At 37.0% G+C, this 144,179-nt stretch overlaps 2 protein-coding genes and 1 long non-coding RNA gene across 3 annotated transcripts; all 3 read right to left on the reverse strand.

The window, feature by feature from the left end:
- Nucleotides 1–216: 216 nt before the first annotated feature.
- On the reverse strand, nucleotides 217–4,785 carry LOC149158620 (uncharacterized). The gene is made up of 2 exons (XM_089434047.1): nucleotides 3,916–4,785; nucleotides 217–468 (listed from the first exon to the last, which is right to left on the reverse strand). Exons 1-2 carry the CDS (start codon nucleotides 4,783–4,785, stop codon nucleotides 217–219), a joined length of 1,122 nt encoding a protein of 373 aa, XP_089290173.1.
- Nucleotides 4,786–5,149: 364 nt separating this feature from the next.
- On the reverse strand, nucleotides 5,150–6,007 carry LOC149158621 (uncharacterized). Its single transcript, XR_016261069.1, has 2 exons — nucleotides 5,804–6,007; nucleotides 5,150–5,683 (listed from the first exon to the last, which is right to left on the reverse strand). It is a non-coding gene; the product is annotated as an uncharacterized LOC149158621 (long non-coding RNA).
- Nucleotides 6,008–10,262: 4,255 nt separating this feature from the next.
- LOC149158622 (putative rhamnogalacturonate lyase B) lies at nucleotides 10,263–61,893 on the reverse strand. Its single transcript, XM_089434049.1, has 3 exons — nucleotides 61,740–61,893; nucleotides 12,277–12,401; nucleotides 10,263–12,089 (listed from the first exon to the last, which is right to left on the reverse strand). The coding sequence occupies exons 1-3, from the start codon at nucleotides 61,891–61,893 to the stop codon at nucleotides 10,263–10,265; spliced, it is 2,106 nt and encodes a 701-aa protein (XP_089290175.1).
- Nucleotides 61,894–144,179: the final 82,286 nt, after the last annotated feature.

Raw genomic sequence — 144,179 nt, forward strand, 5'->3', positions numbered from 1 at the left:
ACTCTCAGTTTCGTGCATGTTCGCAGGGAAGCCAACAGGGTAGCAGACTGGCTAGCCAATGAAGGGGTAAGATGCAAACAAGATAACATGTGTTGCAGGTGGGAGAAGGTACCAAATAGCCAAATGCATGAAGGTTGTACATCTCAGGCCCTCACAGACATGGAGCAATACCAGAACAGACAAGGCAACTAACTATCAACTTTCACCAATGAAGAATCAGAGCATGTTAGAAAGATACACAATGTTTGGGAACTTGCAAGTCTCGAATGAGATCACCATGGTCTGCCTTTGCTTTGGTGCCATTTGAAGTTGGGCCAAAGATTGGGTAACCAGGAACACGGTAACATTTAGTATCAACAGATGGCTCAGAAGTAAGGAGGGCAGCAGACACAGAGTCACAGTGGCTTGGCGCCATAGTGGGTCAGAGTGGTTTCCAGGTCCTCGGGCACCCTCAAAACCTGAACTGGTCTTCAAGAACAGCAAACGAAGCCACTCACAGTCTACCATGTGGCTCTATGAGGAGAGGGATTACCACCCTTATCGGGTAGGTATCCTTTGGGATCATGGAGAGGCAGATCAAAGGCTACAGGCCAATGAGCAGGTTGGTGGGTCTGGGAGAAAGTCAAAATATGTAGAAATTTTGAATAATTAAGTACTTATTCATAGAGATTATCCTGATTATACACTATTGCGAAATACATGCATAATACATAACCTCCTCTACGTTGATCATCAATTTAGCAGCATCAAAAACAATGAAGCATCAATCGCATGCGCACATTAACACTGTATGTAACCCGAGGAAAGCATACAAGTGAAAACCCCACACTATCCGTATATTGTAATGATTGATAACATGTAACAATACATAGTACAATACTCCTCTCAAGTATCCATCACTATCTCCACCTGTTACACACAAAACTAGCTCAGATCCGAACAAGTCACAGGTTCAAATCTCCTCTGCTGCTTTTCCTGCCTCCACTGCACAATCCTGCAAGAGAATCACATGAGCATAGGCTACAATTGCCTTGATATTGGTCCACACTGTGCAATCCTCATTGACATTACTCAATCCATGCATGTGCAAAATATCATGCACAATTGATAGTCAAAACTCACCCTTTCACTTACCTCTAACACCTGTCTCTGTTGAACTGTCCATGCACTGAGTTAACTGATGTATTCTTTAGTTGCTTTATGAGTTAATAATTAGTGAATTAATTAATATTTAATTCACACAACTCATCACTAGTGTATTCTTTAGTTAGACTAAAATACAACTAGTTCAACTAAGTCAAACTAAACACAACTCCATCAACTCCACATCCAACTCCACAGAACTCACATGCATGAGTTCTAACTGAAGTCCTCCATGCAATAGCTCAACTAACACATAAGAAACCATGTGATTCCTTTTGTCAGTTGCATGTGTCACATCCGTAGCTCGGACTGAAGTGCTCCAAAAGAATAAGATAATGTTTAGAGTCCAAATATTACTAAGGGCTAATAATATTTGACTTTTTCTATTTTTAGCGTGGCAGTAAAAAAATAGACTCTGATCACTCTGTTGTGAACTAAAAATAGAAGTCCATATATTTTTCCCAACATGACCAATCATCCATAAACAACATCCTGCAACTCACAGACCATGATCCATATGTCTAAAAATAGACATAGTCTAAAAATAGACCTTGCGCCAAAAATAGACTGCAGGCCCACTTAGTGAAGGCGACTTCTTTTCACTAAGATCCATCATCTTGTTGCATTTTCAACACTCCCTCTCAAAAATATATGGATTATCTGCAACCCCTATCCTGCAACTCTGGAATATTCTGCATGCAACACATTTTCCCGGTCCACTTCCTCCAACAACACTTGGAACAAAAACACTCCCAACTGACCACTCTGTTGGGCTAGGAACATACTCTGATGTTGAAGCTCTACCTACTACTGACAAGTGCTCCCTCTCTGAAATCTACGCTACTGCAACATCTCCATGCATCTCGCACCATTGCACACTTCTCTGTGCCACCTAGCACTATGCAAAACACTTATGCCTCTCGCATTGTTGCATCCTGCTAGTTATGCACTGTCCTGGGATTCCCTACACTATCACTTTCTCTGCTTCTCCATCCGCATCTGTCTCTACCCAATCAATCAGTTCCCGCTACTCCACATCGGGGCTCCCATAGCAAGGTCTCATCCAAGAGGTTGGGAGGTAATATACGATCCCTCTCACGCAACAAGTCTCCATCGGTTGCCTCACTGCTCAAGGCTTTGCATGCATATTGAACCTCAAGAGCATACAGGTTCTTGACCCGTGAACCAATCTGCTTCACCTGTATAGTGATGATGTGTCTAAGGAAAACCTTTCCCTTACTGAAGACTACACCACAACATCTATCTTCCAACATCACGATCGACACCAAGTTTCTCTTTAGTCCTGGTACATACTTGACATCGGTTAAGGTAAGGCAAGCTCCATGCTCCCTATGAAAAATAACCGTGCCTACACCTGAGACACTACACTTCTCATCATTACCCATCACTATGAGTATCTGGAGATCTTTCTCCTCCGAAGTAATAAACAAACTCTTGTCACCGGTCATGTGGAAATAAGCTTCAATGTCAAGAAACCAACCACTTCCCACCATGGATGAAACCATGCATGCGAAGAGTGTGAAATCCAACTTAAACTCTGAAGTATGTGCCTCACCTTCAGATCCTTCCCCGGATCCCTTCTTGGATTTCTTCTTTGGGAATTAGTAGTGTTATCACAAAATCACTACTGAGGGCTGCAACCAAGCAAGATTTCATGTAACTATTTCAACCTAACTTTAGACCAAAGATTAGCCTCTTTGATCAGAGAGGGCTCTCTCACAAAGTCTTGATAAAATCCTTCACTACAATAGATGGCTAACTCTTTATTCATTCATGAAAGCAAAGCTGGTTGGAAACATATCAAACTGGTTCTCATTGGGCAATGGAGTCTAATATATTAAGTAAACAAGGAAAACATAGTCATCTCATGGAAGTCAAGGCTCTTTGCATTACATGTCAAACATACTCCATCAAAACATAGCTTGCCAAACACACAGGAAGTCAGAGTATAAGATTATGAATTCTGAGTGATTGTGTTACAACAAGGCTATAAAAGAACATAAAGTATAAAACACCATCATTATATTTGAACATAACAATCCATCGAGAATCTTGAGTAGAGAACAACACTGTTTTACTATTACTGTCAAAAAAGTCTTACAATGGCCCAAAACAACTCTGTTTTTTCTATAAAATGTCCAACCCCTTCTACATTCTCCTCTGATCCCTTTATAGGCAAACAAACTTATCCACCTCGAGCTTCCTCCTCCAGCATGAGGGGAGCCTCGAAGGTGGCTATTCACTATCCCTATCTAGTGCCTAACTAATTTATTAATTACAACATATCTAAACTGAAATCACAAATGGTTTTCATTTAATCAAAATCCTAAATCTTTGCTCCTTGTCGCATGATGCTTTTCTAGCTCTTGACACATGTCCTTTAGCTGTTTAGGTTGAAGTATCTTTGAAGGAGAGTACATAGAACGAACTAGCTTTGGATTCTAGTTACGTGTATGCTTATTAATTGATCAAGAAGAATGCTCTGTTTTCACGGTCTTTGTTTCCCACATTCTCCCAAAGTATAGCAGCATGTTCCCAAATCTTTTAATAACCCCAGACATGGAATGCTGCCATGTTTCAGATGTGCTGTAAGTGATATTAATAGACAGGTGCTTCTCTTCCTCAACTCCCGCTCACAGTATCACACTAGCTGCTCTGCACTTTAAAATCATCACCTACAGCAGTTTCGTAGCGCGCTACGAAACTGCTGTGTGATTTAAATAAACCACAGTCTTCCTTTAAACTTCTCACAAAATTGAATAGCTGATGTTGCCAATCTTCAGTTTCACCTATGCTATGCTGAGATTCAGAATCACATTCCCTATAACATGAACCTCCAATAGATGAACCAACTACAATTGATGAGACCACCATGATTTTACCATCCCACTGACTCAACACAGCGTCATATAAGCCAAAACAGATCAAGTTTGCTAGAGATATGCTATCTGCATAAGTGTGATGGGGAGGTATCTGAAACCCATCAAGCAAAGGATGTAATCCATTGTTTTCAGCCCGGGCTATTTGGATGGGTACAAGACAAATAAGTTGACAGATCCAGTTTCCAGAAACATCAATGTTAAACAGATGGTACAAACCATGGTTGCCATGACGAGCAATGGCATTATCTTTCCCAAATTGCATGGTATCAAAATGTGGTTTATATATATTTGCATCATTGAATCGAACCTGAATGGCTGCATTGGTTGATGATGCAATTGCTAATCGAAGCTTATAAAGACTGTTTTGTTCCACACCTCTTAGCTGGAATTTTATTTGCCATGTTGCGGGACGAAAGCTTCCATCATTTTCAAACCTGCATGTGTGTGCAAAGCACCAATCTCTTCTCCAGTCACTAGTCCCAACTATATATATCAAATCGTTGTCTTTGAAGATTTCAGAATATCTTTCCCAAAGGCCATATTGTCGGAACCTTTCAGGATGATTGAGAAATAGTTTGTTGATGTGGCAAGGCTTGGGATCTAGAATGAAAAATTCTGCAGCAGTGCGATCTGGTAAACCTATCTCCCATATAGTAGGGCCATCTCTTGGGGGCTCATAGATCAAAATCCCAAAATCTATCCTACAACCTGAATATATGTTAATCAAGCCTTCTTTCATATAGTCACCAAGAACACCCAGCACCCAACCATAGAGATTGTAGGTACCAGGGCAAACATTTTCTATAGAGAAAAGCCCATTCTCATCAGCTTGACTCCAAAATTGGTAGCTCTTACTCTCTTTTTGCCAAGAGCCCTTTTCCCCAGGTGTGGACAATCCCAGAAAAGCAAAACGAGCAAGGTGAACATCCTCAACAGCATATTTATCATGTATTAACAGTTGTCCAGTAATATATCCTCGTTCTGGTCTCTTTCTAAATAATGGAGATTCAGGCCACCCATAAGGCCAACTTTGTACCTCCTTTATCATCTGTAACTTTGCATCTTGCCACAAGGAGAATGGGTGAGCCTCTCTTGATGAAGAATTAAGATAAATGAAGACTGGGCCAAAAACCTTTTGCCACGCTTCTCCAGAACGAAACTTAGGACATAGCTCTTCACCCGCATAATGAGCACTATGAAACATTGCAAGCGATGTTGGCTCAACATGGGATGTCAAGTTTTGTTTTATTGGACCTCCATTACGAAATTCATCGTTAGGAGTGATGACCCAGAACCCAACCATGGGATCAAAGCTGATCCATCCATGGACTCTGTTCTCCCTATTGTCACATGAGTACTGGTACTTATCATCTACCTCGCCTTGAAGGCTAGGGTTCCCAGGATTTGAGAGAAAAACTGCTTCAGGATATGTAAGTATGTTGCATCTGTTTGGCATCCGATCATCCGGGGATGGCATCAATCTTTGCTCGTTATCAGCAATTGCCATGTAGTGAAATCTGTCTTTCCTCAATTTGTATGTAACACGAGTTTGATTGAGATTGAAATCTGGCCACCCCGTTGGATGCTCATATATCGCATAGGTGTAAAACCCACTGCTCCCTCGAAGCAAAACAAACCTTTTGTCTATATTTAATGGCACCATCTTCCAACTGCTTGAAGAATTGTATGGCCTGAGGAAAGAGACTTCAACCTTATCCTTGTTAGCCTTGACCACTTTAAAAAATATCGCACTTGACACATCAAACGTATCCTTCCCTCCTGGCTCGTTCCAATTGAGATCCCAGTATCCTCTGTTCGTTTCTTTGTTGAGAATTTCGAGCAAATTGTCAAGCCCTCCATAACGTATGCCTGTAATTATCCCCACTAGTTTTGATATGGTGACTCGCACAATTCCATTATCTAATGCAATGTGAGCACCCTGATCCACAAAATACACATCGCCCCCCTAACACTTCCGCTACAGAGTGCAGAACTAATAGCATACTTATCAAAAGTGTGATAAATGTAATCTAATGTAGCGCAAGTCTTCTGAGAGCCATGGTTCTTGGAATATTTACAATCTCCCTCTGAATTTAACTTGTGCTTTGGTAATTCTTTAAACTCCAAAACTTCTGTGGCTGGGAATCACCAACATCTTCAGCGATATTATCCAAGGAAATGTTCTTCAAAAAGGACATGGCATCACCTAGCATGTAAACTTTGAGCTCAAATTCTGATGAAGCCTTGCTTACAGCTTGAGAAGTTTCTTGGTCGCCAGCTGGAGCATGTAACCGGCACGTTACCACGTTTGTAGAAGACAATATCTAAATAATACCATCCACCTTGACAAAGGAAATTCATCTATTTCGAACTCTGCCATTTGCTCCATCCTTCTTTTATTTCTATTTAATGCGCACTCACCCTTTTAACGACACCAGTTAACCTAAAACCAGCTCTTGTGCCACTAATTATGGCGGCCTTGTAGCATATAAAACTACTCAACACTTGGCATTAATCACCGCATTTGAAAAGAGCACTTTCATGTCTTCAATATATGCATTAATAATGAACCAACGTGCTCGATAATACTCAAGACATTTTCATTTATATCAGTCATTTTAAAAACCCCTGTATTTCTTAGATCCATCCATGGTGCCATCATGTTCTCCAGAAAGCAAGGCGGAATTAATAACTCCATTGGTGCTAGCCAATATCAAAGGCTTCTTTCTTCCATCCATTGTCAATGCCTCAGCCAGATTTAGGCTCGATATGCTCATTTCTTAATAAACCACCCCAAATTATACTAAGCAACAACATAGCAGCTATCTGCTTTTAGAGCTTCAGAGTATTTCTGAATTCCTTCATGGACAATTTCTACAAGTTTGAAACTGGTCCCAAGGTCTGTCAAAACAATTACCAAGTACTCCGCAGCATGAACAAGGTGTGAACATGAACTTTATCATAAATATTTTTCAAATCTTTCAATCCATTGTGGCGCCCTGCTTTGTGAAAGAAGTTACAGATTGTGAAAAGACAATCCCAAATGTCAAACACTCTATGACTTATAAAATTTAATAGATTCTTTGTCTAGAGGATTCAACACAAAATCTCCTGCAAGTCTCCCACATTAGTATGTACATCTTTCACAATCACCCATGAGCCAGAATTCAGAGATAACTCCCTTAATGTATTTGATGGCAATCCTACAATAGCTGCATCATCATAAGGTGTCTCCTTGAACATACTGCCACTGCTCTCATCAACATTCCTGGAGGGAAGTAGAACTCTGTACAATAAGCATGCTAGGATTTGGACCTTCACTGAAAACTCAAACAAATCCCCAGTTTCGTAGCACGCTACGAAACCACTCAAACAGGTAGCGCTGCGAAACTGCTAAAAAGAATTCTGGCGCTGCGAAAATACCCTGACTTTAAGCTAGACTAAAAAAATTTTGACAACAGCATTTTCAGTGATAACAGTGGCTCCACTTGGGATAGTGTGCCCTTGTGGTGCGCTAAGAACATGCAGCTCCAGTGCCTCGTCCATTTGTGACAGACAGAAATTTGCTTGACCAGCATGACTGTAGGAGAAAGAAAGCTACATCTACTGAAAAAGAAATGCTCAGTCAACCTTGAGCTTATTTGCAATTTACCTACCTACCTACCCTAACCATTTCAACTTCTTCAGCTCAATCAATATGAAACTTCCAATGCAGCCAATCATTAGCCTCATCTGATATTTGATTTCTTTGACTGTCCTGGAGTTCAGGGTCAATGTGATAGTGTAATGACTGCTGCCACTGAAATCTTCTCTGACTGTATCGGATTTCAAATCCAATGTGATAGTGTAAAGACCACTGCCACTGAAATATTCTCTGATCTTCATATGAAAACTGAAACACTGGAGAGTAAAACTCTTCCATGTAATCAGCTATAGGGTCCCAGAACACATGATCAGCTTGTCCTTCCTTGAAACTTTCCAGCTGTGCAAACTGATCTTCAATCACAGTGTTCAGCTCCTCAATCATGAAAGAGAATGGAAGCAGCATAGTCTCCTTGCGCTCTGTCACAGAAAACTTTTGAGAATAATAATCATGATCATGAAAACTGTATGCTTGAATTTGTCCTTCTAAACCTTCAATTTCTTTCTCAATATCTTTGGCAAATTCATCAAAAAATTTCATCTTATCCTCTGACTTGCAGTCAAAGGATTTCAGATATGAGGATAAGGACAAAGAAAAAGATTCATTTGTTTCTTCTTTATTGTGATCATTATTCCATTGTCTAAAACCTTCAACTGAAGGAGAGTCTGCCACCTCCTCTGTCCTATCTGTCCATTCCTCCAAAAACATGAGCCAAAGGTCTTGAAATGACTTAATGGATTCGGCAGGCAAGCATTCAACCCACTGTTTGCATTTCCCTTGAAGTGAATCATAGAATAACATAATGCAAACATCCTCATGTTTAACTCTAAGAAGCTGTGTAAATTCACAAAAATCTGATATATGATTCAAGGTACAACTTAAATCCTCCCCGTTGAATTTTGGACCATTCCTTAGAAAGTATGCATCCTTGGGAAAATAATTTGGGAAACAATGAATTCCTGAGAAATCTATTCATGCATACCTTGAACAAAGAAGGGCAGCTTCTGGGTCTTTCATAACTCCAGTGGAATCACCATGAATATATAAACCTTGAATTCTTCAACAATGGAGTCGCCAAGGTAGTTTTGCAGCCTTAAAAATCATTTGAACTCCTGCTACCTTCAGAAATTCAATCTTAAGCTCCCGGCAGACGCACCAAAATGTTATCACAAAATCACTACTGAGGGCTGCAACCAAGCAAGATTTCATGTAACTATTTCAACCTAACTTTAGACCAAAGATTAGCCTCTTTGATCAGAGAGGGCTCTCTCACAAAGTCTTGATAAAATCCTTCACTACAATAGATGGCTAACTCTTTATTCATTCATGAAAGCAAAGCTAGTTGGAAACATATCAAACTGGTTCTCATTGGGCAATGGAGTCTAATATATTAAGTAAACAAGGAAAACATAGTCATCTCATGGAAGTCAAGGCTCTTTGCATTACATGTCAAACATACTCCATCAAAACATAGCTTGCCAAACACACAGGAAGTCAGAGCATAAGATTATGAATTCTGAGTGATTGTGTTACAACAAGGCTATAAAAGAACATAAAGTATAAAACACCATCATTATATTTGAACATAACAATCCATCGAGAATCTTGAGTAGAGAACAACATTGTTTTACTATTACTGTCAAAAAAGTCTTACAATGGCCCAAAACAACTCTGTTTTTTCTATAAAATGTCCAACCCCTTCTACATTCTCCTCTGATCCCTTTATAGGCAAACAAACTTATCCACCTCGAGCTTCCTCCTCCAGCATGAGGGGAGCCTCGAAGGTGGCTATTCACTATCCCTATCTAGTGCCTAACTAATTTATTAATTACAACATATCTAAACTGAAATCACAAATGGTTTTCATTTAATCAAAATCCTAAATCTTTGCTCCTTGTCGCATGATGCTTTTCTAGCTCTTGACACATGTCCTTTAGCTGTTTAGGTTGAAGTATCTTTGAAGGAGAGTACACAGAACGAACTAGCTTTGGATTCTAGTTACGTGTATGCTTATTAATTGATCAAGAAGAATGCTCTGTTTTCACGGTCTTTGTTTCCCACATTCTCCCAAAGTATAGCAGCCTGTTCCCAAATCTTTTAATAACCCCAGACATGGAATGCTGCCATGTTTCAGATGTGTTGTAAGTGATATTAATAGACAGGTGCTTCTCTTCCTCAACTCCCGCTCACAGTATCACACTAGCTGCTCTGCACTTTAAAATCATCACCTACAGCAGTTTCGTAGCGCGCTACGAAACTGCTGTGTGATTTAAATAAACCACAGTCTTCCTTTAAACTTCTCACAAAATTGAATAGATGATGTTGCCAATCTTCAGTTTCACCTATGCTATGCTGAGATTCAGAATCACATTCCCTATAACATGAACCTCCAATAGATGAACCAACTACAATTGATGAGACCACCATGATTTTACCATCCCACTGACTCAACACAGCGTCATATAAGCCAAAACAGATCAAGTTTGCTAGAGATATGCTATCTGCATAAGTGTGATGGGGAGGTATCTGAAACCCATCAAGCAAAGGATGTAATCCATTGTTTTCAGCCCAGGCTATTTGGATGGGTACAAGACAAATAAGTTGACAGATCCAGTTTCCAAAACATCAATGTTAAACAGATGGTACAAACCATGGTTGCCATGACGAGCAATGGCATTATCTTTCCCAAATTGCATGGTATCAAAATGTGGTTTATATATATTTGCATCATTGAATCGAACCTGAATGGCTGCATTGGTTGATGATGCAATTGCTAATCGAAGCTTATAAAGACTGTTTTGTTCCACACCTCTTAGCTGGAATTTTATTTGCCATGTTGCGGGACGAAAGCTTCCATCATTTTCAAACCTGCATGTGTGTGCAAAGCACCAATCTCTTCTCCAGTCACTAGTCCCAACTGTATATATCAAATCGTTGTCTTTGAAGATTTCAGAATATCTTTCCCAAAGGCCATATTGCCGGAACCTTTCAGGATGATTGAGAAATAGTTTGTTGATGTGGCAAGGCTTGGGATCTGGAATGAAAAATTCTGCAGCAGTGCGATCTGGTAAACCTATCTCCCATATAGTAGGGCCATCTCTTGGGGGCTCATAGATCAAAATCCCAACATCTATCCTACAACCTGAATATATGTTAATCAAGCCTTCTTTCATATAGTCACCAAGAACACCCAGCACCCAACCATAGAGATTGTAGGTACCAGGGCAAACATTTTCTATAGAGAAAAGCCCATTCTCATCAGCTTGACTCCAAAATTGGTAGCTCTTACTCTCTTTTTGCCAAGAGCCCTTTTCCCCAGGTGTGGACAATCCCAGAAAAGCAAAACGAGCAAGGTGAACATCCTCAACAGCATATTTATCATGTACTAACAGTTGTCCAGTAATATATCCTCGTTCTGGTCTCTTTCTAAATAATGGAGATTCAGGCCACCCATAAGGCCAACTTTGTACCTCCTTTATCATCTGTAACTTTGCATCTTGCCACAAGGAGAATGGGTGAGCCTCTCTTGATGAAGAATTAAGATAAATGAAGACTGGGCCAAAAACCTTTTGCCACGCTTCTCCAGAACGAAACTTAGGACATAGCTCTTCACCCGCATAATGAGCACTATGAAACATTGCAAGCGATGTTGGCCCAACATGGGATGTCAAGTTTTGTTTTATTGGACCTCCATTACGAAATTCATCGTTAGGAGTGATGACCCAGAACCCAACCATGGGATCAAAGCTGATCCATCCATGGACTCTGTTCTCCCTATTGTCACATGAGTACTGGTACTTATCATCTACCTCGCCTTGAAGGCTAGGGTTCCCAGGATTTGAGAGAAAAACTGCTTCAGGATATGTAAGTATGTTGCATCTGTTTGGCATCCGATCATCCGGGGATGGCATCAATCTTTGCTCGTTATCAGCAATTGCCATGTAGTGAAATCTGTCTTTCCTCAATTTGTATGTAACACGAGTTTGATTGAGATTGAAATCTGGCCACCCCGTTGGACGCTCATATATCGCATAGGTGTAAAACCCACTGCTCCCTCGAAGCAAAACAAACCTTTTGTCTATATTTAATGGCACCATCTTCCAACTGCTTGAAGAATTGTATGGCCTGAGGAAAGAGACTTCAACCTTATCCTTGTTAGCCTTGACCACTTTAAAAAATATCGCACTTGGCACATCAAACTTATCCTTCCCTCCTGGCTCGTTCCAATTGAGATCCCAGTATCCTCTGTTCGTTTCTTTGTTGAGAATTTCGAGCAAATTTTCAAGCCCTCCATAACGTATGCCTGTAATTATCCCCACTAGTTTTGATATGGTGACTCGCACAATTCCATTATCTAATGCAATGTGAGCACCCTGATCCACAAAATACACATCGCCCCCCTAACACTTCCGCTACAGAGTGCAGAACTAATAGCATACTTATCAAAAGTGTGATAAATGTAATCTAATGTAGCGCAAGTCTTCTGAGAGCCATGGTTCTTGGAATATTTACAATCTCCCTCTGAATTTAACTTGTGCTTTGGTAATTCTTTAAACTCCAAAACTTCTGTGGCTGGAAATCACCAACATCTTCAGCGATATTATCCAAGGAAATGTTCTTCAAAAAGGACATGGCATCACCTAGCATGTAAACTTTGAGCTCAAATTCTGATGAAGCCTTGCTTACAGCTTGAGAAGTTTCTTGGTCGCCAGCTGGAGCATGTAACCGGCACGTTACCACGTTTGTAGAAGACAATATCTAAATAATACCATCCACCTTGACAAAGGAAATTCATCTATTTCGAACTCTGCCATTTGCGCCATCCTTCTTTTATTTCTATTTAATGCGCACTCACCCTTTTAACGACACCAGTTAACCTAAAACCAGCTCTTGTGCCACTAATAATGGCGGCCTTGTAGCATATAAAACTACTCGACACTTGGCATTAATCACCGCATTTGAAAAGAGCACTTTCATGTCTTCAATATATGCATTAATAATGAACCAACGTGCTCGATAATACTCAAGACATTTTCATTTATATCAGTCATTTTAAAAACCCCTGTATTTCTTAGATCCATCCATGGTGCCATCATGTTCTCCAGAAAGCAAGGCGGAATTAATAACTCCATTGGTGCTAGCCAATATCAAAGGCTTCTTTCTTCCATCCATTGTCAATGCCTCAGCCAGATTTAGGCTCGATATGCTCATTTCTTAATAAACCACCCCAAATTATACTAAGCAACAACATAGCAGCTATCTGCTTTTAGAGCTTCAGAGTATTTCTGAATTCCTTCATGGACAATTTCTACAAGTTTGAAACTGGTTCCAAGGTTTGTCAAAGCAATTACCAAGTACTCCGCAGCATGAACAAGGTGTGAACATGAACTTTATCATAAATATTTTTCAAATCTTTCAATCCATTGTGGCGCCCTGCTTTGTGAAAGAAGTTACAGATTGTGAAAAGACAATCCCAAATGTCAAACACTCTATGACTTATAAAATTTAATAGATTCTTTGTCTAGAGAATTCAACACAAAATCTCCTGCAAGTCTCCCACATTAGTATGTACATCTTTCACAATCACCCATGAGCCAGAATTCAGAGATAACTCCCTTAATGTATTTGATGGCAATCCTACAATAGCTGCATCATCATAAGGTGTCTCCTTGAACATACTGCCACTGCTCTCATCAACATTCCTGGAGGGAAGTAGAACTCTGTACAATAAGCATGCTAGGATTTGGACCTTCACTGAAAACTCAAACAAATCCCCAGTTTCGTAGCACGCTACGAAACCACTCAAACAGGTAGCGCTGCGAAACTGCTAAAAAGAATTCTGGCGCTGCGAAAATACCCTGACTTTAAGCTAGACTAAAAAAATTTTGACAACAGCATTTTCAGTGATAACAAGTAGCATAATGGCCCAACTCATGACAGCAAAAGCATCTCACCTTCGACTTGTCAACCTTCTTCCCATTATTGGAAGAACTAGATTCGGAAAGAGAACCCTTCTCCTTCCCCTTCTTTGCTTTGGCAGACAAAGCACAATTTTCTTCATCAGATGCCTTTGATGAAGATCCATCCCTGGTATTTCGCTTGATCTCCTCTTGCACAAGATCTGACCAAAGTCTCCCCCATCCTGGCAATTTCTTCCGACCATTGACAGAGTCCTGATAGGAATGCCAACTCTTCAGAAGACCAAGGAGAGCCAAACTCACCAAGTCCTCATCATCGACAATCACCCCCACACTTCCCAGCTCATCCCTGCATTGGGTAATCTTCGTGAGGTACCTGGGCATACTGTCTCCATTCTCACACTTAATGTTTTTGAGTTTATCCTTGAGCGCCATTCCACCAGCTCAAAACTCAACCGCTTCTGATCTAAAATTCGTGAGAACAAAGTATTTCTTGTACAGAGATCGACTGTATGGGCATTCACCGGATATCTCACCTTCCAAAAGAAGGATGAATCCAGAAGCTACCTGGCCTGATTACAGACTCTGCCTGAAGAAATAAAATGTAAACACTTTCTGAATAATAGATCTGATGATCAATCCCGCTTTGATATCCTGTAGAACTTTTTCTACAAATCAACCAGCTCTAATACCATGTAGAAATTTTGAATAATTAAGTACTTATTCACAGATTTTATCTTGATTATACACTATTTCAGAATACATGCATAATACATAACCTCCTCTACGTTGATCACCAATTTAGCAGCATCAAAAACAATGAAACATCAATCGCATGCGCACATTAACACAGTATGTAACCTGGGGAAAGCATACAAATGAAAAACCCACACTATCTGTATATTATAATGATTGAGAACATGTAACAATACATAGTACAATACTCCTCTCAAGTATCCAGCACTATCTCCACCTGTTTCACACAAAACTAGCTCAGATCCGAACAAGTCACAGGTTCAAATCTCCTCCGCTGCTTTGCCTACCTCCACTGCACAATCCTACAAGAGAATCACGTGAGAATAGGCTACAATTGTCTTTATATTGGCCCACACTATGCAATCCGCATTGGCATTAATCAATCCATGCATGTGCAAAATCTCATGCACAACTGATAGTCACAACTCACCCTTTCACTTACCTCTAACGCCTGTCTCTGTTGAACTGTCCATGCACTGAGTTAACTGATGTATTCTTTATTTTCTTTATGAGTTAACAATTAGTGAATTAATTAATATTTAATTCACACAACTCATCACTAGTGTATTCTTTAGTTAGACTAAAATACAACTAGTTCAACTAAGTCAAACTGAACACAACTCCATCAACTCCACATCCAACTCCACAAAACTCACATGCATGAGTTCTAACTAAAGTCCTCCATGCAATAGCTCAACTATCACATAAGAAACCATGTGATTCCTTTTTTCAGCTGCACGTGCCACATCCGTAGCTTGAACTGAAGTGCTCCAAGAGAATAAGATAATGTTTAGAGTTCAAACATTGCTAAGGGCTAATAATATTTGACTATTTCTATTTTTAGCCTGGCAGTCTAAAAATAGACTCTGATCACTCGTATGTGAACCAAAAATAGAAGTCCATCTATTTTTCACAACATGACCAATCATCCATAAACAGCATCCTGCAACTCATATACCATGATCCATATGCCTAAAAATAGACATAGTCTAAAAATAGACTTTGCGCCAAAAATAGCCTACGGGCCCACTTAGTGAAGGCGACTTCTTTTCACTAAGATCCATCATCTTGTTGCATTTTCAAGAAAATAGCTTCTGGTAAACCACGATTTTCGGGTGCCCTCAATACCAAAAGTGGTATCTATGAATATCACGCGATGCCACTCAATGGTCAACATGTGGATTAGGGTGGAGGGTGAATACTGCCCTCATCGCATGGGTAAACTTCGAGCTTCTGCTCCATGCGATATGGCCACTGGCCGTTTGATCATGAGGGAGCAAATCAACGGTTGTAGGCTGTTGAGCAGGTTAGTGGGTCCCAATTCACGAAATCTCAGTGGAACTTAAATCTTTTGGATACAATTTTTATTCCCTTCTTCAAGTGCGTTAAATGTTTTGTCGGGGCATCAATTTTTGTACGGGTACTAAGGGCTGATTAAATTCTTCGCTTTGTTGGAGGAATTGCTTCCTCTTAACACCTATTGTAACCTATGTAACATATTTTTAGTCACAAGCTAATAAAAGGTCAACCTCTTGCTTTAGCAAAAAAAAGATATATAGCATTTAAAAGTTATTAATAACTAGTATATATCTATGTTAATAATGGACCTAGCAAAGGAAGGTAGAAGAAATCTTTTGAGATGCAAACCTCTTATATGATACAAAACATGAGAAAAAAATTGCAACTTGAGAGATTTGATCCCTTTCAAAGCTTTATAGATTTATGGTTACACAGAGGAACGATTTGTAATTTTTCAATGTTTAAATAAAAAAATTGAATGGGTAAATGGATTCTTTGTACATTTGAATTATGTAGACTAAATAATTTAAACTTTAAATTTGACCAAAAGAATATTCTCAAAAAAAAGATAAAACGTAAAATATCAATATTACTGAAATGCTCGAGAAAAAAAATATTGATATGGTGAGTAAAAGTAATTAAACTTTTTTTTTTAAATGTGTATATAATTGATTTCTACATTTACTACGAGGAAGATGCATCATTCCTTCATTACTCAATATGGAGTTGGAATAATATTCATATTACAATTTAGCTGAAGGATATGTGTAATTTAGTTGAGATGTCGTATTATAAAAAACACACATGAATAACATTTTTTTTTGTGTGTAATCTATTAATAGAATATTTCAGTCCTAAGGGTTAGTTTAATTGGTCAAGTCCCCATTGTTAAATAACCTTTACTATTGAGACGTTACCTAGACAACCGTGGATGAGCATACAATAAGTGACCCCCTTTTGTGGATAAAAAAGCAATTATTGTCCATATTATGTACATAGTTTTATATCAACCTTATATAAAGATAAAGTAAATAAAATTAAAAAGATTTTTTATATTTCCACTTACCATTTTTAGGGAAACGTGTAATTTATCCAATTCTAAATGTGTGATTGATATGTTGCATTTAAAAAATATTAATAATGAAAAACAATTCAATGTCAATTAAAAATGAAATATTCAAATATGCATATGTATATCAGAAAGAAAGATCATATTCCATTGATAAAAATTCAATGGTGTACACTCGTTTATATCTCACCATAAAAGAATTTACACATCTCCTTCACATGAGGAAAGACAATAATAAAATAGTTTAGCCATAATGGTATTTTACTTTCATTTTATATAATAGTCACTTTCGTTTTAAATAGAAATCTATATTGATTTCTTTCCTCTTATCAATATTTCATATTAAGCATTAAAGCATTTATAAACGTTCTTCATATCCTAAATTAAAAATTAGGATCAGTGGAATATGATCTCATATTGGAAAACATGTATATTGAAATAGTTCATTTATACTTCATATTGATTTTTTTTATTATTATTAATATTTTTTAAATGACATATTAACTATATATTGAATAAATTATAATTTCTATCAAAATTATAATTGAAAAGAAAAAATCAATTACTTTGTATCTCTATATAAAATTGACATAGAAGTATCTTATTTAATATGGACAATGAAATATTTTGTTCATGAATTACATTGATTTTTTTTATTGTTATTAATATATATTTTTGAAATTACTACATGTGAACTCAATACTAAATAAATCATATATCTTCTTCAAGCTAAATTGTAATATCAATATTGTTTTTAGACACCACATATCATGTCCATATTGAGTAATGAAAGAATCACACATCTCCCTCATATTAAAAAGTACATAGCAATTATAAATGTAAATAATTAATTTTTTTAGTTTTAATTATTTTATCTCTCAATATCAATATTTTTCTAGATGCCACATGTCAACTCCATATTAATTAAAGAAATCAATTATGAGCACAATTAGGAATTTCTTACTTTCTATTACTTTACCTCGATTACTTTACCTTTGTATATAAAGATGATGTAACATGAAAGTGAAAATTTAATTGTTTTATTTCTCGATGATATTAAAAGTGTGAAGATTATTCTATTTATATGGGATATTCAAAATGTTTTTGTTATTATTGTTTTTTAATCTCTTTTTTTGGTTCAAACCAGTGATCTATAGCATATAGTGCATTAACAATGCACAATTCCCCATAAAACAAAAGCCGCAATTATTTTTAGTTTCTTTTATTTGTTAATGTAAGAATTATTTTAATATTGTTAAATGCAATTACATTAAAACATCTTTTTCATAGTTTAATATTTTTTATTTGTTAATGTAAAAATTATTTTAATATTGTTAAATGTAATTACATTACAACATGTTCCTCACAGTGGAGGGTAGAGAACCTCTTTACACTTAAAATAAGTTGACACTAAAATAAATTAGTTTACATGGATATTCAAATATTGAAAATATTTTAATTGTATAAAAATATATATATTTTAAAAATATATTGATAACCATAAAAAATTAATGTGAATAATGTGATTAACAAATAAAATATTTCAATGCCAACATATGGTTAATGAAAACTATGTAACTATTTGTACTACCCCTCGCTAAATTATTATATGAGTTATTTCATCTAATTTATTATTAATAGAAAGTGAATGACATGTGATGAATATTATAATATAAACATTATTTGGGAAAGATGAAATTATGAAATTATATTAAGTTATTAAACCTCTCAAGAAAAGAGTTAAAGGCTAACATGAGAGATTAGCCCAAATGTCGCTGATAAAGACACCTCTTGAAAAGAATTAACACTCGGGGAGAGAAAGATTAGTAGAACCTAGAGAATTTGGGAGGAAACTGCTAAGGGTTCATAAGGTACAAAGCTAGATAATGAACTTCTGCTATGATACTATTTTTCTTGATGGTTTGGGGATAACTCGAGGGGAACCAGTGAATAATTGGTTCAAGGTCGAGTGGAACATGGAGGCCTTTAAACTTTTTCTCTAAAGTTCTCAAATAAGTGTAGGTTAAACATTTTCTATGAATATATGTGTCTATGAATATAAGTAATCATATAGTAGGAATGATGCATATCGACTAACCATGTGTTGTGAAGGAGGACAAATATGTTAAGTATGTACCGGTGAAGGAACATAGGTTTTGTCTAAAAGGAAATAACTATGAAATATTTGGTTGAACTAACTCTGAGATTTTACAGGAGGTACATGGACTAAGGAAGGAAAGAAAATCAAATACCATTATGATAAAGAACTGTTAGATTATAATTTGGGTTGAATGTAGGTATTAAATAATGTTCAAGTTACAATGAATGTCTTGGTTGGAATTGTTCTTAAATAGAACATAAATATATAGTATATGTAGTAATTATGTCTTGTGAAAAAGAAGTAAATATCATACAAGTTAGAAACAAAATTGTAGGGGAGAATTCCCACATTAAAAAAATTCATTGTTGGATGTTAGGGTCCTATGTTATAGGGAGCTTGGTCATGTTAGTATTACTATTTCATTTGAGGTCATGTTTGTAAATATTAATCATGTTTTCATGAGTCTCTTGGTCTGAAGGTGTTTTTTTGTACAAAGAGGTCAAATTTCTCAAAGTGTCATTGTAAATATGTTGAGACAAAAACAACCTTTTTAGAAAAATTTGAACTATAAGGTCACAATGATTCATGATTGAATTTACAATCGTGAGGGGTAATTTGTCATTATAGAAGAGTCTGGGGATCATGTCATCAAACCTTCGTTATCATAATTTAAATATGGAGATCGAGTCTACATCAAAACAATCATGATCAAGGATTGGGCACAGATTTGGAGGTTATGTCAGGTCAGTCTAGATGTCATTTCAAGAGTGGTTATGACCTCAACAAGAGTATAATGGTCATGAGGATAGTTAGTTTCCTTTTCCTCAAGGATTACATTTTCCAAGAGATGCTACACATTTCATCATCGTGATTTCAAATCAATTTTTTCATCATCAACTCCACTTTAGGCCACTTTGGAAGGTTATTTGAGCTTCAATTTTCATTCTACATCGCTCTCTTATTCTTCATTTCCATCGGAAGCTATGGCGTGATTGTGTTTCTTTACTGCGTAAAGGAGGCATGGGCACAACATTTCTACATAGCACTACATTACTCACAAACCGCTAGTGAATTTTACTTCACAAGTGCAAAACTAAGTTTATCCTTGTTCCTTTATGCTGCATGAATCCCCAAATTGCATGTGTGAGCTAGAAAAAACCATAGAAGACTTGCAAGATAGGTAATTTAATCTTCGCTAGATTTTGGGATCACTATGTTTCTGATTATTGTGCTACACTTTCTCCTCGCTACATTTCCGCACAATGATATCTCAATCTGAAGTCCAAGTTCTTTCATCAAGAAAAAATTGAATCATTATTTTTTCCTTGACTATGAGAAATTGCAATTTGCATCCATGAGCTATCAAAGCCGTTAAAAACTAGAAAATAGAGCTAATTCATAATCACTGCTTTTTTTGGTAATTTTTTGTGTTTACTCCTCACTGATGTGATACCACAAAGTCTTCATCCTTTGCATTTCTTTATTGGCAAGATCGTATCCTTATTTGCAGAGCTTTCGTAGGTATATTGTCCAATGTGTTGAAATTGCATAGAAGCCCCTCACTTAGTGGTTATGCTCATCTAAATTCAATTTCTTGGAACACTCCATTTTTCACAAAGTGTTGTGATTGTCTCTTTCAATATCTCTGTCAGCTATTACAAATTTGCAAGTCTTCAGGGTTTTCTGAGAAATTTTGCATTCATTAGTTTTTGTGTAAATCTTGTTTCCTCTTTGTCATCATCAGAGGTTTTAAAATATCACCACTCCCGCACTGTTGCATAAAACAATTTGTTTTAAAACCCTAGATTATTAACTTCTACAAAAACAAAAATATGTCAACTCCTAATTAGAAGAAGTGTAAGGGAGGTGTTGTTGTTCAATTTGAGGCACAAGATATCATAGTTATTAATGCAAAACCCAAGCATCAAAGTGGGTTTTGAGTAGGTAGGGTGTTTAAGGTTTTGTGAAAATATTTAGGGGTACAATGTATAGGAGACTAAGGAGTTCTCCAAGGGTTTTGATGGATTGCAGGCAAAGGTTGGAGCACTAGTTTTTCCAGTCATAACCTAGTCAATAGTTGATTCCACTAAGATTCCTTTACATGGTGAGGAATGGTTTAATGGTATGGAGTTAGATTCAGTTTATTTTGAATACTTTCTGAAACCATAATAGTAGGAGGGGTATGGATATGATGTTAAAAGGAGTTACCTATAGGACCACCATAGTAAATTGTTGGAGGTCATTCAAAGGTATTTCACATGTGAATGAAGCTTTAGTAAAGTTTACTAATCCCATATAAGACTCCTAATACAGTTTACAACAAAAAAATCTTTGAATCTTCCATTCTACTTATTTAGGATTCTTTGCAAAATGGATGATAGAGTTCAAGCCAAAGGGAGTCCTTTTGAACCTAGTATGTTTCATTTCTCATTAATTAAACTGTTGGGGATAAAGGAAATTGACAAGAAATAAGTCATGGAAAGAATTTTTTATCTCTTCAGGGTGGATGACACAACCTTTTGATAGCCAAAGCAGTAAGAAAAATACCCCATCAGTTCCAATTAAGCAGGCCTCACCTGCAACAGCTAGTTTCCTAAAAATTACATTGACTAAAAGAAAATTAGTTTAAAAAGAAGTGCAAAAAAGCTTGACTTCTCACTTGAGGTAGAAAAAGTGGCTAGGGGACCGATAACAAGAGCTTCAACCAAAATGTTGCTTATAGATTCTTCACATGTTCAAGGTAGTGAAATATTAGAAAGTGCAGATGGAGAAATGAAAGTGTATAAAAGGGATCATAAAATCAAAGACCTGCAAGATCAATTGGATAAATCTCATCAAACAGTAACCTATTTGCAGCAAGAAAATAGAGAACTAAGGCAAAAAGTATCATAAGAAGCTACCCAACCCACTAAACAAGAACCATTAAAAAGAGCATTGGCACATGATGTTAAAGACAAAAGAAAACAAATCATAGATGTTGAAAATGTGAAGGTGACAACTTAACAATCAAGGAGACCTAGGAATAGGTCTTCTGCCAAAATGGAAATGAAAATGGAGGAGACTATTCAACTAGAACAAAAAATGGTATTTGATGAGGAGAAGAAGTTTGAGAAATTGTTCAAACAAATTGAAGGAGTTTAGGAGCAGGTATATTGGCTAGCATAAAAAGATCATAGCGATAAGTTAAATTTGTTTAAACAGCTACAAGTTGTTGAACCTATCCTTGAAAAATCTAAATAAAAGTTGAAGTGGAACCTTCCTATGCATAGGCAAGTGATAATCTTGTATACTGAAAGCTTCATTTTGAAGAGAAGACTTAGATTACTGAATCAACAACTTATTGAGGCCAAGAAATTTGGAAGAACCAGAAAAAAGGGAAAGTTATATCTACTAGCAGAGGCTAGCACAAAGGTAAATATTCTTCAGGAAGATGCAACTGAGGTTTAAATTTTTTCTTTTTACTCAGCAAGTCATAAATAGTTCAGTTTTGGTGGATTTTGCGGAAATGCAATAAGGGCTTGCTGCACATTTTGTATAGTATTTTATGATGGGGATATGACCCAATTTTGAGGTTTTTATTTTTTGTTTGGTCAATTTCGTGTTCTAAATTGCTTTACATAAATTATCAATCCGGGTATCGTAAAATGATGAAGTGTAGTGCACTGTTTGTGCTAGATGACCCTTCTTACTTCGTTGTTTTCATGTTTTATGTTGTTTTGGGGGTTTTTGGGTCCTTTAATACCTAATGATGCACAATGTAACTATCAAAATCTTAAATCTAACTTCTGTAAGGACTGATAAAAATATAAAAATGCGAAACAAGAGAGCTTAAGGAAGACTTGAGAGCAAAGTTTAAGCAAGAAATGAAAACTGAGTTTCTATTCTTGTTTTATCATTATTCTGAAATCATGATCGTGAAAAATGAAATTGAAATTACAACTAGTGTCTATTCTATCATAGAAAAAGAGCTAAATGAAATACTTAATTACCCTGCCTCTTAATTTTTGGAGAAAATCTCCTTGTGATGACATTTGAGGATTTTTGTACTTCATTATTCTAAGAGAAAATAAATGCAGTAATGCAGAAAAGACTCATTGCATGAATGAAGTATTCAAGCACTTAGTTTAAGATGAGATATCAACTAGAAGGGCTCTTTAGAAATATTCATTAACACCATGAGTCAATAAACTAGCAATAAAATGACAAGAAAAGTAATGGAACTAATCAGTCTATTTGAAAACTGAAAGACTAGTAAAGCAGTAAATGAAATAAACTAAATTATACTACTAAATTTTAACTTCTAACTGCTGATAAAAATTATAAAGAAATTAAGTAAGAAGAAACTATTATGCACTAAAAGAAGCTATTCTCCATTAGTGCGAAAATGATAAAAGTTGCATTATTAACAAGGTTAGTACCAAAATGATTATGAACACTGTGATGAATTTACAGTTTAACTAGAAAAGAAAAGACAAAATGAAATAAAACCTCATTTAGCGCAAGGGCCCTCTTCAACTGATCAGGTTATGCGGGCTTAATCAATATCCAAGAAAATATTTCAGATACCCATAACACACATAATCTTCATATTAAAAACAGGGAAATAAGTTTTGAAATTACAAAGCGGTAAGTCTGTGATTAATACATGAGGAAACTCGAACTCCTTCCATGTCCTTTACAGCTGATATTTAAAGAAAAATCCTAACTGTCCTTTGAGAGAATTTAGCTACAGGTGGTCCATGTATTATAATAGTTTTGCGTGAATGGATTGATCAACTACACATGACTTTAAGTCAGCAAGGTAGTTGCGTGAAACAGTTATCACCAATGGCTAGTTCAAGTAAATGCTACAATAGAAGATGTTAGATTTATTAAATAGCCACGAATAATGGACACAGAGTCCTATTGCTCCTGGGTTTCTTCATTTGACTCCACCTTCGACTGTGGTCTTGAGCTAGTTTCTTTGTTGATTTGGGCTAGTTGACTAGGATAGGATCCATGTCGTGACCATTCTAGAGATGCCCATGTGGCTGGTTTCCTCGTTTGGCACTGTAACCTGTTGAAGCATGAAGGTAGCTACAGAATAGCCGATTAGCTACAAAATAGGCTACATTCCATAGCTAAAAGACAAAATTTTATTCAAACAACAAAACATAAAAGTATAACATGTAAATCACTAAATGTCATTGTTAAGGCAATATATACTAGTCATTGATGATGAGAATGGATTTTCTTCATGGGAAAATGAATAGATCTATCCAGCTTGTTCTGTTCCCTCAAGGTTTCATTTTCTTTTTGGATGTGCCTGTTTAGAGTTTCTAGCTCAAAGATTTCTTGTTTAAGAGAGCCAGTTAGAGTTTCTTGTGTAGTGATAGGCTATTTTGGATTAGATGAAGTTCCTGTAACTACTAAGGTATTATTTTTCTCTAATGACTCTATGTAGTCATAGATTTGTTGTTGTACTAGATCTATGCCAGGAGAAGCTCTACTTGGGCTGCCTTCAAAATTTTGTGGGGGAGTGTTCTGTGGACTCTGTTCAAATGGAATACTATCAGGAGATTGAGCTGGGGTTTCTTCTTCTAAGTTTATGAACTGGGCTTCTTTTGATGTCACCCTCTTCACCTTACCTCGGAGTCTAGAGCTCCTCCTCAAGTTTTGAAAGCTTATGGTTTCTTCCTTTGTGTACTTCTTCTTCTTTCCTTTCTACTTATTTTTCTTGATTTGCTCCTTGATCTTGGTTAGTCTTTCAGAGAGTAGTTGTTCATCTTCTTGAGCTGATGAAGGTTCAGGAATGTCCTCATTGATTTCTCCAGCCCTCTCTTTCATCTTTCTCTTCCGTTTGGTCTGCTTCCTCACCTCTGGTTTAGGAGCTATCTCAGCATCATCTTTTTGTGAGGAGGTTTGAATATGAATGTTGGTCTTTCTCCTTCTACTTCTCTTAACATGACTTCCCTCAGATGAATCTGGAGCATCCTGGAAGAAATTTCTTACCAACAAATCTTCGCATGTATCCCCTATACTTCTTAAATGGAATTCTACTAGAATCTTCACTAATCCATGATGATACAGAGTTGTTTCTATTGATTCAATTTTATTTTTAACATTTGTTGCCATCCTTCTGAGACTATTCAGAAGGAAAAAGGGAAGATTTATGGTTCCATTCTCTAAAAATATTCATTAACAAGCGTATATGGTAAACATACATAGACCCAAATCTTCCTTCACATGTAATGAATTTTTTCATTATTAACAACATGTTACTCCATTTATTCTTGAGAGATGAAATAGGAATCCCCTTTCTAAATAATGTAATATCCATACCTAGAATTTTAAGGATCACCTTCCAAGATTCATCATGAAATTCCTTATTTTTAAACCATATTTCTCCTAGTCTTGGGAGCTCTGTTGCTTCTGCTATGAAGGATTCTATGACTGAAAAATTGATATCCCCTATCTCCACTTTTGTGCCATCAAATGATCTTGCAAAAGATTTAGTAATTTCCTTGTGGTAACCGTCAAATTTTTCAATAAAACGTAACGATCTGGCCTTCTATAGCATCCCTTTAAGCTATGGATAGCCCTCCATATATTTTATTCCTACGGGCTCTGTTCTGACAATAAGCCCCTTATCCTCTATTTTTGGCTACCCTACCAAATTACTCTCACTGTCTAAGAAATAGAATGACTGTGTATATGGAAGTAGGAAGACTATGTAGATGAAAATAGGAAGATTGTGTATATGAAAATAGGAAGACTGTGTGTATGGAATGACTATGTGAATATGAGAGAAAAACTTAAGAGTTTGCATGCAATAAATAGATAGTAAGGGTTTAGAGAGTCGTAGATAGGTAGGTCACATCATTGTTTTGACCATTAACAAGTGTAGTTATGGAGGACCATTTGAGTACAGGTTATGGAGTTTTAAGCGGAGATTTGTTATGAAAAATCATTGAGATTGTTTGTCATTAAAGACGGAAGGTATGGCAGAAACATCGTGGTGGTCAAATCAAATGATGATTGGTTCAGGAGACATGTGATCATACATACTATAAAAACTTATTTTTTCAAATTGGCTTTTGAAATAAATTTTTTCATTTACCCTTCGAACCTTTACCTTCCGCTTGCTAATATTTTGATGTTGATGCACAGGTACCTTGAGCTTGATTTCTTCAGAAATTTGTTTTTTCTTCAATATCCTACATATAGGGTTTTATTATGAACTGTAAGCTTATGCCTGAACTGATAAGCAAATTGTAGCTACAGAATCAGATTAGTTGTAGAATAGAATCAACTAGAGAAGATTAAACAGAAAGTAAAATATGGCTTATGAGTGAATGAAATGGAAATGGCGTGTTAGTGAAAATAAAATGAGATGTAAGACAAGATGATAAATGAAAACGGATATGGAAGAAATACTGTAAAAGGAAAATTTATTGGTGAAATATGGCAATGGAATGAAGTGAAACTGTAAAAATAAGATAGAGTGAAGTGAGATGAGATAATGAATTTTGCAAAATATAGAGTGACTATGGCTTTTTGTCACCACTTATTATAGAAAGGAAATGGAAAATATAGGGTGTCAGAAACCTTTGATTTTCACACTGTATTTTCTGTATAAGCTTGCCAACCAATGATTGGTTTTCAATCTTATACAATTTATTTCTTTCTTTTTTTTTTAAATAGGAAAAATAAAGACTAAGTTGGTGGAGAAGAAGGATTCTTCTTCACTAAATTCATTTCACAATTGTCCTAGAAGATCTTGATGAACTCCTCTTTTGAAATTGGTTTTTGATATATTTTTTATCTATGACCATTCACAAGAAGAGTTTGACTTTCATCTATTGTTTTGATCCTCATTTCTCCATTACTAAAGACTTTTTCAATCTCATATGGCCCAAGCCAATGAGTTTGAAACTTTCCTTGAAAATCTGTAAACTTTGAATCAAATAACAACGCCCAATCTCCCTCTTGAAAACTCTTGTCCTTGATATATTTTCCATGCCATTTAGCCCTCCGTTGTTGGACTATACCATTCCTTTGAACTGCCTCTTTCCTGATTTCATCAACTTCATTTAATTGCTCCAGTTTATGCTTTTGTGCTTATGATAAATCCAACCCCAATTGGACTACCATTTTGAAAGTTCTAATTTGGAACTCTATAGGGAACAGGACTTGTTTCCCATAAACAAGTTCATAGGGTGTATGCCCTGTTGTGTTCCTCCATGTAGTTCTATAGGCCCATAGGCTTCAGGAAGCCTTTCTACCTAATCTCTTCTATGTAGATGCACTGTCTTGGTGATGATTCCTTCAATCACTTTATTTGTAGACTCCATTTGACCATTTGCTTGTGGATGATAGGGAGTAGATTTCCTATGCTTGATCTTGTATTCCTCCACAAGCCTTTCCACCATGTTGGATGTGAATTGAGATCCTTGATCTGTCACAATTTCTCTTGGAACACCAAAACAAGTAAAGATGTCCTCAAAAAGAAAATTAACTACAAATTTTTCATTAGCAAAAGGTAATGCTTTGGCTTCTACCCATTTAGTGACATAATCAGTGCATACCAATATATACCTTTTTTGCTTAGATGGAGGATTAATTGGTCCAATAAAGTCTAAAGCCCACTTTTCAAAAGGTTCGATAAGTACCTGAGTTTGTAATGGAATTTCATTTGAGGGAGCAGGTTTCCTTACCCTTTGGCAGCTGTCACATCTTCTGACATATTCTTTAGCATATTTGAAGATGGATGGCCAATAATATCCTAAAGAAAGGATTTTATAGGCTATCCTCTTGTCAGCAAAGGGTCCACCACACGGCTCATCATGACATGCTTTGAGAATTTCAGGCATTTCATCTTCCCTGACACACCTTCTGATCATACGATCTGGTCCTATTTTATACAATTCGTTAGTGATCCATGAATATCTTGCACTTTCTTGAATAATTTTTCTTTTCTCTCTAGGAAACAAATGTGAAGGTAACTTTTGTATGACAAAGTAATTAGCAACATCTGCAAACCAAGGAGTTTGAGTAGTTACTACAAAAATATATTCATCAAGAAACTTATCTTCAACTGGAGAATCTTCTTTAATATTTTGAATCCTAGACAAGAAATCAGCAACAGTGTTTTGTTTTCCAGGTCTATCTAGCACAGTAATGTTGAATTCTTTCAAAAGCAAAATGCATCTTGTAACTCTGCCATTAGTAATAGGTTTATTCATCAAATATCTAATTGCAGAGTGATTTGTATGAACAAAGGTTTCATAGCCTGTTATATAGTGTCTGAACTTGTTAATTACATGAACAACAACTAAAAATTCCTTTCCAGTCACAGTATAATTCAACTCAGTGGTAGTCAAATTCTTACTTATATAGTAAGTGGCATAAGGAATCAAATATTTTTGTCCCAATACAGTTCCCAGAGCTATATCTTAAGCATCTGTGGAAATATGGAAAGCAAGTTTCCAATTTGGACCTTTTAAAATAGGTGCTTTAGAAAATTTTTCTTTCAAGGTTTCAAATGCTAATTGGAAATCAGGATTCCAACTGAATTCACAATCTTTTGTAAGCAATTTGAAGAGTGGAGATGCTATTTTAGTGAATTTTTCTATAAATCTTATATAGTATCCTGTAAATCCTAGAAAACTTCTAGCATCCTTTTAGCAATTTGGAATTGATAACTTAGAGATGAATTCAACTTTAGATTTGTCAACTTTAATCCCATGTCCTGAAATGTGATGTCCTAAAACAATACCTTCTATAAACATCATAAAACATTTTTCATGGCTTAATGAAAGGTTTGTTTCTTTACATCTTTTAAGAACTTTTTCCAAATTTTCCAAAGCTTCCTCAAATTTGTTTCAATAGACTGTAAAATCATCCGTATATACCTCTACACAATCATGTATCAGATCAGAAAAATTCCTAGTACTTCTCTTTAGAATGTTGTAGGTACATTACATAATCCAAAAGGAAGTAATCGGTACGAAAAAGTTCCCCATGGACAAGTAAATGTGGTTTTATCCTAATCCTCAGGTGCTACCTAAATTTGATTATTACCACAAAAACATCCAAGAATGAGAAATACTTTTTACCTGCTAATGTATCTAATACTTGATGTATAAAGGGCAAATGAAAATGATCTTTAAGGGTTGCTTTATTCAATTCTTGGTAATCAATGCACACCCTCCATTTACCATTATTTTTAGGCACAATTACCAAAGGAGAAACCCATTGGCTATCTGAAATTAGGTAAATGAAGTTTACATTTAGAAATTTTTGGAGCTCTTCTTTTATAATCTCCCTAAGATTTGGATTCATAATTCTCTGAGGTTGTATGATAGGTCTACTATTTTCCTCAATATAGATATGATGGATACAAGTCTTAGGATGAATGCCTTTCATGTTGGTGTATTCCCATGCAAATGCAACATAATGTTTTTGTAATGTTTTGGTTAGCTCTTCTTGTTGTAGTTTCTCCAAGTTTTTGTTTATGTTCAATGTCCTACCTGGAAAAATTTCAATTGTAGAGCTACCAAACTCTTCCATAGAATAGAGAGACATCTGCCTAGATGACAAGTATTCAACATTACATTTTTCTTGAAATTGTGCATGATCATATTCTGAAGATGTTTCAAAATTTTCCAATGTATTCAAAATTTGACTATCTTCACTAATTTCTGAAATAGTAAAGAGAGGCTGAATATCATATTCATCATCAATCCATTCCTTTTCATCTATTTCTGTGATTGCTTTTGTTGGAGGATACAGAGTAAATTTCTTTGTTGAATTACGGTAAGAAATATACATGTCACTAGATCTACAGCTAATAAAAGCATCAGTTGTGGTGAGCCAAGGTCTTCCTAATATGAGTGGGTGTCCTCCTAGATTATTCTTGGGAGTTAAGATCATGAAATCAACAGGATATTCCCATGAATCTAAGGATACTGACTTATATTCTAATACACCATCTGGTTTGGTTACTGATCTATCTGCAAGTTGTAGTAAGGTAGGTGTGTAAAGAAAATAAGGAAGTTTAAGCTCCTGCATAGTTTGTCTACACATAGTGTTTATTGTTGTCCCTAAGTCAATCAATGTATTTGGAATTTCAATTCCATTTATATGTGTCTTGACAATTGGACTTCTTGGATCCACATATTTTTGTAAGGCAATTTTTCCCATCATTATGTCTGCTACTTTTCCTACCAAGTAAATTCTTTTTGTTTCTTTTGCTTTTCTTCCTGGCCTTTTTATGCTCAACTCCTTTATTGTTTTGGCTAGAATAGGAATTTCTTGGATGGCTTGTAGGAAAGGAATTTTGATGCAGACATTGTTCAATTCATCTAGAAAATCATAGTTGGGCAACAAGATCTGTTTTTATACCCCTTTATCAATTTGTAGTCTTTCAGGAAAAGGAGGTGTGGAAGTAGATGTTGGTTTCTCAATGATAGGAGTTGTGTTCACTAGTTCTTTTTGTTTTCCTTTCTCAATGTTTTGGTTTGGGAGAGATGTTTCCGAAAAAAAATTATTGACATTTAGAGAATCCTCCTCAAAAATATCTTGTTCTTGAATAACTACAGAAGGTCTTTCCTTTTCTAATATCCTTCCAAATATTAGTTGCACATCATTAAGATCTAGAGGAGTAATCATGTAAGTTGGAAATTGTTGTCCTTCTACCATGTAAGAATTTTGAGGGTTTTCATTGTTGGGGTTTGGTAATGGTTGGGCAGGTAGCTGATTTGGTTTCTATTGAAATGGTAGTAAGAGTTGGGGATTTTGGTTTTGTTGTGGAGGTTGTTGTTGAAATGGCAATGAAAGTTGAATGTTCTGATTTTGAAGTTGTGGTTGTTGATTTTGTTACTGATTATGTGGGGGAGGAAAATTCTGATAGGATGGAGGGTATTGATAATATTGAGCAAATATCCCATAAAGATTTTGTATTCCTTGTGTCCACTATTGAGATTGAGGTTGAGGTTGAGTTTGAGGCCAGGTTTGCTGCCAAGAATTCCAGTTTGGTGGGGTTTGAAGATACATTTGATTGTTAAATCCATGATTTTGTGTCCCCAACCAAGGTCTTCTTGTAACAAAACAAAGAGATTCTGTAGAATTTGGGACTGCTTCCTCTTGAAAGACAACCCTAAGACAAGGTATTGAAGGAAAATCCTTGGTATCATGGATCTCCAAACAAATCATGCAATTTTCTACAATTTTTGCATCTAAAGGACATTCCCTTAGAGCATGTTTTTTTCCGCATTTTGTACATAAAATGGCTAAAGCATCAGCCTCTATTTTCTACTTTTTTTGAATTTTAAGGGTGTCTAGTTGCTCACTAAGGCTCCCTAGAATGTCATTTTTAAACTCATCAAGCATATTGCAAATTTTTTCCCTACTTACAGATCTAGTTGTTGATTTGTTTGCTCTAATAAGAGAAGGATCTCTCAGCCCTTTCCCTGTTTTAGATTTCCCTCTTGAGAGATGAAAACATAGTTCTCCTATATCACTCAATGGAAGTTGAGAGATATCTCCCTTCCCCATCATGTTAAGGGTATCTATCCACTCATCTTTAATGGATTTTAATAAAAGAGATTTCAAAGTTTCTTCATCTAAATTGTTCATCTTTTCTCTTTTTAAATTATAGTTGAATCTCTCAATCAAATCTTCTAAGTTTTCAACCTCTCTTTGCATCATTTTGAACACCTCATCTTTATGATTGATAGGCATGCAATAATCGAAGTACCTATCCAAAAATTCCTTTTTCATGTCATTCCATGTTCTAATGGAATAAGTGACTAACCCCATGAACCATTTCAAAGCAGCTATGTTCAGTGTTGAAGGAAAAAATTTAAGTTTTTGAGAGTTTTTTAGATAGTCATATGTTCTACACAAGACTTCAAACTCAAACAAAAATGTTTCAGGGTCCTCATTTCTAAGCCCATAGAAGTTTTGGAGGACAGAAGGTGAAATATTTTTCATTGTGGCATGTGTTCCTCATCCACTATAGGGAATCCAAAAGAGTTATATATTTCCCTATTTCCTCTACCTCCTCCAAAATTACATCTACCTCCTCCATTATTTCCTCTACTTCTCCCTCTACCTCCTCCTCCAAACAGTGAGAATTCTCCATCTTGTTCCTCTTCTGCCATTATAGTTTCTTCAGAGTCAGTATAAGGTTCAACTTGTAAGGTTATTCCCTCCTCCTCTAGTTCTTCTATTAATGGACTATGGGAGAGAGGTTCTACTTCTTCTTCTCCACAAGGTACTCCTAATTATTCAACTATAATGGGCTCTCCTGTGGAGGTAAGAAAAACTATCCTTGTTGTTGGAGATTCGAAATTTTTTCTGCCATAAGACTATCTTGGTAGATGAAGTAGGAGATTCTTCTAATTGGATTTCTGCCCTTGGAACTTCAGGAGTCCTATGTCTAAGAGTATGAGTTTGGGATGGAGGTGTGCCTTTTCTTGCTCTAATTGTAGTGGATGGTGTTGGAGGAATCGAACTTCTGCCCCTAGGTATAAATCTACCCCTAGAGTCTCTTCCTCTATGCATGTCATATTTTTTTTTTTGAATGTAAGAGATAAGGCTACCTAGTTACACTTCCTCGGAAACAGTGCCAAAATGTTTGGTCAATTTAGTGTCCTAAATTGCTTTACATAAATTATCAATCCGGGTATCATAAATTGATGAAGTGTAGTGCACTGTTTGTCCTAGATGACCCTTCTTACTTTGTTGTTTTTATGTTTTATGTTATTTTGGGGGTCTTTGGGTCCTTTAATCCCTAATGATGCACAATGTAACTATAAAAATCTTAAATCTAACTTCTACAAGCACTGCTAAAAATCTAAAAATGAGAAACATGAGAGCTTAAGGAAGACTTGAGAGCAAAGTTTAAGCAAGAAATGAAAACAGAGTTTCTATTCATGTTTTATCATTATTCCCAAATCATGATCATTAAACCTAAAATTGAAATTGCAACTAGTGTCTAATCTATCATAGAAACAAAGCTAAATGAAATACTTAATGACCCTGCCTCTCAATTTTGGGAGAAAATGTCCTTGTGATAACATTTGAGGATTTCCATACTTCATTATTCTAAGACAAAATAAATGCAGGAATGTAGAAAAGACTCATTGCATGAATGAATTATTCAACCACTTAGTTTAAGATGAGATATCAACTACAAGGGCTCTTCAGAAATATTCATTAACACCATGAGTCAATAAACTAGCAATAAAATGACAAGAACAATAATGGCACTGATCAGTCTATTTGAAAATTGAAAAACTAGTAAAGCAGTAAATGACATAAAATAAATTATACTGCTAAATTTTAACTTCTAACTGTTGATAAAAATTATAAACAAATTAAGCAAGAAGAAACTATTCTGCACTAAAAGAAGCTATTCTGCATTAGTGATAAAATGATAAAATTTGCATTATAAACAAGACTAGTAGCAAAATTATTATGAACATTGTGATGAATTTACAATTTAGCTAGAAAAGACAAAACAAAATGAAATAAAACCTCATTTAGTGCAGGGGCCCTCTGCAACTGATCAGGTTATGCATGCTTAATCAATCTCCAAGAAACTCTTTCAGATATCCATAAAAAACATGGTCTTCATATTAAAAACAGGTAAATATGTTTCAAAATTACAAAGTGGTAAGTCTGTGCTTAATACATGAGGAAATTCGAACTCCTTTAGAGTCCTTTACAACTGACATTTAAAGAAAAATCCTAACTATCCTTTGAGAGAATTTAGCTAGAAATGGTCCACATATTACAACAGTTCTGCGTGAATGGATTGATCAGCTACAGGTGACTTTAAGTCAGCAAGGTAGTTTTGTGAAACAGTTATCACCAGTGGTTGGTTCAAGTAAATGTTGCAATATAAGTTGTCGGATTTATAAATAGCCACGAAGAATGGACACAGAGTCCTATTTCTCCTGGGTTTCTTCATTTGACTCCACCTTTGATTGTGGTCTTGAGCTAGTTTCTTTGACGATTTGAGTTTGTTGACTAGGATAGGATCCATGTCGTGGCCATTCTATAGATGCCCATGTGGCCGGTTTCCTCGTTTGACACCTGTAACCTATTGAAGCATGAAGGTAACTGTAGAATAGGCTACGTTTCGTAGCTAAAAGACAAAAATTTATTCAAACAACAAAACATAAAGGTATAACATGTAAATCACTAAATTTCATCCTTAAGGCAATATATACTAGTCATTGATGATAAGAATGCATTTTATTCATGGAAAAACAAAGGAAAGGGATGAGAAGAGTTGTTAGGAAAAGAGTAGTTTTGAGGCTCAAAATAAGCAAGAAATGAAAACAAAGTTTCTATTCCTATTTTATCATTATTCCCAAATGATGATCATAAAAACTAAAATTGAAATTGCAACTAGTGTCTAATCTATCATAGAAACAAAGCTAAATGAAATACTTAATTACCCTGCCTCTCAATTTTGGGAGAAAATCTCCTTGTGATGACATTTGAGGATTTCTGTACTTCATTATTCTAAGAGAAAATAAATGCGGGAATGCATAAAAGACTCATTGCATGAATGAAGTATTCAACCACTTAGTTTAAGATGAGATATCAACTAGAATGGCTCTTCAGAAATATTCATTAACACCATGAGTGAATAAACTAGCAATAAAATGACAAGAACAGTAATGTCACTGGTGAGTCTATTTGAAAATTGAAAGACTAGTAAAGCAGTAAATGAAATAAAATAAGTTATACTACTGACTTTCAACTTCTAAAACTGTTGATAAAAATTATAAAGAAATTAAGCATGAAGAAACTATTCTACACTAAAACAAGCTATTATGCATTAGTGAGAAAATGATAAAGTTGCATTATAAACAAGTTTAGTACCAAAATGATTATGAACACTGTGATGAATTTACAGTTTAACTAGAAAAGACAAAACAAAATGAAATAAAACCTCATTTAGTGCAAGCGCCCTCCGCAACTAGCCAGGTTATGCATGCTTAATCAATCTCCAAGAAACTCTTTCAAATATCCATAAAACACACAATCTTCATATTAAAAACAGGGAAATAAGTTTCAAAATTACAAAGCGGTAAGTCTGTGCTTAATACATGAGGAAATTCAAATTCCTTCTGAGTCCTTTACAACTGATATTCAAAGAAAAATCTTAACTGTCCTTTGAGAGAATTTAGCTACAGGTGGTCCACGTATTACAACAATTCTACGTGAATGGATTGATCAGCTACATGTGACATTAAGTCAGCAAGGTAGTTGCGTGAAACAGTTATCACTGATGGCTGGTTCAAGTAAATGATACAACAGAAGCTGTCGGATTTATTAAATAGCCACGAAGAATGGACATAGAGTCCTATTGCTCTCGTGTTTCTTCATTTGACTCGACCTCCGACTGTGGTCTTGAGCTGGTTTCTTTGTCGATTTGGGCTGGTTAACTAGGAAGGATCCATGCCATGACCATTCCAGAGATGCCCATGTGGTCAGTTTCCTCGTTTGACACGTGTAACCTGTTGAAGCATGAATGTAGTTGCGGAATGGCCGATTAGCTACAGAATAGGCTGCGTTCCGTAGCTAAAAGACAAAAATTTATTCAAACAACAAAACATAAAATTATAACGTGTAAATCACTAAATGTCATCCTTAAGGAAATATATATTGGTCATTGATGACGAGAATGTGTTTTCTTCATGGAAGAACAAAGGAAATGGATGAGAAGAGTTGTTAGGGAAAGAGTAGTTTTGAGGCTCAACAGTTGTCTTGCAGGATTTTATAATGATGTCACAACACCTACTTGTTTCCTCCAACATTTTATATCCTAGGAAGCTATCATATGCTCAAAATTTTTAAGGTGTTGCAAAAGTCAATAGGTACTACGAAATGTAATAGTGTGTTGGGAAATTTTCCTATAGGTGATGAGGATGTCTACAAGGACTATGAAACCTATCTCAGGAGTTCAACACCATCACAAAGATATTTTAAGAATACCCATTTGATCCATTTTTCAGAGGAGGGCTGCAACCATACAAAACATGGAGGGCTATTTCATTTTGCTGTGAAGCTAACTCATTTGCTATGAAACTGGATAGTCAACACTATTTACTTGATATTTCAAATTGTTTGGGTCTCCAAGGTTGTCTAATCATGTTGTTAGGTGGAATAATGCCTTAGGGTGGTATAGTTAGTGTTTGTTATAAGTATTTCTAAGTTTAATGATGTATTAAGTAGAAAATTGTGTTTGGTAATTAGTTCCTACTTTTATGTAGAGTAGGTAAACAATTTGATGTATTTAGCTATTTGACTAGTTTCTTGTTGGAAAATTCAACATGGATGGTTGAGGATGGAATATTTTTGATATATTTAATATGTAAAATGCTAAAAAATGGTTTTTTTGGTCAAATTGGAGAGAGATACTCCTTGAGTGGATTGTATTTTCTGAAAACGTTTTCTAGTGAATGAAACACAGAAGGTGCTTTGCAGGCATTCATGTGCCATATCTTGATGGTGTTGTGATGATTTTTACTTGTAATTTTTTCTTATGTTTTTACATATCTTTAATGTATGTCTTCATGCTTGGAAGAATTAGATGCTTAATTCAAAAGTCATCTTTATGGTGCTTTGATTTAGTTTTCCAAAGTAATATGTGTTTTCCTCTTAAAGAAACATTTATAATTCATTTACAGTCTTAATTCTCTAAGTGTTTTTTCACCTTTCTTATACTCACCCTCCAACAATGATTTTACTTGATTGCATCACCAAGACTTCCTACCTTTCCCATGTGGAGAAAAACCTTTCTCTCTTCATCATATCATTGGACAAATAATCAATTTGACATGATTCCATGCCTAATGGACCTATCTCCTTTCTTACCAAAACCTTTTTGAAACAACACAACTAATTGAACTTTATACCTAGCCTAATATTAGGTCATTCAAAAAAACTAAGTGAGATAGTCCTCTCCAAGACTAGAACGGCTAGATTCTACACTAAAAGTGGTTTATTATTACCTCTGGTATTTCTCTCCTCAACCTAGGGAAATTTACGTAGTGCTAATGTTATGGCGTCATTGCTGAGGAGAGAAAGGTTCCATATTCCCCAAGAAGGATCATCAAAGTTTCAAATATGATTGTTGCTGGTGGAAAACCGTTAGACACATGAAGGTTTTACCATTCACCTCGTGACTCCAATCAAGTTTCAACCTGATCCAAGGACTAGTGGTAGTAGGATCGATACATCAAGGTTTTACTCATGACTCTACTTGCTCAGGATGAGTTCTATATCTTCAAGGTATGCTCCTTTAAATCGTATGCATATTCCATTTTTTCCAAATTGCATGCTTCATGTAGAGTGGCAAGCTTATTTGCCAAAATTTAGATATCAGAAAGGAGATAATTTTGTGCTTCATTTGGTCAAATTTCACATGAATGTGTATAGACTTAAGGTTTTTTTTCATGATGATTGTCTCATGAATATGTTCGTGGTAACCTTGGAGGGAAATGAACAATCATGGTATGAAATATTTCCAAATGCTTATTTATCTTCTCTTGGAGATTTTCATACAATGTTCTTTTAAAGCTATAAAGAATGACATTCTTCCTTCTTGCTAGTCAAAGACTATTGCATTCATTTTAAACTTTTTATTGAGCACTTGGAGAGTTTTTATGAAGATGATTAGTTTATGGATGATGATATTATAGAAGCATTTCATGAGAACCCTTTTCATCAACAAGAAGAAATGGTAGCCTCTCTCTTGGATAAAAATGAAAGTGAGCAAGATTTTAATGATAAGAGCCATGTTCCATCCTCAGAAGTTGATGAAAATTTGTAGCAATCTTGTCAGTGTTTTTGTGATCAAGATTATGAGAATTCTTGTAAACAGTAGAAGGAAATGGTAAATGATGAGGATGGTTTCCATGATATTCAGGTGGATTCCGAACAGGAAATAATTTCTTCCTTAGTTGAATATGAAACTAATAAGGAATTTGATGTAAATATTCACATTCATTCTCTTGAGATTGATGAAGCAATACAATAGATTTGTCCTCATGAGCTTGATGAACATATTCACCATGATCAAAAAAAGGAAATGGACATTCAATCAATTTATTCATCTTCTAGGTCAGTGATTAAATAAAAGTGGATTATAAATCCTTTTGAAAATTCTTATTCTCAACCACGTGAGCATGCATCCCAAGATAATGAGATCAAAAAGGTATGTGACATAGAATTGTGTCTTACTATGCCAGTTGTTGAAGAGTGCATTAAAGTTAATATTTTTAAAATATCCATTGAATCTATTGCTCTAGAAACTCTCAATTTAGACTAACATAAAGGATTACTCATGCATCCATTTTTTGAGGGAGATATGCATGAAGCTTTAGATTTTGAGGATGATAAGATTCAAATTAACCATCATAAGCTGTAGGAAAGTAGTGAAAAGGAAATGGTTGTTCTAGATCCTTTTGAAAATGAAATCTTAATTTAGAAAAATCTACATCTTGAAATAAAAAACACAAAATATTTTGAAAATAAGATCATATTTTTGCTGAAGCACATGAAAGGTTGACTCTTGACACTCCTGTTATGCATAATGTAGTTTTTCCATTTGCAGTCTCTCAAGAAAGTTCAAAGATTTTTTCTTGTGGATGAGAAGAGTGAGAAATTATGAGTTTTATGGTGGAAAAGAAAACTTAGAGCAATAAATAGTTGTAAGTGGAGAATGCATTTCCTTATTTCTAATAAACAAGAGCTATTCATTCATGCTTTCGAGGACCTTTTTTCAAACATGTCGGAAGCAGTTATAAATATGGATTTTGTGTTATTCATGAACACAAGGATTCATTTCAGTGATCATGTTAATCTTTGATAAGTTGAATACAAGCTTGATTCAAGTGGTCATTTGCTTAATTAGATTCATTGGAAGGATCATTTTGCATGATTGTATGTCTATCTTTAGTAGGTTATATTAGGAAAAGGTGTGATCAACAAGCTTTTTGGGAAGGAACTTGTCTTATTTTAATTTTTAGATTTTCAGGAAGCTGTCACCAAAGTTTGAAGCTTAAGGAGAAGACCATGACATTTTTATGAACTGCCACCATATGTAATTTAAAATTCAAGTTAGTCAGAGTTTTTTTTAGTCAATTAAAGTTGGACTCCATTTCCCATTGGATTAGGATACTAGTCTACTGTGTTCTTGGCACCTCATAGAGAGGATGCCATCCCCATTAGAGCCTATGTCAAGGTCCTATGTTATAGGGATCTTAGTCATGTTAGTCTTACTATTTCGTTTGAGGTCATGTTTGCAAATATTAATCCAGTTTTCATGAGTCTCGTGATCTAAAGGGGTTTTTTTGTACAAAGAGGTCAAACTTGTAAAAGTGTCATTGTAAATATGTTGAGCCAAAAAGAGTATTTTTTCCATAATTTGAAATATACAGTCATAAGGAGTCATGATTTGAATTAGAAATCATGAGGGATCTTTTTTCATTATAGAAGAGTCTAGGGATCATGTCATAAAACTTTGGTTATCCTAATTTAAATATGGAGATCGAGCCAACATAAAAAAATATTATGATTAAGGATTGGGCACAGATTTTGAGGTTATGTCAAGTCAGTCTAGATGTCATTTCAACATTGGTTATGACCTCAGTAGGAGTACAATGGTGATGAGGACAATTAGTTTCATTTTCCTCAATTGATGTGTTTTCCAAGAGATGTTATGCATTCATCATTGTGATTTCAAATCATTTTTTTCACCATCAACACCACTTCAGGCTACTTTGGAAGGTTATTTGAACTTCAATTTTCATTCTACATCATTGTGTTATTCTTCATTTCCATTGGAAGCTATGGTGTTCTCGTGTTGCTTTGTTGTGCAAAGGAGGCAGGGGTGTTGCATTTTGACACAATGTTGCATTACTCACAAATCGTTGGTCAATTCTCTTTCACAGGTGCAAATATAAGTTTATCCTTGTTCATTAATGTTGCATGAATCCCAAAATTGCATATGTGATCTAGGAAAATCCATATAAAGCCTGCAATATAGGTAATTTAATCTTTTTTGCGTTTTGGAATCACTCTGTTTCTAATTATTGTGTTACACTTTCTCCTCATTACGTTTCCACATAGTGATATTTGAATCTAAAGTCCATGCTCTTCTCTCAAGTGAAAATTGATAAATTGTAATTTTCATGCTCGAGCCATCAAAGCTGTTCAAAACCAACAAAGAGAGCCAATTCATAATCACCGCATGTTTTTGGTAACTTGTTGTGTTTTCTCCTAACTGTTATGATACCACACAATATTCATCCTATGCATTTCTTCGTTGCCAAGAATGCATCCTTCTTTGCAGATTTTCCATGTGTATATTGTCCGATGTGTTGAAATTGCATTGAGGTCCCACACTCAATTGTTATGCTTGTTTCAAACTCAATTGCCTGGAACACTGCATTTTTCACAAAGTGTTGCGATTGTCCCTTTCAATTCTCTCTCAGTTGCTGAAAATTTGCAAGTATTTAGGGTTTTCTGAGAAAGTATGCAATCCTTAGTTTTTTTGTAAAGATTGTTTCCTCTTTTTCATCATCACAGGTTTTAACATATCACCACTCCTCCATTGTTTCATAAAACAAGTTGTTTCAAAACCCTACACCATTCACTGTTGCAGAAACCAAAATATGTCAACTCCTGAGCAGAAGAAGCACAAGGGAGGTGTTATTGTTCGATTTGAGCCACTAGATGCCATAGTCATTAATGTGGAACAAGTGATTAGAGAAGCTTTTGAGCAAGATGGGTGTTTAATGTTTTGTGAATATATTTAGCGATACAATGTACTTGTGAGTAAGGAGTTTGCCAAGGATTTTGATGGATTGTAGCCAAAGGTTGAAGCAATAATTTTTCAAGTCATAGCCAAATAAATAGTTGATGCCATTTTGATTCCTTTACATGGTGAGGAATGGTTTAAGGGGAATTAGATATGGTTTATTTCAAAGGCTTTCTGAAACCATAATACCAGGAGGGGTATCGGGTTGTTGTTCCTAGGAGCTATCTATAGGACCACCATAGTAAATTGTTGGAGGTAATTCAAAGTATTTCACATGTGAAGGGAGGTTCAGTAAATTTTACCAATACTATATAAGACTCCTGATGCATTTTACAAGAAAAAAAATTTGAATCTCCCTTACTACTTATTTAGGAGTCTTTGCAAAATGGTTGATAGAGTTCATGCCAAAGGGAGTCCTATTGAACCTATTCTATTGCATTTGTCATTAATTAAAATGTTGGTGGTAATGGAACTTCAAAAGAAAGAATCTGAAAACCAATGGACTAAGAAAAATACCCCATTAGTTACATTTAAAGAGGCCTCACCTGCAACAGCTAGCTCAGTCAAAAATCCTTTGACTAAAAGAAAATTAGTTCATAAAACAAGTGCCAAAAGGATTCACTTCTCACCTAAGGTAGAAAAGGTGGCTAGGGGACCAAGAACAGGAGTTTTAGCTAAAATATTTCCTATAGATTCTTCACTTGTTCAAGCTAGTGAAATATCAGAAAGTGCACATGGAGAAATGGAAGTTGATGAAAGGGATAAAAAAATCAAAGACCCGTAAGATCAGTTGGACAAAGCTCATATAACAATATCCTATTTGCACCAAGAAAATCAAAACTAAGGCATAAAGTATCACAAGAAGCTACCCACCCTAGTGAAAAAGAACCATCAAAAAGAGAATTGGCACATGTTGTTAAAGATAAAAGCAAGAAAATCATAGATGTTGAAAATGTACAGCTGACAACTTAACAATCAAGGAGACCTAGGACTAGGTTTGTTGGCAAAATGAAAATGAAAATGGAGGAGACTATTCAAACATAATAGAAAATGGTATTTCATGAGCAGAAGGAGTTTCAAAAATTGTTGGAACAACTTGAAGGAGTTCAATAGCAGGTAGACTGGCTAGCAAAAAATGATCAGAGGGATCAACTGAATTTGTTTAAATAGTTACAAGTTGTTGAACCTACACTTGAAAAATATGAATACAAGTTGAAGTGGACATTTCCTCTACATAGGAAAGTGAGAAGTTTGTATAACTAGAACTTGGTTTTTAATAGAAGACTCAAATTAGTGAAGCATCAACTTCCTGAGGCCAGAAATATGGAAGAAAGAGGAATAAGGGAAAGTTAAACATACTAGAAGAGGCCATCACAGAGACAAATCTTCATCACGAGGATGCTACTGAGGTTTAAATCTTATCTTTTTACTCAACAAGTTAGAAATAGTTTAGTTTGGGTAGAGGTTACAAAAATACATCAAGGGTATGCTACACATTTTCTATAGCCTCTTGTGATGAGGATATGACCCAATTTTGAGGTTTTTAGTTGTCTTGCGGGATGTTATAAGGATGTCACAACACCTGATTTTTTCCACCGAAACATTATATTAGAGGAAGCCATCATATGCTCAAAATTTTGAAGGCACTCTAATAGTTAACACGTGCTACGAAACTTAATAGTGTGCTGCGAAAGTTTTCTGCAGGTGATGAGGGGGTCTGTAAGCACTATGAAGCTTATCTCAAGAGTTCATCACCATCACAAAGATATTTTAAGAATACCCATTTTCTCAATTTTTTCAGAGGAGGGCTGCGACCATACTAAACATGGAGGGTTATTTTGTTTTGTTGTGAAATTGGGTCATTTGCTACAAATCTAGATAATCAAAACTATTTACTTGATATCTCGAATTGTTTGGTCTCCAAGGTTGTCTAATCATGTTTTTAAGTGGCACAAAGCCTTAGGGTGGTATGGTTAGTGTTTTTTATAAGTATTTCTAAGTTTAGTTATGTATTAAGTAGAAAACGGTGTTTCGTAATTAGTTCCTACTATTATGGAGAGTAGGTAAACAATTTGATATATTTAGTTATTTGACTAGTTTCTTGTTAGAAAATGCCACCTGGATCGTTGAGGATGGAATATTTTTTATATATTTAATATGTAAAATGCTAATAAAGGGTTCTGTTGCTCAAATTGGAGAGAGATACTCATTGAATGCATTGTATTTTTTGAAAACTTTTGTCAATGAATGAAAGAAATGTGGTCATTTGCAGTGATTCATGTGTCAAATATTGATGGTTTTGTGCTTCTTTCTACTTGTAAGTTTGTCCTATGTGTAGGTTTTAACCACGTACAGAAATTACCTGCATACAAATTCTAAAACATAGAAAATAAACAATGTGAGAGCATAACACATAAAACACATATACACAGAAATTTTCCCTTGGATCCCAAAACCAGGAGTACTAGCTTGATTTTTCATTATTTTCCTTTCAATGTTACAATATATATATATATATATATATATATATATATATATATATACATGCCAAAGCATCTAATACCATGGAACGAAAACCATCGCACCCAAAACCATGTGAAAAAACCATGCACAAAACCATAGGTAGGTCCGCCCACCTAATATAGGGTCCAAAAAAAAATTCCCTGGGGAACTGCCCCGGACCCTGTAGAGGGGGGCTAACCACCCCCCTTAAACCCCTTTTGACTCCCCTGTTGCACAATCTCCGCAATGAAGGGGGGACTCTGCCCCCCCTCTAAGCCCCCATTTAACTAAGGAGGCTAGTCATGGAAAGAATATAACACAACCCAACATTCTCCCACTTGTTGTTTTCTTTCCACAGGGGGCCATAGTAAAGCTTAGTCATTTATCGAGCCCTGCAATGCCCATTGTTTCTCTACACCAAGAGAAATTCTCAAAGCTCACAGACTTTGTCAATGCATCTGTAGTATTCTTTAAAGTGTCCACCTTTACCAACAACACCTTTTTGTCTTCTATCATATCCCTCACAAAGTGATACTGAATAGCATGTGCTTTGTCTTTGAATGATAAGAAGGGTTCTTTGCCAAGAAAATTGCACTTTGGCTATCACAGTCAATCCTTATAGCTCCCTGTACTAACCCCATACTTGAACAAAACCTCCGCAACCAAACTTCTTCCTTGCTTTTGTGAATGGCTCCCATGTATTCTACCTTTGTAGTTGATAGTTCCACTACAGATTATTTCTTACTCATCCAACTAACTGCACCTCCAAATAGGTTAAACACATACCCACTTGTAGATCTTCTTTAATCCATATCTCCAGCCAGTCTGCATCAACAAAGCCACTAATATCCAACACGCTGTCCAATCTTAGTCTTCCTTGGTAGCACAAACATAATCACTAGTGCCACGCAAATACCTGAAAACCCACTTCACTGTTGTCCAGTGCTCCTTCCCTTGTTTTGACATAAACTTTCTCAATACTGCAACTGCATGTGCAATGTCTGGTCTAGTAGAGACCATCACATACATTAGGCCAACGACTGCACTTGCATATGGAACACGTGGCATGTCCTCTTCCTCTTCTTGTGTCTTGGGACATTGTTCAGCAGATAACTTCACACCTACAGGAATAGGAACCTTCACTGATTTACTATCCTACATATTAAACCTCTGTAGTATTGTCTCAACATACTTCCTCTGGTTTAACCAGATCTTCCTCTTTTCCCAATCTCTTTTAATTTCCATGCCAAAAATATAGTTTGTAGCACCAATATATTTCATGTCAAATTTGGAGGACAATTGGGTCTTCAAATCCTAGATAATTTCTTTTTCATTTCTAACCGGCAACATATCATCTACATACAAGACCAAATAAATAACATGGTCACCAATCAATTTAAAATAAACACAGTGATCAGCTTTGCTTCTAGTGAAGCCAAGTCCCCATATAAACGTATCAAATTTTTGATACCACATCCTTGGTGACTATTTTTACCCATACAAATACTTATTTAACTTCCATGCTAGTTCTTTCTTACCCTTCACCACAAAGCCTTCAAGTTGCTTCATCTAGATCTCTTCTTCCAGATCCCCGTCAAGAAATGTTGTCTTCACATCCATCTATTCTACCTCAAAGTCAAAAGCATCAACAATAGATAAAATCAATCTAACAAAATATACCTTGGAGACATGAGAAACAATATCACCAAAATCAATTCCCAACACCTGGGATTAACCTTTTGCTACCAACCGAGCTTTGTATTTCTCCACCTTTCCTTTTGCATTTGTCTTCTTCTTGAACACTCATTTGCTGCCAATGGGTTTCTTTCTAGCCAACAACTCCACCAGATCCCAAGCCTCATTTTTGTGCAAAGATGCCATTTCATCAACCATGGCCTATTTCCAAATTTTTCCATCCTTTAAATCTACTGCTTCTTTCATAGTTCTAGGATCATCATCAGTAATAGGTAAAGAAAAATTTGAACGGAAAGTAGATGGACTATACCTTTCTGGCTGCCTTCTTTCTTGAACTCATCTTCTCACAACTGGAGTTTGTAGCTCTTTATATTTTGATTCCTCTACTATTGTAGAGTCTGATTCTTCCTCCTTAAGCTCAAACTCTATCTTCTCAAGTTCCTTTTGTTGGAATTCATGTTTAATAACATATTTCACCTCTCTGAACACCACATCTCGGCTGTACACAACTTTCCTTGTTACTGTGTTCTAGAGCTTCTAACCCTTTAAACCATCCTTATACCCAACAAAGATGCACTTTTCAGATTTACTATCCAACTTTGTCCTCTTTTCCTTTGGAACATGTACATATGCATCACATTCAAATACCCTCATATGTGAAAGACAAGGTTTCTTACCAGTCCATACCTCTTGTGGAGTTTTATCCTCCAACACTAATGAAGGTGATCTATTGACCAGGTAACATGCAGTCTCCACCACCTCTACCTGGAATTCTTGTCCTAACCCGACACCACTGATCTTGATTCTTGCCCTTTCCATCAATGTCTTATTCATTCTTTCCGCAACTCCATTTTTCTCAGGTGTGTATGGAGTAGTCTTCTGTTGTGCTATACTACATTTTTACATAATTCTTCAAATTCCTTGTTGCAAAACTCTTCACCATTACCTGTCCTCAACACCTTTATCTTATTCTCTGTCTGGTTTTCCACCAGAGCCTTAAATTCTTTAAACCTGTCAAAGACTTCAAATTTCTTCTTAAGGAAATATATCCATGTATTCCTTGAGAAATCATCTGTTGGGTCCCTATAATACTAGTGATTACCACATTAATATTGTAGTTATACCCCTTATTAATATTGTTGTGCCCCTATTTCCCCCATATTGTTATTACTGTGCCCCATAGAATCCCTGTATTATTATTTTTGTGGCTTTATATTATTATTGTTAGGTCGGCTGGATTATATTGTGACTCCTTAGACTCCTATATATAGAAAGGAGGTTTTGTCATTTGAGTCATCCAAGAATTGTTCATTTATGTAATGAAAAGGAGGTTGCCCCCTCGAAGAGGCTGAATTCTAAGGCATTGATTTATCTTTTCTATCTTTTCTTGAGCTGGTTTCATAACATTTGGTATTAGAGCTTTGGATTCTAGGGTTTCGCTGCTCCAAACAGGTCTTCGTGGCATTTTTGCTATAGATTTTTTTCTGTGATGTTTGAGAAGTTTCAAAAAAAACCCGTTTGAGAAGAAATCGCGCTGAACCTTGGGTCCAAATTTCAGAGCTTTTTTCGCTATATTTGCGGAGATATGATCTGAGGAAGTTGGTATTTTTGCAGACTCCTGAATTACATTCCAAGCAGGTGACCTGGGGAAAATCATCATAACTTTCTCTGTGGGGATCAGATTGAAATTTCATAAGAAGGTACAGAAAGAGGACAGACTTTATATTTTTTTTATACATTTTTCAGATCCAAAGCTCGAAATAGTGACTCGTGGCACATCGTACAAGTTCGCTCTACTAAACTAGTCTATAATCAAGTCACTGTGGGAGATTTCGCATAACTCTTCCTTGGAGAATCCAATTTGGGTCAGACTTGTGGCATTGGAAAGAGGACACAAAGGGATATTGTAGGTCACAAATTCAAGACTAGACGATCGGAAAGTACAGAGATACAGCAGAGGCAATATCGAGCTCCTACAAAGTGAAAAAAAGGTGTGTAGTTTTTTAAAACTTTTGCATAGGATTGGTTTGAAAAATTAGTTTGAAGCAATTCAAAGGGCATAGTAAAGCATTACTATTGGTAATTGATGCCCCAAGGAAAGAAAATGCAAACACCTAGTAGGAAACCTGAAAGCTCTAGCATGACCCATGAAGAAGAGGAAGAAATGCAACATGATATATCAAAATTACAAGACCAAGTGCAACAATTGTCACTTGCACAAAAAGGAACAGAATCTAAGATGGATGGTTTAAAGAAAGATGTAGAAGCTAAGATGGATGGTTTAACAAAAGGCGTAGAAGTTAAGATGGACGATTTGAAGATAGATCTAAAGACAGACATGGACGAATTGAAGATAAATATGAATAAGTTGCTACAAGAAATGGTCACTAAGGGTGAAAGGGTGCTAAAGGAAACTCATGATGAGAACAAAAGAAATGTTAATCATGATTCCATAGACTCTAATGTTGGATCTAAGACTCACCATATTCCAAAAATCGATATGAGGAAGTTTGATGGCAAGGATCCCGCCACATGGATATTACAGATGGAGCAATTTTTCGATCTCAATAATGTGCAAAACACACAAAAGGTACGTATGGAAACTTTATATTTGGAACCAAATCAGTTTGTATGGTATCAATGGATTTTCTCTCGTAAACAATTTATCACTTGGGAATTTTTACGGAAGATTGATAGCACATTATGAGGATACAAAAAGCAACACTTTTTTTAGCCAATTGATAAGTCTCAAACAAAAGGGTTCAATAATGGAGCACATTGAGGAGTTCCAGAAATTGAACATAAGGGTAAAAGATATTCCAGAGGAGCATAGGATTGATGTGTTCATAGGGTCTTTAAAGGATAATATCCAACATGATGTTCGCCTTTGGGAACCTGATTCATTAGAGAAGGCATTCAGGTTAGCAAGAAAAATGGAAAGCAAAATTATGGCAACCAGGAAGCATACCACTCACAACTATAAAGATGGAAGTGTTGTTGCCCCTAGTCTTCCACAACCTATAAGGTTGACACCACAACAATTGGAAGAAAAAAGAGAAAAAGGGCTTTGTTACAGTTGTGATAGCAAATACACTAAAGGTCATAAGTGTGCTGAGAAGAAATTATTCTACATAGATTGTGAAGAGGAAGAAGAAAAGGAGCAAGAAAGGTCAAAAGAAGAGGATATACTCCAGGAACAAAGCCTAGATGAAGAAAAAATAAATCTGACCATATCTTGTAATGCATTGGCAGGAATTACCACTCCTCAAACCATCAAGATAGAAGGACAAATCAAGAAGAAAAAGGTAATAGTGTTGATTGATTCAGGAAGCACCCACAATTTTATTCATTGTAAGGTAGCAAAAGAATTGAATTGCTTCCTATATCCAGCACCAGAGTGTCAAGTGATGATTGCAAATGGAGGAACAATGAATTTCTCTGGAAAGTGCCATAATATCAAGCTATCCATGGGAGAATATGTATTGACTAGCCCAATGCTTTCCATTCTAATGGGAGGTGCTGATGTTGTACTAGGAGTCCAATGGCTACAATCCTTGGGTACAATAGCTTTTAATTTTCAAGAACTTTTCATCAAATTTTCTATGGAAGGAAAGGAAGTTGAATTAAGGGGTATTGCAGGGAAACCAGGAAAGATAATTAGCTCTAATGGTATGACAAAGCTTCTAAAAAAGGAGTAAAGAGGTGTAATTGCACAATTATGTTCGCTAGATGTTTCCACATCAGAATCATCTATTTCTCCAGATCTCCAAAAAGTCCTGGACAATCATTCCAAGGTATTTGAGACTCCCAAAGGTCTCCCACCTATGCGTAATCATGATCATGATATTCATCTGATTCCAGGAAGTGTTCCTCCAAACATCAGGCCGTACATATATCCCTATGTCCAAAAGAGTGAAATTGAACGTATGGTTGCAGAAATGCTAGAGGCTGGTATAATTCAACCGAGTCAAAGTTCTTTCTCTACTCCAGTAGTATTGGTGCACAAGAAGGATGGATCATGGCGCATGTGTCCGGATTATAGGGAACTCAACAAGCTCACTATTAAAGATAAATTCCCCATTCCTGTCATTGATGAATTAGTGGATGAATTTCATGGATCAATTTACTTCGCCAAGTTGGCTCTTCATTCAGGATATCATCAAATCAGAATGAAGACTGAAGACATCCAGAAAACAGTATTTAGAACTCATGAGGGTCATTATGAATTTTTGGTCATGCCTTTTGGCCTTACCAATGCACCTTCAACATTTCAAGGTTTGATGAATTCAATTTTCAAACCATTCCTTAGAAAATTTGTGTTAGTATTTTTTGATGATATACTAATCTACAGCAAGTCTTGGAAGGATCATGTTGAAAATGTTGATAGGGTGCTACAACTATTGGAGGAGAAACAATTATATGCAAAAAGATCCAAATGTTTCTTTGGAGTCCAAGAGGTGGAATATCTGGGTCATATTGTATCTCATGAAGGAGTTAAGGTAGACCCTAGAAAAATTAAATCCATTAAGGAATGGAAAATCCCCACATCCATAAAGCATCTGCGAGGATTTCTCAGGTTGACAGGGTATTATCGCAAGTTTGTTAAGAATTATGGGAGAATAGCAGCACCTCTAACAACATTATTGAAGAAAGATGCATTTTCATGGACTCTAGAAGCAACAAAGGCCTTTGAACATCTTAAAGAGGCAATGTGCCAAGCACCGCTCTTAGCTACACCAGACTTCACAAAAACCTTTATTGTGGAATGTGATGCTTCAGGAAATGGAATTGGTGCTGTTCTAATGCAAGATGAAAAACCCATTGCTTTTGAAAGTCGTCCAATCAAGGGAAAGTTTTTAAGCAAAGTTATTTATGAGAAGGAAATGTTGGCAATACTCCATGCACTTAAGAAATGGCGACCCTACCTAATGGGAAGACACTTCAAGGTAAAAACAGATCATGATAGCCTTAAATACTTTTTAGAACAAAGATTATCCTCTGAAGAGCAACAAAAGTGGGTCACAAAGATGTTGGGTTATGACTTTGAAATCATCTACAAAAAAGGGAAGCAAAATGTGGTGGCAGATGCACTCTCAAGAAAGGATGAGGATGTGGAAGCATTGTTGAGCGCCATTTCTATTATCCAACCAGATTGGATAAACGAAGCAAGGGAGGAATGGAAGAATGATGAAGAAGTGTGGGCACTTATTTGAAAGTTACAACAAGATTCCAGTATGTCTGATACATTTAGTTGGAAAAATGATTCGTTATGGTACAAAGATCACTTATACCTCTGTAAGAATTCCCAGCTAAAACAAAAGATTCTTATGGAATTGCACACTTCTCCCTTAGGAGGGCACTCAGGATTTTTAAAAACTTACCACAGGGTTAAGAAGGAATTTTTTTGGGATGGCCTTAAATCAGATATTCAAAATTTTGTGGCGGAATGTTTGGTTTTCCAACAAAATAAAGTTGAAACAATTAAGACATCGGGTCTATTACAACCTTTATCCATTCCAAGCCAATGTTGGGAGGAGGTTTCAATGGATTTTATCATAGGTTTACCCAAGTCTGAGGGAAAGAGTGTCATCATGGTGGTAGTTGACAGACTTACCAAGTATGCACACTTTTGTGCATTATCACATCCATTTAAAGCCAGTACAGTTTCTACTGCATTTATGGAAACAATTCAAAAGCTACATGGAAACCCAAAGATTATTGTAAGTGACAGAGATCCCATTTTCACTGGAAATTTTTGGACAGAATTATTTTCTTGTCTTGGTACTCAGTTAGCTCATAGCTCATCTTATCATCCTCAATCTAATGGGAAAACTGAGATAGTAAACAAATGTTTGGAAGGATATCTTCGTTGCTTTGTATCTGATAAACAGACACAATGGGTCAAATGGTTGCCTCTGGCTGAATGGTGGTATAACACTTCCTTTCATACAGCAACAAAAATGACCCCATTTATGGCACTTTATGGGTATCAACCACCATCTATCACATCATATTTAAGAGAAAATTCTAAGGTTCAGGCAGTGGAACATCACATCGAACATCAACAACAAGTCCTCCAACTCTTAAAGGATAACCTCGTGTTGGCACATAATAGAATGAAACAACAGGCAGATCAACATTGTAGTGAAAGAAGTTTTGATGTAGGTGATTGGGTATTCCTACGGCTACAACCATATAAGAAAATGTCCCTCAAGCAAGCTAAGAAGGATAATAAATTATCACCAAAGTATTATGGTCTATACAAGGTGTTGCAAAAGATTAGTACTATGGCATACAAATTGGAACTTCCTGTAGCTTCTCGATCACACCCAGTTTTCCATGTTTCATGTTTTAAGAAGGTTATAGGTGACAAGCTCCCAGTTCAAACAATATTGCCAGAACTTGACGAGGAAGGAAAAATTATATTGGAACCAGGAGAAGTCACAGAAACAAGAACTCGACAGCTACGAAATCGATCAATTTCAGAGTATCTTATCAAGTGGAAGAACTTATCCACTGAAGATTCCACATGGGAGGATGAGAATTTTATGCAGAAGTATCCAGAACTACTCAAGCGTTGAGGACAACACTTTTTTGAAGGAGAGGGGCATGTTGGGCCCCTATAATACTAGTGATTACCCCATTACTATTGTAGTTATACCCCTTATTAATATTGTTGTGCCCCTATTGCCCCCATATTGTTATTATTGTGCCCCATAGAATCCCTCTATTGTTATTTTTATGGCTTTATATTATTATTGTTAGGTTGGCTGGATTATATTGTGACTCCTTAGACTCCTATATATAGAAAGGAGGTTTTGTCATTTGAATCATCCAAGAATTGTTCATTTATGTAATGTAAAGGAGGTTGCACCCTCGAAGAGGCTGAATTCTAAGGCATTGATCTATCTTTTCTATCTTTTCTTGAGCTGGTTTCATAACATCATCCATAAATGATACATAGTACACAGACTTACCCAGTGGTGGAACCTTCATAGGTCCAAACACATCACTGTGCACAAGCTCTAATATCTGTTTCGCCCTCTTACCACCAAAGGGGAAACTCACCGGATTTTGCTTCCCATATACACAATTTCACAGAAATAAAAATCCAGAGAGCTATTAGTCATAACTTCTACCATACCTTTACCATGAAGTATTCGAAGGCCCTTCTCTCCAATATTTCCAAGCTTTTGATGCCACATCATGGTCTTTTCTCCAGAGACTGCTAGATTTTCTTCTCCACTTTCAGGAACCACAGAACTGTTGCACCCATCGATAATAGTGCTACGTTGCAGCTTGTACAGAGTTCCAATCCAAACTCCCTACATCAATACTAGTTCTCCCTAAAACATCATTCAGGTATCCTTCTCAAACTCTGTTTTTACACCTACATCATCCAACTTTCTTACAAAAATCAGATTTTTGGCAAATGTAGGAATATGCAGAACACCCAGAAGTGTTCTAATGCTTCCACCTTGCAAATTCGACTTAACTTTTCTGTGATCAACGATTTTAGCCTTCCTGTCATCCCCCAAGAATACATCACCACCATCATGTTTCTCATACTCATAGAACCACTCTCTATGGGGAGCGAAGTGAAAGGATGCACCTGAGTCAATCAACCATGCCTCATGATATACATGTGTACTTGAAGAAGCCAGGTACACATCTCCACCTTCATCTGAGGTGGTTTTCGCCTCTACAGAAGGAGCATCATCAGATCCATTTCCTTTTTCAAGAGCTTTAGATTTTCAATCCCTTTTGTAGTGCCCTTCCTTTCTGCATTTCTAGCACACCTTCACAAGTTTTCCTGGAGATTCAGATCTCCCTCTAGATTTAGATCTCCCGCTGGATGACTTACTTTTGTTTCTATTCTGGGATCATCCTCGTACAGGCAAGGCATCACCATTCTAGCTCTCCATATTTTTCTGTCTCATCTCCTCTATCAGCAAGGATGAGACTATTTTATCAAACTGAAAGGAAGTTGCATTGCTACCTATATGCAATAACCAAACTATCCCACGAATCTCATAAAGAACACAAAAAACTGATGCACTTATATTCATCTAAAATTTTAATATTAACAGATAATAACTGACTTACCACAGTATTAAGTGTGTTTAGATTCTCTGTCACCGAGTCTCCATCTTTCATCCTCAGGTTATACAGCTTTTTCCGTAGGAATAGTTTATTCTCCAAAGACTTAGATTGGTACAAAGTCCCTAAATTTTCCCACAAAGCTTTCATCGTAGCTTCCCCTGATACGTTTAGTAATACTGAATCTGAGACACATAATCTTATTGTGCTCTCTGCCTTTCGATCCAACTTCTTCCATTCCTCATTGGACACTCCTATTGGTTTAGTACCGGATCTATCACGATACACTGATCTTGATCTACCAACAAATCCTCCATATTGACTTTCCATAACTAAAAACTCTGACCATTAAATTTATCGATCTCTATCTTTCCACTGCTCGCCATCTTCTTTCACCACTAGAATCGATCCCGCAGATCTCCCACTGAACAGGGTCTACCACAAGCCCGAGCGAAACCCCTCAGCAATAAAGGCATCCCCTTAGAGCCAAAACAACTCTGATACCAAATGTAGGTTTTAACCCCATACAAAAATTACTTGAATATGAATTCTAAAACACAGAAAATAAACAATCCGAGAGCATAACAAATAAAACACTTATACATAGAGATTTTCCCCTAGGTCCCAAAACACGGGACTACAAGCTTGATTTTTCATTTTTTTCCTTTTAATGTTACAATACATATATATACATGTTGAAGCATCCAATACCATGGACAGAAAACCATCGCACCCAAAACCATGTGCGAAAACCATGCACAAAACCATAGGTAGGTTTGCCCACCTAATATAGGGTCCAAAAAAAAAAAAAAATCCCTGGGGCACTGCCCCAAACCCCATAGAGGGGGGCTAACTCCCCCCCTCAAACCCCTTGTGGACCCCCCCGTTATGCAATCAACACAACAAAGAGGGGGCTTCGCCCCCCTTATAACCCCCCGGTGAACTAGGGAGGCTAGTCATGGAAAGAATATAACAAAACCCAACATTTTTTGTTTACATATCTTAAATGTATGTATTTGTGTTTGGAAGAACCAAATGTTTAATTCAAAATTCATGTTGATGGTGCCCTGATTTAATTTTCCCAAGTAATCTATGTTTTCCTCTTAAAGCAACATTTAGAAATCATTTACAGTCTTAAATGTCTAAGTCCTTTTGTCACCTTTCTCACACTCACCCTCCTATAGCGATTTAACTTGATTGCATCACCAAGACTGCCTACCTTTCGCTTGTGGAAAAAACCTTTTCTCTCTTTATCATATCACTGGAAAAATAATCAATTTGACATGACAACATGTCCAATGCACCTGTCTCCTTTCTTAAAAGCAACTATTTGAAAAAACTCACGTAATTGAGCTTTATACCTAGCCTAATATCATATTATTAAAACAACCTAAGTGAGATACCCCTCTCCAAGGCTAGAAGGGCTATATTAGATCCTAAAATTGGTTTGTGGTTACCTCTGGGCTTTCTCTCCTTAGCCTAGGGAATTGCATGAGTGCTAACAGTGGACACAAGTATTATTACCTAGTGAAAATGACAGGGGTTTTCCATTACAGAGATCCCCTAAGCTTCTTTGGTCTAGCATGAATTTTTATAAAATAAAAAAAGACATAAATTAATAACACTAAAACAATGTACTTATACACAAATAAAATAGACAATAAAATTTGTAGCGACTAACAGTATACATGTGTATAAATTTCACAACACTGAAGAGATTGTTTATAGGACTAAGTGGTTATTGAATATTAAACTGGACCACTATGAAACAAAGACAAAAAATCCATTTTCTCTTGAATTGAAAACAACAAATATAAATGTAATTGATAAGGAAACAATGGGCATAATTATCCATTTATTTATCCATATACACATTAAGAAAAAGAAATGAAACGAAACACTCATGTGACGAAAGAAGATCTAAAGAACCCTCATATTTCTATACAAACTCTTTAACATGAAAATAAAATGAACTGAAACAGAAAATATTGTAATGGCATGTAAACAAACCAAACCATATTTCAATGCATGTGAAATATAAGTGTATTTTTGAAGATAAATAGAATAGTCTTTATATTAACCCTTATCATTGTAACACCCACCTCCCGCATTTACCAATCCAACTAGTCGACCAGCATAAACATGTGACAAATAGTTACTTTGATATGATCTAACTCCCAAAGTATAGTTAAGGAAATGGAACTGACAAGACAAAACTAATTTGACCTTCCTCGGGAGCTATAAAATCTTAAGGAGACAACCAACCCTTCCAGGTGCCTAACCCTTGAGAAAACTTAATGTTTTGTTCATCTAGACCACCAATAGCTCCCATGAGAAGCCATGCATGCAACTTAGACCCTCTAGTTTCTACCACGATAAGGCATGCATGCAACTTTGGCCTTTTTCATGCAGTTTCGTGCTAGCAACTCTAGACTATGTGCCACCTTTGCAGGGCCAAGACTCATGCTAGTTCCCAGAACTTCATGAAACTCCTATAAAAGATAATTAACACTAAGATAAGGTTACTAATGAAAACACTTGAACAAGGAATTGATCTGACCCCTATTAGCCATGACAGTAATTTCATTAAACATATCGTGAACATGAAATGTACATGTCATAAGAACATATATGATCATAACGATCTCCTACTTATCTGAGAACGATCAAGGAAGATTGATATCTCCTCCAAATAGATACATTTCCATCTATTATTACATTCATTCATTATAATTTCATCTACTAACCAAAACACGATGAGATCCATACATCAAGATTATCATAAAACATGCTCATAACCAAAAAATAACTAGATATATATCAATGATGAACCAACTATTAAATCCACATAATGACAAGCACATTTACTCTTGAAAATACCAAAGGAAAAGGATCTCTTATTAGCATATGCAAATCCAACCAAGTTCTGGACCGCCATGTACCAGAGAGCCATAGATTGGATTGAACCAAATGTCTCTTTCAATGAATCACCCCACACCATATTGCAAGCATGAATGTGGGATCTCATGAAACAAAACAAACAAACCAAACCATTGCTTCCAGACGCCAACCAACTCAATCATCAACCAGTGATTCCACCACACTGTTGTACATCACTAACCCTCACTAGATTCGTCTGTACCAATGTTGTACGAGGATCTAGAGAATTTGTTCCAGCCAAGGATTCCATGACTATTAACTCAACCCACAGCTATTGTTACGCTCCAAAGTATTTGTCCAACCAGGGTTTCTAGGACTAGTAACTAAACCCACCAAGGGCTCAAGAGTGTTTTTCCAAGCAAGGATTCCATGGCTAGTAAATTAACCCATGTTGTTACAAGGATTCCAGAGCGTTTTTCCAACAAAGGCTCCAGGAACTAGTAAATCAACCCACATCCATAAGGAACATGAGGACCAACAAAAAATATAAAAGGAAAGAAACCCACAACACCATGGCTATCCAAGAAATAGAAAGGCTAGGAACACCACCTTCAGTCCAAGAAATCCTCCATGCCAATGAAAAATCATAACCAAGAAACCACATAAATGTTTCGGGCATACCAAAAGTAGCAAGGAAATCATACATGCAACTCGGTACCTGCCAGTAAAACCCATTGTCGCTACTCATCCTGATGTCCTCTTGCACTTTCTTGTTCTTCTTTTTCCTTCTTTCTCCAAATCCCAAGCATGCCACACTCCTCCAAGAGTGCTCCAATAAAACTATAAGTATCCAAGAGTATGAAAGGGAGAGAAAATAGAAGAGAGATCTCCAAGATAAAAATGAAAAAATTCCATGAACTGGTCCTTAAAATCCTTTTGATCATTGAGGCCTCTATTTTCTTCATTTTACATTATTTTCATTCATTTTCCTCCTGACATGAAACCTTTGATATTTCACGTTCCTTTTCTCCTATTTTCCATTATTTTCATACATAAAATTCCAATTAATTCCACTTTACCTTTCCAAATAAGTTTTCATTCCCTTTGACAATTTCCATATCCATTAATTAATCACAAGTGATCCCCATCACTACGTCTTTGCCCAACATTGATCTTGGAATACATGTCCCATGACCTTGGTTATTATTTTCCTTTATTAACTTTAACGTATATTTTTTACCAGGGTTGTTACAGAACACTCCCCTTGGGGAACACCATCCTCGTTGTTCAATGACACCTACAACCAACAATACTGATGCAAAGCAAAACATACTGTCCATGAAGCTTTAAAACTTATCTCATTGAGTAATTTACCATGAACAACCTGCTAGAATGCAAACCAACATGACAACATAGCAACACAAAAATGTGACAACCATCTGCTTATTGCATATTTATAACACATATCATGGTGGTATTTACATCCATATAAATATATGCATATACCAAAACACATACCAAAAGACATCCACTCAACCAACAAATAGAGAAGGACACATAGCCCACATATGATCATCCATATCCCAAGTATCTTCATTGGGCCCAAAATGCTTCCATTTCACTTTAACCTTCTTGGCTGCTCAGTTCCAAAGCATGAGCATATTTCTTTGCAAAATGCAGTAAAGTTCCAACTAGAATTCTCCTTTTGGATCTACTTGCAATATAGATTAGTAAATCACATGATCAAAATCTTTAACATACTTCTTAAGTAATGACACATGTAAAACATCATGTACTTTCATTTTCAGAGGCAGTGCAAGTTGATAGGCTACTGGTCAAATCCTCTCAAGAATCTTTAAAGGTCCACAGTACCAAGGTGTCAGCTTAGCACATGATCCAATCCTCAAGGAGCTCTTCTTGGGCTTGATGGGAAAGTACACTTATTCCCCAAACTAAAACTCCTTAAACATCTTGTTCTGATCTTCATAACTTTTATGTTTGTCTTCTTCTTCCTACAAATTCTTCCCGATTGTGTGTATTTCTCGTTCCATCTAATGAACACTATTATTGCAGCAAGAATGTCGAATTTCCTGGAGCTACCAACTTTACTTTATTAAACCAAGGTTCGTACAAACTTGGAGGTGACAGTGCTATATGCACAATTAAAAGTGATGGCTCCACATTTTTTCATTGTTCAGCTGGCGAGTGACCACTAGGGCTTTCAATCCATACTTCTATGGATTCAGAAGAAGCTTGATTGTTGATGAAAGAAAGAGAAATCTACTCTAGGAGAAATCTTGTCTACTACAATAAGGAAAATGACTGAAATCCTATGCTAAAAACACACCATTCTCTAACTAACTGCTGAGAAACTATGCTTTACAAGAATGCCAAGCTAACATGTATGAAATTCTATTGTCTAAAGCATGGAAGTTCAAAACATCAAACATCACTACAGTGCATGTAAAGGACTTAAAAAAATCAGTGTTTTTCTTTTTATTCTTTTTATGGAAAATCAAGTTTGAACCCTAATCTATTTTGGTGATGTGGCAGGTGGCTTAGGGATGTTGGTGGATGGTTGGGAGGTTTGGGAGACCCTAAGGTACCCTTGTGTGGCTTCCTAGAGGTTTTCCCTCAATTCGGCCTCAAAACAAGCCACTATATGAAAACCTACAAGATGTCCTAAAAACATATAGGATTCCCTGTATTTCTACAAGATACAACCAAGAGAAAAATGATAGGTGCTGGAGGTGATGGAAGGATTAGCGAAGGTGGTGGATAGGTGGAATGGAGTGAGAAAATTCCTAGGGTCACTCAAAACTCAAAACCAAGGTTAGGAGATGGTTGGATTTGCTAACCATGCTTGGGGGAGTTTTGATGTAAAATGATGAAATTGGTGAAGGTCTTGGTGAAAGAAAGGAATTATTATCGATGGATGAAGTTGGAAGTTGTTTGCTTGCTATGGGATCTCTCTGTAATTCTGAAACACCTTCTCTACATCAAACATTGGTATTTGCCAAAAAATCATGTAGACAAGGAGAATTCTAATAAGCTAGGAAAACAGAGTTTAATGAGCTAGTTGTCTACTTCATGAATGAGGAAAATTGCAGAATGAAATGGAATCATTGATAAGATCTACTGTAAGGCTAAATATGGAAGAGATGGTAATTGAATCCTACACTTTCAAACTAATCAAATGCTGGCTTAGGTACAGTAAATTCTAAATTCTATGAGAAAATAGAAATCTATATTTTTGGGGCTGCATAGGGGTATTTTCCTCAAGTCATGATCCCTGAAGGAAGAAGTGAGGCCAATACACATACTGAAAACATTGTTATGTTTTATTTCCTTCTAACCTATTGGTGAAGTAAAGCATAAATGGAAGCAAACTAATAAACCAACTAATCCAATCTACACTACTTGTAATGAAATATTTCTAAGGACAATTTAATCATGAATATATGAAACTAATCTAAGCATACAGATACAAGAAGAGGAGATTTTGTTGCTAGGGTTTGGCCCTAAACCAAGAGCTTCATCCCTCTAAGTTGACTCAGTACTAGATCATCAAAAAGCTCATTCTCATTATCAAAACAGAAAATTACATAGCAATGTCTTCCACAAGTTTGGAGCTAAAAAATAACTAATGTTTTTACAACAAAAATTTGAATCCTAATGAGGCTCTAGGCCTCTTTATTTATAAAACTAAAGTCCCCAATGACTTCCTTAAATCTAGGGAGGCTCGGCTCTGAAACTCAAGATGAACTAACTCTTGGACTATCACTTGCTCGGCTACCTTCTGATCTTCATGACTTGGCTGCTTGTACTCCGAGCTAGTGTGATTGATGGAGGAATATTCGAATAAGGGAGGAATAAATGAGGAGTATTTACCTCCTACAATCTCTCTCCATTGTCCCATTTGAGTTTCAAACCTTAATCTTTCCAAAATTCCTCTATTTTCTCTTTCAAACCTGCATTCAATGCATATTAGTCGACTAGGCATAATATCTCACTTTAACTCATCTCATTAAACAAAATATAATCAAAACATGTAATAAATTGTGAGAAGAGTTTATTTGACAAAGCTAGGAGGTGACTTAAGGTCCATATAGTTACCTAATGATGAGGTTCATCGTCACCCCCTACAGAAAGTGTTGCTCATCCTCTAAGAAACTCAATTAATATCCATGTCTTTCATAGCTCTAGTGGCCTCCCTGACATCCCATGCTTCTGTTGTGGTTTCCTCTTCCTATGCATAGACTTGCCTTCCTTTCTACCTCCTCCCACTACTTCCTTTCTTCCTCTTCCTTCCTTCCTTCTAACATCCCCAAGAGCAGTGGTGGACTATGTCTCAAGCCAATCCAATTGAGTTTGAGCCTTTGGATGGTTTGTTTGTACGTGGGTGTCCTATTCAGTGCTTCTCTCATCCTTTGAGGAGAATGGTACTCTCTGATTTTCAAAATATATGGAAAAGTCTTCCATCTTCTTTGGCAAGCTTGCATGCTGTCATCCCCTAACAATCTAATCATATCCTCAAAATGTGTAATTGCTTGCTCTTGGGCAGCAAGATACCTGGGTGCAATTTGAGGATAATTTGGAATTAAATTATGTGTGCTAATGACAACCATTGGATTAGAATTCTCAGCTATTATCATAAGAGGCTTAGTTTGTTCCCTTGCCAATATCTTCTTCGTTTCTGTAGCCCTTACTTCCTCATGGTTCATCCATGATGCCAAAGCCATCAACTGTAAATCCCCCAACTTTGTATTAGGGCCCCATACATTCATATCTATCATAGCCATGTTATGCAAGTAGAACTCAGACATCTTAGTCCTATCCTCTAATGTAATTTGACCATAGAGATCAATGATATGTTTATAATCTTAGAATGAAATAGTGCCTCTCTTTGCTAGGGTCTTGATTTGGAGCTGTAGCCACTATTCCTTAAGGTATAATGCATAGGAATTAGCTGGCATATTTCACTGGATTACTTCCAAAGATAAACTGGCCATGGATGCTAATTTCTTCTCTCTTTGTTGCAATTGTCCTTTCAACCATGCATTTTTTGTCTCCAACTAAGCCTTCATTATGGCCTCTCTATCCCTCAAGCTACTTAGTTCTCTGTCCATCTCTTTGAGATTTTCCTCCATGTGACCAATGTCCTCCATTCCCTTGGACTTGGCAATCCGCATCCATATATGTGTTTTGGCTCTTTCTTTCTCAAGTTCAAACAATAATGGAATGACAATTTTTTGTGGAATGACCGTACCTCCCTCAATAAATTTGTAGTAGGAGTCAAGGTTAGGTTGACGACTAGGTTCCATTAGCTCTGGGTCCTCTCTCTTTGTTTATGGCTGCTTACTTCTTTCCTCATCCAATTTTTTATTTTCCTATAGGTTCAGCAAAGTTTCCTATAGGTCTTGTTGTATATCCTGTAGGATGTGTTTTCCTTTGGATGAGGTGGGTCTGGTTACAGGCATCCTCACATAGGTGATAAGAGACTTAGGGGAGGTTTGTGCTGAGGATCCTTCTTCTTGAGTTTTTATAAACGAAGCCATCTTATCCTGGTGTTTAGGTGAGTCCTCAATAACAGTGGGAACATTGGTTGGAGTTTGGCGTTTTCCCTACCTTATCTTTGTACTTTTTCTTGTTCTGAAGTATAAGGGGGTTTGCCTCTGTCTTTTGCCTTTTTGTTTGATAGGGATGCTAAGGCCAGTGAGGGAAGATATTGCCTCTTTCTCAGTGGGTTTTGGAGACACCCTGGGTGACTCCTCCTTGTCTTCTGCCTCTTCTTTTCCATTGCCCTTTTCACCTTTGTCTTTCCCCTCTTCTTCTCCCTCTAGATCCCCATCTTGTTTATCAGTGTCCTCCTTGACATCTTCCTTTGTTCAAGTTCATCACCTTCTTCCTCTTTCTCTTCCACTTCATCCTCATATATCTCCTCTTCATCCCTCTTCATTTCTTCTCCATTTGTTTCTTTCTGTTCTTCATCCTTTTCACCGATAGTAGGGCTAATATCATATCTGAGGGCTTTGATATCCTCATCTGTCTGCATGTCTCTGAATATTTCCCATTAGATAGGGATCTAAGGTTTTGGATGACATCTTCTATGATGATTCTAATTAACCCATGGTGGGCTAACTGTTGGTAGTTTCCTTCCTGCACCTTTATGCTTGTATCTATCACTGATTGCAGAAGGAAGTATGGTATGATGAGCCTATGGTGAGGAGGTGTTTTTGCTCCAAACCTCAATTCTTCAAGAAGCCTAATGTGATATCCATAAACCACACTATACCTAACTTCACATGATATGTATTTTATCAAGTGGTAGCTTACCTCATTCTAGGGGTATTGGTGGGTTGTTCTCCTTACTCCATTCTTGTCTTCAATGGGCTCCTCTTCCTCTAAAAAGAATCTCATTTTGGCAGTTTCGCTATCACCCTTGTCTTCTTTTCTCCAAGGCATTCATAGTGTGATAATTCTGCTGATGACTTCCAGGGTGAGCTCTATGGAGAGGCCTCTCACCACAACAGTGGAATGGGTTCTTGTCAGTGGAATGAGGGAGAGAGAAAAATCTCAGGCTACTTCATCATCATATCCCCTTAATTTATCAAAATACCCCATCTAATTATGCCTTGTGAAGATTTCTCGCACATCAGGGTGTTGGTGAATCCTCACAGTGTTGATGGGCTCCCTTCTATTAAACCCCCCTGTCATTTTTTCTGGTGAATTTGGAGGAGAAGAGATGTATTATACAAATTTTAATGAAGGAGGAAATAGGACTGAAATATGTGTGGAACTATTCCCTTACACAACTATCAAATTCAATCAACCTAGGAGACTTTTCTATTCTTTTCACTTGGGAAAATGGAAGGAAATGTAGAGCCTACTTCCTCATGGTGCTTGTTGTAGCCAGCCCCTATGTTTCATTCTTTGAAACTTCTCTCTGCCTATCTTGTAGACTACCTGACTATATCCTGTAGAATTCCTTTGTGATCCTGTAGGATTTCCTGTGTGATTCTGTAGGAAGTCCTACGTAGGAGAAAGATGAAATTTTCCTCTTCTGTAGGTTTCTTGGATACCAGAGATACTTTTCTAGAGTGAGCCTAGAGAACATGAATGCATGAGTGCATGGGGATCAATGCTTATTTCCTCTTATGGTCGAGTGAGGTGGTGTGTTGGCAGCCCAGGTACAATTTTTTCTATTTTTAGTCCCCACTACCACATCACCATTCCCCTCTCGTCGTAATCAAATCCCACTTCGGGCATCCATAGTCTCAACTACTTATGACTTTATTCTCATTTTGTTTGACTTGACTGCTGCCACATGTGTGGGGACTAACTTTTTTGTCCTTGATGACTGAATGAAGGTGGCCAAGTTAACTGGCCACCTTTCACTCATAAACCAACTCGTCCACAATCTTTACATATTTTAATTACATTATGAAAATGAGAGAGTGAAGTGAGATACTTACCTCTGGTGATAATACCTTGTTGAAATTTGTTGAGGACATGAGGTGCTTGATGTGTGTTGGTTGCATGTTATTTCTCCCCCATTTTTTATATATATCTTTCCCTTTTAATGATTGCCTTAATGTGCAAGTACCTGGTGTTGAAGATGACTATGCTTCTGCTGCTCTGGATCTTCTTCTACCCTTGGATCTCCATGCTGGAAGCTCACTACAACTCATGAATTTTATTCTGTGGGATAGGCTGCTACAGGATTTCCTACATGATGTCCTGTAGCTGCTTCTCCCTCAGAATGTTTAAGCATTTCCACTACTAGGACTTGAGGATGATGACATGGATAGAGAGGAGGTCTAGGATTTTGAATAATGAGAAATACATTCAAGTGATGTTCCCTTATGCTCTCTGTTTCATCCTTTCTCTATGTTTTCTCTTTGAAAATTGTGAATTTTTTGAAAACTATTTTTTTTAATGATGAATGCAGGGGTGATTAAGGTGGAGAGAGGTATGGTACTAAAATTTTGATGGAGGTTTTTTTATTTTTTGACATGGGCAAGTAATTTCCTTGCCCTAGGTTTACTCACTTTAGGATTCTGAAGCCATTGTAATTCCTGCAGGATCATCCTATAGGTTTTTAGGGGATTTTGTAGGTTTACAGGGAATCCTATAGAAAACAAAGTACCCTTACAAACTAAGGCAAATGAGCGAAAAACTGAAAGGAATAGTGGAATGATGAAGGATAATGAATGGAGAAATAAAAATATGAGTGGAATAGGTCCCTTTTGATTCTCCTTTTCTCTCTAATCATCCTCCTGCTGACCTACAAACAATTTTTCACGATTTTTTATTTTCTCTATTTTTTTTTAAAACAACTAGTCTGCCTCCAATAGGTTTTCATTCTAGCTACTTTCCCTAGGTGCCTCAAGAGAGGTTTTCACCTAGAGATCTTTTTATTTCTCTTTTTTTATTTTTTCTTTTGACACCATTAGGCCACCCTAAGAGGTTTTCAACCCAATAGTGGGACTCAGGCGCCTCATGGAGGTTTTCACCTCAGTCTTCTTATTCTTCTTTTTACTTTTCTTAGTGACTTGATGAGGCAGGAGCTGAGACTTGCTCCACCACCATCACTTTTTTATTGATACCATCAATGAACTCTTTCTTTGACAATGGCCTTTTGTAAACTTTCAATCTGTGCCCATTAACAAGTAAAGGAATGGCCTCTGCATCTATGGTTCTGATTTGCACCAAACCATTATCATGATATCTCTCTATAACATAAGGCCCTAACCATCTTGTCCTTAACTTTCCCTTACAGTCTTTATATCTAGAATCATCTAATAGGGCTCAATCACCTTCTTAAAATTGCTTATCTTCGATGTTCTTATCATGCCATATCTTCCTCTGAATTTGAGTTACCTCTATGTGTAGGAGGGCCTGCATTCTGAACTCATCTAAACCATTCAACATGAGCAATATCTCTTTTTGTGCACTTCTGAGATCTAGATCTAGATGGGTTGCCATCCTTAATGTATTATACTCAAATTCAATGGACAAGAGGGCGTTTTTTCCATAGACCAGCTCATAGGGTGTGAATCCAGTGGTGGTCTTCTAGGTGGTATTATAGGCCTAGGTGGCCTTAACTAGTCTATCCACCCAATCTTTCCTGCTGCTTCTAACCACTTTGGTGAGGATGCCCTCCAATGCTCTGTTGGTCACCTCCACTTTCCTATTAGCTTGTGGGTGATAGGGAGTGGAGGTTTTATGCTTGATCTTATGCTGGCTTAATAAGTCTTCAATCATGTTGGAGGTAAAATGGCTTCCTCGATTAGTGACCAATTCTCTAGGGTACCCAAATTTGTAAAATACATTCTCCCTTAAGAACTCATCCACCTTCTCCTCTATTGTTGCCTTAATTGCCTTCGTTTCAGCCCACTTAGTCAGATAGTTAGTGCACACAATGATATACTAATTTTGCTTGGAAGGAGGGTCAATAGGTCCAATGAAGTCCATGCCCCACTTGTCAAATGGGTCAAAAGTCAATTGAGGCTGTAGAGGAATTTCATCTCTTGGAGTAGGCTTTCCAATCCTTTGGCACCGATCACACTAAATAGTATATCTTTTCACATCCTGATGAAGAGTGGGCCAATAATACCCAACTTGTAACACTTTAAATGTTGTCCTCTTTTCTACAAACTGACCTGCACAAGGCCCATCATGCCAGGTCAGAAGGATGTCAAAGACTTCCTCCTCCTTGACACACCTTCTCAAAATTTGATCTGGGCCTAGTTTGAAGAGGTTACCCCCAATCCAAGTGAAGGGGGCACTCTTCCTCACAATCTTGCTTTTCTCTTTAGAGGAAAAATTCGGTGGGAAATGTGCAGATACCAAATAGTTTGCTATGTCAGCAAACCATGTAGAGAGAACTATAATGGCAAATAAGTGTTCATCTGGTAACTGATCATCAACCATTCCCTCCTCACGTGTAAGAAAAGTTAATATGGACAAAAAATCTGCGACAACATTTTCCTTGCCAGGCTTATCAACAATAGTTAGATCAAACTGTTGTAGTAAAAGTAACCATCTAATTATTTGGGCATTCACATCAGGTTTATTCATTAAATATTTGATTGCAGCATGGTTAGTATGTACAAATGTTTGATAGCCTGTAATATAATGCCTAAATTTGTTCAATGAATGCACAATAGCCAGGAACTCTGTTTTGGTCACCGTGTAGTTCAGTTCGCCCTTTGACAGTTTTTTACTGATAAAGTAAATGGCATAAGGCAAATTTTCATCTATCTAGCCTAGGGATGCTCCTATGGCTTTGTGTGAGGCATCAACATGAATATGAAAATTAAGGGCCCAATTTGGGCCTCGAAGAATCAGTGCAGTGGTTAACTTGTCCTTTAGGGTGTCTAGAGCCTCTTGACAACTTTTTTACCATACAAACTTAGGGTCTTTGGCTAACAAACCAAATAAAGGAGAAGCCAACTTGCTCAAGTATTTTATAAATCTTAGGTAGTATCCAACTAACCCTAGGAAACTTCTGACATCTCTCTGTTTTTGTGGAGGTGGGACCCTTTGGATGATAGCTATTTTGTTTGGGTCCGCCTGCAGTCCTTGTTGAGATATTGAATGAGCTAGCATAGTCCTTACAATCACCAAGAATTCACTTTTTTTGGGACTGAGAGACAGGTTCATTTTAATGCATTTGTGCAACACCTTACCTAAGTTGGGCAGAGCCTCCTCAAAATCACCTCCATAAGTTGTAAAATCATCCATATAAATTTCTACCGCATCATGGACTAACTCAGAAAAGATACTCAAGACTTCTCTCGGAAAAGTGGCAGGAGCATTGCATAGGCCAAAAGGAAGGACCCTATAGGTGAAAGTATCCCAATGATAAGTGAAGGTGGTTTTATCCTGGTCTTCCGGGTTGATCTGGATTTGATTGTACCCGCTGAATCCATCTAGGAAAGAGAAAAACTTTTTCCCTCCCAACAGATCTAGCACTTAGTTGATGAAAGGTAGAGGGAAATGGTCCTTCTCTATGGCTTTGTTTAACTCCCTGTAATCGACACAAGTCCTCCACTTACCATTTTTCATTGGAACCAACACTAAAGGTGAGACCCACTCACTATCTAAGATAGGGTAAATGAATCTTGCATAGCAGCTTTTGTAGTTCTTCTTTGACTATACCTTTAAGAGCTAAATTCATCCTCCTTTAGGGTTGTTGGACTAGCTTGCAACCTTCTTTGATATAAATGTGGTGAGTACACACTGAGGGGCGCACTCCCTTCATTTCTTTGTTACTCCAAGCAATGTCATACAGATGTTCCTTTAGCATGTTGCACAACTTTTCTTCTTGGAGAGCAAAAAGAGATGGATGGATTTTCAAAGCTCTCTCAGGGCCAAATTCTATGGTTTTAACACAGAGAGGGTTGGAATCAGCTAAGCATAGATCAAGTTTATGATTGTTCTAGGTTTCCTTTACTACTTCTTCTAAGCACAATGTACTGGGAGTTGGAATTTGGAGTACATGTTCAATCAAATCATCTTCATCCTATTTTCCTCCTCTCATGGTTGTTTCTAAAGGATATAGTTGGGCAGAATAAACTTCATCTTCTTCCTTGTCTTCTAGCCACAAAGGTAAGTCATGTTCTAAAGATGGCTGAGAAGAAGGGTATAGGACTAACTGGTTGGACATATGCCCATTCTTGATGGTCATATTTCCAGCTCTATAGCTAATGTAAGCATCGATAGTGGTTAACCAGGGCCTCCCAAGGATGAGAGTGTAAATAATAAGCTTAGCCTTAGGCTAGAGGACTAGGAAATCTGCAAGGTATTCCCAAGAATCAATGGAGACCATCACATCCTCCACAATCTCCTGAGGGGTCACTCTGTAGTGGTTTGCAAGTTGCAAGACTGTTGTGGTCTTTCTCAATGAACCTTGGCGGTTGAGCTTGAGCATGGTGTCCTTGGTCATCACATTAATGGCAGCCCCAAGATCGATCAAATTGTGTGGAATAATGGTGCCATTGATGTGCACATATACTACAGGGATTCCAGGGTCCAAATACTTTGGAGAGATTACCTACCCCAACATTAAGCCGAACAATTGTCCAATGAAATTAATGGTAGGGACATCTCTTCTTTGCCTCCCTAGATGCTTGAAGCACTTTCCTTAATCAACTTGTTGTAAATAGGTACATCTTTAATAGCTTGGAGAAGTTGAATTTTGACATATAGGTTTTTCAATTCTCCCAAAAGTTCAGTCTCTTCTAGGGTAGGTCAGAGTGGTTGGGTTAATCTCTCAGGAAAGGGTGGTGGATTTACTTTAAGCATGCTTTCCTCTCTTTCTTCATCAACCTCCCTAGGTGAAGGTAGAGGTTGGTTGTCCGGAAGTAGTCCCCTAGATCTCAAGTTGATTTCCTAAATTTACACAGCATAAGTTGGATAAGATGTATTTCCACTACATATCTATTGTGCTTGTCTGTTGTTCGGGTTTGGATTTGGATGGGAAGGAATCTGGGGTTGTTTAGGTGGAGGAGAGTGTAAAAGTTTTGGTTGATCAGGTGGTGAAGGTAATAAATCTAGAACGTTGTTGTATGGGGGCCTCCACCCCTGGGGCAGTGCATTCCACTGAGCTTTTGGTGGAGCATATGGTTGAAATGGTTAGCTGGCTAGATGGGAATGATACTGAGGTGCAAAGGACCAAGGAGGATGCATAGACTAGGAAGGATGAGTAGGGGGGCCCAAGAAGGTATGGATTTGGTCTTGTTGGGGTTGTAATATGCATGGGATTACCCTTGCATGCCCTGTTGGTATGGCCTAGGCCCATGAGGTCTCTTTTAGTTTATGTAGCAGAGCTGCTCAGTGACCCCTTCAACTCCTTGATATAGAACTTTTAGTCCAGGTAGAGAAGGACACTTGTCTATGGAGTGGTTTTCTTCATAGACTGAGAAGATTTCAATGGAATTCAATTTACAATCATTCCTACGGTTCCTCCTGGTGCATTTATGACAAAACATTGCTAAGGCTCTCTCTGATTCCTCCTGCCTTCTCCTAATGTGCATAGTGTCCATCTGTAGAGAAAGGGTTTGCAACATCTCACTCTTGAAATCCTCCAACATATTTCCAATTTCACCCTTGATGGATGAATTGGAAGAGGATGGACTGACCATAGCTTGAGTAGCCCTACCCTTTTTCCTAGTTGCTCTAGAATGGTTTCTAAATACAATCTTGATATCCTCATAGGGTAACTAGTAGATATCCCCTCCTACTAACATGTGTAGGGTATCTAGAAGATATTCCCTTAGTCCTCTAAGCAGGACCAGCTTCAGTGACTGAGGGTCAAGTGTGCACCTGTCCCTTTTGTAGCTAAGCTGGAATCTTTCTTCATAATCCTCTAGGGATTCATCATTTCCTAAGGTCATCCTAAAAATTTCCTCTTTAGTGTCTTTAGACCTACATCAGTCTTGATGCTTGTAGTTAAAGGCTTGCTGCATCTCAACCCAAGTTGTGATTCTATGTCAGGGTAAAGCCATGAACCAACGCTAAGTTGCATCCTTGAGAGTGGATGGAAATAGTTTCAACTTTTGCTCATCATTTGTATAGTCATAGGTTCAACATATGATAAAAAACTCAAATGGGAAAGTGTCTGGGTCGTTTATGGTCAGGCTATGGAAATGAGGAAGGGTAGAGGGTCTTATATTTTTCATATTAGTATCCCCATTAGTTTCCCTGATGGGGAAGGCACCCTCAACTCTTTCTCTATTCCCTCTGTCATTTCTATTCTCAGCCATTGGTTTAGTTGGAATGGTTTCTTCTTCTTCTTCTTCCCCTGTAGGTTCTTCAAATATGTATGGTTGCTCACCTAAGGGTTCCTCTAGTTCATAGCCACTGAAGAAGAGGGAAGGTTGGCTATTTGAAGTAGTGGGGGTATTTTGCAAAAATTTCCCTAAGTTATCCCTATTCCTACAAGGCATGAAAAAAATGTTTTTGTTTTTTTTTGTGTTTTTTCAAACTTTGAAAGTAATTATTGCATAATTGAAATTACAGACTGAATGAAAACTACTGACTGACTGAAAAATTAACTACTTGATTGAAAACTTACTTGTAGAATAGAAAGGAAAGCAAAGAATGCATCATGGAAAAGGAAGGAATCTTATTTACTTTTGTAGAAATGAAACTAATAGTAGAATATCATAAACAAGAAATGGAAGAAAGAAAGAAGTAATCACATATTGCTCAGACACCTCCCTGGCAACGGTGCCAAAAAGTGATGAGCACCAGTATTGCAGCAAGAATGTTGCAACTCCTGGAGCTACTAGATTTACTTTATCAACCCACGGTTCGTACAAACTTGGAGGTGACAGTGCTGTATGCACAAGTAAAAGTGATGGTTCAGCCTTTTTTCACTGTTCAGCTGGCGAGAGACCACTAGGGCTTTCAAGCAAAACTTCTATTGATTCAGAAGAAGCTCAACTGTTGATGAAATAAATAAAAATCTACTCTAGGAGAAATATTTTCTACTACAGTAAGGAAAATGACTGAAATCCTATGCTAAAAACACACCATTCTCTAACTAACTACTCAGAAACTTTTCTTTACAAGAATGCCAAGCTAACATGTATGAAATGCTATTGTTTAAAGCATGGAATTTCAATACATCAAACATCACTACTGTGCATGTAAAGGACTGAAATAAATATGTGTTTTTCTTTTTATTATTTTTATGGAAAATAAAGTGTGAACCCTAATCTCTTTTGGTGATGTGGCAGATGGCTTAGGGTTTATGGTGTATGGTTGGGAGGTTTAGGAGACCCTCGGGTACCCTTTTGTGGCTTCCTAGAGGTTTTCCCTCAATTCGGCCTCAAAACAGGCCACTAGAGGAAAACCTACACGATGTCTGAAAAACCTACAGGATTCCTTGTATTTCTATAAGATACAACCGAGAGAAAAATGATGGGTGATGGAGGTGGTGGAAGGCTTAGGGAAGGTGGTGGGTAGGAAAAATGGAGTGATAAAATTCCTAGGATCACTCAGAACTCAAAATGAAGGTTAGGAGATGGTTGGATTTGCTCAACATGCTTGGGGGAATTTCTATGTAAAATGATGAAATTGGTAAAGGTCTTGGTGAAAGCAAGAAATTATTATGCATGGATGAATTTGGAAAGTGGTTTCTTGCTATGGGATCTCTCTCTACTACTAAAACACCTCCTCTACATCAAATATTGATATTTGACAAAAAAAAATCATGTAGACAAGGAGAATTCTAATAAGCTAGAAAAACAAAGTTTAATGAGCTAGTTGTCTACTTCATGCAAGAGGAAAATTGCAGAATGAAATGGAATCATTTATAATATCTACTTTAAGGCTGAAGATGGAAGAGATGGTAATTAAATCCTACACTTGCAAACTGATCAAATGCTGGTTCAAATACAATAAACTCTAAATTCTATGAGAAAATAGAAATCTGTCTTTTTGGGGCAGCATAGGGGTCATTTCCTCCAGTCATGATCCTTGGAGGAAGAGGTGAGGCCAAGACACCTACTGACAGCTTTGTGATGTTTTCTTCCCTTCTAAACTGCTGCTAAGGTAAACAACAAATGGAAGAAAAATAATAAACAAACTAATCCAATCTACATTGCTTGTAATGAAATACTTCTAAAGACAATTTAATCATGAATCTGTTAAACTAATCTAAGCATATAGATATAATAAGAGGAGCCTTTTTTGCTAGGGTTTGGCCCTATCACAAGAGCTTTAGCACTCTGAGTTGACTCAGTACTGGATCATGAAAAAACTCATTCTCATTATCAAAATAGAAAATTACATAGCAATGTCTTCCACAAGTCTGGAGCTCAAAAATAACTAGTCCTTTTACAAGGAAAATTTGAATCCTAATGAGGCTCTAGGCCTCTTTATTTATAAAACTAAAGTCCCCAATGACATTCTTAAATCTATGGAGGCTCAGCTCCGAAACTCGAGATGAACTAACTCTTTGACTATCACCTGCTCAACTTCCTTTTGGTCTTCATGACTTGGTTGCTTGTACTCCGATCTGGTGTGACTAATGGAGGAATATTTGAATGAGGGAGGAGTAAATCAGGAGGACTTACCTCCTACAATCTCTCTACCTTGTCCCATTAAAGTTTCAAACCTTAATCTTGCCAAAATTCCTCGATTTTCTCTTTCAAACCTGCATTCAATGCATATTAGTCCACTAAGCATAATATCTCACTTCAACTCATCTCATTAAACAAAATGTAATTAAAAAATGTAATAAATTGTGAGAGGAGTTGATTTGACGAAGCTAGGAGGCGACTTAAGGTCCATATAGTTAGCCAATGATGAGGCTCATCACCATCTTTGCCAACATGTTTGATCCTATCAACACCCTATTCACTGGATCACTCCAACTGATGGGAGTATTACAACTCCTCCCATACAATTCCTTGGATGGATTCATCATTAGTGACTCCTAATATGCATCTCCTCCGATCTCCTTATTGATGCATCACATACATTGTCAACATGGCCTCCAATATCTTGTTGACCCTCTCTATTTTCCCATCTCTCGCAGATGATAAGTTGTGCGGAAGGCCAACTTTGTGCCCAAACTTGCACAAAACACCTTCCAAAATCTAGAAGTGAACTTAGCATCCCTGTTTGCAACAACCTTCCTTGGAACACCATGCAACCTCACTACATCTCAAATTAAGACCTTTGTTACATCATTAGTTGAATAAGTAGACTTCTTCGGAATAAAGTGTTCTAAATTTGTCAACCTGTCCACCACAACCATAATAGAATTGTGTTGTCTAGATGTCTTTGACAAACTTGTAATGAAATCCATGGAAATGGCCTCCCATTTCCACTCTAAAATCAGAATCGGTTGTATTAATCCACATGGGTGCTTACATTTTTCTTTTACCTATGGACAATCCAAGAACCTAGCCACAAACACATCCACTTCCTTAATTTGACCAATAATAGAACTTCTTCACTGTTGTTAACTTTGTTTGATATCATGGGTGACCTAACCTAAATCTTACCAAACCATCTATTTTGAGACGATAGTCCACATCCTGATCACCTATACCCTACTGTAACTTATGCATAAGCTCCTAATAACTCTCATCATGATATCCTTCTTGCAAAATCCAATCCTGTAAATCTATCCCATATGAGCTCATGATTTCTATGTGATTTACATTTACTCTCCTGCTAAGAGAATTTGCAACCCTGTTCTCTTTACCTTAAATGTACCTAATCTCAAAGTCAAGCTCACTGATTATGGCCAACCATCTAGTTGGTATGGCATTCAGGTTCGGTTGGTAAAATAGGTATCTCAATCCATAGTGATCCCTGATCACTATAAACCTCCTACCAAAAAGATAGTGTCTCCACATATTCAATGCATGGATGATCACTGCCAACTCAAGATTATGTGTTGGATAATTATTCCCATACCTTATACCATCTCCTTGATTCATAACACACTGCTTGTCCTTCCTCTATTAGAACTCCACTAAGTCATCTCTTGAAATAATTTGTACATAAGTATAGGGGGTTTACGCAGTTCATTATATTAGATATCATTTTTGGGATTCAACTGCATTTAAGTAAGTCATTCACGTATGACCATTTCCATGAGAGGTAGTCATAAGTGACTAATTTCTCATGATTTGAATAGTTCACATAGCACTCATTGCATTGGGTGATGCTCACAGGGGTGAACTTAAACAAAGTTGAATCCCAAAAATTATATTTAATTTTTACATACCACAAAATCTTTGTCTAAATATCCAATCTCTAATAATAGAGCATTTGTCAACATTCGCTACAATTTCTCAAAACTTGCTACACATTCCTTTTTCCATTCAAATTTCTTACCTTTCCTCTGCAATGATGTAATGGGAAAAGTAATCCAAGATAAGCTCCTGATGAACATCCTATTATAACCTGCTAGTCCCATGAATGATCTTACCTCATCCATATCTCTAGGAGTTTCCCATTCCATGATATCTTTTGTCTTTTCCAAATCCACTACTATGCTTTCCTTGGAAACCACATGTCCCAAGTAATGACCTCTATCTGAAAGAAACTAAATGTGTTAAGCATAGAATAGAGTTGATGTTCTTTTAGAAATATTAACATTATTGCTAAATGTTCAACATGTTCTTCCTCATTCTTGGAATATATCTATATATCATCAATGAACACAATAAAAAACTTTTCCAAATAAGGGTGCAACACACTATTCATCAAGCACATAAAAGTAGTTGGAGCATTAACCAATCCAAATGGAACTACAACAAACTCGTAATTTACATATATGGTCTGAAAAGCAGTCTCATATATGTCTTCTAAAATGCATACCTGATGATATCCAGATCTCAAGTCAATCTTCAAGAACATTTTTTCTCTCTTCAACTGGTCAAACAAGTCATCAATCCTCGGCAACGGATACCTGTTCTTGTTAGTTACCTTTTTCAACTGCCTTTAATCAATGCATAGCCTGAGAATAACATCCTTCTTCTTCACAAATAACATTAGTGCACCTCGAGGCGATAAACTTGGCCTAATGTATCCCTTTTCAATAATTTCCTTCAATTGCAACTTTAATTCCACTAAATCTGGTGTGCTCATCCTTTATGGCTCCTTTGATGTTGTTGTTGCCCATGATGCCAACTCAAATAGAAAATTCTACTTCTTTGTTAGGTGGAAACTCTAAAATCTCCGTCAGAAACACATCCTTAAACTTTTGTAAAACCTGATACCATCTCAAGACATCAACATCCTTAACTTCCTTACCTTTGTCACTAGAAATATACACTACAACTAACACACACCCTTTTTTGTGACTACGGTTTTCCTACATAGCTGTCACCATTCTAACTGATGTAGCTTTATTTTTAACCTATAATATTCTTTGTTCCACATTGTCATCCAAGCATTAAATAGCCTTGTCATAACAATCCACCTTGGTCCTATGAAGATATAGAAAATCTATACCCAAGAGCATACTATATGATTCCAACAACAGTACATTAAAATGTGCTGACGTAGGCATACCATTCAACTCAAATGCACAAGTTCTTACCCAATGATAACTCTCTTCTTAGTACATGTAGCCAAATGTAATAACCAATATTCTACATGCACTTCTTTATTCAAACCACACTTATCCACTAGGTCAAGGCTTACATAACTATAATTAAATCTAGGGTCAATCAAAATAGAAAAAACTTCATCACAAAGCTTATCATCAATCTCAATAATAGATGCCTGGTGATCTTCCTAACTGTTATCTAGTGTTGCATATATTTGTAGAATTCTCTACCCAACATCCCCAACTATCTACATGTCTTGTGCACTATAAATATAAGGCCAACCACCCTGATTCTATGGACAATACCTTATGTGATTCTCCCCTCCACAAGTCCAACACTGAAAGGGCTTCCTTACATCACTCTTTTTCTTCTCAGACTAAAATACTTGCCCTCTGTCAGATGCATTGAGCTTCTTAGGCAGTATTGCATTCTCTTTGTTACATGCATCATGAGGTCTTGTTTGTTTCTTATCCCATTTTCCTTTACTATTATCATTACCTTTCCAAACATGGTTAGTCTCATATCTCCACTTCAATTACTCATAACAATTCTTTAGCTTTCTGATGTCTTCCTCTAATGATCTAGGATCATCAAACTCAATCGTCTCCTTGAATGCTACCATAAACCCACTGACAAATCTCTTAATCTTGGCCTTCTCCTCCTTAAGATAAGGAACATACCTCAATAACTCAAGAATCTGCTAGTGTACTCTTCATTGGTCATAAATCTCATCCTTAGCTCATAGAACTCCTTTTCCATGTTAACATAGTATCTCTCTGATAGATACTTTTTCCTGAAAAGTCTCTCAAACTAACTCAAAGTAAACTCCTCTTCATGAATACCTCTGGCATTCTTTACATTTTCCCACGACATGTCTACTTTAGATTTAAGACCGAATGTAGTAATTCTGGCCTTCATGTTCTCTAAGTAATTGTGCAATATGAATAAATTATTCATCCCACACAACCATGCTTATGCATCCTATGACTTATTTATTTCCCCATCAAATGTAGGTGGTTTTTCTTTCTTGAAATCATCAGGAAAATATCCCCTGTCACTCCTCCTATAATGATGACAACCATGATACTTGTCTGAACCAAAACTAGAGTAAAGACCATGTCCACTGCCTCATCTATCAGGTGTATCCAATAATCTTCCATCTTTGACCATGTCATCTCTATCCAACATGTGCCCACCATGTGACCTACTACCATAGTATCCATTAGTCCTATCCTCCTACCCACGACTAATTCTAAGTGGTCCTTGTCTCTGCAAGTTTGACAAGCTCTGAAGAATCACCGCATTGACCTCTACGTGTTTCTCCTATGCCCTAGTAATTCTCTCTTGTGATTGAATTATTAGGTCATTATCTTCTTTGAAACTCCTTATTTCTTCCTTCAAACTTCTCAAAGTGTCTACTATGTCAGGAGAATATCTATCATCACATTGTTTATCTGATCTATAAGGATAATCTCATGAGTTATAGTCTACCATATTTCTATTCATCTTTGATATTCTCTTCCTGCAAGGTATATCATGTCAGCTAAACCAAAATATAAACAAACCAAAGTACCTTAGTGTAGTTTAGGGGAGGATCTCTCCTTTACAAGATCAACCATATTAGAACCACACATGTATAATAATAATCATCACAGTATGTAGACATCATGTTAACGGTCATCCAATTACCATGCATAATGCCATAATTATAACAATATTGACTAGGTATTATGCATAGAAAATATATGGATGACACACATGCATAAAAATACATACACAATTCGAATGCACTCATGACAACACCTCTTAACAACAACATCATCATCTTCTGCATGAAATCACAATGAAAATCATGATAAGTACGATGCATACATAATAAACAAATAGACCACAAGAATAATGAACATATGTGCAACTAATATGTATGCATGAAAACATATTCATCCAAAATGAAATGATAACCAAACATTACCCGAGGAGAAAGGAACCATGCTATGATACCATTCTATAACACCCTACTCCCACATTTACCCAATCTAACTGGTCCATCGGGGCAAAGATGTAATGAAGAGTTATTGTGACATGATTCAACTCCCCAAGTATAGTTAAGGAAGTGGAACCGGAAAGATAAAACGAATTTGGCCTTTGTTAAGAGCTACAAAACCTTCTGAAGACAACCAACCCTTCCTGGTGTTAGCGCTTGAAATTTCACCTCAGGCTGAGAAAGGTAAACCTCAAGGCTACATCAAACCATTTAGCCTCGTAGCTAGCCCTACGGGGCAGGAGAAGGCTCTCTCCGGTCAATCTCGGCAGATCTTCAATGGGATGAGATGACCAACAAGGTAACACTGATATTAGGCTAGTAAACTGATTAAAAAGGTTGATTTGGGGTTTTTTGGGTTTTTGGTGGCAATTGAGGAATTGCAATTTTGGGTGCGGGGATTGGACACAGTTTCTGCAGGGGGTTCCTTGGGGCGAGGTAGGAAACAGTATTGATGCCTTAACTTGAGATGGATGATCAGGAATGAAATATGAGGAGCTAAAGAGAGCAAACAATGACTTTGAATTCCCTTTAGACAGTAGAAAACATGGAAATTAAACAAATTTAAAAGCAGAGCATGGCTAGCATGAATTCATACTTTAACACTTCATTTGTTTAATGTGCAGCAGTAAAGAAAGGAAATGAATCACATAACAAAGCTTACAATAACATTGAGAAACACACCATCAACACATGAGTCCACAAGAATCCCAAAGAGGACTGCAAAACCCTGGTCTTCCTTAGCCAAAAATTGCAGAGATACAGTGAAAATATACAATGATAGCTTCTCCCTCAAGAGTCCAACCTTCCAACCTCTGCAAATGATTACGAAAATACATAATATAGGCAAGCAAACCTCTTCCCTTGCCTCTAGGGGTCGAGCTCATCCTTCTAGGAGCTGTTTCAACTAATTCTAAACTGAGCACTAAAATCTAGGCAGTCAAAACAACTTGCCTCTATAAGCTAGGAAACCAATCCATTCATTAAATATTTACCTTTGACATGAATGAATCTTCTAGAAGTGTTAAACAAGAGTAAAAGTGTCTTATAGTTACAATAATTACATCAAATATAATCATCTTCAACCCCAAAAAGTCAAACTAAGTCAAACTGTGCTTTTCCGAGCTGTACAGTGAAATCTGGCAAAGTCTGCTCAATGCGTCGCGCACATTTTCTCAACAGGTCGCGCACATTGGGAGCTCCGTTTGAGGCACTTGTAGGTGTCAGAATTGGGTGCAGGATAGCTCGTTGGAAAGGTCTGCAAGTCTAGTTTCCAGCCCAACTAGAATTTTTGAATTTGGTGTTCATTTTCCCTATCAAAAATCAAATCGCCCAAGACTGGTCAAAAAGTGCCAAATGAGGCTGCCTCAAGGAAGAGTGCTGTTGCAGTCAACTTTTGAATGCCTTCCTCAACCCAAAATTGAGCTCATGATAGCTCATTGGAAATATCCTTGTAACTAGTTATCATTTTACCCATCAAGAAAATCATTTGGCCAACCAAGCTAGGAGAAAACTTGATTTTCCCAAGGTCACTCCAGAGGTGTCTTTGATTCTCCTGAGGCAACGGTATTCTTGACATTTCTCTCAAAAAATGACATCTGTGCAAAACGTGAAGGAGGTTTTTCTTATCCGGCATGTTATGGACAAAAACCTCTCTCAGTTTTCCAAAATTCATCTTTGATTGCTCTGAAACATCATTTGAGTGAAACTTGTCCCGATGTGTCAAACAAGGAATTTCGTCGAAATGAAGGGGATAGAGGGCTTCTAAATTCTTGAGGAAATTTTTGGGAGTGGGGAGGGATGTTAGGAAATAGGGGAAAGTGGAATCTCAGAGATTGAGCGAGGGGAAGGGGTCCAAAAGGGCAAAACACAGGCCCAACCTAGAAAATTGCCAGGTTGTAGCTAGAAAATAGGGTTTGTGCAAAAATGAGGAATTTGGCGGATCTAAGGCATGGGAAGTGTTTGATAAGGTACTTTAAGGATAGGGGAAGGTGTATGAACATCTGGATACAAGTTTTGCCGATGATTTGACCGTCCAAGAGAAATTGGCTTCAAAACCCTAGGAGAGGGAAATGACCTTACCTAGGCACAACTAAAGCATGAATAAGGTGTAAAATGACTCGTTCGACACTGACATGATAATGAATACCCTCTGACTGATGATAGGCTCAGCTGAATGATGACATGGACTGACATTTGGGCAAACCCTAGACCTAATGCCTAGTGACCAAATTTTGCTTGAAGACTCATTGAAATGACAAAATTTGACCTTGACACTCTGAGACCACTTTGTAAGAGCATATTTGATCACTGTAGGAAGGCTGGAAATACTGACACTAACATTGGCTCCAATGGGGATGGTAGCTCCTTGGAGGTGCCAAGAACCTTAGACCTCTGGGAGAGCAGACCAGTGCCTTTCAATCATTGGGCAATGGAGTCATTATTTCGGCAAACGACACAAGACTTTGACTCATTTATTGAATGAAAACTTGACTGAAAACTGACTGAAACTTAACTGGAACTTGACTCAAACTGACTCGATGGCAAACTGAAATAACTTGAAAAACTCACTCAACAGACCAAACACAAATGACTCATGACCGACTTAAAACAAAACTTTACAAAGCTTTTGGAAAAATGGCAGCAATCCATCAAGATTTGGAATCATGATGACAACCACCTGCATACTAATGAAATATGTACAATCATGTATAATGAGCTTTCCAATGTAACCAATCCAGCAGATGGCTACATACCAAATTTCTGCTCTCGCTTATCTCGAGCAGGCGAAACGATGAACCTGTAGGCAACTCAAAATAACCACTGAAACCAAAGCTTATGATAATGAACCAGGCAACATTTATCTTTTCTAATGCTTGCAGAAGAATGCCAAAGGGATCTTGATAATCCTGAAGCACTACCTTGTTTGGAGATCTGGCTGCAAAAATATAAGTACTCCCTCCATTCTGATCTGAAAAAACAGTGGGTTGCTGATTGATAGGAAGGCACAGAGAAGTATAAGCTTCTGCCATATGAGTGTTGGCTGTAAATTCCTTGACCGTGAGAAATTTTGACATATTATCTCTCTCAAGCTTATATTCCTCAATTTCATGGTCTAGGTCATTCTTAAACAGAAAACAATCCTCAAGATCATCAAACATGACAACCTCATCATCTTCATGAAAGAAAATATTATCTGTTTGCTGATCTATAAAACTAATTACAATAATGTCATCATTTTGAAAAGAGGAAGAAGTTTCACCAACACTTTCCTGACTATGTGTGCATTGCAAATCTGCTGTAGCTTGGGCTGTAACAAGACCTTTCAAAAGCTGATCTATCTCCTCTTCAGACAAAGGAGACAATGCCTTTTGTTTTCTTCTGCTTAAACAATAATTATCTTCATATGACAAGGCATTCAAACTACCATTTATTATTGAGTTATTGAATGGAGGTTCATCACTTACTTGCACAAAGATCTCAGCTTGTTGTTCATGAACATCTAAATCCAAAACTCTGTCTATGATCTCAACAGTAGAGCTCTCTTTGATGGGCTTCAGCACAAGATATTCCTGGTCATCATAATCTAAATGTTGTTCTGAAGTAGTTGTCCTAACATTATCACATTCTGCAATCAACACTGGACTTACTTGCATGCTGTTGTCTTCTGTGGGCAAATCTGAAGCAAGCTCTTCTCTTTCATCAATTACAGCCATATAGCCATCTTCAACCTGCTGATCTGGACAAGTATCCTCTAAGATTTATATGTGCTGCTGAAACGGTTTTTCATACAGGGCTTCCATGATCTCTTCATCCATAAAATCATCATCTTCATAAAACTTCTCAAGGCTTTCAATAAAACTATAGGCATGCTTGCAACAGTCTTGAACTAAATTCAATGATGGATAAGAGTACTTATATCTTTCAATGAACATAGCATGAAAATCCTTTAAACAATAAATACAAGTAGGCGGCAAACTTTCATACCATGATTGGGCTTCACCTTCCAGAGTGGCCAAGAATATCTTCATCAAGCAATCTTTAGGAAAATCGACCTTGAATTTGCGAATATGCATGTGAAATCTAACCAGATGTAGAGTAGCATCCTTCTTACGATCATCTTTAAATGTAGGCAAATTCCTTGACCAATCTACCTTGGGAATCTTATTCGGAAAACCTGGAATGTGATCTCGGCTCATGGGAGCATATCTTCTTGCAATTAGGTCCATCATGAAAATCTCACAGCTACTGATCTTCCTGCAGTGAAGTCACCATGAAGCATAGGTTGCTGGATTTCTTCAGTGAAAGGAGTCGCCAAGTGAATGATTTCAGCCTTTCAAGTGTCTGATCGTTGTCCACTATCAACAATCAGATCTGAACTTGATATATGTACTGGGGTAAAATGCAAATGAAGTGTTGTATTCACAAGCTCACGGAGATTGACTGAAGCAACGTTTATCTACTAACGCTGATGTAAAACAAGAGCATTTTTGAAGGCTACCTGGCGTAACTTCAGGCTCCGTCTAAGACTTACGAAACAAACACATCAACCCACAAACAAGTTTGTTCTCCCCAGTATGGTCGCCAGTATGTTAGCGCTTGAAATTTCACCTCAGGCTGAGAAAGGTAAACCTCAAGGCTACATCAAACCATTTAGCCTCGTAGCTAGCCAGACGGGGCAGGAGAAGGCTCTCTCCGGTCAATCTCAGCAGATCTTCAATGGGATGAGATGACCAACAAGGTAACACTGATATTAGGCTAGTAAACTAATTAAAAAGGTTGATTTGGGGTTTTTTGGGTTTTTGGTGGCAATTGAGGAATTGCAATTTTGGGTGCGGGGATTGGACACAGTTTCTGCAGGGGGTTCCTTGGGGCGAGGTAGGAAACAATATTGATGCCTTAACTTGAGATGGATGATAAGGAATGAAAGATGAGGAGCTAAAGAGAGCAAAAAATGACTTTGAATTCCCTTTAGACAGTAGAAAACATGGAAATTAAACAAATTTAAAAGCAGAGCATGGCTAGCATGAATTCATACTTTAACACTTCATTTGTTTAATGTGCAGCAGTAAAGAAAGGAAATGAATCACATAAAAAAGCTTACAAGAACATTGAGAAACACACCATCAACACATGAGTCCACAAGAATCCCAAAGAGGACTGCAAAACCCTGGTCTTCCTTAGCCAAAAATTGCAGACATACAGTGAAAATATACATTGATAGCTTCTCCCTCAAGAGTCCAACCTTCCAACCTCTGAAAATGATTAAGAAAATACATAATATAGGCAAGCCAACCTCTTCCCTTGCCTCTAGGGGTCGAGCTCATCCTTCTAGGAGCTGTTTCAACTAATTCTAAACTGAGCACTAAAATCTAGGCAGTCAAAACAACTTGCCTCTATAAGCTAGGAAACCAATCCATTCATTAAATATTTACCCTTGACATGAATGAATCTTATAGAAGTGTTAAACAAGAGTAAAAGTGTCTTAGAGTTACAATAATTACATCAAATATAATCATCTTCAACCCCAAAAAGTCAAACTGAGTCAAACTGTGCTTTTCCGAGCTGTACAGTGAAATCTGGCAAAGTCTGCTCAACGGGTCGCGCACATTTTCTCAACACGTCGCGCACATTGGGAGCTCTGTTTGAGGCACTTTCATGTGTCCGAATCGGGTGTAGGATAGTTCGTTGGAAAGGTCTCCGAGTCGAATTTCCAACCCAACCGGAATTTTTGAATTTGTAGTTCATTTTCCCTATCAAAAATCAAATCTCCCAAGACTGGTCAAAAAGTGCCAAATGAGGCTGCCTCAAGGAAGAGTGCTGTTGCAGTCAACATTTTAATGCCTTACTCAACCCAAAATTGAGCTCATGATAGCTCATTGGAAAGCTCATTGTGTCTAGTTATCATTTTACCCATCAAGAAAATCATTTGGCCAACCAAGCTAGGAGAAAAATTGATTTTCCCAAGGTCACTTCAGAGGTGTCTTTGATTCTCCTGAGGCAACGGTATTCTTGACATTTCTCTCAAACAATGACACCTGTGCAAAACGTGAAGGAGGTTTTTCTTCTTTGGCATGTTCTGGACAAAAACCTCTCTCAGTTTTCCAAAATTCATCTTTGATTGCTCTGAAACATCATTTGAGTGAAACTTGTCCCGATGTGTGAAACAAGGAATTTCGTCGAAATGAAGCGAAATGAAGGGGATAGGGGGCTTCTAAATTCTTGAGGAAATTTTTGGGAGTGGGGAGGGATGTTAGGAAATAGGGGAAAGTGGAATCTCAGAGATTGAGCGAGGGGAAGGGGTCCAAAAGGGCAAAACACAGGCCCAACCTAGAAAATTGCCAGGTTGTAGCTAGAAACTAGGGTTTGTGCAAAAATGAGGAATTTGGCGGATCTAAGGGATGGGAAGTGTTTGATAAGGTACTTTAAGGATAGGGGAAGGTGTATGAACATCTGGATACAAGTTTTGCCGATGATTTGACCGTCCAAGAGAAATTGGCTTCAAAACCCTAGGAGAGGGAAATGACCTTACCTAGGCACAACTGAAGCATGAATAAGGTGTAAAATCACTCGTTCGACACTGACATGATAATGACTACCCTCTGAATGATGATAGGCTCATCTGAATGATGACATGGACTGACATTTGGGCAAACCCTAGACCTAATGCCTAGTGACCAAATTTTGCTTGAAGACTCACTGAAATGACAAAATTTGACCTTGACACTCTGAGACCACTTTGTAAGAGCATATTTGATCACTGTAGGAAGGCTGGAAATACTGACACTAACACCTGGTACCTAACCCCTGAGACAACTTGATGTTTTGTTGATCTAGAACCCCAATTCCTCCCATGACAAGTCATGCATGTGACTCAGACCCTCCAGTCGCTCCCATAACAAGGCATGCATGTGACTGTGGCCTTCTTAAAGCAGTTATGTGCCAATGACCTCAGATTCTATGCCACTTATTCAAGGCCAGGACTCAGGCCACTGCCCAGAACTTCATGAAACTCCCAGGAAAGATAATTAACATTGAGATAAGGTTACTAATGCAAACACTCTAAAAATGACTTGATCTTACCTCTATTAGCCATGAAAAACATTTCGTTAAACATATCGTAAACATGAAATCTATAGGTCATAACAACAGATATGAACATAGGGATATCGTACTTAAATTAGAATCGTCAAGGAGGATTGATATATCATCCCACTAAATGAATTTTTGTCTATTAGGATATTCATTCATTATTATTTCATCTATTAACCAAAACATGATGAGGTCCATAAATCAAAATTATCATAAAACATGCTCATAACTAGTAAATAACCAAAGATATATCAATGATGAAACAACTATTAAAGCCACATAATGAAAAGCTCATTTACTCATGAAAATAACAATGGAAAATGAGATCTTATTAACATATGCAAAAACAACCAAGTCAAGGACTTCGACATACCATGCGACCATAGATTGTGATAAACCAAATCTCTCTTTCAGCCAATCACCCTTGCGCCGTATTCCAAGCATGAATGTGGGATCTCATGAAACAAATCAATCAAACAAAACTAGGGCTTCTAGAGGCCAACCACCTCAACCCTTAACCAGTGATTCTACTGTATGGTCAGAAATCACTAACCATAATTAGATTAGTCTCTACCCAAGATGTCTGGGGCTCTAGAGTGTTTGTTCCAAGCAAGGCTTCGAAGATTAGTAACTCAACCCATATTTTTTGTCAATCTCCAGAGAATTTGTCCAACTAGGGATTCCATAACTAGTAATTCAACCTACGAAGCTCTCTAGAACATTTTTCCAACCAAGGATTCCAAGACTAATAACTCAACCCAAGTTGGTATAGACCTTTCAGAGAGTTTTTCTAGCCAATGCTCCAGGAACTAGTAAATCAACCCATAAACATAATGAACATGAGACTCAACTAGAAAACAAAAGGAAAGAAACCCACAACACCATGGCTATCTAGGAAATGATAAGGCTAGGAAAAACCACCATCAATCCAGGAAATCCCCCATGCCAATGATAGATCATAACCAAGAAATCACATGCATGTGCCATGCATGCCAAAACTAGCAAGGAAATCATACATGCAACTTAGTACCTACAAGAAAAACACATTGTCACTGCTGATCTTGATGTCCTCTTGTGATTTCTTGCTCTTATTTTTACTTCTTCCTCCAAATCCGAAGTATGCCAAAATTCTCCAAGAGTTCTCAAAGAAAACTCTAAGTATCCAAGAGTATGAGAGAGAGAGTGAATATAAGAGAGATATCCAAGCTAGAACTGATAAAAAACCATGAACTAATCCTCAAAATAATTTTTATTATTGAGACCTCTATTTTCTTCATTTTCCATTATTTTCCTTCATTTTTCTCCTCATGTGAAAACTACAACCTTTAACCTTCCTTCCATCCTATTTTCCATTATTTTCATAAATAAAATGCCAATTAATGGCGCTTTTCCTTTCCATAGCCTTTGTCATTGCCTTTTCCAATTTCCACAGCCATTAATTAATCACAAGTGATCCTGATAACTATGTTTTCGCCCAACATTCAACTTCAAATATGTGTCGCATGATCTTGATTATTATTTTCCTTTATTAACTTTATTAGATAGATTTCTGACTAGGGTTATTATAGTCGTTGACACCAGAAAGAGCGTACACAAAAAAATAGAAAAATACATATTCCAATTGATCCTCGATAGTTTTTTTTATACACATTAAAAGAAACAACACAGGCCTACGACCATCAAGTTCGAAACAAAATACATTGGTATTTTAATTTTGAAAAACAAAAACCATAACCATGATGAAAAGAGACCCTAATCCACTAGGGTTAGGGTTTCACAACTTATGTAGTCGACGGTGTAAATTTTATAGATGGAAGTAATCATTACCTGGTAACAGTAAAAATAATCACATAAGCACATGTTGTTTTGGATCGATCCCTCTTTCTTAAATAAGAAGAAACCTTTTTAGTCGAATTCCCTTTCCTCAACATCAGATTGCTCAAATACTCACATAGTAACAATATCGTCAAAATAACATGTTAGTAAGGAGTAGAAATGGAGGTGGTTTTCTACTCAAACATAGATATAAAAGAAACAACAAATTTATCGAAAGAGGGTTTCCCTATAATACTTATATGAGGTGGAAACATGAGACTATCCTTTTACCTAAAATTATAACAATAAAAACACTTATTACAATAAGATTTCAAGTTATAACCTTAGAGAGAATCTTTAACCATCCAAAAGATATTTTTTTCTAAAGAGATTTGGGAGTGGGAGGTTATATTACCATGCCTATGAGTTGAAGGAGCTAGGAAGAACATAAGAAAACCCATGAATCTTTGGTCTTAGTTTAGTTTTAGATTCGACACACCCTTTAGTGAGCAGAGACATAATATAACTAGTAGAATAAAAACAATGGAGGGTTAGGAATTCCTCACAGAACAAGAATGATTAAGGAGCAAAAATGTACACAAAAATTAATAGAGATGTATTAAAAATAACAAAAAAGAGTTTCAAGAAAAAATACTACAAGGAGGAGCGCTGAGAGACAAGGTTTAACCAAGGTATCTTAGAGAAGAGTTAAATTCTTTCCATGGAGAAGGAATAAGGGTTTCAACTATTTTCCCAAAAGGAAACCCTATACCATGGTAACAATAACCCCAAACCCTTGCAAAGAAATTTTCACCGAGAATATTCGTCGAGAATGGGAGCTCACAACAAAGAGGGGTGTGGTGGTTACCCTAACAACTACCCCTTCAATCTCTGCCATCCATATGTACAATAAAATCTCAAACGTTAACCATGAAATCAAACCCAAATTCCATGGAGGAACAACTATATGCCACGTTACAAAATGCATGTATTCATATTGAAAGAAAAGTGTACATGTGATGGGAAACCCAAGTCCAAAAAATATAAATCAATGTGATTGTATCTCGGGTGATATAGTTTTAACCATACTATATAATGCACAAATAACTTGTTGCAAAACCTAAGTTGATGGTGTGCAACATAAGGAAACAATGTATTCAATATGTGATACCTATAGGTCTTGAGAATGGATGAGGTCACAGGGCTATCGCTACCATGATATAGGACAATGTCATGAAATTTTGGTTCTTGGGACTGTTATAAACATATGTGGTCACTGCAACCCTAATCGCATATGTCCATAAACCAAGGGCTTCTAAGTCCCTAAAAGTGTTGTTTCATACCCTAAAGGAGCAAGGTCAGCTAATTACATCATCTCCCATAAGTTTTCCATAATAAACCACTCAGAACTGGTCAAAGCAGGACCATACAGACTACCTAGTGCAAAGGGTGTGATGCATCTCACCTACCACTTGCAAAAAGTGCGATGCATACTAGAAAGCCCTTCTATAGGGTGCGATAAGCGAGAGTAGACAAATGGCACAAGCACTTTGCTAAGTGGAGAACCTGAGAATCTTCTAGAAGCTGCTCACTTGACACTTGCCTCCCTGAGTTCACCCAAGGATGAGTAAGAGATAATGAAATCTCCAAGTGGAACAAATAACTATCAGAGAGATGACACTAATCAAAATCCCAGAAGCTGACTCACCCCCCTGCAAATATCTATAAAATGATCCCTCATCCCAGAGATCCAGAGGTTGGAATTTGGTAATTTGCAAAGAGGTGCTGTTGGTTTCTCTTTGAAGACATTATTGGGTGATCTTTCTTTTTATGAGGTGAAGAGGGCTTTCAAGCTAGGAGGATGGCACTGGGTTAGACCAAGTTGTTATAATCCTCTCTTCTACTACTCTTACTGATAAAGCTATTTGAGTTTTCCTCCATATTCTCGTGTATCTCTGAATATTGTGTTAGTAAATGCATTTGTAGGGTCAATATATATCTTATCCTATATTGTTTACAGTGAAAGATCACTATGCTTTGATGGTATTATGCTATTGTGAATCTACAGGTGCTCTTTGAAGCGGGACAAGTAAGGAAGCAGTGGCGAGATTCTGTCAAAGGGGAAAGGAAACAAGCAAGGAGCCAAGCGGAATACTGAGGTTGGTACTCTCTGCTTCTTTCTCATCTCTCACTCATAAAGGAAAAACAAGTAACTTTAATCTGTTTGTTTCTAAGATAGCTACCCGTCTTAGTGGGACTAGCAGCTCTAAATAGACACTAGATTCCTGATAACAAAATGGCGACTCCACTGGGTAGCGATTAGTTTGATTGCTTGTCTCTATTTGTTTGATTCATAAACCACAGACGGAGCCTGAAGTTAAGCCAACTAGCCTTTGAACTGCATTTTCTATGCAAGTGCAAAGTAGATCAATGCTGTTTCAGTCAATCTCTGGGTTTGTTTATGAACTGAACAATTGACTTGGAAAGATCCTAAGTGCCCTAGAGGTAGCTTGAGTAACCTCATTAGATCGGCCCTTGTACTTTGTAGTTACTGACTATCATATTTTCGGACTAAATCCCTGCACTAAGCTGCAAACTGTGACCAAAAACCAAGTTAAAGTCTCATCCCGAGACCATCACACCTTGTATTCTTGGCAATCTGGATGCGTCACACCTCCTGTGTGTAGTAGGTGGGATGCATCCATGCTTCCCTATGTTATAGGTGCGATGATCAGACAAGACTAAATCTGCCTCCAGATTTTGGTTTTTCTTCACTCTCTTCAGTTTTATTCAGGAGCTTTGTTGTCTGTGATCAGTAGACCACTGCTGAAACCCCCTTTCTTTGCATCATCCAACCTCCATTATACAAAGAATTGTGAATGTTTTTATGTATGTGCGCCATTTGCAGTTCTCTTTTACAAAGAAGTAGCTTAATCAAATTGTCGTCTTCTTATTTGGAAGTGTCGTAAGTTTCGTTTTCAGTCAAAAAAAAGAATCCTATTCTTCTTGATAGTCAATTATGCTGTTACTCTTGTATTTGATCTGAATTAGTAGTATCTCAAGTGTCGAAAGCAGTTTTCAATTCAAAATCGTAAAGTGTCGCCTTGTCTCTTTTTCGTTTTTTGAAAAGAAAATCATTAGTACTGTCGCTTTGAAAGAAGGAATAGTTCAAATTTGTACTTAGCATTCTTTTTGTCATTCACACATTAAGAAAGCGAAAACAAATACATGCATGTGCATTTGCATTTAGGCTGCTTGTTGATTTTGATTTAGGACAGTGCATCTAGTGTGTGCTATCTGCTCTATGTCGAAAGGATTTCATTTCTCTTTCCTTAGTAGTTAGGATTTTCATTGCAAATAGAAGATTAAACGACTGTTTATCATCTTAGATTGCATTTTACAAATTGTATATCTACATCACATGGTGAACCTTAAAGGCAAACTTCTTAAGAAAGATCAACTGTAAAATAAATTCAATGAACATAAAAAAGCTTTGGAACCTAACGCACAACATCTACAAGTCTAGGCTAGAGACGTATTCTGGCATCGTAAAGCCTGGCAATTGTTGCTTTCATCGTAGGTTGGGTGATTCCTCCTCTTTGAGACGACAAGTGCCAGTATGGACTTGTGCTCCCACATATCGTCGAGTATATATTGGGAGACCACAATAGGCTATATCCTTTATCCTTAGGAAGCTGTGACTGCTGCCCTATTGATTGAAATGCAATGAACATAGCATTCGGGAAGATTGACTACCGTACCGTAAGAAGTATTTTGCAGTTTTGCGATTGGTTTGGTAATCCCTCTATCTAGAGTTGCAGAGTAGTCTCTTTCTTTCCTTTTCAAACTCCTTAAAGGAAAAGGTCCATATGAGCACTTGTCACTTCAATCTCATTAAAAATTGAAGGCGACTAAAGTCATCTTTAACTTTTTCTTGACTCTTAAAAATTGAAAAAGCAAGTTGTGTCAAAGCGTCTAAAATTCATTTAATACGGAATAACATTTTCCCCTCTTATTTTGAGTTGATAAAATAATCCACAATCGTGGAAGAAAGTCAACCAAAACCTCGTTGTTCATGGAGACTAATGAGTCAACCATCTTTGACTCCGAAAACAAAACCATTCTAGGCCAAGCGAACTCATTTAACTAGGTCAAGGTCTCCTGGTTTGTTTGAAACTTATGTTTCAACATCCTCTGAGACTCCAGTTACTCCAACCATTTCTGCTATCCCTGCCTCTACAAAAGAAGTTTTATAGTTACAAGAGGACATTGGGACTGATCCTAGTGTAATAGTAAACACTTCGATTCCAGAACCGGCTCCATCTAGAATTGATTCGGAAGGTGTTACCCCTTCGACATCAGTCGCTGTAGAATCTATACCCACTTCGGCACCAGAAATATTTTACGGACCTGACGGTCTGCCTCTTCTACCCGGATTGATTGCTATAGAAGAGATTACAGAGGATCTCCCATCCAATATTCCATCACATTTTGGGACTCGGATCCACCTATATCCTTCCACTTCAAAAGTTAATACCGCTTCATCACAAGTTCCTGTAGAATCGCTAGGGATTATTTTGGATAGACTTGATATGTCTGGACAACCATCGACATCTAGGACTTTCTCATCCGATACAGCGGTACCAGAACCTCTTGCCACCACTCTGACGATGTTCGCTAGTATACCATCTGTCTTAACTAGCTCTCAACCGCTAGAAGCAGTCCACCCAGGCACTGTTTCGACAGTATGGTTTGTTCCCGTTTGTTCATCCAGAATAGCATCTGGAATCTCTTATGTTGAATCTAAACAAATTGATCCTTCACCACAATATCAATGTGGGCAATCTGGTCTCCAAATACCAATCATTCCCTTGAGCACTGGGTTGTCACCATATGGAGGGAACTACACCCTTTCATTGTTCCCTCTGGGAGAACAACCATATGAGAGTTCACAACCGAATTCATGCCAAATTAGAATCACATCCAGCGGTTGGGTGCCAATACTGCCTCAATGACCAAGAGTTGTATACTCAATGCAACTGAGTCTACCTGTGTCAAATATCCCCACTATACCAGCTATTGTGACAGTGTCGCAAGTACAAGCATTTCCTATTGTATGCCAACCACAAGTTTCTCAGGTCACTGTACAACAACCTCTTGTCTATGCGACACAACCGCAATCGCCAGTTAGTGGCTCCTTAACTAGAACGACTCAGGCTCAAACGAGTACTATTACCCCTCATCTTGGTCAAATATCCAGTATTGAGCAACAACAAATGGTTTCGCAACCATGGATGGTGCAACATCAACAACCACAATTCCAACAAGCTCACCAAGGACCTGAGTAGCAAAACTTTGTAGGTAATGGGCAGCAATATATTCAAAATGGTTATTACCAATCTTCTCAAATTGGTTATGCCCAACCACCTTATCAAAGTTATCAGAATCAAATGCATTATGCTAGTATGCAAAGTCCCACTGCTCAGGCAATCCCATCTTACCTTGGGTATGCTTTGTCGAACCTGAATCAACAGTTTCCCTTCGTGGCGACTCTAGAGTTACCAGATCTAAATCAGCTAACAAAAGATCCAATTGCTTATGCCCCTTGGTGGTCGATGATTCCTCATAAACTTCTATCAGATATTCCTAAATTTAATGGAAATCTGGGTGAAGACCCATCGAATAATGTGATGACCTTTCATCTGTGGTGTTCGTCCAACACTCTCAATGATGATTCGTTTCGGCTTCACCTTTTTCAATCAACGTTAACTGGTTAGGCAGAAAAATGGTATATCGAGTTTCTTAGAGCTTCATTCGATAACTTCAGTGCCCTTGCCACAACCTTTTTAACCTATTTTCAATTACCAATAAGGTATGAAATAGGAACAGAGCTTCTTACCAATTTCAAGCAAACGACAACCACTCACATATCTGATCATATTCACTAATGGTGATGTCATCGTAGAATGGTGAAAACATATGTTCGTGATTAGTGGCTAGCTGAATGGTTTATTAAATCATTTTTACCTTCTATTACAGAACATGTGGCAAAGGGAGGGGTCTTCACTGAAGAGCAAGTTATTGCTCGTGCGCAATATCTAGACTTGATCTATACTCAGTCTGGAACGCTCTACAAAAAAATCCCCGATGCTCCCAGACCTGAGTTTTCCGTTCCTCCCCCTCCTAAATAAAACAAAGACTCTCACGCTGGCAAATATGTGGGAACAAAATTGACAAAGGCTGCATCTAAGAAAGCCCGTAAGATTTCTGATCAAAACGCAAATGAAGAAATTCTTGCCTCGGAGGTTAATGTCGTGTCAACTGACAAAGGCAAAGAACCGAAGCAACCAGGAGGCAAGAAGAAAGGGAAGAGAAAAAAGAAGAAACATGATGATATGACTCCTGAAAAATCTTCTGCAAACCCTTTTGGGTAAAAGAAACCTAGTCATCCATGCCTCATATGCGATGAGGATCATTGGATGAGAGATTGTCCATATAAAGCTGAAGTTAAGAAATTCTTTAAGAATTCAAAAACCTCAGTAGTATTGACTGATCAGTTTCCAAACCCAGGAACCAATATGGTTACTAGTGATAATGCTTCCCCATCCGAAGTCCTTATGTTGTCCATTTCGAAACAGCAAAATTATGCTTTGATATCGACAAGGAATAAAGATTACGAGAATCCACAACTCTCGAACAATAAGTCTACTGATCAACCTAGTAGTTCGACAACAACTTCAACCAAAGTTATGCCACCCATCATTCCTAAGCTAACGATAAAGCCACCAAAGGGAGTTGTACACAAATTGACATTTAATCCTCGTGTCTGAGCGGCAAAAAATTATAATATAGTAGAGGACCTTGCCCAATCGCTGTCCGCTATGTCGACACTTGAGGTACTGCAAAATTTCCCCTCCCAAAAACAAGCTTTATTATCAGCCATAGGTGGGATTGACCCAGCAGATTCCAATCTTGTGGCCTTTAATCATAAAGGATATGACCCGCAGTTACCATCTCAGCTCACTTTACTCATTCAAGTGAAAGCCCTCAACAAAACTATTCATCGAACAATTATTGATGAGGGGGCATCTACATGCATTATGTCAATGAGCTGCTGGAAAACTTTGGGCTCACCACCCTTGTCGCGATTGTCGACGATGTTAAAAGAATTTGATGGATGAACATACACTACATACGAGATTTTAGGTAAATTACAAGTTGAATTGGGGGGAAAAATAGTAGAAATTTATGTTGAAGTTGTTGATGGAAACCTTGATTACAACATCCTACTAGGAAGGCCCTGGATTTATGCTATGGCTGCAGTTGTGTCAACATACTTTAGAAAGATTGCAGTTCCTTTTCAAGGAGGAATTAAAATAGTTGATCATAAAACCTTCCTCCCCAATATTTCACAAGTTACAGGAAGCATTCCAATGATCCATGGAAGCTCTCAATCGCTTAAACGTATTCGAGTAGGCCTCCTAAAGGTCACTGCCTTAATGGATACTTTCACCCTACCACCTCCGAGTAATCTGGAAGAAGTGGCCACGGAGGAAACCTGCAATATGATATCTTCTATATCTAAAATATTTGGAAGATTCCCAAACATTTTGTTAGCATGGATCATCGCCATTTTAGAAATATTGTAGCAATGAATTTTCTTGGCCTCAGGGGCAAAACAAAATCAACACTCATCAAGTGTTTGGATAGATAGGTCTAAAGGATATGGTACCTCTTCAGATCCTTGGTCGCATGTACATTCTATATACGAAGGAATCATTCAGTCAATGATGATAGGAGAGGCACCATGGGAAGATTACCACCATCGTTCCCATCTTTTGTATTACCACAAAGATTATTCCCGCAACCTTAATCATCCTTCAGTTTTTTATTTTCTATCAAATACTGTAAATATGGTGGATTATGAGGATAGTTCTTTTACTATGTCAACCTCATTAAAAAATGAAACAACTCCCTTTCCAAATTGAGTCTTTGATTATGATCTCGTAAAATACAAGTCGAGTCTTTCAAAAATCTCGAAAGTGAACCTTCATTCCATCCACCTCGTTGAATGTAATGAAGCTTGGGGGCGCATGCATCTTGATTTGCATCATTATGCTGGGGGCATGCGAACTTATAACAAGCATAGTTTCTCGTTTCAAGCTTGTGTAAACATGAAACCAAATCTGAGCATATGTTGTCGCATGGTTCAAGCTCATTAAAAAATAAACCTAGCAATGAGTAGTTTTACGTGAAGTTCAAGCTTGTTAAAAAATAAACCTAGCAATGAGCATATGTTCTACTAGAGTTTAAGCTCATTAAAAAATGAATCCACCTCCGGTAAATAACCATTGTGAATGATTATCATAAGCTTTTGAGCCTTGGTCATGTTCTTACCATCACCTCCACTCTGTTTTAGCTGATCATTCGCCTCCATTTGATTGTTTACCCCTTTTAATGAATAGCTGTGACGAGTGATCCTATTAACCACCTTCGTTATACTGCCGTGATTTGGAAAGTTCCAAACCTTACCTGGAACCAACTACTATCTAAAAACATCACTCGTCCCTCAAAAAACGAGTCTCCTTTAAGCTCTTTTCATCTGACTTGTAAAATATGAAACGATTGCTGAGAAATTGGCTTCTCCAGCTCGTTAAAGTGATTGGAAGTGCTATCCCTCTATATTTTAATATTTTTGGACCTAAGGGATTATTACACAAAAAGATCGATGATTTGTCTTGTTCGGCTCATCAAAACTATCGAAAAGTCATCCCTTTCGCATTGTTTTACACTTTTTTGGACTTAAGGGATTATATTACGAAAAAGGAATATTGGAGTCTTCTTTCCGTCTCCTTTTAGACTCTCTAAAATTGAAAAGGATTGAGTTATCCTTGTCGTTAGACTCATTAAAGCAATAGCGACAAACTTGTCGATTCAGACAAGAGCGAGTTTCATTGTCGCTAGGCTCGTTAAAACATAGCGACAGGTTTGCCTTAAGGGAAAATTATAGAACAAGCATATGTTATCCTCTTCAATCTTGACAAAAGTAAAGAGGTAATGGTTAGAAATGACTGGGGAAAATTTGGAAGAAAACTTGAAGAAACTTTATTGGTAGCAGGTCGCTCTTGAACATGACACTTTCACTCCATCACCATGATTGAGTCGGGTTGGGTTATTCTGTTCACCGATCATATCACCATTGGTCCACTATACCATCCACTTTTTGGGTTAACTCTACCAATCGATTTCAATGTTGCTGATATGTTCAAGAGAAGTCGCTCAGAGAATTCACCTACCTAGCTTGTGTCTTCACGCTTCATTCTTTCATGACCGCCACCCTGAACCTTGTATCATCAGGTCGTTTTCACCTCTACAAAATCATTTGCTCCATTCCGTGTCGTAGATGTGGGATCCATTAATGCCCTCCTACAATGGGTCACTTCTTGTCGACATCGGCTCATTATCCAAGAAGCCAACCTAGGGAAAACCCTTCTAGTACTTTGAAGCTTGCATGCCTCAATGGCAAGTTTCTCACTTCTGGCGATAGGTTTATACTAATGGCCTTCGACCGAAAGATTTCACGTTGTGTTTGACGTCAACACATGCATTCACACCACGTGAATTGTACCACAGTACCTTGAGGGTCATCATCATTAACGGTGATTCCTCTCGCGTCTATTAACAGCTTACACAATTGGCTGGTAATCAGACGATTTCCCTCCATGTTCGACATCAGAACATCTTTTCACATGGATCGACATGTACTTTCGGGCGAAGATTGAACGAGTTTTGAAGACCCCAAATCTAGTTTCATCCATTCGGGTTGTGATATATTCAGGAAAATAAGGACATCAAATGTACATCATTGTTTCACAGATAATAATCTAAACTAAGGGATGATGGCTCTACTAGAATCATCAATCTGCACACAGAAGGTTGTCTATCCTCTGTACATGAAAATGAATTTATCGAAGCTGAGCATGGGAATGCCCGCCTCAGCTAGATCATGAAAATATTATGAAGATAATGTATTGTATTGTAACTTATTACAGGTCACCTTCCAGTGTGAAAAAACCTCGAATCCTCATTATAAAGCATTTCATCCCACATCAAAAGATTTACGACCTCATGCTTTTAGGGGCAGCTGTTATAGACATATTTGGGCATTGCAACACCAATCGCATATGTCCACAGACCAAGGGATTCTAAGTCCCTAAAAGTGTTGTTTCATAACCTAAAGGATCAAGGTCAGCTGATTACATCATCTCCCAAAAGTTTTCCATAAGAAACCACTCAAAAATGATCAAAGCAAGACCATACAGACTGCCCAGTGCAAAGGGTGCGATGCATCTCACCTACCACATGCAAAAAGTGTGATGCATACTGGAAAGCCCTTCTGTACGGTAGATGAGCGAGATCAGACAAATGGCACAAGTAGCTTGCTAAGTGGAGAATCTGAGAATCTTCTAGGAGCTGCTCATTTGACACTTGCCTCCCTGAGTTCGCCCAAGGATGAGTAAGAGATCATGAAATCTCCAAGTGGAACCAAGAACTATCAGAGAGATGACAGTAATCAAAATCCTAGAAGCTGACTCACCCCCCTACAAATATCTATAAATGGATCCCTCATCCCAGGGATCTAGAGGTTGGAATTTGGTAATTTGCAAAGAGGTGTTGTTGGTTTCTCTTTGAAGACATTGTTGGGTGATCTTGCTTTATGTGAGGTGAAGAGGGCTTTCAAGCTAGGAGGATGGCGCTGGGTTAGACCAAGTGGTTGTAATCCTTTCTTCTACTACTTTTACTAATAAAGCTATTTTATTTTTCCTCCATATTCTTGTGTATCTCTAAATATTGTGTTAGTATATGCATTTGTATGGTTAATATATATCTGATCCTATATTGTTTACAGTGAAAGATCTGTATGCTTTGATGGTATTATGCTGCTATGAATCTACAGGTGCTCTTTGAAGCGGGATAAGTAAGGAAGTAGTGGCGAGTTTTTGTCAAAAGGGAAAGGCAACAAGAAAGGAGCCAAGTGGAAGACTGAGGTTGGTACTCTCTGCTTCTTTCTCATCTCTCTCTCATAAAGGAAAAACAAGTAACTTTAATTTGTTTGTTTCTAATATAGCTACCCGTTTTAGAGGGACTAGCAGCTCTGAATAGACACTAGATTTCCCGATAACAACGACCTATACATAGCACTATATGTATATTAGAAGACACTTCAACTTAGAATATATATATATTCCATATTTTTCCCTAGTTCTAGAGAGATAAAGAGGGAAAGCTCTCTTATGTGATATGGTTATTAGTGGTATAATAAAAGTAGGATAAAGTTTTGCACATAGAATAATGTTTAATAAAACATTAAGCTCGTTAACCATATTTGTAATTACACAAATAAATTATCATGCCATGAAAATACAACTCCATTAAATTGATGTGTTAAGAATGATAAAAAACATCAATATTGATGTATATTAGGAGAACCTATGAGCATGAAAAGAAAAAAAAAATATGTCAATTATGCAATTTATTGCTGTAATTTCAATACTCAATAAGAAGGAATGTTACAGGTGGTATCAAATCCCAAGTTGCAAAACCACAGCCTTTTGAGCTAACTGCACTTTCATTGACTAATGAATGATTGTGTGTGTACAGAAAAGAGAGAGAGTGAGTAGTAAGGAAGATGTGTGGATTAATCAGAATAGATGAACCATAGGGTACACACATTGGAGAGGATAAAATATATGTACACCTAGGGAAATAAGCACAAAATACTAATAGACAATTGTTGGATATCAAGAGAAATATGCAGGCTGAAGTAATAAATTTACGTTCAGGGAAAGAGTGATTGCTAAAAGATAGTTCAAAACTAGAACAATTAATGAAAATTTCAAATGTTAAGTCAAACCCCAAAACAATGAAAACAATAAAAGGTGAAAAAAATCATGGGGAAATGTCCAAACGTAAGATTGTAGACATAGTAGTAGAAATTATAGAGGAAAATTCTTTTAAAGCAGAAGAGCATATCTCCTCCAAAATGTAGGTGAAGGTAGGGAAGAAGCCAAAGATAGAGCATCACAGAGAATTTCAAAAAATCAAACCCCCAACTTTTGATATGGAAACAGAGGAAGAAAATGAAACTTGTTTTTTAAATATTTACAAGTATATGATTACACCTCAGAACTAAAGGCCAAATTCACCACATATCAGCTATAAGGGAAGGCATCCTTATGGTCAGAGGAAATGAGAACAATTCACAATTTTGAAGGTAAGGAGGTCGATGGGGAAGCATTTTAGATTTTTCTCAAAAATAAATATTTAACTGATCATTACTTTGATGATAACGAAAAGAAATTCCATGAATTAAAATTGGGACAGATGTTGATGGATGAACTAGTAAATTTCTTTACCCATTTATTACATTATGTGCCTTATCTTAATGATGAAAAAGAAAAAGTACATTTCTTCCTAAATTTTCTTCCACTTTCTTTTAAGGAAAGGATTGAATATGACAATCCAAAGAATATTGAAAAAGTAACTAGAAAATCCTGGATTTGTTATCAGCAGTGTAGACAAAGCAATGAAAGTCAAAAGTCTTGGTCAGGTAAGAGAAAAGAAAAATGCACCAAGGAATAAAGAGTGGGAAACCTAGTGTTAGGTCCCTATACTACTAGTGTAACCCCTTATTGTTATTAGTACAATGCCCTTATTATATTGTTGTGCCCATGTAGTCCCCATATTGTTATTATTGTGCCCCATAGAAGCCCACTATTGTTATTGTTGTGCCTTTACATTATTATTGTTATGTCGGCTCTGATTATATTATGACCCCTTAGACTCCTATATATAGAAAGGAGGTATTGTCATTTGTATCATCCAAGAATTGTTCATTTGTGTAATGTAAAGGAGGTTTCCCCCTCAAAGAGGCTTATTTCTAAGATGTTGATCTATCTTTTCTATCTTTTGTGAGTTGGTTTCATAACATTTGGTATCATATCTTTGGATGCTAGGGTTTCGTTGCTCCAAATAGGGCATTGTGGTAGTTTCACTATAAATTTGTTTCTGAGATGTTTCAGAAGCTAAAAAAAACCCATTTGAGAAGAAATCATGCCAAATCTCGTGTCCAAGTTTCATATATTGTCTCACTATATTATCAGATATATGATCTGCAGAAGATAGGGTTTCTGCAAGCTCCATAGTTTCATCTAAAACAGGTCATCGTGGAATTTTTGTTATAACTTTTTCACTACGAATTTTCAAAAGCTAAAGAAAAAAACCATCTGAGAAGGAATTGGTCTGAAGCTCGGGTCTAAATTTTAGATCTTGTCTCGCTATAGTTTCAGATATATGATCTGAGGAAGTTAGGGTTTTGCATACTCTCGAATGACATCCTAAACAGGTGACCTTGGGAAAATTGTCATTACTTTCTCTCTGAGCATCAGATTGAAATTTCATAAGAAGATACAAAAAGAGGACAACCTTTATTTTTTTTGGGTATAAGTTTCAGAACCTAAAGTTGAAACAGTGACACATGGCACATCGTACAAGGTCACTCTACTGAACTATTCTATAGTTAGGACATCGCAGGAGATTGGGAATAAATATTTCCTCAAGAATCCAATTGTGATCAGACATGTGAAGTTAGAAAGAGGACCTAGAGGGCTATTACAGGCCAAAAGTTCAAAAATTAAAGATCCGAAATTGCAGAGTTGTAGTCGTTTCAAGATCAATCTCCTAAAATCAAGAAAAAGTGAGATGAGGAAGTTTGATGGCAAGGATCTCGTAAATTGCATACTTCGGATGGAGTAATATTTTGATATACAAGGTGTACCACTATTACAAAAGGTACATATTGCATCTAATTGTTTAGAACCAAATCAATTTTTATGGTATAAAGGGATTTGTTCTCGTAAACTACTTTTTACGTGATTAATTTTCACGGACGAAATGATAGCACATTATGAGGATACAAAGAGAAACACCTTGTTTAGCCAATTGATAAATCTCAAATAAAAGGGTTCAATGGTAGAGCACATTGAGGACTTCCAAAAATTGAATATAAGGGTAAATGATATTCTGGAGAAGAAAAGGATTGATGTCTTCATAGGGACTTTAAAGGATAACATTCAACATGAGGTTCATCTTTGGGAACCTGATTCATTGGAGAAGGCATTCAGGTTGGAAAGAAAAATTGCAAGCAAAATTATGGAAACTATAAATATGGAACTGTTTTTTCTCCTAACCTTCCACAACCTACAAGGTTTACTCCACAACAATTTGAAGAAAAAAGAGAAAGAGGGTTGTGTTACATATGTGATAGCAAATACACTAAAGGCCATAAGTGTGATGAGAACAAATTATTTTACATAGATTGTGAAGACGAGCAAGAAAATGATCAATAAAGATCAAAAGAAGAGGATATACACCAGGAACCAACCCCAGATAAAGAAGAAATGAATCTGACCATTTTCTTGTAATGCATTGGTCGGGATCACTACTCCTCAAACTATCAATATAGAAGGACATATCAAGAAGAAAAAGGTAATAGTGTTGATTGATTCAGGCAGTACCCATAATTTTATTCATTGTAAGATATCCAAGGAATTGAATTGCTTCCTATAGCCAACACCAAAGTGTCAAGTGATGGTTGCATGTGGAGGAACCATAAATTTCCCTAGAAAGTGCCATAATATCAAGTTATCCATGGGAGAATATGTATTGAATAGCCAAACGCTTCCCATTACAATGGGTGGTGTTGATGTTGTACTAGGAGTCCAATGGCTACAATCTTCTGGTACAATATCTTTTAATTTTCAAGAACTTTTCATGAAGTTTTGTGCAGAAGGAAAGGAAGTTGAATTAAGGGGTATTGCAAGGAAACCAGGAAAGATAATCATCTCTAATGGTATGACAAAGCTTCTAAATAAGGAACAGTGAAGCTTAATTGGACAATTATGTTCACTAGAGGTTCCCACATTGAAATCATCTATTTCTCCAGATCTCCAAAAAGTCTTTGAAAATCATTCCGAGGTATTTGAGACTCCAAAATGCCTCCCACCTATTCGTGACCATGATCATGCTATTAATTTGATTCCAGGAAGTGTTCCTCCAAAAATCAGGCCGTACATATATACCTATGCCCAAAAGAGTGAAATTGAATGTATGGTTGCAGAAATGCTAGAGGCTAGTATAATTCAACCTACTCAAAGTTCTTTCTCTACTCCAGTATTATTGGTCCACAAGAAGGATGGATCATGGTGCATGTGTCTGAATTATTGGAAGCTCAACAAGCTCACTATTAAAGATAAATTTCCCATTCCTGTCATTGATGAATTATTAGATGAATTGCATGGATCAATTTACTTCATCAATTTGTATCTTCGTTCAAGAAATCATCAAACCAGAATGAAGACTGGAGACATTTCGAAAACAACATTTAGAACTCATGAGGGTCATTATGGATTTTTGTTCATGCCTTCTTGCCTTACCAATGCACCTTATACATTTCAAGGTTTGATGAATTCCACTTTCAAAACCTTCCTTAGAAAATTTGTGTTAGTATTTTTTGATGATATACTAATATACAACAATTCTTGGAAGGATCATGTTCAACATGTTGATAGGGTGCTCAAACTATTATAGGAGAAACAATTATATGCAAAAAGCTCCAAATGTTTCTTTGGAGTACAAGAGGTGGAATATCTGGGTCATATTGTATCTCATGAAGGTGTTGAGGTAGACCCTAGCAAAATTAAAGCCATTAAGGAATGGAAAATCCCCACATCCATAAAGCATCTGCGAGGATTTCTCGGGTTGACAGGATATTATTGCAAGTTTTTTAAGAATTATGGGAGAATAACAACACCTCTAAAAACATTATTGAAGAAAGATGCATTTTCATGGACTCCAGAAGCAACAAAGGCCTTCAAATATCTTAAACAAGAAATGTGCCAAGCACCGGTCTTAGCTACGCCAGACTTCACAAAAACCTTTATTGTGGAATGTGATGCTTCAGGAAATGGAATTGATGTTTTAATGCAAGATGAAATACCCATTGCTTTCAAAAGTCATCCAATTAAAGGAAAGTATTTACACAAAGCTACTTATGAGAAGGAAATGTTGGCAATACTACATGCACTTAAGAAATGGCGACCCTACCTAATGGGAAGACACTTCAAGGTAAAAACAAATCATGGTAGTCTTAAATACTTTTTGGAACAAAGATTATCCTCTGAAGAGAAACAAAAATGGGTCACAAAGATGATGGGTTATGACTTTGAAATCATCTACAAAAGAGGGAAGAAAAAAGTTGTTGCAGATGCACTCTCAAGAAAGGGTGAGGATGTGGAAGCATTGTTTTGTGTTATTTCTATTATCCAACCAGATTGGATAAATGAAGTAAGGGATGAATGGAAGAAAGATGAAAAAGTGTGGCCACTCATTCAAAAGTTGCAGAATATCCCAGTTTAAATAATATTTCCAGAATTTAACGAGCAAGGAAAAATAATATTGGAATGTAAAGCAGTCACAGAAACAAGAAATCGACAGCTACAAAATCGATCAATTTCAAAGTATCTCATCAGGTGGAAGAACTTACCCACTGAAGATTCCACATGGGAGGATGAGAATTTTATACAGAATCATTCAGAACTACTCAAGCATTGACAACAACACTTTTTCAAGGAGAGGAGCATGTTAGGTTCCTATACTACTAGTGTAACCCCTTACTTTTATTAGTACAACCCCCTTATTATATTGTTGTGCCCATGTAGTCCCCATATTGTTATTATTGTTCCCCATAGAAGCCCACTATTGTTATTGTTGTGCCCTTACATTATTATTTTTATGTCGGCTCTGATTATATTATGACCCCTTAGACTCCTATATATAGAAAGGAGGTCTTGTCATTTGTATCATCCAAGAATTGTTCATTTGTGTAATGTAAAGGAGGTTGCCCCCTCGAAGAGGCTTATTTCTAAGGCATTGATCTATCTTTTCTGTCTTTTTGTGAGTTGGTTTCATAACACCTAGACTGTCTAAACAATTTACGAGAAACAATCAGAGAGGAAACTAGAACATAAATTGTAATCAAACGTCCAACGATCAAAATCAGTCCCAAGTTGGAACCAAGAAAATAGAGGCTAATAAAGGAGGAAGTGATAAGGATAGGGAACCTATGAGGTGTTTTGGTTGTGGAGAACCCATTTATTGAGGAATTTTCCTTACACTAATAAAAATGTAAAAAGTTTACACCATTTACATGAGGGCTATGTTGGTAATGATATAGTCCGAAGCATACCATGCATCAACGTAGTGTTGGAAGGACGTCAAGCAGAGCATCATTCCACAATGGTGGAACTTGAAGGTACCCTTTATAACAAAAATATTTCTTTATTGATAGGTGCTGGCACTAGATTAAATTATGTTAGCCCTTAGATAGTCTAAAAATGCAAGCTTAAATATACAAAATATAGAAGTTCATGGTTAGTTTAGCTAGCCACATGAAAAAAAGGGAAGGTGACAAACTGGGTAAAGACTTGTCTAGTGACCTTGAATGGAAGTTAGACCATTGTAAATCTAAACATATTACCTTTTGTCTCCTCTGATATGTAAATGCAAGCTTAAATATAAAAAATATAGAAGTTCATGGTTAGATTAGCTAGCCACATGAAAAAAAGGGAAGGTGACAAACTAGGTAAAGACTTGTCTAGTGACCTTGAATGGAAGTTAGACCATTGTCAATCTGAACATATTACCTTTTATCTCCTCTGATATGTTGATAGGGATGGATTGTTTAGAGTGGTACCAGGCGATTGTTGATTGTTTAAATAAAAGAGTTAAATTTAAATTGGAGGATGGATAAGTTCATGTCATCAGAGGTATACCTGGACCTATGTATGTATGACAAGTAATAGTGTTACAGTTAAAACGAGTTGCATGGAAAGGGTGCCAACTTTTTCCATCCAAATCAAGGATGAATCAGAAAACAAAGTGGGTAAATATGTCAATGAGTTGGATGTTATTCGAAATTACCCAAACTTGTTTCTAAATGATATTCCAGGACTGCCACCAAAAAGGGATATATATTTCACCGTAGAATTCATATCAAGAGTAGGTCTCCTATCAAATATCCCTATTTAACTTACTGTGTCGAAACTTACAAAGCTAAAAATGCAATTGTAGATAATGCTTGATAATCATACATACGACCTTGCATGTCACTATGGGGTGCACCAGTCCTCTTTCTTAAAATACTATGCATTGATTATCATAAATTAAATAAGTTTACTATTAGAAGAAAGTATCCTCTTTTGATGATTGATGACTTGCTCGATCAAGTCAAAGGAGTGATGGTATTTTTAAAAATAGAACTTAGACTTAGATATCACCAGCTCAGGATTAATGATGAAAGCATTCCCAATACAACTTTTTGAACATGATACAGGCATTATGAATTTACAGTTTTACACTTCGGGCTCACAAACTCCCCTGTTACATGTATATGTTTAATGAAAAGCATATTTAGCAAGTTTTTGGACAAGTTTGTGTTGATTTTTAGAGAAGACATACTTTTATATTCTAAGAAATTGAAAGAGCACAAACAACACTTGTAAATAGTGAAGAAAACACTGTGAGATCATTGGTTATATGTGATGTTCAGCGAGTGTTAACTCTACCAAGATAAAATATAGTATCTTGGTCATGTTATATGTAAAGAGGGCATAGTTGTGGACCGAGAGAACCGAAAATATATACTTGATTGACTAGTCCTGAAGGACGTGGCAAACATAAGGTCATTCATGGGAATAACAAGATATTACTGGTAATTTATAGAACGGTTTCCAAGAATAACACGTCCTATAACTTCCTTATAGAAGAAGCGAGTAAAATTTGAATGGACTGAAAGATGTGAGGAAAACTATGAAAGACTGAAAAAATTATTGACAGTGGCACCCATCTTACAAATAGAAGACCCAAATAAAGAATTTTTTATGTGTACCGATGCATGTTCAGACGAATTAGGGAGAATATTGATGCAATAAGGGCACATGACAGTATATCAATCCCACAAATTAAGGGAGAATGAGAGAAATTATGTAATTCGTCATGTAGAGCTAGAAGTTGTTATTCATGCCCTTAAAATGTGGAGGCACTATATAGTGGGTAAGAAATTTACATTAATAATAGACCACAATAGTCTGAAGTATTTTTTCAGCCAACCCAACATAAATTCCAAGCATACTCAGTGGATGGTGTTTTTAAGCGAATATGATTTTGACATAAACAATATAAAATGGAAAGATAATATGGTGGTTGATGCTTTAACCAGGAATTGAAGATCATTGTGTGAGATAAGAGTGAGTGAAATCCAATCATATTTTTTGAACAAGTAAAAAGGAAAACAATAAGTGATCAGAAGTATAAAATGATTTATGACAAGGTGATAAGTGAAACTACACAAGAAAGGCATTTATAACATGAAATTAACAAAGATGGACTAAAGTCGTACAACAATAGACTTTATATTACAAATGAGCATGGAATTAATAATTAATTTAGGTTGAATACCATAACAAACCATATGCAACACACCCAGGGTACCACAAAATGATTTCTTCACTTAAAAAGGTGTTTTATTGGCCCAAAATAAAAAGGGAAGTTGCAGAGTACCGGACAAGGTGTGAGGAATGTCAAATAGTAAAGGCATACACCAACATCCGGAAGGATTGATGAATCCCATAACAATCACACATTAGAAATGGGATGTGATATCCCTAGACTTTATTACTAGTTTACCCAAAAAATAGAAAACATCACGATTCCATTATGGTAGTGGTGGAAAAGCTAACTAAGGTCGCTCACTTTATTCTTGTATAGTCCACTAATAAGGTTGCACAAGTGGCAAAGGATTTTATGAGATAAATTTTACGAATGCATGGAATACGAAAGATAGTAATTTTAGATAGGGATGCAAAGTCCACATCAAAATTTTGGAAATATTTGTTTGCTAGAATATGGACATAGTTAAACATTAGTATTGTATATCATCCACAAAAAGATAGAAAAATAGAGAGATTTGATAAGGTGTTGGAATACATGTTTCATATGCATGTTATGAATCAACCTGCTAAGAAGGAAGATTATTTATAGCTAGTGGAGTTCGCCTACAATAATGGGTCTCAGGCCTCACATAGGATGAATCACCTCGAAGCCTTGTCAGATAGAATATGTCACATTCCATTGAGTTGGTGCAAACCAGAGGACATAATCATGTTAGGGCTAGAACAGTTGCAAGAAACAGAGTAAATGACAAAAAATATTAGGCATAATTTAAAGGTTGCCTAAGATAAACAAAAGAGTTAAGGTAATTTCAAAACAACACACAAAGAATTCAGTGTTGGAGAATTTTTCTATGTCAAAGTAAAACGAAAGAAGAGTTCCATGAATCTGGGAAAATTTTCTAAATTAGCTCCAAGATTTTGTGGACCTTTTAAGATCTTGGCTAGAGTTGGGCCAATGGCTTAGTAGTTGGCATTACCAGCACATGTTAAAGTTTATAATTTTTTTCATTTATCTTTGTTGAAAGGTATGTTCATGATACATATCATGTAATTGATTGGCATGTGGTACAAATCAAACCGGAAGGAGACTTCCAGGTCAAGATACAACAAATCTTGGATCAGAGGTAGATTATACTTTAGAATCGAGTGATCGCCCATGTTAAAGATGATTGTAAGGAATTTGGACCCGACAAGGATACCTAGGAATTGGAAGATGAGATGAGAAACTATTCTCCAATGTTGTTCAAATTATTTTGAACCTATGAAAGTAGACCGAGGACGACACTTTTTTTATAGGGGGCGAGATGTAGTTCCCATGGGGAAATTACTAGATGACTTATTTCATTTAATTTTTTATTAAATGAAAGTAAATGAGATGTGGTGAATATTATAATATAAATATTATGTGGAAAAGATTAAATTATGAAATTATATTAAGTTTTTAATCTTCTCGGGAAAATAGTTAAAGGCTAACATGAGAGGTTATCCCATAATAGTTAGTAAAAATAGTTGGAGTTAGTTCTTCCTAGTGAGGCAAAAATAAATTAGAAAAATCCTCCTTTTGTCGATTTCTTCTGGGAGAAAAAGAGAGTAAATACATATGGAAATATCATAATTTATTATAATGACAATCCTTGAAAATAACTACTAGTGTGAGAGAAAGACTAGTAGGGCCTAGAGAACTTAGGAGTACACTTGTAAGGGTTCAGGGGGTAAAGAGATAGAGAATAAAATCCTACTATGATAATTTTTTCTTGACAATTTGGCGATAACTCTGGAGGAACAAGTAAATAATTTGTTCAAAGACAAGTGTTTTCCCAAAAAAGACTCATATAAGTGTAGGTTATACATTCTCCATGAATAGATGTATCTATGAATAGAAGTAATCAATAATAGGAATATTTCATATGGACTAAATATGTGTGTAGAAATTCCCACTGTAGATCACCTGATAATGCAATATACTAAAGCAAAATACTTGATCTACTTATACAAGCAAACTTGTGGAAGCTTAATCAATTTTGAGCAAGATCAAATAAAACACATATAACTGAGAATGAGAAAGAGATCACACATGAACACATAAGAATACTATGGGGAAAGCCTCTGCGAAAAACCTCGATCTCTGTATTATCATACAAGTGGAAATATGTCTGGATTACACAAATATTTAGCTCACAAGCTTTCCAGCTGTTAGTACAATCCCTTTGCTGCTCATAGACAATCAAAGGCTTCTCACAAACCTTCTCTTCTACCCTCCAAGCCTCCTATTTCCTTGCACAGTTTCTCCTGGGGTCTAACGCTGCCACCTATGTGAATTCACCTCTCACACAACTCACCAAACTCAGAAGTATATGTGCACTCCTGAAGGAGATAATTCCTTCTGCATGGATGAGTTTCCTATATAGGAAAAATCCTCCAACTGATAGTACACTATCCCTTCCTCTGATCTCAACTGGGTCTCTAAATGAATTGACATGCATGAGTTATTTATGAGAGAATATTCAGTTATCTAAAGTGGAACGGTTACATGCATGCATGTGTTAACTAACTGAACTCACAATTAGTTCAACAAACTATTTTAACTAATCTAACTGGACTTAACTCAGTTAACTAAGCTAACTAATTACAACTCATCCTAATCTTCTTTAATCAAAGGATAACTTCCTCAATCAATGGAGAAACTATTGCATGTCTTCACATAGACTTCATGTTTGATTTTATACAACTAATTAACTCAATATGAAATAATTAATTATTTTACAAACAGCTGCTAAGATCAAATTCGAATTTTACTCCTAAATTTTAGTTCAGGGACTAACTAAATTTGGAATCTATTATGAAATGTTATTTATAGCAATGTTATTTTTAGCACTTCCATTTTTAATTCCTTGTTGCTATGTCCAACACTGGTAGGTGAAATGCTATTTATAGAAATGCTATTTTTAGCATTTCTTGTTTCTATTTCCAACACTCCCTCTCAACAAGAAAGGCATTCAACTCGAACCTGATCCTGAACCTTTGGAATGTTCTGCATGCAACACTTCTCCCAAGTGTTGTTGCTCCAGCAACTCTAGAAACAAAAAATCTCCCAACTGACCTCCCTATTGGGCTAGAAACACCCTCTAATGTTGAAGCTCCCTCTGCCGCTGACAAGTGCTCCCTCTATGACCTCTGAGCTACTACAACACTCCATGCATCTCACACCATTGCACACCTCTCTGTGCCATCCTGCATTGGTGCAACACTCCTATGCCTCTCGCATTCTTGCAGCCTACTAGCTTTGCACTGTCTTGGGATTCTTGCACTATAGCTCTCTCTACCACTCGATCTGCATCTGTCTCTACCCACTCAGCCAGTCCTGCTACTCCTCGTCGAGGCTCCCATAGCAAGGTCTAATCAAAGAGGTTGGGTACCTCAATGATCCTGCCCCTATTCCAGCCTTCTTGGGACTATCAGTCCACATCACCCCACCTCCTACTTAGAGGTATGGATGCATGTGCTCCCTCCGCCCACTTGGCTCAAAATTTCTTCCTACTGGAGGTATATGCATGAGTGGATTCCTCCACTCGATCTCCTCTTGGCTTCTCCAGCTGAGGCTGTTCCACAACCTCCTGAAGCTACTTCACCAATTGTGGCTCCTCCACAATTTTTTGAGATTTCTTCTAGCGCTGCATGTTGAGAGGTAATGCACTCTCCCTCTTAACCACCAAGTCTCCATCAATTTCCTTGCTCCTCAAGGCTTTGCATGCATCTTGAACCTCAGGAGCATACAGGTTCTTGACTCGTGAACCGATCTGCTTCACCTGTCTCGTGGTGATGTGTCTAAGGAAAACCTTTCCCTTAATGAAGACTAAATCATAGCCTTTGTCTTCAAGCATTGTGATCAATACCAAGTTTTTCCTAAGTCCTCGCACATACTTCACATCTTTCAATGTAATGAAAGCTCCATGCTCACTCTGAAAACCAATTGTGCCTACTCTTGAGACACTATACTTTTCATCATTACCCATCTCTATGAGTATCTGGAGATCTTTCTTGTCCAAGGTACTGAACAAACTCTTATCATTGGTCATGTGGAATGAAGCTCCATTGTAAAGAAACCAACCACATCCCACCATGGATGAAACCATGCATGCGACGAGGGTGAAATCCAACTCAAACTGTGAGGCTAGTGCCTCACCTTCTGATCCTTCCTTAGGTCCCTTCTTGGATTTCTTCAGTGGACAATTTGTAGCAAAATGGCCCACCTCATGACAATGAAAGCATCGCACTTTCGATTTGTCAAACTTCTTCCCACCATAGGAAGAAATCGATTTGGGATGAGAATCCTTCTCCTTCCCTTTCTTCACCTTACTCGCTAAGGCTAGATTTTCTTCATCATCTTGTTTTGATGAAGATCCATCTCTAGTGCTTCTCCCTATCTCCTCCTGCATCAGATTTAACCAAAGTCATTCCCAATCTGGCAGTTTCTCTCTTCCATTTACCAAGTCTTGGTAGCTATGCTAGCTCTTAGGATGACTGAGAAGAGCAAGACTCACCATGTCATCATCGGCTGTCATGATCCCTACACTTCCAAGCTCATCCCTGTAGGTGGTGGGCTTGTTTAGATATGTAAAGATCGTGTCGCACTTTTCACACTTGATTTTCCAAAGCTTATTTTTCAACACCAACTTCCTCCGATCATTGTTGTTTAAATATAGATCTTTCAATGTTTTTGACATTGAAAATGGTGTCTCCTTCCCATGGAGACTCGAGACTATGTGGTCTCGAAATTCCTCTACAAGGATTCTCGTTGCTCTAGCCACACATTTCTTCCATTATAGCATTAGCTGCTGCTGACTTGGGGACTTCTTGATCAATGAAGGCCTTTGGACTGTTGTCCTCTAATACTACTTCCATGCAATCCTTCCAGGCTATATAATTTGAGTTGCCATCAAGGGCATACTCAAGCCTTAAACTGTTGAACACCATTGGTGAAATTTGAGATGTGATAAGAATTCAAATTCTATAATCAAGAACTTCAAACTTCAAAGTTCTCCCTTCTTTGTATACTGTTCTTAACTTTGGTCACCCTTGCTTTGATACCATGTAGAAATTCCCTCTGTAGATCACTTGATAATGCAATATGCTAAAGTAAAATACTTGATCTACTTCTACAAACAAACTTGCAAAAGCTTAATCGATTTTGAGCAAGATCAAATAGAACACATATAACTGAGAATGAGAAAGCAATCACACATGAACACAGAAGAATACTCTGGGGAAAGCCTCAGCTAAAAACCTCGATCTATATATTATCATACAAGTGGAAATATGTCTGGATTACACAAAGATTTAGCTCACGAGCTATCCAGCTCTTAGTACAATCCCTCTGCTGCTCATAGACAGTCAAAGGCTTCTCACAAACCTTCTCCTCTACCCTCCAAGCTTCCTATTTCCTTGTGCAGTTTCTCCTCGGGTCCAATGTTTCCACTTGTGTGAATTCACGTCTCAAACAACTCACCAAACTCATAAGTAAATGCGCAATCTTGAAGGAGATAATTCCTTCTGCATGGATGAGTTTCCTATATAGGAAAAATCCTCCAACTGATAGTACACTATCCCTTCCTCTGATCTCAACTGGGTCTCTGTCTGAACTAACATGCATGAGTTATTTATGAGAGAATATTTAGTTATATGAAGTGCAACAGTTACATGCATGCATGCATTAACTAACTAAACTCACAATTAGTTCAACAAACTATTTGAACTAATCTAACTAGACTTAACTTAGTGAATTGATCTAACTAATTACAACTCAAAGTAGAACTCATCCTGAGCTCCTTTAATCAAGGGATAACTTCCTTAACCAATGGAATAACTGTTGCATGTATTCACATAAACTTCATGTTTGATTTTCTACAACTAATTAACTCTAGATGAATTAATTAATTATTTTACAAACAACTGCTAAGATCAAATTCAAATTTTACTTCTCAATTTTAGTTCAGGGACTAACTAAAATTGGAGTCTATCTCGAAATGCTATTTATAGCAATGCTATTTTTAGCACTTCCATTTTTCATTCCTTGTTGCTATGTCCAACACTGGTACCTGAAATTCTATTTATAGCAATTTTATTTTTAGCATTTCTTGTTGCTATTTCCTACAGAATGATATATTAAATATATAATGGTGGAGGAACATAAGTTTTATGTAAAATGAAATAATTATGGAAGATTTGGTTGAAATAATTGTGAAATTTTAGATAATTGACATAGATTGAGTAATGAAAGAAAGAAAAGTACCTTTATGAAAGAAAATTATTAGATTACTAACTTAGGACGAATGCATTTATTGAATAATGTTTAAGTTATAGTTAATGCCTTGGTTGGAACTGTAACAAAATAGGAAATAAATATATAATATATGCAATAGTTATGTATTTTCAAAAAGAAGCAACTATCGAATAGGTTACGAAAAAACTGAAGGAGATAATTCCCATATTTAAAAATTTCAGAGTTGGATGCGAGTATTAGGACCTAGAGAAAATGATAGGGGTTCCCCATTATAGAGATACCCTAAATTTCTCTCGTCTCGTGTGAATTTTAACAAAAGAGAAATAATACTTTAAATGAATAATACTGAAATAGTGTAGTGATATACAACTAGAATACACAACAAAATATAAAGTGACTAACAATGTACATCTATATATATATATATATATATTTCACAACATTGAAGAGATTGTTTCTAGCACCAAGTTTTTATTGAATAGTAAACTAGAAATCTACAAAAGAAAGAGAAAAGAACCATTTTCTATTGAGTTAAAAACAAGAAATATAATTGTGCTCTATAAGGAAATAGTGGCCATAAATATCCATTTATTTATACATAAACACGTTAAGAATAAGAAATGAAATGAAACCCTCATGTGAGGCAAGCATATTAAAAGAACCCTCATATTTTTATACAAATCTTTGACATGAAAATAAACTGAGTTGAAACAAAAACATTGCAACAGTATATAAGTAAATGAAACAATATTACAATGAATGTTAAATATAAGCATATTTATGAGGATAAATGGAATATTCTTTATATGAACCCTCATCACTTGAACTAGACAGAGCGTATACAAAAAAATAAAAAATACAATGTCTCATTAAGTCTTGATAGCATTCTTTATATAGATTAAAAGAAACAATAGAGGCGTGTGGCCATCAGATTTTAAATATAATACATTCATATTTTAATTACCGAATACAAAAATCAGAATGTCATTGAGAAGAGACTGAAATCCACAAGTGTTAGGGTTTCACAACATAGGTGGTATAAATTTTATAGATGGAAGTAACCATAACCTAGTAGTAGTAAAAAAAAATTACATGAGAACTTGTTTTTGGTCAAGCCCTCTTTTGTAAATAAAAATAAAAAAATTTATTCAAACCCTCTTTCCTCAACATTAGATTGCTCAATTACTCACATACCTGCAATAGGGTATAAATATCATGTTCGTGGGGAGTTGAAATGGAGGTGGTCTTCTCCTTAAAATTACATATTCTTTTCGCTGTGATAAAAAACCTCCGAAATTTTGCCTACATCTAAATTCTGGAGCCTCTTTCTGATATTGCGATATATTGTTTCAAGTTGAGTCATAGTCACTTCATGATTGGCTGATGCTTTCTAAGTTCTCAAGTATTCTTTCAAATATTCTAAGTGTGAAAGTGACTTTCTTTCAGATACCTAACCCTTGATGTCTTCATGATCTATTGTTGAATGTTAGTTTTGTTGTGCTAATTTCAACTTCAGATTTATAAACAAATGGCGGTCAATTGCTTCATGTGCGTGGTTCTCTTATGGTGTTTGTGATTGGAAGCAGGTAAATTTTTTTCAAGTTTTATGTGAAACTCATGAGAAAAATACCATCAAAAACAAGTGTTGAACAACGACAATGAAAAGTACAACAAACCATCAACATAAACACTTAACACAATGTTTTGATGAAGGAGTTCACCCATCTTAGGCTACATCTCCTTGGTCTAGCTTCCATGGCTTCGTCCTCTATATTAGCTCAATATGGAAATAAATGTTGTTTAAAAAGAGCTACTGCTCCTGAAACCTGCTTCAATGTTTTCAAAATGCTCAAATTAGCTAGGAACACCTATTCATGAGCTCAATTTGGTCGAAAGTTTCTCCAGTTATGACCAAAGCTACTTTCTCCTAGTAATCCTCCACTAAAATGGGAGGAACTCCAGTTAACTCCACTAAACTAGAGTTTCTGCTGAATTAGAAGGCAATGCCAAAAACACTCCCGAATTAAACTCCTGTTTAATTAATAAAAATCTCAGATTCATTAATAATGATCTGGATTAGTGCTTTTAAAATTGTTTTATAGCGCTTTTTTAGGCTAACCGTTAGCATTAATTCTAGTGGTCTCCGTAGAGGATGTCACGTCCATGGTTTATTGGGTGGTTAGGCTCGTAGTTATGGATTTTGCGCAGGCTGTTTGCGGTCACTGTAAGTGTATCCGTCACCGTCATAGGAGTGTTCACATGTATGGCATTGAATGTCGCGGGTTTGTGGTTATGTTGGCGCTGGATGTGCGGTAACCATAACCACCAGAGCATTCACATGGGAGGGCTAGCCCACTGGATGGCCCTCCTAACCCCTAACCTTAACCAAATTAAAATTCAAATAGGGGCGGAGAAAATATGGTTAATAAAAAAACTATGGTGTAGTGGTATGGCATGGAGTTTGGTCAGAGCAAGACCTAGGTTAAAGCCCCCCGGTCTGCCATAAACTTTTTGGTAAGCAATGCACATTGAGCCAACCTTTGGGGAGGGACACATGGTGACCTCTAGTCTTGCCACTTGTCCCCTCCTCATTGGTCCTCCATTAACCAACCAAATCGTGCCACATCACCACATCTGATAATCAAATCTAACACTTGCCAAACCCTGATTGGATCGTTGACCACTATTGACCTTGCACAGTGACCTGCCACGTCAGTAATACAGACTGCTAATTATGTAGTGACTATGCATTTTTTTTCAAAATTTCTTCTGTTTGGAAAAGAAGATAAAACTCAATATCTTTCTCATATGAACTTGATTTTCAGTGAAACGAGTTCCATTGGGATCATTTTACCAAGAAAGATACAGTTGTTTAGGTTTTGAGCCATTCTAAGAACTTCGATTTTTGTGGTAAATACTAAGCACGTGATTATTCCTCCCTACTGGAAGCTTTTTGAACCCCAAAAGATACTATCCATTATTCAGCAGTTGAGGGTACAACTTCCTCAACTTCTCGATCTACAACCATTTGGATTTAGAAGGTTTTTTTCCCTTGAGTCCCACTCTAAGGTATTCAACATTCCCTCTCTTTGAAGTTATGGTTCTTCTGTCAAGTATGAGGTCCTGTTGAATCTCATGAGGATATTCTGATGAGAAATAATCTATTGATGGCAGCTAAAATCATCTACTGATGGCTCAAACAATCTCAAATTCTCAACATTAACAACAGAGTATATTTGCATAAAAGAGGCAAATCTAGCTTAAATGCATTGTTACCAATCTTTTCCAGAATTTTAAAAGGACCGTAATGGATTGGCTTAAGATTTTGACCTTCCCCTTGAATTCTCTCCTTGCCAATATATGACCAAACTTCGTCTCCAACTTAAAGTTTGTGATCGACCTGATGTTTGTCATGAATTGCCTTGTAGCTGCTTTGACTCTTTTTAGCAGTTCGTGCATTGTGTGATGTATCAAACATAATTTTCTCTATGAACTTCCTTCCCTTATCGATGTCATTGTGACCATCGATGGCGACATATTTCTCAAAGATGAAGTCCAATGGTGATCTTGGAAAGTACCCAAAACATGCGTAAAATGACGATGTGTTTGTGAAAGAATGCTTTGCACTGTTGTATGCATGTTGTATGTAATGCAACCATTCATCCCACAACTTGGGATGTTTGTTGCAATATCCTCTAAGAAGATCAATGGATGTCCTGTTGACCACCTTGGTTTTTCCATCTATTTGTGAATGAAAGGTTGTATTCTTCTTCAACTCTGTGTCCATCATGTCCCACAAATTTGACAAAAAATTCCCAACAAATCGAGAATCTCGATCACTTACAATGGAAGTAGGAAGACCAAAATGAGCCCAAATGTTTTGGAAGAAAGGATGAGTTGTTTGTTCAACTGTAATTTTATTTTTACGTGGTGTTAGTATACACATTTTTTTGAACCTGTCTACAACAAAATACAAGTAATCATGACCTTTCCTCGACAATCGAAGACCTCCTATAAAATCCATTGAGATACTCTCCCATGGACGTGAAGGTACCGGAAGTGGAGTGTACAATCCTAGTTTCCTATTTCTAGGCTTACTTGTTTCACAAAAAGAACATCTTCTAATGAAATGAGATACGTTATCAAACATGCGTGGCCAATAACAATACCTTTGGAGATTCTCTACTGTCTTTCATACACCAAAGTGTCCAACAATCAATGAAGTGCGTGCCTCCCTTATGATACTATTTCTTTCTCCCTGTGGAATACATAACTTGCCCAAGTGATGCAACAAACTGTTATGTACATGGTCATCCAACTCTTCAATTTGGTTTACTTGACTCAAGATTTCATACACCTCTTGAAAGTCATATCAAATGCATATTGCTCAATGTAACTTTCATGCAAAAAATAATTATGCTCTAGTAAAATAGATGAATTTAAAATAGGCCTAGAAAGAATATCAGCTACCTTATTGTAGAATCCCTTTTTGTACTTGATAACCAAATGAAACTATTGTAGAAAACCCATGCATCTAAAGTGTTGTGATTGTTGCAACTTTGATTGTGATTGTAAGTACTTTATTGTTTGATGATTAGTATGGATAATGGTCTCCTTCCCCATCTAGTAATGTTTCCATTTTTTGATACTTTGTACCAATGTGTAAAGTTCTTTGTCATAAGCGGGATAGTTAGTCACAGCTCCATTAAAATTTTTAGAATGAAATGGAATGGGCTTACCATTCTGCATAAGCACTGCTCCCATGGCGTAATCACTAGCATCTGTTTGAATCTCAAATGGTTGTCTAAGATCCAGAAGAGCCAATACCAGTGTTGAACTGATCTTTTGTTTCAAATCATCAAATGATTTTTTTTGTACATCTCCCCAATGGAAGAAATTCTTAACACTACTCAGTGCATGTAATGGAGCTGCAATGGAAGAAAAATTAGCAATTAATTTCCTCCAATATTGTGCTGCCCCTAGAAAGCTTCTTACCTCTATAACTATATTGGACTTGGTCCAATCCAGAATGACCTCATCCTTAGAGGGGTCTATCTTCAGCTCACCTCCTCCAACAATGTGTCCCAAATACACTAAATAAGTCTTGCCAAATTCAGACTTTGACATCTTTAAAAACAACTATTCTTTTCTCAAGACATCAAGTACTTTGTTCAAATGCATGACATGTTCATCTCTAGATTTCTTGAATATGAGAATATCATCTAAGTAAACAATGAAAACGTCATCTAGAAATGGTATCAATACATCATTCATAACTCTCATGAAAGTAGCTAGAGCATTTGTAAGACCGAAAGGCATAACTAGCCACTCAAACAATCCTTGTTTAGTTTTAAATGTGATTTTCCAAATTTCCTCTTCAGCTATTCTAACTTGATGATAACCACTTCGTAAGTATAACTTAGAGAAATACTTTGCATACCTCAAATTATCAAGCAAATCATCAATTCCTTGGAGTGGATAACAATTCTTTACTGTGATTTTGTTTAGTGCACAGAAATCCACGCACATGTGCAAAGTCCCATCCTTCTTTGGCACCAAGACAAGAGGTAAACCACATGGCGAAGTAGATGGGCATACGATACCTTTGTTCGAAAATTCTTGAATTTTATTCTTTATTTCCATGCTCTCCATAATCGATATGTGATACATGCCAATGCTTGGAAGTGGAAAATTCTGCTGCAGCTATATCTCATGCTGAATTCCCCTCTTGGGAGGTAACGCCTTTGTTTCCTGAGACATCTCGCCATGCTTGGTTACCACATCAAACAAATAAGATTTTAATTTTTAATCACAACCTTCAAAATATTCATAATCAATATCATTCTTTTTCTTGATCATGAGAAGCACAAAACTTTTAGTTGCATTTACTAGTCTCTTCATCTGTCCTACATTAACCAAAGAAATATTTAACTTTTTACGATGGGTTCTCACAATGTACTCCACCCCATTTTTGAGCAATAACTATTTTTTCTCATGGCGATAAAATATTGCTTTCCAATTATACAAATAAGGACTACCCAAAATGATTCTTGATATGTCAAGTGGAACTACATCTAACTAAACTTCAGCAATCAACTTTTTAGTAATGGCGAACTTGAATAAACACTTCCTTGTAATATGTAAATTTGCATTATTGACTATCCAACCCAATGGATATGGCTTATGATGAGGTACAGTTTCAAGGTTAAGCTTCTTGACCAAGTCTTCTAAAATTAAGTTTCATTGTGACCCACTATCAAATAATGCAACAATCTTTGTATGATTTGAAGTTACCCTTACATGGAACAATTCTATTCTTGATTCTTCATTTGGAGTGTTGTTATGACTATGTGAGGAACTAGTTCTTGCAAGATATTCTTTTCTTTTTGTGACCATGGTTCAAATCTTGGTCTCATCACCAAAATCTGACCCAAGATCATGTTGTGTAGTAGCGCTTGTCTTTTGTTTTCCCTTATTGTTTTGTTTCTTAGGCCTTAGTTCAGGATGTAATTTCCAACAATGGGTTTCATCATGCCCAGCTTTGGAACAATATTGGCATATGGTTTTCTCCCCTTCTTTCTTCACACTTGCATTCTTCCTTCCCTTCCATTTTCCTCCCTTGTCTTTCTCCTTACCCTTGAATGGCGTCATCTTACTACTCTCTTCCTGAATGTTCTTTCCCCTTGCTTCAAGGTGCGTGGCTTGCACATATACCTCATCCAAATTTCTTGGATTGACAATAAGGATAGCATGTTCTAAATAGGAATGTAAACCCCCAATATATTTCAACAATGTATCTTGGGGATTCAAGTTTACTCGTAACAACAAATCCCTCTTTCTAAACTCATGGGTATAGTCTTGGACTCTTTCGCCCTTGAGATGCCTAAAATTTTGCCAACTCATAATGGATTTTTTCATATAAGCTAAAGGATAAAATTGTCTTTTAATTTCATAAATAAATTCAACCCAAGGAATGGATATCTTGCCATGAATTCACATTTCTGCTTGAGTCTTTGCTTCCCACCATACTAGGGCTGCTCCTTCTAGCCTCAATTAAGCCAATTGGATCTTTATGTCAGCTTCTTGAGGATTCTGAATTTTAGAATAAACCTCCAATTATCAAATCCAATTGTCCAACCTTTCTGCATTCACTTCACCATTATATGTGGGAAGTTCAATCTTAATGTCCAATTTGAGTAAGGGAGTTTTTTCCTTTGGGGTTTTTGAATGAGTATGAACAGTTTTTGTGGTGGAAGTGGAAGATGTTGTTTGAGATATTGAGTATGATGAAGGTGATGAGGAAGATGATGAAGATGGTGGACATGGAGGAGGATTTCCTCCATTACCCTTTGAATCCTTCTTATCGTCTTTTTAATCTCCTAAGATTCCCTCTCGATATGGAGGCTTAGAACTCTCTCTAGCCATTCTAGTGTTCCTCTCTTCATAGAGGACTCTAGCCATGTCAGTCAAGTGATAGGAAGCTTTCTTGAATACTTCCTCTTCTAAAATACCTTTAGCCTCTCTTGCTCCAGATATGATGGCTTTGCATTCAAGCTCAGCTTCTGGTACTACTTATACCTCCTCAATCTCAATTGAAGGTAAAAATTGAAGTGTTTTAAGTGCAGCTGGAATTATAACTTTAGGTTGAGATTGTGGCCTTGTGGCTCTCCTTCTTCTGGGCATTACCTTAGGAGTTGCAACCAATAGTTTCCCTTATCTCTGCAACTTTAACCTTGTAGGCATCACAATTTTACAACCATCAAAACCCTACTTGCACAAAACTCAAACAATCAAGCAAATAAACCTTTGCTCTGATACTAACTTGATCTGTTGTTGAATTTTAGTTTTGTTGTGCTAATTTAAACTTTAGATTTATAAACAAATTCTTTTCACTTGCTTCATGTGCATGGTTCTCTTATGGTGTTTGTGATTGGAAACAGGTAAATTTTTATCAAGTTTTATGTAAAATTCATGAGAAAAATAGCATGAAAAACAAGTGTTGAACAACAACAATGAAAAGTACAACAAATCATCAACATGAACACTTAGCATAGTGTTTTGATGAAGGATTTGACCCCTCCTGGGCTACATCTCCTTGGTTCAGCTTCCATGGCTTGGGCCTCTCTATTAGCTCAATATGGGAAAAAAATGATGTTTACAAAGCTCTACTGCTCCTGAAACCTATTTGAATGTGTTCAGAATGCTCAAATTAGCTAGGAACACTAGTTAACGCCATTAAACTAAAGTTTCTACCAAATTAGGAGGCTCTGCCAGAAACACCACCAAATTAAACTTCTGTTTAATTAATATAAAACTCCGATCAATTAACAATAATATACATTAGCGCTTTTAAACTCATTTTATGGAACTTTTTTAGGTTAACCGTTGGTAGGCTTGCAGTTATGGATTTTTTTCTAGCCATTCCGCTCAGCGTAACCGTGTCCCTCACCGTCAGAGAAGTGTTCACATGTATGGCATTGAATGTCATGGGTTTGTGGTTATGTTGGCGCCAAATATGTGGTAACTATAACTGCTAGAGCATCACACAGGAGGGTTGGCCCACAGGCTGGCCCTCCTAACCCCCAACCTTAACCACATTAAAATTCAAATAGGAGTGGAGAGAAATATGATTAAGAAAAAAATCGTGGTGTAGTGATATGGCATGGAGATTGGTTAGAGCAGGTGCCAAGTACGACCCCCCCAACCTGCCATAAAAGTTTAGGTAAGAACTACACACCGGGATGACCTTTGGGGAGGGACATGTGGTGGCCTCCAAGCTTGTCACTTGTAACCTCTGCATTGGTCCTCCATTAACTAACCAAATCATGCCACATCGCCACATCTGATAACTAACCAAAATCTGACACTTGTCGAAACCTGATTGATTTTTGACCACTGTTGACCTTACACAGTCACTTGCTGCGTCAAAAGTAAGGACTGCTGACTATGCAATGTGTTATAGACTGATATGAAGATATATGAGAAATACAAATATACCCAAGAAATAACAAGATTTTAATATATAAATTCTTCTCTTTATTAATATCAAAACCCTTAAGGTAGGGCAACACCATACAATCATTCCTTAGGGAAGGAGAACACTCCACAAGCCATATGCTTGCCAATACAATAATCCTTGACATCTCTCAATGAGGAGTCTCTAGCCTCTATATAGGCCTCATACATACAATACCATTGGTCATTACCATGGTTCCCTCAATACCATATATCTAATACCATTGGCTTATCTTATAACTATGGCCCATCCCATTATTACATTATTCCCTTAGGTACCTCCCTTTGTACCCCATACTATTTGTTAGGCATGGAATCCCCCCATAGCAGGCTTTGGGGCTCAAAGCCCAAGTTTTGGTCAAAGGTTTTGTAAGACTTCATGAATTACGAGCACAGAGCGCGAAGTATAGGATGATTCATAGGGTTGTCCGCCCTAAAATATTGTAATGTAATGTAAAGTCATGTTCGCCTACCCATGGTCCGCAGACCATGGGAGTGTATAAATAGAGCGAGGCTCTAAGTGCAAAGAGAGAAAAAGAGAGAGAATAGAAAAGGAATGGTTCGAGCTTAGAGGAGGATTTGAAGTGTATGGGGTAGTAGTAGTAGGAAGAGGCTTTGTAGTTGAGTGCGTAGACCCCTACAGCTGAGTGCATAGGGTGGTGTCAAGTATGTAGTCAGGATTGAAGATTAATAAAGATAAGGTTGATTCTAAATACTGTGTATCTGGGTTTCGTCCCACTTTTATGAATTTATACTATTTAATGATTGCGCGCACTTATATGAATGTTGAATGATAAATAAGAATACTGGGCTCCCATAGATAAGTTAAGTACTATAATAATAATGCAGTAGGGATAAGGAATCAGGGTAATACTTTCTTCATGCTGCAAATAGAACTGTACGAAGGTAGCTTCATGGTTGCAAGGGATAGATAGTTGTGCGAAGCAGCGTGTTTGCAGGGTCGACCCACGGACCTCCAAAAATCATGAAGACATCCCTAGGGTGCGGAAGCCTGGTTCCAACACCCTCCCATACAAACTTGGGTGAGACCTCAGTCTGCACACCTTAGACTATTGCCAAAAGAGCTGATAGTTTCAGGATTTGTTTGGCTAAATCACCTCCGAACCTGGGTCAGGCCCATATAGGCCAATAAATGGTTCCGTTTCCGGGACTAGGATTTGCATAACGGATTTCCAAAGTCATGCCACTGGAACCCAACAAAGAAAGAAATTGAACAGTGGTTGGAGCACTACTTGTATACGGAAATCCACAAAATTTTCTTTTCATCCTTTCCTTCTAAGCTATATTAGTGGAGTGCGAAATTAGCAGACAACCAGGCAAGGTCTAGGCTCAACAAACCAAAAGTGTGGACTCAGGAATTAGTGCACAAACTAGAAGCGTTAGAATTTAAGATCGCACAAGCTATGGACCATTGGATCGATTAGATAATAGGAGGATTTATCGCTGAGTTTGTGGTAGACACGATTGTTAGCTACAGTGACGGAAAACAACGTTTTCTCAAGGGACCGCGAGCTAAGTATATTAAATCTTTGAACACTTGGATTAAGATGGTATTGTGTGAAAAGCGGGTTATGCGAATAAATTAATGTTTGGGACTAAGCAGAGTGGGAAGATCTACAAAAGCAGAAGTAGTGAAGAATTAGAAAACAGTCCCTTAATTTCACCCTCGTGGGAGAGCGAGGATGAGCTCGCAAAGGTTTCTTTGAGAAGCGTGGTAAGTTGGATAAGGCAACGAATTCTGCATCTACCACCTCCTCCCACATCGCTACCCGTTTCACCCCTCTCACCTCCATCTCCACCCACTCCACCTCCGCCACCTCCACAATTCAGTATGGTGAGCATGATAAAACTACTAGTATTCAGAGGAGTGGGGAATGAAGAATCGGGACCAATTCTGGTTCATGGTAAGAGTGGTATGGGAAGCACAAGGTGTCATGGATGATAATATTAAGAAAGAGAAGCTCGTAAGCACATTTCAGGATCCCACATCAACATGGTATATCAAGCATTCTATTGACCACCCAAATGCAGGAATTGCATAAATCTAGGCCGCGCTGAATAGGGAATTTAGCAGGCCAAAATTAGAAACACAATCAATCATCGGGTTTAAGGAGATCGCGATTCTCCCAGGCGGGAGCCCTTGGGATCTAGACCAAAGGCTAAAGATTACGATCTGTGAAGCCAATATGATGTTAACAGATGCACAACATCACGCATGGTTTGTGGCCTCACTTATGCCACACTTAAGGATGGCGTTGTCACAGCAAAAACTTTCCACCCAGGCCGAAGCATTGGAGATGGAAATGAGATTGCATGAGACCCCTATACAAGACCCTGGGTTGGGAGTCCAACAAATCCATGCACAACTATAGAATCTGTGTCTGGAAATGCAAAGTTTGAAACAGGACAGGACAACTCAGCCAAAGGTGCACGAGGAAGTATGGTGCATAAAATGCAAAGGCCATGGGCATGACAAGGACCACTGTCCAGTGCTCTCAAACTACTTGGCACGGGGAGGGCCAATGTTGTTAAGACCAGAGGCACAAGCAGGGCTAAGCGTGACATCTGCATTATGGTGTGCGATCTGCCAGATAGGAGGAAAACACACTATGGATAATTGTCATCTGTTGCAGAAGTATATGCAGACGTCCCAACAATTTTTTTGTAATTTCTGTAGGTCGGTAGGCCATGACGAACACACCTGATGAAGCTATGAAATAATGATGGATTAGACTCCTACCTACATGGTGCAGGCTGAAATGCGAGCCCTCGACCCAAATGCAGGGATGGCATGTGCTGGGTTTCAGGGGTGCGGTCGGGGTCAAGGTGGAATTGGACCAGGAAGGGGTCATGGCCAGAAAATTTGTTACAATTGCGGAGGGCTAGGGCATTATGCCCGTGATTTTATGAACCCGAATAGGATATCATGTTGGTACTATAATTAGTTTGATCATGAGGCAAAAGATTTCCCTTTGCTGATAGTGAAGATGCGCGAAAAGGGGGTACTCCAACCCCCTCCGACCCAAAATTTACAAATTATGAGGTCTGAACCACATGAAGAAGACCCAAATGTAAACATGATGCTCAGGAGCAGTATGACAATCAGAGATGATAAAGGGAAGCAACCAGAAAATAGCATGTGGGTTAGCAAGGCTCCTACAAAGGAACCCGAGTTTGACATAGAATGCGCGAAGGAGACATTCATGGAAGCTAAGAAGAGCTTCCCAGATGCCTCCACTTCGGGTAGTGAGGATCAACTAGAACCAGGAATGGATCCTTCAATGCTCACTACCTTTCTGGAGACATGCATGAAACTGCTACACGACAACAAAGTAGTTAAGGGACTATAGGAACTAATCACTAGGTGCACGGGCTGAGGAGAACCACATTTGGCCTGGAAACTAGGGAAGCATGCATTGCGCATCGGAAGGGAAATGAGGTTGACTGCACAAATTGTTGAGTCTGAAATGGATCAGGTAATCCTATATTTGGGTTTGGATGCGAATGTATTACCAAAGAAAACATGGAAACGCATGGGCAGACCCGCCTTACAATGGTCCCCTATTCAATTACGAATGGCAAACCAAAAGAAGATTTTGCCAATGGGGAGATTGCAAGGGGTAACAGTAGATATTGACGGTGCGAGCGCGCAGGCGGATTTTGAGGTAATATTGATTGTCGATGACAGTAACCCCTATCCCACACTGCTAGGAATAGACTCGGTCACCGATATGAACATAGTCATAAATCTGAAGAAGCACAAAATGACATTCGAGAAAAAGTCACCATGCGTAGTAGTACCACTGGATCCAGGCGATACTATTATGAAATCAAATAATGATACATATTTAAAGTAAATAAATACATGAAGTTATCTCTTTAACACTTTGTATTGACTAATTATAAATATAAACATAACATAACATTAATATGGTTGTGTTGAGCTAACATATCTTATTATTTAGAAATCTACATGTTAAAGAATCAAATAAAGAAAATATCTTAATTAAAATATATTTGTGCAACTTCCATAATTGTCTCTACTCTAATGATTCTTTCCACCAAGTTCTACTCAATCGTGAACCAACTCTAGAAAGTAAGTAACAAATTAACAAAATCTCATGAACATAGGAAAATGCTCGAAGAGGAGGTTAAAATAAACCAATTCATTGCTTTATATAGAACTTATTAATTCTTCTTTTCCTAGTGCAGAGAGAATGCAAGCCAATAAGAGATGAAATTTATTTGAGAAGTCTCAGGTAGTAAATTAACTATGTGGAGTCTATACATTAGCCTAACAATCTAAGAAATAAAACTCATTGAGTTTGTTGTTATTAATTACTTTGCAAGTATTTGCATAATCTCATAAAGTCGCTGAAAATGAGTAGGCATTTTGAAATTCAACTAGTCCAATGATGTTTGTAGAGGATGGTGTCACCTTAAATGTAAATTATAAAGATCTCGGAGCAAATATAGATCCCCATGGCTCAACTCCATGGATGCCTCCATCCTCTTGAAAAAAATAACTTGGAGTCTATAATTCACCTAACAATCTATAAAGAAAGTTGGTTGATATTTGTTGTTATTAATTACTTTGCATGTATTTGCAAAATTTAACAAAGTTGTTGAAAATGAGTAGACATTTCGAAATATAGCTACTTGAGTGACGTTTACAAAGGAAGGTGTTGCATTCAGTGTGGATTATAAGGATGTAGAAAATACAGTGCCCCATGCTCCAACCTCACGAAGGTCTCCATCCTCTTAGAAAAAATTACTTGAGTAGTATTTGATTCTGGCTCGAGTTATTCTGATAAAGATGATTTCTCTTTTGTATTTAATTGATTTTTTGTTCATCTTAATAATATCAACTTTCTTCTCGATAATGAAGATAATTTCTACACGGTTTTGCAGTTTAGTTTAGGAGGCTCTCAAATTTAGGTTTTATATGGCTTTGCAGTTTAGTTTAATTGGTTCTTCTGTTGTAGTTGGATTGGAATTTTGTGTTATTTTAAAACTAACAAAAATGTGTAGAAATAAAATTTTATAGGGAAGTTCTCATGCATGTTAAAAAAAAAATAATAATTAAATTATTAATGGCTTGAGTGAAATTTGATTTTTTCCAAATATTTTAGAAATCTTCCTGATAAAACTGTGAAGTCAAACTTTATATTTAGAATATTTTTAAATTTAGAAGAAAACATGGATAATAGGAAAAATAAATGATTGCATTTCAATTTGAAAACTTAATTTTATTTTAGTTTTTTAATATTGATAAGTTAAAATGAATTATTCCTTTCATATGAAGTCAAAAATAATTTAAAATTTCGTATACAGAGAATATTATGAATGGAGTAGAATATTTTAAACAATGATATTAGTGGAGAAGTTGATATGTTAGCGGACATATATTGATGTGGATCATGTAATATAATAGAGTTTCTTAAATATTGATGCATCCTCATTAGATTTTTATAGTGTAGTGTATATTTTTAAGTTTAATATATTTTATTATTGGTACACGTGTTATATTTTATTTTGTATATTTTAAATCATGTTTTTATTTTTTTGGAATGTGATGTAGGACATTTTTTATGAAATTATGAATTTGCATTGTTAAAAATGTGTTTGTGAATATATACTATGAAGAAACTCAGACTTACCAATTTAAGCAATCCTCATTAAATGGAAAATTGAAGTTTAGACATGCCATTTTGAATGGGGTTCAATGAAATAAAAAAATTAGAAGAATGTGATGTTCTATGCAAAAGGTCCTGAAAGTGAAATAGATGTGGAAAAACTAAATAATTCAAGTTACTTCTGAATGAGGTTAAACGGAATAAAAAACCCAAGTAGTTGGTTTATGCAGAGATATTTAACATATAAAGAGATTTTTAATTTATGGATAAGAATTTTTTTATACCATTTAGTTTATGAAAATAAATAATCAGAAGAATAATGAATTTTATGAACAAGGTGTATGTTGACAATGTTGGACCCACCAACATTCAGGGATCCCCCCCATAAAAAGTCCCAACTAGACCTCAGACTGTTTGGAGTAGGAGTCTCTGTAGTGGGTGGTAATGTAATGCCTTTATCGCAGTAGCGTGTAGAGATACGTATGATAACTTTGGGATGAAGCAAGTGTGTGAATTTGCAGCAAGTTAAGTGAGATGCATGGGGGTCCTAACACACGGAGGGGAAATAGAAGTGTGCCCTTTAGAAGCATGTAATAGTATGCAGCCTGAAAGGAACACATGAACGAAATGACATCACAAGCTGAAATGCGGAATAGTCCACAAATCAAAAGTGACGGGTTAATACAACAACACACATTCAACAAGATTCATACAATTGCATACAAATTAGTTCATAAGAAAATGTGTAATTTGAACAACATGCATTGCTAAAGCAACTATAATATTCCAGCTACAATAATGACATATGCATGAAAGCATGTTGGCTCTATTATTATTGTTATAAGTGAAATTTCCATCCGTGCATACATCAATGATAGCCACTAGCCCCAATAGTGGAACACTACAGTCAAGAACACCTGCTCATCTAAATAAGTATTCTTTCTCTACGTTGTGGAGAAGCCAAGGCTCGTCACAATACTCCCAAGCCTTTTCTAAGCCTAAGACTAGCCAAAATCTTGGCTCCTAAAAGCTTGTTCTAAGAGTTATGAAGTTCTATTTATAACAAAGGGTAGGGTGACCCTTGACATTCCCCTTTGTGATTCTTTGACTACCCTCATGACTCTTCAACTACTTTACAAATAACTCATTACATTACATAGTGATTGTTCACATTCTACTAGTGACACTTGGAATTTCACTTACAACATATTTACAAATAATATACATTTCCCACATGTCCCTATGTGAGACAAAATAAGCTAGAGACAGCCTAACAAGACAAAAAAAAGTGACTCAGATGTTTGGGGAAAGACCAACTTGGCAACCTCCACTTAATTCTTCTCAGTCACGTACTTATGCAAAGCTCAGTACTGTGCGATGATGTCCCCAAACTGCTTGATGTTTTCTTTCTCATAGCAGACTCTTGCCTCCATAGCTTCTGGGTATATAGTCTTGGAACCTTTTTCCAACTCATCCTGATGCATGTGCAACATGGTATTGACCATGATAGGTCCACCAATGTACTTCTCCATGTTTTGTGCGCTTAACTCCAAGTCATCGTTGGTGGCCTTTTGCCATAGCTGCTCCATCTACCTTTCATTCTTTAGCCAGACTTGGTTCTTGTGATTAGCTTCAGTGAGGGAACTGATTGATGGGATCCTGTCTGTTCTGACCATGACATCGAAACTCTTATACAACTGTGCATATGAAGCTTGTATGTTGCTAATGAATGGGGCGAGACTCTCCTAATTCTAGATCAACATCCGAACCTTTTCTTTGTCTAGCTCTGTCTGTGGCTTCATCATCTTTGGAAAGTAAAGCAAGGTCGCTTGTGCCAAATTAGCCACTCCTACACATGGGTGATGGAAACACCTATGTCCTTGATATTTTGGAAAAACCTTTTGCTCCACTGCTATAAGCCATGAAGATGGACAACTTCCTTATGCACGGTTATGAATCTGTCATATAGCTTCCACATGGTAGTATCAATTGTTGACACTTCAACAAGTATTGATTTCCTCATCTCTGCCATTGCAGAACCTGCTCCCTTCTCTCTGGATTGTTTTGCCTCTTGTCTGGTTGCATGCAAGTTCTTTTCCATTTGTTCATTCTTGGCTCACAAGAACTTGACATTTGAGCTTCTATCTCTTGCATAAGCCAAAGTGGCATTGACCATGGAAACTGGATGCCTTCTAACATCTAAAACTATCACTCTTTCCTTCATGAATGTAGGTGACGCATGATCATCTGAGAAATTCTTTCTTTGAGCCCATACAATCTTCTTTTGCCACAACTCGAATGATAGATTGTACACATCCATCACCGAATCATCATAATGGACAATAACCTCTCCTTGCTCACTTAGGTCTATTTCTGACAATGGAGGTGATGGAGAGTGAGAGGTGAGCTCTCTCGGCATGAGGTTAGTGCCTTAATATCATGGCTCCTATCCTAATTCCATTTCCATCACTTCAATTAGTTTCTCAATTTGTTTAGCAAGCTCTTGATCCTGCATCTTCTCACCCTTTTCTTTAGCTACCAATTGTTCTCTCTCGTCAAACTTGTAACAACCCTTGTGAAAATTCCATGTAAAAATATATAAATACCACGGATGATGGGACACGTATTCCAAGCTGAATGGTGGGGATGACATCCTAGTGGGTGTTCATTTGGTTGTTTATGGCTAAGGAAATTGGAAAAGAAAATGGCTAACGCATTAAAGAGGCAAAAAGGTATTTTGGCACATTTATTTATGAAAATAATGGAAATTCGGAGAAAAGGAAGGTGAAAGGTCACATGTTGCATGTGAGGAGGAAATTGAAGAAAATAGAAGCCTCATTAATAAAAAGGCTTCTGAGGATCAGTGGGCAAGAATTGGTCAATTTAGCTTTGGAGGTCTCTCAAATTCTCTCTCTCTATCTCATGCTATTGGAGACTTAGAGTTTTCTTCATACACTCTTGGAGGGTGTGGCATACTTGGATTCATGGAGCAAGAAGGCAGAGGAAGAACAAGAAAGAGAAAGAAGGCATCAACATCAACAACTACATCAAATTTTCTTGCAGGTATCGAGTTGCATGTATGATTTATTCACTAGTTTTTCCATGCAGGGTACATGCATGTGGTTTCTTGGTTGCGATTTATCATTGGCATGGAGGATTGCCTGGATTGACAATGGATTACCTAGCCTTGCCATTTCTTGGATAGCCATGGTGATTGTGGGTTTACATTCATTGCTTTGTTTTGGTTGGTTCTCATGTTTCCTTATCTTGGGTTGAGTTATTAGTCCTAAAATCCCTGGTTGAACTAACACTCTTGAAGCCTTGTAACAACTTGGGTTGACTTACTAGCCCTGGAAGCTCTGGTTGAACAAACGCTTTGGAAGCCCTGTAACAACTTGGGTTGAGTTACTAGTCCTGGAAGCCCTGGTTGGACAAATGCTCTGGAAGCCTTGGGTGGGTTGAGTTATTAGTCCTGGAAACCTTGGTTGGACAAACTCTCTAGAAGCCCTGTATAAGTTGTGGGCTGAGTTACTAGTTCTGGAAGCCTTAGTTTGACAAGCACTCTAGAAGCCCTATATAAGTTGTGGGTTGAATTACTAGTTCTGGAAGCCTTGGTTGGAAAAACACTCTAGAAGCCCTGGAAGGCTTGGATGGAGACCAATATGATGATGGTTTTGGTGATGTCTGACAGTGAGGTGGAATCACTATTTGATGGGTTGAGGTGGGTGGCCCCTAGAGGCCATGTATGAGTTTTGATTGATGCGTTCTCTAAGATCGTACATTCATGCTTCAAATATGGAATGAAGGTGATTGGCTAAAGAGAGACTTGGCTCAGCTAATCTATGGTCAAGTGGAACGTGGTAGTCCCATCTTCGGTTGGTTCATTGCATTTATTAATGAAAAAAATTCATTCCATTGATTTTCATGTGCAAATGTATTGATGTATATATGGATTTTTATGGATGATATGTTTATTCTATTTCTATTCCCATTATGTTTTTTATATGCACATTTACCCTAGAAGGTGTTACAGAGTGGTACCAAAGCATGGTTCAAACACTTGGACTAGATGGGCTCTATCATAGGTGAAATGAAGAACAAAGGTTAAATTTTAGACCTTTATTTTCTTTTGTGACATATTAGAAGTTTAAAATTTGTCCATATTGAAGGTAAATCTCACTGATAATGTGGTAAAAATTTCAGGTATTGGTTCACAATACTTTAGGAATTATGATCTAAGGAAGATGACCTCCCTGAATGCACCTTTAAACATGCCATATTGGAATTTCTGCAATAACTCATCTTATGTAGGCTTTGAGAAGCTGGAAAATTATACACATTCAAGGGACATACCATGGATTATGTGGTAGAAATTTTATATATTGGGTCACAATATTCTAGGGGATATGAATAGAGGGAGTCGAGCCTTTTGAATGCTCCTAAAATCAGGCCTCAAAAAGGTCAAGCTGAAATTTTTGTTATAACTTTCCGTCTGGAAACTATCAGGAGCTGAAATGTTTTCCACAATGAGGGGAATCCCACTGAGATTGTGATAAAAATTTCAGACATTTATTTTCTATATTTTAGGATATACGACCAGTGGAAGTCGAGCTTTCTGGATACTCCTAGAATTGTGCACAAAATATGATTGTATTGGTATTTTTGTTATAACTTTTCATCTATCAAAGCTCACGAGTTGAAACTTGAACCATAGTGAGGGAAAATACCACTGATCATATGGTTCATTTTACATAACTTGTACTACTACAATTTACAATATATGCATTGAATAATTGCATACAAACTGTTCGATGAAATGCCCCAATGAGTATGTTGTTTGTGTTTTGGGATAGTATTGATGTGTAATAGTATTGTTGTAGTTGTTATATGCTTACTTGTATGCAAATAATTTGCTATATTAGTTTGCATGTAAAGTGTTTGAAGAAATGCTTTTTGAAGAAAATGTAAAAGTATGGTAAATGTTTGAAGAAAAATGTTATTTTTAAGATGGGATAGTATTGTAGTATGATAATATGGATGTAGTTGATCTATGCCTACTTTCATGCAAATAATTTGAAGAGTTTCATGTAGAGAATTTGAAAGGTTGCATACAAGGAACCTGACAACTTGCATGTAAGGAAATGGAAAAGTGACATGTTTTTAGTTGTTATGTTACAAGTCGAATAAGTGTAATGTTTTGACTTAATCTCATACAAAATGTATGAGAAACAAAAATCAATTTATTTTCAAGCATGGTTAAATTTAGTAGAGTTTTGGAGATCCCATTTCCATAATTGGACATTGAAGATCGGGCCATTATAGTAGCTTCCTCCTTCTACCTTAGTGTGGACCATGGATAGTAAGGGGGTATGATTATAGGTTGTTAACATTGGTGAATGCTGATTTCAAATTTATAGACACGATGTCTTGATTTTTGGAACACGTGACTGAATGTGTATGAATTATATGTCACTTAGGTGTTGATTTCATGATACCTACTTACATCCTTGTATGTTAGGTTACATTTTCAAATATTTTGATTACATGTATCATTATTGTAGGTAGATTACAAGAATTGATCCCTTCTGTTCGACTACATGCGTTTATGCATAGGTATAGTTGATTTGGCATTGCTTATGCATACTGTTGGTTGCATGCGGCAATGTGTACAATGGAGTAATGGTTGTTTTTATGGTTGTGGCTATGATTATGCATGTATAGTAGGTCAAACATGCCTTGTGAAGTCATTGTATGTAATTTAGGTCATCATGATGCTATTGGTTGTTATGATGCTAATGAGCTAGTTGAGATAGAGCAAGGTATGTAGATCATCATTATCAGGTTGCAACATTAGACTTTGGGATAAGAGCAGATTGTCATACAGGTAATGTATGTTTGGCATGCAGTTATGTAAGTTAAGGATTATTATATGCATTAGGGTTATATAAATTAGATTCATGAACATGTATTTGACATTATGGTTACATTGATGATGTTAGATGATTAGTGTGGTTATATTCACATGTGTCAGATAATCAAGAATGATAGTAACATGTAGTTGTATGCATTGTTATTGTTGTTTTATAGTAGATAACCTGTTGATTATGTTGTATGTTTCTGATGAGTATTTTATAGGTTAACTTTTTGATTGTTATATGACAGTTAGCTTGGATTCGGTTTTATGTTGTTGATGAGTATGATATATAGCTTATTGTTGCTATATGCTATTAACTCAATGATTGGGGTCATTTCGTTGAGATCTTGATGTTATATGTATTGTGTTACCCTGGTTTGACCTATGCAGATGGTTATGGTTTTGATATTCAGGTATGAATCGACATATTTGTGAGATGATGTCATACTAATCTAGATTGACTTTTCATATGTGTATGAGTTTATGATGTGAACATGTTAGTTAGATATTGTTATGGATGTCATGATCTTATGAGTGCTTGAGTTGATGTGTTGTAAATTTATATCATGATAACTAGATTGATTGTGCAAACAATATCGTCTCTCTTGATATACATTAAGGTATGAGTTTTCTTATGTCAAATATTTGGTGCTTGGTTGTTTGATTATGACATCTGTTTGGTGTTTGAGTGTTTGGTGCCTAGTTGATTTATTTAACATGGTATGTTTGCAATTGGTTGAATGATTTTTGAATTGCATAATATGAGTGTGTGTTCAAATGATTTTGTTTTAAGATGATTGTACTAAAATATATGTGTTAAGACAGTTGATATGTACTTGAGTATATTAGGTGATAGTTGTAGTATTATGACTGATGACTATGAGTTGACTATGGATTATGACATGATTGTTAGTCTTGGTAACAATTGATTTCAAATTAATAAATATGACTGTCTTGATATTTGGAACATGTGGTTGACATGTGTGAGTAGTTGCAGGGTAACATGCTTGGTATTAGCATGACAAGGTAATAGTTGATGTGTCTATATAACTAGCAGTTTGGTGGTGTGACAACATATAGTAAGCCCCAATTCCAACAAGGTAAAACTGTAAAAGAAAGGAATTGGGCAAGAATTCCTTTGGCTATGTTTGGAAACCCTAATTTTGAACGAATGAGTTCTTTGCACATAGGAAGTCTTCTTAACCTTTATTTTGTCTGACATTATGTGGATATGTGCTATATTCATGAACATGTACTTGACATGTATATTAGCTAGTCTTTAGCTACATGTGGATCTGTTAAAGGATTGGAGTCCCTTGAGAGATGGCATGGATGTGTTCATTTGGAAGTAATGGGCTTGGCACAACAAGATGTGGTAACTGGTGTATTGTTATGTTTATTTAGGCACTAACAGTTATATGTCAATGAAATCATGATGTAGGGAGTTGCATGGCAAGAGAGGTTGCCATGAAATTTTGAAGAAGGTTTGGGTTGAGCTTTCCCTGGGAACCATGGGGATTGGGTCATGGTGCCAGTCTTGTGCTTTTGGTCTTTTGAGATTGATTTGTAGTTTTTTTTATGTCTGGTGCAAGGCCTTGCCACTTTTTTGTAGTGTCATATCACTATAGGTTTTTGTGGTCTTCTTCTTGGTTTTTTCTTGCCTTTCCTTTTATTTTTTTAGTCTTGGGAATTGGTTGGGAAAGAGGAAAGTTGACAGAGCTCAGGGAGAGTTGTGTGCTACCCAAAAGGTAACGTGAGATTCCGATGAAGCTCTGTGCATGAGTAAGCATAGCAGAAGGTAAGACTATGATAGTTGATTGGACTGGTTTGGTCCATTGTGGTAAATGGATAGTAGTAGTGCAGACACACGAAAGGCAACCAAAACAGGTAAAGTAAATGTATCTGAGGCATCAGATTCCTTGGCTATGTTGGGAATTATTATTCTCAATATCTTGCATGTTTTTCATGAATAAAGGAAGTTCTCTTAGCCTTGACCTTATGTTATCTGGTGACTATGTGACAATCATGATTATGCTGATGTTTATATATGTATACATGAATGTATGTATGTCGTTGTCTGACAAGGTGATGATTATTTTATGCTAACGTGTATATAGGTATGTGTGTATCCATGTATCTATGTTACTGTCTAACAAGGTTGTCAAGAATCATTCTTGTGGAGGAATGATTGATTATGAAGGAGAACGACATGAAGGTGCCTGGTATTACAAGGAATCAATTGGGAAGAGTACTCACAACAAATATACAAGGTCAGTATCATGTGGATATGATTTGGTATTGTATACTTGTATTATGCCTATGTTTATGTTATGGTAGGTAATGTTGAGGGATACTCAGCGAAGTGAAAGCAGTGTGGTCTGTGACATGATATACAAAGCATGGACGATATACCATAAGAAAGGTTTCTTGGTAAAGGCAGTGTAGTTTTGGATGTGTGGTACTATTGTTGCGCATACATTGTATATGTTGTGCATGTTGCATCTATGATGCATGCACTTGTGGTGTTGTGTATATATAGAATGTGTACATGTTATTTATGCAATGTTATGTACAGGATGGCACAAATAGGGTTGTGCGAATATTGCATATGGGGTGTTGTATACATATTGTATTGTCTTCATGATGTATATGTGGCGTGTGTGCATATGGTGCTCTATGTATGTTGGATATGCAGTGCTGTGTGTGGATGATGCTATGTACATGTCAAATATGTAGTGCTACGTACATGTGGTGTTGTGTGCATGTTGTACATATGGTGTTGTGCGCATGATTGTACAAGTGGTGTTGTGAGCATGTGGTGTTGTGTACATGTTGTACATAGGGTGTTATGAGCATGCGGTGTTGTGTACATGTTGTGTATGTGATGCGATGCACATATGGTGTCGCGTACGCATCGTGTGTGTGGTAATGTGTACATGTGTTATTGTGTACACATTGTACAATGGTGTAGTGTACATTTGGCATTGTGTACACATTGTGCAGGTGGCGTCGTGTACATTTGATTTTGTGCACACATTGTGCAGGTGGTATGGTGTACCGGTGGTACTGTGTACATGTTGTACATATGGTACTGGTGCACGTGTGGTATTGTGTGCATATCATACATGCTATGTTGAGGGTATGGGGTATTATGTATGTGCACCATGTAGTCATGGTATTGTGGCATGTGTACTCATTGTGTTGTACTCTGTGTAGGTACAAGTATTGGGAGGTATTTCACATTGGGTATAGACGGATGCACTGTGTTGTACAATGGCTATAGATGTATGTGTTTTACGTCAGGTGTAGGTGCATGTGTTGTGTGGTGTTGTGTGTCAGGTGTGACTGTATATGTGTGATGCAAACTATGTGTATGTGCACCTGGTAGAGAAGAAGGCATTGGGTGTTTACTGCGTGTGGCAACCGATCCAATGTCTATACAAAAGAATAAAGGCAGAAGTAAGGATTGATGAAGGATAGGTATCAGTATTGTATTTTAGTTTTATTATGCATGTGATTTATGATACTGGTATATGATGATTACATGTGAATTATGATTCTAGTTTATGAAATGTGATTCTTATTTATGATCTATGATTCTGGTTTATGATATATGGTTCTAGTTTATGATGGTTACATGTGATTTATGATTTTGACCTATGATGGTTGTGCTTTGAGCTAACCTCATGTGATATTTTTATACATGTTGATTTGGTCAAAGATGCTAGTTTGACTTCTTGTGACAGGAAGCAAACAAGATTCCAAGTGTACCTTATTGATGAACTACCAATGAGGTATGATATGAAGTTATTTCAATTTATTTTGAACTAATGGAAGTTATGTTCTTGGTACAGGAATCATGAACATGCCCAGTTGGGTGGTTGAAATCAACTGCAAGAATTAGCAGCAACAATGAAAGAAATTAAAAATGTAACAACATGTTGGTAAAGTATTCAGGAGCAGGGCCATTGTGGGACACTCGTACCCAATATTGTCCATTGATTTCCATGAGCATGCTATGACCGCTATGATGGTTTTAAGGTAGGGATATGCCTTGGTTGTTGTATCTTCCAATGAAAGGAAGCCTTGCCAAGGGATGGACTACCCAGGATGGGGGTGCCAGCAGAACTTGGAAGGTGAGTGACTGCACAGAAGGGGTGACCGACGTCTTGCGGGACTATGTTCACAAATGGAATTATTTTGGTCATTAGCAATTTGAGATGGAATCAGATGCACATTGGGAGTGCACCTTGGAAAAATGAGCCGATAATTGTTCGTTGAGAGGACAAGTGGAGCGGGATTATAACGCTAGACATTGGTTGCATATTTGACTTTGGAGTTGATTCTAGACTTCCTGGGAAGGAGGTGAATGCTGGTATTACTTTGAGGATGGAGGTGTGAGCCTCTGGATTTCCTTGTTACAGATACATGCATCATATTCTTTTATTTGCTGGTTAAGGAAATGTGCAAATGTGCATATGTGTATATGTTGTTATTGTAAAAACCATAATGAGCTATGTTATAAAGCTCTAGTATTTGGTATGATTGTTATTTGGTCATGTTGTCATGATGTTTTTTATTTTGAGCAGGTATTTCATTATAAATACTGCAACGAGCTGTTTAATAAAGCTCCATGGGCAGTATGCTTTGTTTTCAGAAATCTTGTTTGTTATAAGCGTCAATGAACACCAAGGATGGTGTTCTCCCAAGGGGGAGGATTCTGTAACAACCCTTTTGAAAATTTCATGTCAAAATATATAAATACCATAGATGATGGGACACATATTCCAAGCTGAATGGTGGGCTGGAAATCCTATTGGGTGTTTATTTGGTTGTTTATGGCTAAGGAAATTAGCAAAGGTATTAAAGAGGAAGAAATGTATTTTGGCACATTTTCTTACGAAAATAATGGAAATTAGGAGAAAATGAAGATGAAAGGTCACATGTTGCATGTGAGGAGGAATTGGAAGGAAAATAATGGAAAATGAAGAAAATAGAGGCCTCTTTAATAAAAAGCCTTCTGAGGATCATTGGGCAAGACATGGTCAATTTAGCTTTGGAGATCTCTCATTATTCTCTCTCTCATACTCTTGGAGACTTAGAGTTTTCTTAGAACACTCTTGGAGGGTCTGGCATACTTGGATTCTTGGAGCAAGAAGGGAAAGGAAGAACATGAAAGAAAAAGAAGGCATTAGCATCAACAACTACATTAGATTTTCTTGTAGGTATCGGGTTGCATGTATTATTTATTCACAAGTTTTGGCATGCATGGAACATGCATGTGGTTTCTTGGTTTTGATTTATCATTGGCATGGAGGATTGCCTAGATTGACAATGGCTTGCCTAGCCTTGCCATTTCTTGGATAGCCATGGTGATTCTAGGTTTACTTTCATTGCTTTATTTTGGTTGGTTCTCATGTTTCCTTAGCTTGGGTTGAGTTATTAGTCTTGAAAGCCCTGGTTGAACAAACACTCTAGAAGCCTTATAATATCTTGGGTTGAGTTACTAGTCCTGGAAGCCCTAGTTGAACAAATGCTCTGGAAGCCCTGTAACATCTTGGGTCACGTTACTAGTCCTGGAAGCTCTGGTTGGAAAAACGATCTGGAAGCCCTTTGTGTACATCATGTCCCAAAAATTTGACCAAAAATTCCCAACAAATCAAGAATATTGATTACTCACAATGGAAGTAAGAAGACCAAAATGAGCCAAAATGTTCAGCTATAATTTTATTTTTACATGGTGTTAGCATACACATTTTGTTGAACCTGTCTACAACTACATACAAGTAATCATGACCTTTCCTTGACAATGGAAGACCTCCTACAAAATCCATTCAGATACTCTCCCATGGACGTGAAGGTATCGGAAGTGGAGTGTAAAATCCTAGTTTCCTATTTCTAGGCTTACTTGTTTCACAAAAAGAACATCCTCTAATGGAATGAGATACATTATCAATCATGCGTGGTCAATAAAAATACCTTTGGAGATTCACTACTGTCTTTCATACACCAAAGTGTCCAACAATCAATGAAGTGTGCACCTCCCTTATGATACTATTTCTTTCTCCCTGTGGAATACATAACTTGCCCAAGTGATACAACAAACTGTTATGTACATGGTCGTCCAACTCTTCAATTTGGTTTCCTTGACTCAAGCTTTCATACACCTCTTGAAAGTCATTATCATATGCATATTTCTCAATGTAACTTTCATGCAAAAAATAATTATGCTCTAGTAAAATAGATGAATTTACAATAGGCCTAGAAAGAATATCAGCTACCTTATTCTAGATTCCGTTTTTGTACTTAATAACCAAATGAAACTATTGTAGAAAACCCATGCATCTAAAGTGTTGTGACTAGTGCAACTTTGACTGTGACTATAAGTACTGCAGTGGTTGATGGTTAGTATGGATAATGGTCTCCTTCCCCATCAAGTAGTGTTTCCATTTTTTGAAATTTTTTAATAATGCGTAGAGTTCTTCATCACAAATGGGATAGTTAGTCACAACTCCATTAAAAATTTTAGAATGAAATGAAATGGGCTTACCATGCTGTATAAGCACTGCTCCCATGGCATAATCACTAGCATCTGTTTGAATCTCAAATGGTTGTCTAAGATCCAGAAGAGCCAATACCAGTGTTGAACTGATCTTTTGTTTCAAATCATCAAATGATTTTGTTTTACATCTCCCCAATGGAAGACATTCTTGACACTAGTCAGTTCATGTAATGGAGCTGCAATGGAAGAAAAATTAGCAATAAATTTCCTCCAATGTTGTGCTACCCCTAGAAAGCTTCTTACCTCTATAACTATATTGGGCTTGGTCCAATTTAGAATGACCTCACCCTTAGAGTGGTATATCTTCAGTTCACCTCCTCCAACGATGTGTCCCAAATACACTAAATAAGTCTTGCCAAATTCACACTTTTACATCTTTAAAAAAAACTATTCTTTTCTCAAGACATCAAGTACTTTGTTCACATGCATGACATGTTCATCTCTAGATTTGTTGAATATGAGAATATCATCTAAGTAAACAATGAAAAAATCATCTAGAAATGGTCTCAATACATCATTCATAACTCTCATGAAAGTAGCAGGAGCATTTGTAAGACTGAAAGGCATAACTAGCCACTCAAACAATCCTTATTTAGTTTTAAACGTGATTTTCCAAATATCCTCTTCAGCTATTCTAACTTGATGATAACCACTTCGTAAGTCTAACTTAGCGAAATACTTTGCATACCTCAAATGATCAAGAAAATCATCAATTCCTCAGAGTGGATAACAAATCTTTACTATGATTTTGTTTAGTGCATGGAAATCCACACACATGTGCAAATTCCCATCCTTCTTTGGCACCAAGACAATAGGTTAACCACATGGCGAAGTAGATGGGCGTATGATACCTTTGTTCAAAAATTCTTGATTTCCATGCTCTCCATAATCAATATGTGATACATGCCAATGCTTGGAAGTGGAACATCCTGCTGCAGCTGTATCTCATGTTGAATTCTCCTCTTGGGAGGTAACCCCTTTAGTTCCTGAAACATCTTGCCATGCTTGGTTACCACATCAAACAAATCAGATTTTAATTTTTCATCACAACCTTCAAAAGATTCATAATCAATATTATTTTTTTTCTTGATCATGAGAAGCACAAAATTTTTAGTTGCATTTACCAATCTCTTCATTTGTCCTGCATTAAGCAAAGAAATATTTAACTTTTTGCGATGGGCTCTCACAATGTACTCCACCCCATTCTTGAAAAATAACTATTTGTTCTCATGGTGATCAAATATTGCTTTCCAATTATACAAATAAGGACTACCCAAAATGATTCCTGATATGTCAAGTGGAACTACATATAACTCAACTTCAACAATGAACATTTTAGTAATGGTGAACTTGAATAAACACTTCCTTGTAACATGTAAATTTGCATTATTGACTATCCAACCCAATGGACATGGCTTATGATGAGGTACAGTTTCAAGATTAAGCTTTTTGACCAAGTATTCTGAAATTAAGTTTGATTTTGACCCACTATCAAATAATGCAACAATCTTTGTATGAATTGAAATTACCCTTACATGGAACAATTCTATTCTTGATTCTTCATTTGGAGTGTTGTTATGACTATGCGAGGAACTAGTTCTTGCAAGATCTTCTTTTCTTTTTGTGACCATGGCTGAAATCTTGGTCTCATCACTAAAATCTGATCCAAGATCATGTTGTGTAGTAGCGGTTTTCTTTTGTTTTCCCTTATTGTTTTGTTTCTTAGGCCTTAGTTCGGGATGTAATTTCCAACAATGGGTTTCATCATGCCCAGCTTTGGAACAATGTTGCCATATGGTTTTCTCCCCTTCTTTATTAACACTTGCATTCTTCTTTCCCTTCTATTTTCCTCCCTTGTCTTTCTCCTTACCCTTGAATGGCGTCATCTTACTACTCTCTTCTTGAATGTCCTTTCCCCTTGCTTCAAGGTGCGTGGCTTGCGCATATACCTCATCCAAATTTCCTGGATTGAACTTAAGGATATCATCTTTTAAATAGGAATGTAAACCCACAATATATTTCAACATTGTATCTTGGGGATTCAAGTTTACTTGTAACAACAAATCCCTCTTTCTAAAATCGTGGGTATAGTCTTGGACTGTTTCACCCTTGAGATGCCTAAAATTTTGCCAACTCATAATGGCTTTTTGCATATAAGATAAAGGATAAAATTGTCTTTTAATTGCACAAATAAATTCAACCCAAAAAAATGGATATCTTACCATGAATTCACATTTCCACTTGAGTCCTTGCTTCCCACCATACTAGGGTCGCTCTTTCTAGCCTCAATGAAGCCAATTGGATCTTTATGTCATCTTCTTGCAGATTCTAAATTTTGGAATAAACCTCCAATTTTTGAATCCAAATCTACAACCTTTCTATGTTCACTTCACCATTATACATGGGAAGTTCAAACTTAATGTCCAATTTGAGTAAGGGAGTTTTTTCCTTTGGGGTTTTTGAATGAGTATGAACAATTTTTGTGGTGGAAGTGGAAGAGGTTGTTGTTTGAGATATTGAGTATGATGAAGATGATGAGGAATATGACGAAGATGGTGGACATGGAGGAGGCTTTCCTCCATTACCCTTTTAATTTTTCTTATCATATTTTTTATCTCATGAGCTTCCCTCTTGATGTGGAGGCTTAGAACTCTCTCTAGCCATTCTAGTCTTCATGTCTTCATAGAGGACTCTAACCATGTCAGTCAAGTGATAGGAAGCTTTCTTGAATGCTTCCTCTTCTACAATACCTTCAGTCTGTCTTGCTCCAGACATTATGGCTTTAGATTCAAGCTCAGCTTTTGGTACTATTTGTACCTCCTCAATCTCAATTGAAGGTAAAACTTGAAGTGTCTCAAGTGCAGCTGGAATTGGAGCTTTAGGTTGAGATTGTGGCCTTGTGGCTCTCCTTCTTTTGGGCATTACCTTAGGAGTTGAAACCAATAGTTTCCCTTCTCTCTACAACTTTAACCTTGTAGGCATCACAATTTACAACCATCAAAACCCTACTTGCACAAAACTCAAGCAATCAAGCAAATAAACCTTTTCTCTGATACTAACTTGATCTATTGTTGAATTTTAGTCTTGTTGTGCGAATTTAAACTTCAGATTTGTAAACAAATTATTTTCACTTGCTTCATGTGAATGCTTCTCTTATGGTGTTTGTGATTGGAAACAGGTAAATGTTTATCAATTTTTATGTGAAATTCATGAGAAAAATAGCATGAAAAACAAGTGCGAACAACAACAATGAAAAGTACAACAAATCATCAACATGAACACTTAACACAGTGTTTTGATGAAGGAGTTGACCCCTCCTGGGCTACATCTCCTTGGTTCAGCTTCCATGGCTTGGGCCTCTGTATTAGCCCAATATGGAAAAAAAAAATGATGTTTACAAAGCTCTACTGCTCCTGAAACCTACTTCAATGTGTTCAGAATGCTCAAATTAGCTAGGAACACTAGTTAACTCCACTAAACTAAAGTTTCTGCTGAATTAGGAGGCTCTGCCAGAAACACCACCAAATTAAACTTCTGTTTAATTAATATAAAACTTTGATTAATTAACAATAATATACATTAGTGCTTTTAAACTCGTTTTATGGCACGTTTTTAGGCTAACCGTTAGCCTTAATGTTGGTGGTCTCTATGGAGGATATCACATGCTTGGTTTATTTGGTGGGTAGGCTTGCAGTTATGGATTTTTTGCTGGCCATTTCCGCTCATCGTACCTGTATCCCTCACCATCAGAGGAGTGTTCACATGTATGGCATTAAATGTCGTGGGTTCGTGGTTATGTTGGCACCGAATATGTGGTAACTGTAACTGCTAAAGCATTCGCACGGGAGGGTTGGCCCATGGGCTGGCCCTCCTAACCCACAATGTTAACCACATTAAAATTAAAATAGGCGCGGAGAGAAATATGATTAAGAAAAAAACCATGGTGTAGTGATATGGCATGGAGATTGGTCGGAGCAGGTCCTAGGTACGACCCGCCCGGCCTGCCATAAAATTTTGGGTAAACACTACATGTTGGGACGACCTTTGGGGAGGGACACGTAGTGGCAACCAAGCTTTTCACTTGTAACCTCCTTATTGGTCCTCCATTAACCAACCAAATCATGCCACATCGCCACATTTGATAAATAACCAAAATCTGACACTTGTCGAAGCCTGATTAGATTGTTGACCATTGTTGACCTTGCACAGTCACCTGCTACGTCAGAAGTACAGACTGCTAACTATGCAGTGTGTTATAGACTGGTATGAGGATATATGAGAAATACAAATATACCCAAGAAATAACAATATTTGAATATAGAAATTCTTCTCTTTATTAATATCAAAACCCTTAAGGTAGGGCAACACCATACAATCACTCCTTAAGGAAGGAGAACACTCCACAAGCCATATGCTTGAAAATACAATAATCCTTGAAATCTCTCAATGAGAAGTCTGTAGCCTCTATATAGGCCTCATACATAAAATACCATGGGTCATTACCATGGTTCCCTCAATACCATATATCTAATACCATGGGCTTATCTTATTACTATGGCCCATCCCATTATTACATTATTCCATTGGGTACCTCCCTTTGTACCCCATACTGTCTATTGGGCATGGAATCCCCCCACAACAGGTTTTGGGGTTGAAAGCCCAAGCTTTGGTCAAAGGTTTTGTAAGACTCCACGAATTACGAGCACAGAGCACGAAGTATAGGATGAGTCATAGGGTTGTCCACCCTAAAATATTGTAATGAATGTAAAGTCATGTCAACCTACCCATGGTCCGTAGACCATGGGAGTGTATAAATAGAGCGAGGCTCTAAGAGTAAAGAGAGCGAAAGAGAGAGAATAGAAAAGGAATGGTTCGAGCTTGGAGGAGGATTCGAAGTGTATGGGGTCGTAGTAGTAGGAAGAGGCTCTGCAGCTAAGTGCGCAGAGACCTAGTAGAGTCGCAGTTGAGTGTGCAGACCCCTGCAGCTGAGTGCACAGGGTGGTGTCAAGTCTGTAATCATGATTGAAGATTAATAAAGATAAGGTTGATTCTAAATACTATGTATCTGGGTTTTCTCTTACTTTTATGCATTTATACTATTTAATGATTGCACGCACTTATATGAATGTTGAATGATAAATAAGAATACTGGGCTCACACAGATAAGTTAAGTACTATAATAATAATGCAGTACGGATAAGGAATCAGGGTAATACTTTCTTCGCACTGCAAACAAGGCTGCAAAGGCAACTTCATGGTTGCAAGGGATAGATAGTTGTGCGAAGTAGCATGTGCGAAGGGTCGAACCG

This window comes from Pinus tabuliformis, chromosome 5_2 (genome assembly GCF_031772625.1).
Source record: "Pinus tabuliformis cultivar Carrire ecotype Pingquan chromosome 5_2, CPIR1, whole genome shotgun sequence".
NCBI classification, from domain to species: Eukaryota; Viridiplantae; Streptophyta; class Pinopsida; order Pinales; family Pinaceae; genus Pinus; species Pinus tabuliformis.

Bases quoted from the DNA above. Each gene is read 5' to 3' on its own strand.
- LOC149158622 (XM_089434049.1), bottom strand. From the start codon at position 61,893: ATGCAGACAGATGAGGATATCAAAGCCCTCAGATATGATATTAGCCCT. The intron at 12,402-61,739 runs GTGATGAACTTG...TACATGCTCCAG, and splicing joins GGAAGAGAAAGAGGAAGAAG to CTGGCGACCAAGAAACTTCT. The intron at 12,090-12,276 runs GTTGGTGATTTC...CGGAAGTGTTAG, and splicing joins TGGATAATATCGCTGAAGAT to GGGGGCGATGTGTATTTTGT.
- LOC149158620 (XM_089434047.1), bottom strand. From the start codon at position 4,785: ATGAAAGAAGGCTTGATTAACATATATTCAGGTTGTAGGATAGATTTT. The intron at 469-3,915 runs GTGAGAAGTTTA...CTGTTCTTGAAG, and splicing joins AACATCAGCTATTCAATTTT to ACCAGTTCAGGTTTTGAGGG.